Source organism: Cyprinus carpio, chromosome A25, assembly GCF_018340385.1.
Source record: "Cyprinus carpio isolate SPL01 chromosome A25, ASM1834038v1, whole genome shotgun sequence".
NCBI classification, from domain to species: domain Eukaryota; kingdom Metazoa; phylum Chordata; class Actinopteri; order Cypriniformes; family Cyprinidae; genus Cyprinus; species Cyprinus carpio.
Genome location: NC_056596.1, coordinates 18,771,143 through 18,915,321, shown reverse-complemented (window position 1 = coordinate 18,915,321; position 144,179 = coordinate 18,771,143). Strand labels below are relative to the sequence as shown.

Below are 144,179 nucleotides of genomic sequence, written 5' to 3'. Positions count from 1 at the left end.
TTATGTGAAAACCACATGAATCCCCATCAATGTGAATGGGATTTGAGACTGATTACATTTTCACGTACCCTCACAGCCTCTTCCGCAGCTAGGAGAGGGTGCGTGGACTCCTCGCCCAATGATGGAAGGCACGTGCTCCCAACAGATGGATGCCGACTAGAGGGGTGAGAGGACGCATCCCCCAATGAGGGATACCGTAAGCTGCCATTTGGTAAAGTAGGGAGGAGGTTTCCAGGAGCTAAAGCAAAGAAAAAATATTCTCATTATTGTTTTACAACAATCATGCATTGAAATAACTATAAATCAAAGAAAATGCAAAACAATACCATTGTATACTTTACAATTTAGATTTTTTTTTTTATTTCTTCAATTTAGACAATTTTGAATGTTGCTGTAATAACTAGATTTTTACATTTACACTGAGAACTGGAATGTCGCAATGCAAAAAAAGACTAATGGTCTTAAAAATAGGCTTCATTTACTTTAAGAGAAATAAAATGTACTACTTTCTTTAAATTTTTGGAGTGGGAAATATTATCTCCAGATGTTTCATGAGATACTAGATACCTAGAAAGTTGCAGAAAAGTTCAGCTCAAAAAAACTAGTAGAAAAGGTAAAAAAAAAACAACAACAACAAAAAAACATTGCTACTTAAAATCTTGGCAAAACTGTGAAGAGATGTTATCTGTATTTATTACACTGCTCTGTGGAATATTCTGATTGGTCAGTCTTGAAATTCCGAGGAACGTTATCCCTCGATAACAACCAGTAAAAACTAATAACAGGCTCATCCGGGTAACTGAAGTCGGCACTGTACTCTTGCCAGGAAAATTTATTATTTTGTTTTGTGGAAGATTTGCATTTGTTTAGCTAATAAAATATTAAACTACAATTCAATATTATGTGTACAATTATTTATTTATGCCATCATGGTATTGCAGACTCGCTCTCTCATTTCATACAAACGCAACTGCTGCCATTTTGCGACAATTGTTTTGGACGCTGTAATGGATTGTAAGATATAATTAACAAATTGGTAAGATTTTAAAACATTTTTGTCTTAAATCAATATATTTTATCACCTAAATTATTTATGTGGTGAAAGGTTGTGTAATAAGTGGTTTGACTGCACCATTTCCCTTTAATGTCCTTCTAGTTTGAATTTGCAGCTGGCTCGCAACTGCTGTGTTCACAGAAGCTTTGCGTTCAAATAATTAAACTCAAATCAATATTTAGTGTCTAATTATTTCCCTATGTGGCAAGTAGCCGTGTAATAAGCGAGATAATATACATTCAGCCGGTTGTTATTGCAGAATAACTCCCTTCAGGGTGATACAAGACCCGTTCTCTTCGTGTCGGGGCCCTGATCACCCTGTCGGGGGTTATTCTGCGATAACAACCGGCTGCCTTACTTAACCTTCATCTTCATGCGGTGTGAGGGGAAGGTCTGGTTCAGCTCGTTCTAAGGTGTTTTATCAAAGCTTGATGTATGAATGAAGTGCAGACATACTGGTTGGTGTGTGCGGTGTGAGGGGAAGGTCTGGTTCAGCTTGTGCGAGGGTGGGCTCAAACACCGGCTCCTCCACTACGCTGATGCTGTTATTATGCATGATGTCCTGCAGCATGTTGAAGATCTCCTCGGCACGTGAACACTTGAAGGCAAATATCCCTGTAGAATGTCAACACAAAAGGTCAAAAAAACACTTGCTGCTCTACTCTAACGGATAAAATTACCAAAAGTGGACAATAACTATTGCAAATGGTGGCAAATAATAATAATAAAAATTATATATGTATATTTTTATATATATATAATATGTTATATATATATAATATATATATATGTTTTTGAAAGAAGTCTCTTCTGCTCATCAAGCCTGCATTTATTTGATCAAAAATACAGAAAAAACAGTAATATTGTGAAATATTATTACAACTTAAAATAATAGTTTTTTATTTGAATATACTTTAAAGAAAATAATTTATTCCTGTGAAGCAAAGCTGAATTTTCAGCATCATTACTCCAGCCTTCAGTGTCACATGTAACATCCAGTCTATCACATGATCATTTAGAAATCATTCTAATATTCTGATTTATTATGAGTGTTGGAAACAGTTCTGCTGTCTAATATATTTGATGAATAAAAGGTTAAAAAGAACTGCATTTATTCAAAATAAAAAAAAAATTTCTAATAATATATATTCTAATAATATATTTTCTTTACTATCACTTTTTATCAATTTAACACATCCTTGCTGAATAAAAGTATTGATTTATCTAAACGATTATCATGCACATCTAAAAAAAAATCGAAAGAAAGAAAAACATTACTGACCCCCAGATTACTGACCAGTATGTATATTGTTATTCTACAAAATATTTATATTTTAAAAACCATAGCTTTACTTTTTTTCCTTTTTTTTTTTTTTTTACAAAAAAAGATTCATCAAGTAGTATCCTAAAAATATTATATTATCACATGTTTTTTTTTCTGAAAAAATATTAAGCAGCAGAACTGTTTCCAACTTAGAATGATTTCTAAAGGATCATGTGATAATGATCCTAAAAATTCAGCTTTGCATCACTGAAATAAATGATAATTTAAAGTATAATAAATTTAAAAACAATTATTTTAAATTGTAATAATATATCACAATATTACATTTTTTTTCTGTATTTTTGATCAAATAAATGCAGATGAGCAGAAGAAACTTCTTTCAAAAACATTAAAAATAGTAATGTTTCCAAACTTTTGACCTGTACTGTGTATATGTATATGTATATGTATATGTATATATATATATATATATATATATATATATATATATATATATATATATAAAAACAAAATTCTAGGTAATACACCTAATGATTGACAAACAAACACACAACACAAAACATGTAGCATAATTCTTATTCTTTTTTAGGGAAGCAAACGTTTGCTAATCCTGAAAGGCACTGCAATGTTGAAGCTAATTATTTGGAGCACATCAAGCCGGACTTACCTGTTTAAGCATGCAAAATCTCTCGAGCTCATCCTTATGAAAGCATGGGTTTAAATGTTAACAGTTATACATTAATAACTGTTCAAAGAGCTTGTGATCAGACCTTATTTGGGAAGTCTTCAAATTGCTGAATTTCTGACTGTAAATGTCTGTACCAATTATTCCCAAGTCTCACAAAATGCATTTCTTATAAACTTGTAATTATGCACATTCGAGTATGATCTGCGAGACTTTACCTTGACCTGTCTGGCAGCGACGGCCACTCTCAAATGAGAAGAGATTTGAATCATAGCCATAGCGACGCAGGCACAGGTAAGGCCACTTGACAGCATCACATTTCCGCGTGCGCAGGACCAGCTCATCCTCCATCAGCTCCATGATACCTGCTCCCAGCTCATTTCCATCATCATCCACATTCACCACCTGAACACATCAAACCAATCCAAACCCAACTCAATACAAATGAAGAACAACCGCCACAAACAAGATCATCACAATCTAATACATGCATGTGGAAAAATACTGACCTTAAATTTACTCTGGTGATTGTCAGGGATCGATTCTTTATCTGGACAGCTTAAACAGCTTCCCATGGCTTCTTCAGACCATTTGATACCTAGAGCATAAAGACAAAATTCAACACTGTTCAGCTGGCCTGAAGCACAATTCAAATTCTGCTGCTTTAACAATGTGCAAGCTGACATTCGCTGCAGTCATTGAGTGATTAAGCCTATTAGAATGCAGTTCACTACAGGAAATAGAAAACGAGAGAAGAAGGGAGCAAATGCATTATTTTAAATGTATTAAAAATAAAGGAGGTGCATTTTCATCCCAGAAAGCATTTGACAGCACAGTCTCAATTAATATGATCTCATTTTAGAAATATTACATTAGGTTTTTAGATGGTTGTACCACATTCTATTCCACAGCTTAACTAACCATGCCATGTCATGAAAAGGCTAAATTATGTTTATTTTAAGAAACTCTTAAGAGACATTGTCAAAAGGGTCTTTAAAAGGGCACTCTCTTCTTTAGGTCCTAATTTTCTATTTTCATACATTTACTTGATATTTTGACATCAAAGAGATAATTGTACTATAAAGAGATTCATTACTCATTAAAAGATTCTGCAGTGACAACTAGGATTGGTATAGTCTTAGCCTCAGACGTCACGGCCACAGACCCTTGGCTGAATGTCTGATGCATGCAGCACACAAAAGTGGAAACACTTCACGAGTTTCCAAGTCGTCATCGGATTGGTTGAATTATACAGGATTTCTGGGAGATGTGTGTGTCGCGTTTTTTAATGTTACGCCTGGAAACAAAGATGCCTTAGCGCCAAACCCCCTCACGAAATAAGAAAGCCGTCGTGTTTACAACTGTGATGACGAGCACTTATCAGGATCAACTAAACGCTGGATTCTCAAAAGTATGTAAAATATTAAAAGTTTGCGGCACAGTATCTTTAAAATACGTCCAAGAGTCTGTTATTGTGGCGACATTTCCATGCCCTGAAACATGCCGCTGAACGAAACGAACTGTGGTGGTTGTTTGACATGTCGGTCAAACAGCCTCATGGGTGGGCCTTGGCCAAAGAAAGCTGCCATGGATTACACAAGACTAGGATTGGTATGACCTTGGTATGAATATTGACCGTTATCGTCATGTACATTTGCTTAACTATGGTACTATGATCCAGTGTTTTCAGTGTCTCGGTTCACAGTAAATGCTTCTCCACATGATCTCTTCAAGTGCTGTACGTTGGGGTCGCTTACAACATGCATTTAAAAATGCAAAACAAGCTCCATCCTTTTTGCCTAATTTATAAAGGGAATTGTTTATATCCTATATCTGTAAACAAAAGATAAATTTTAAGATATCCCTGCAGTCTTCTGCCAAAATAAACACTTTATGGTTTAACATTTCAAAGCAAAGAAATTTTTATGGCCATAAGCATTAGTAAATACTGTGTAAAATAAAATAATTATTAATATTACTATGCTTCAAAAAGTAGTAGTAACTGCCTGCTGTCTAATGAAATAATGCAAATACACTTTTATAGCTAGTAAAAAACACTTATGGACAATACATTTCAAGTTACTGGCATGTGTGGAGCTTGTACAGCCTTCTTATTTATTTAGATTTTTTTTTTTACATATGCATCTAGCAAAAATAGTTTAAATTATAATAGAGCACCGAAAAAAAAAAAGTTTTCAATTCTTAAATGGTCATTTTGACTGATAATAATAGTGTAACACTGTAAAACCATTAAATTTTCTGAGGCAGTTACTGTATTGGGAAAATGTCATTCCTGTTGCAACCCTAGTGCTCTACTAGACCAGACAGTAATGTTGCATCACACAAGCATGAGCAACCAAGTTAATTACAATGCTTTATCTGTTATAGCTTGTTTGATATTACTTATTCTGTTATGCAAGCAAAGCAGTGGGCGTTAGCACTGAAGTCTTGAAAGAAGAGATATGTATGAACCTAAAAAGAAATGTCTAAAACAGAAGGCCAAAAACAAGGCAGAAAATGGGCAATTATTTCTTTCTCTTTTTTTTTTTCAATGTTAAATGCAATGCAATATATGACGCCTTTAAAAAGTGAAATTACAGTTCTTACCCAGATCCAGCCACCAGGGTTCCTGGTTCATTCCCCAGCCCAAAGCAAATAGTCATTTCTCTACATGCAGTAAGGGCTTACAGATGTGGTAGCTGCGTCTGAAGCAATCCTATAATGTTGGAAAAAAAACAAACAAAACAAAACAAATAACTTTTTATATGTCTAGCACTGGTTTCTGCGCAAAAAAAATGCAGTTGTTGGGTTTCTTGGTCAGTGTGTTGGTGTTTGTTGGAGCAGTGTGATGTTTTCCAACATTTTTAATCCAACTGCTTCCAACTATCAGCTTAAGAATGGACCCCTAAAACACATTACCTCATCATCAACACATACTACGTCTACCTGCTTCTCCATAATGTAAGACTTTTTGAAGGAAATAAATGAGAGGTGGTGCTTCAGAGGACACCTGTACCTGTATGATGCCTACAACTACATTTACATTTAGTCATTAAGCAGACGCTTTTATCCAAAGCGACTTACAAATGAGGACAATGGAAGGAAATCAAAATAAACAAAACAGCAATGATACGCAAGTGCTATAACAAGTCTCAGTTAGCTTAACACAGTACACGCAGCAAGTTCTTTTTTAAATTATACAATTCATAAAAAGAAAACAATAGAAAAAGAATACAGCAAGCCAGTGTTAGAGGCCTTTTTTTTGCAAATGAACTACAAATGTTTGACTGTACATGATGTCTACAAACATCCCACATTTCAAGGAAGAGGTGAGTAATCTTAATGGTTTGGAAAATTAAACATTTCTGGAATATTTTCATAAAGCAATCCTGCTCTCACACTCATGCGTTCCATGATGACAACTGATTATGAAAAAAAATATATAGAAAAATAAAAATATTTTAACAGCCTTTAAAAATCATCTCAAACTTCTATAAATTGTGGAAAACATGACACTGTAATTTTGATTACTGCCTTGTTCTTACAGATTAATCTTCACAATTGCAGTGCTTGATATATTTTTGAGTGAACAGACATAATTAATTACTGTCATTATTTTAGAAAGATTTAAAAATGAATGGTAGAAACTGGTGTGTATTTTCATTTTAGTCAGACCAAACTGTATCGTAAAAATAAAATGACCACCTATTTAACAGTCAATACAGTTATCCACACCACCCATATAGAAAAGGAAATAGTTCTATGTATAGTATGATTGCATTCCTGTAACTCAGACAGTACAGCATGCAATGACACAGTCATGGGTTTGATTCCCAGTCAATTCATGAACTAATCGAATGTATAACCTGAAAGCAATGTAAGTCATTTTGGATAACCAAATGCATAAATTAGTATTCACTTCAGTTTTATTTGGTTTTGAAAAAATTCATTTTATAAAAAAAAACAACCACCAAAAACCAAAAGCAAAAACACAAAAAACAATATACACACAAAAACTTTTAAGCATAATAATTTTATATATTTAATTAATAAAAAAAAAGTTTTGGGGAGTCAAACCAAATGACATTTTGCAACCTGAACTTTTTTTTCTTGCTTTGTCATAAAAATAGAATTACCTGATATTTTATTGACCCTGACACACAGGAATGAGGGGTCACAGGGGTCCTCTGTGTATGACATATTTTCCTGTTTGTGTTTTGCATGTTGGTCGCAACACTTAACTTTAACTAGGCGGACAAATATTTTTTTAATAGTAATAACTAGAAAAGTATACAGTTTACCTAACACGGGATGGTTTCAGTTGAGTACATTTAACTCAACACGACATCTAAACATTCATCAAATGACAACTCAATGTGAAAACAGAACAGAACAAATCCAAATTATTATTACCCAATCACATCAAAATAAACCAAAAAAAAAAAAAAAATTAACAAAGTTTGTTCTGGCACTTTTTTGTTGTTTATTTCACACAGCTGTTTAACTCTTAAATTCAAATGGATTAACGTAACCCAGCTAAAATATAACGTTGATAGGATTAGTTAGATAAACATATTCTTTTAAATAGATGAGGGGAAAAAATACTTACGACAAGCTTTTAATCAGTCAGGATGTATTTTTTTCATCGCTTAATATTCCACATATTATCACACGTTTATATGTTAACTTTCTGAAAAGTAAGAATCATTAGCTAAACTAGCACAGGTCCGCCCGAGCGCCAAAATAATCTAACCTCTTTCACTTAGTAGTCAAACATTACCTACATAAAGCACGTTTATCTGACCGCCGTAGCGCACTATAGTGTAAAGTAAAAGCTCACAATAAACAGTAAATTCGGAGTTAAGGCTATTTGCTAGTTTATTTTGTTGCTATCTAGGGCCGCTGCAGACTAGTGTGTGCTAGCATTAGCATTTAGCTAGGGGACCCTGCGCATGCGCGTAGTCATTTTACGTGGGTTACGTTCGGTGAGTGCTGGAGGCTCTGCTGCGCAGAATGGGTGGTCCGAAGCGGCCCAGAAACTAAAGTTGCAGCACGTAATACAATTCTTCAGAGAAATCACTGACATCAGATCTTCCGGACACAGAGCTGTACCTGGCATTATTGGCTGTTTCTTGAACTATGGGCAGTTTAGGTCCTGTGGACTTTTAGATAATAAACTCACGTAAAACACTTTATTTTTTTACTGTCACTAGTTTAAAATAATTTAATATAAATATACTAAATACACACAATAAGGAGATATTTTGTATTATAGCTCTACTGTAAATTATACACAATAAAAATATAAGTGAAACATGTATGTGATATGTGATACAAAATGTATTCGAAATGTACAACAAATTATTTTACCACTGAAACCACATATATGCAAGAATCAGCTTTTTTTATGGAGATGTTCTGGATCTGATTTATGCAAATTACTAACCAAGTGCATATTTATCCAAATTCATTAACATTACAAAAAGGGTTAAGACTGTCTGTAGGGGTACTTTCATTTTTTTTTTTTTTTTTTTTTTTTGATGGATCTAGCTACAAACACGATCCTTCCATGCACTTACTTTGTAGTCTTCCACCTGTGTTCCATGTTCTGAATCTTTAATTTTAACCTTCTTTATCCAAAATGGGGCAACAAAATATATAATGCTAGAGAAGACTGCTATCCATAGTGCCTGTTAATGCATTAACAAATATGCATCTGGCTAAAGGAAATGTGAATTCACGCCCTAATAATGGAGGGTGCAACATGACTGCGCTGTTCAGGTAATCATCAAAAGAACAAGATACAGATGAAACTTTTTATTGAGGGTGTTCTGGCTCTATTGAATTGTTGAATGGTCACAGATTCTGTGCCGGTCTGTTTAAACATGCTATAATGCAGCATCTTATTAAAAATCCCTAATTTGGATTCTTCAGTTTGGTCTAATTTTAGGCAGATTTCAAAACTGCCATTCTTATCAAAAGTTCTGGAGAAAGTAGTTTCCACCCAATTACAGATATTTTTAGAGAAAAAATTAAGTGTTTTTTTCCAATCAGGTTTTAAAGAAAGAAAAAAACAGTACAGATTCAGCACTTTTAAAAGTTAATAATGATATTTTATTAACTGTTGATTTTGGAGCTTCTACAATCAGTATTATTAGTTCTTAAAGCAGCATTTGATACCATAGATCACAGTTTCTTTGTTTCTCATCTTAAGCACTATGTCAGAATTTGAGGAGTAGGCTTCAGTGGTTTAAGACTTATTTGTCAAAGGGATGTTATGCAGTTAATGTTGCTGAATTTTTACCAACCTCAGCTCCTCTTTCCTGTGGGTTTTTTCCCCCTATATATACTCCCGCTTTCATTGTTATGCAGATGATACAGACTTATCTGCCATTGCAACAGAATAACAAGAATGCAAGAAGGAACTCCACTTTTAGTCTAAATGATATAGAAAGCTGTCTTCTTCTGTTCCCTCTGCTGTGATAAGGGTGATGCAACAGGACTTCATCACCCTGATCACATCAGAGGCTTGGGCCCAGGATATTGTTCGCCAGAACCCAGGACTGGGTCCCAATCCACCAGATAGTTGTTCTTTCTATGGACAATAAGCACAACAGGTTTAAGATGTGATGTATGGAAGGTGGAATGAACATGCATTTACCTGGGCAGTAGGAGGTCATAAGAAACTGGACAGAATTTGGAGGATCTTGATGCTACCAAGCAGTGGGCCAGTTTCTGAGACTCAACCCTAAGAGGAAGGTCCATGGCCAGACTCTCTGTACTGGATGGAGTGGTGGTCCCAGTCTGCGGCGTCGGTTAGCCTATCCCTGTTGCTGTTGGGACGCTGTCAGTAAGGTGGCCTGGGCTCTGGCTTGACAATACCTTTGAACTAATCAAGCTATATCACAGACCTCAGGCTTTTGCTCATAAAACAGAGGGGGAGGAAATCAAAACTGACATTCAAAGGGAATCATATCAATAGAAGTGTGGTACAGGGTATTATGGGCTCTGCAACTCTGCCCACACAGGAAGTCTTATTGGTGATTAAACATCTAAGAGTTTTCTCAATTTACGAATTAACCTTATCCATCTGGCCATTCAACAAAGGGTTGAAGACAGGGGATGTTGAGAAGATTATATTACCCATCAAATTGTGGTAAATTGATGTTTGGTCGCCGCAAGACAATGTCTTCACTCCTCAAGTGCCTCAGTACTTCCCGGTTCCTAATATCATAATTTCTTTCTGGGAGGCAAAGTCTGCGTGAGAAGAAGTGTGCAGGTGTTTATTGTTTATTAAGTTTATTGTCCTTTTCAGACCTTTGAGACCAGATACAGTTAGGTCCAACTCCTATGTATACGTATTCCTGATTATCAGAGATGTTAATAATAACCATAATCACCTCAGACAAAAGACTTGTGAGAGTTCATTTCACATTATGGACCGCCAGAACAGCCGGTCATGGATAATGACACATTGTTTGTTTCCCAGGCGATTAAAAATTCCTGCAGAAAAAAAAAAATTCTTTCTAATCCATACATCTATCCACCAATAGACTGGCAGAACATGAGGTGAAAATCTTGAAGTATTCACTGAAGGCATCTAAAGGGTTGAAGACTGCTCAAATAAATGGTAACCTTCAATATTATTCCAATACTAGAATGCATTTTTCAGTATTTACTGCCACACTGAAAATCTGAGACAAATCAGGAAGGTTGTTATACATCTGGAAGCTGTTTGAAGGGACAGTGGCACTGTGAGGGAGACATTTGTTTTTTTTCAAAAGGAGGAGGCCCAATTGTTGAGTCAAAATGGACTGCAAGAAAGCACCCAATTCTCTGGACAGCCAAGGGGAGGATTGTGCCCTGCAAGTGGAAGATGTCCCAACACAAGGCATAAGAAACAACTCATTTTTTTCTCCATATGATTTTCCATATGATCGCGGTGACCAGGCGTTTATCCAGCAGTGTGACCCTCACCCTTCTTATTGGTGAGCATACAGTATATAGAGATAGTGATTGGAATTCTGGCCCTTCTTAGGGAGCCAGATCATTTGGCTCAGCTAAGCAATAAGTACTGGCATGCACCTTCGGCTCTCCACTGGCTCTTCATTTATACCACTGCTGGCTTTTATTAAAGGTTGCAGCTTCCTTTATATGTAATCTTGTATGTGTACATTTTGTGCTGATACTCTGCCTGCACATTTATCTGGTGCTTGTTGCTTTGCCCATTTCCTAAAATTCAACTCACCTAGCCTCACTCTTTGACTATCTGTTTATAATCAAAGTATAATCTGTTTGTTTATTATAGCAATCTTAGATTGCTTTCTGGTTATTGTTCCTTACCTGGTTCTGCTCTGCCCCTAATGTTCTCTGGTCAAGCACTGTACTGATCATCTACTGGCTCTGCCCTAGACGATTCACTATCCATTTCTCCTATTTTTAATTATTTTTTAATTGAAACTGACTGGCACAAATATTAGGATCAGTTCTCTAGGAGCAAAGTGTGCATTTGGAAAAATATATATTAGAGGCAAATTTCTGAAATTCCAGATGTTAATAAGAAAAAATGATGAGGACATTGAAGATCTCGATGAAGTTGTTTATTAACACCCTAAGTTCAAATGTTTTACACAGTTACAGTTTACTACCCTTAATGTAAATGAAGTTGCTCCTGTCTTAACAGCTGTGGTCTGTATGTTAATGATTCTCAGTGTCCCACACCCATTCCCTTTCTTCAATTGGTCAGTCAGTCACCTTTATTTGTACAGCGCTTTATGCAATACTGATTGTGTCAAAGCATCCTAACAGTGTCAAATAGGAAAATAGTAAATCAACGATGCAAGAAGACAATAACAAAGGGTCATTATTTCCAGCTAATTTCAGTTAATTGATGATTCAGTGACGTCAACATCCAATTCAGCTCTCTTCCAATAGTGTCTGTGCAATCAGTCAAGCGTCCCCAACTAAGCAAGCCAAAAACAACAGCGACAAGGAACCAAAACTCCATCAGTGACAGAAATGGAGAAAAAACCTTGGGAGAAACCAGGCTCAGTCGGGGGGCCAGTTCTCCTCTGGCCAGACAACACCAGCATGGTGTGGTTTAATTCCAGACTGCAACACAGGTCAGACTGTACAGAGGACTTGTCTGGTTCCCGTAGTCTTGTGCCGATGGTCGTCCTGGTCTCCGCCAGGGGGCAAGGAAGTCGACCGGAAGTTGAAGTCGGCCGCGTGCCGCCATCTTGTAGCAGAACTTCACCTGCTGTTAGCATCCCATTGACTCCCATTCATTTCTGCGTCACTTTGACAGCGAATAACTTTACATCTGGGCGTTTAAAGACTCCATTTGTCCATTATTTATGTACAATGTATAAAGGGCTCCATTACCTTCTATGTCTGTAGTTCCAGTTTTTTGTAAAAATAGGCTAACGATTGCGTCATAACCACTCGACTCTCCGCATGTAGAGAAATTACCGTACAGACAGGAGGAGAAGCTCGCAGGCAAATCGGGGAGACGTCAAGAGATATGGCGTACTGGCGTTACATTTTAAAATACTATACAAAATAATTAATCAGAATACTTACTCCTGCTCACTTACGCCAAAGAACTCCCCGCTCAAGCTCGCCGTCTCTGCAAGATTAACGATGGCAGTTGGCACGACAGCTACTAGAAGATTTACATCTGTCAGCTGGTCATCAAGCTTAGTTTGAGTCTGCGCGTCAGAAACGGAAGTTCTAAAAATCGCTAAAAACGGGCTTCACTTACCACAATATCTATATTTGGACTGTATCTGGGTGGCTACGTCCGCTGACATTCAGGGCTGTAGAGATCGTCCCTAGGTGCTGATCCACTATCTTATCTATATTTGGACTGTATCTGGGTGGCTACGGTGACATCTGATCTCAATACAGACTGGATCCATATGGTTATGGTGACCTCGGAATAATAATGAAAGAGACCAATATTAGCGTAGATGCCATTCTTCTTATGATGTAGCAAATACATTGGGTGTTATGTGAAGTGTTCCTGCTTCCGGTTGACCTATAATGCAACCTAAAAATCCTTTAACGGATTTGAATTATAGAAATGTGATAGTGTGTTGTGTAAGCCAGGTTAAAGAGATGGGGCTTTAATCTAGATTTAAACTGACAGAGTGAATCTGCCTCCCGAACAACACTACATCGATTGTTCCAGAGTCTGTGTGCTAAATAGGAAGAGGATCTGCTGCCCGAAGTTGATTTTGATATTCAAGGTATTATCAAATGGCCAGAGTTCATACTTCCTTGATTCTAGTAAGAAAGCATAGGTCATAATTTAGATATATTTTTAAGATGGAAAATGCAGTTTTACAAATGCTAGAAACGTGGTTTTCAAAGGAAAGATTGCTATCAAATAGCACAACTAGGTTCCTAACTGATGACAATGAATCGACAGAGCAGCCATCAAATCTTAGACAGTGTTGTAGGTTATTACATGTGGAGGTTTTGGTCCAATAATTAAAACCTCATTTATTTTTTTTCAGAATTTAGCAATAGGAAATTACTAGTCATCCAGTTTTGTTTTTTTCAACTATGCATTCTGGTAGTTTTGCAAATTTGTATGTTTCATCAGGCCATAAGGAAATATAGAGCTGAGTATCATCAGCATAACAGTGAAAGCTAACACCATGTTTCTTGATGATATCGCCCAAGAGTAACATGTAAAGTGTGAAAAGGAAAGTACTGAGCCTTGTGGTACTCCATACTGCAATTGTGAACGATATGATACCTCATCATTCACTGCCACGAATTGATGACGGTCAGATAAGTAATATTTGAACCATGACAATGCAATTCCACTAATGCAAACATATTTTTGAAGTCTACTCAAAAGAATGTTGTGGTCGATAGTGTCAAACGCAGCACTAAGATCCAGTAGCACTAATAGAGAAATACAAACATAATCAGATAATAAGAGCATTGGTCACCATTTGCTCATGATGCGATCATCCTAAATGTTGCTACTGCAAATGAGTCATAAGCAGTAGCGCACAGTAGAGCACAATAGAGCACAATAGAGCATGGAAACAATTGCACCAGTTGTCCTTGTTACTGAAATTGATTTCTTTACAATTGGTTCAAAATAACTAATTACAGATTATTTTTTCCCCCCCTGAAATATAAATGTCTGAAATAAACATATTTTTTGTCTCAATTTTTTTTACAGTAGAGGAATAAACATCTTTTTGGTCAAAGTTTACCATTTTTAATTTGATTTATATGATTTTGTTAATAACAATGAAAAGGTGTAAAAACGTGAAAACAATGAAAAATTTTGAATAGTGCTATTTATTAAATAAATCCTGCAACAAAAATAAAATAAACACCTTGGCCCACATACCAACAGGCACTTTTCAGAGGGTCTGGTAAAAGTCCTGGTCTTGGATAATCTATAATTTGTTTCTGCTTTGGTTTGAACAATATGAGTGTGTTCGGCTGTTACGCTTTAAAAAAAAATGAGATGAGTGTGTTCGGCTGTTACAACTAAAATAAAAAAAAAAAAAAAAAAAATATAAAAAAAAAACAATAAAAGTTACAACTACAATAATAATAATAATAAGTATAATATAAAAACTATATAATAATAATAATAAAAATAAACAACAACAACGTTTTGATGACAAGATACTGATTTAATTCCATTTGTTTATTTTTTCAATAGTTCCAAAGTACATTATCTGTGAACATTTCAACAAAAACATTTAGGTCTAAAATTTATAAAAACCTCCGTAGATCGATCTCTATGTCATAATGCAATTTATGAACATTTTGTCAAAAACTTGTGGGCATTTTTTAACTTTTCTTAAAGAATGTATAAAATGGTACCGAAATTTTTAAGGTTCTACAGTACAACAGAACATGCACCCCTGTCACACTGACGGTATGGAGCATCCACACCCATAATCCACCGCGGCGCTGCTCTGTGAGTCACGTGACCCCGACATTAAAGCGGAAATGACAGTTAGCGCTTCACAGTCTCACGGCAGATAGAAGGTAGAGATCAAAACATTTTTTTGTGTGTGTGTTATTATAAACAGAAAACCGGTTAAATCACACATAAGCCTATTCGCTTTTATTAAGCGTTCTTCTCGACGATTTCAACTCTAGTGTGACTTTTGATCTAATAATGATGTACTGCTAGTCAAACATCGTCACTATCTCACCCATTATGCGAAATTAAACTTAAAATGATCAATGATTATACATCCTTAATAACTGCAGAAATGATCTCCCGTTGAGTGTTTCTGATGTCTAATTCTGAGGCGAAAATAAATGCAATGTTGTGATCAGCTGACCCTGCTGTATACCGTCGCTTTAATGACTTATTATTGCTATTTGTTTGTGTCTGCTCATCAAACCAGTTACTGGCCTGTGAAGCTATCAGACTGGGATATTCACATATTTCATTATGACACATTTTTATAAAGCATTATGGGATTACTCATCATTTTTCTTGTGATCCTTTCACAGTTTGTGTAAAATCTTCCTGCATTGAACTGTAATATGTGTCTGTGCTTCGTTTTTTTAATGGGTTTTAATGCTAGATGGAGATCTGTGGTTTATTATCCTCTGATTATAATCTACAGTGGCTGATTAAATATGAATGTTAATGAAGTTGATCATGCATTTCAGGGCTGTGATGTGATGTGATGTGATGATGGCAGCTGCCAGTGTGTCTCAGTCTGCCAGCGGTCAGGCCCCAGAGAAATCACAGTTGACCTTGAAAGGTAAGAAAAGCAGCCCTTTTTGATCCAGACCCATCAAGCATCAGCACCGTGCACTGTGATAGATTAATCTTGAATTGATGTGATTTAAAAGCTCATCTGACGCATCAGCTTGCAGCCTCAGTCCTGCGTGTGTTTTTGCACTGCGCCGTATGTCCTCTAGAGGGTGGTGTGTGCTGAATAATAACTTCAGAACTGCAAGCTGCTAGATCAGCTGATGTTCGTGTCAGGACACATTCACTCACATTTCCTGTTTGACAAAATCATAAATTTTTCCTGCCACCTTTACTCTTTGATCTTGGAATCATAGTCTTTGCGACTTATTTAATGCTTGTAATATAAATACCTTATCCACTCTACATAACTGTCTTGCCAACAGTAAGATGTCTTACTGTATTTTCTCCTCCCGAAAAAAGTAATTTAATGAAGTAAGCAGTGTGTGCTGTGTTGTCATAACATTATTGCGATGTTATCAGGGCTGGCCCCGCATGATAAGCCACATAAATGGTGCATTTCTGATGCACTTTGAATCAAAAATCGCAATTGAAAAAAAAAAAAGTTCTTGAGATTCATTATCTTTGATAACATGTACAAACATTACTACAAACTTGACCACCACGGTCCTGGAAATGCGGTCCTGAAACTGCAGCCTCTGCTATATCATCCAATTCAGCAGGTGGCACTGTTACAAAAAACTAGGTCTAGAAACTGCAGGCTCCGGTTGTGCAGGAACACCCTTCTCACATAGGGCCCACATGTTCACCAGGGGGCCCAATGCCAGGGGTTCAGACAGTAACTCTGGGTAATTGTAACTATGATAAAGCTTGCTTTTTCAGTGGTGTTTAAAAATAAAGAGGCAGTTTGGTTGTGTGTATCATTTGTGATAGTATCGTTTTAACAACGTGTATGCTGACATTGAGTATGTCACTCACTTTGAATATAACAAACAAAAAACCTAGTAGATTGCAGTTAAAATGTCTAAAAATATATTATAATAATATCTAATATATATTGTAATATAATGTTGCATAATTAAAAAAAATGTCCCCTAAAATAATTTAATTATTCAAAATATTATCCAATATATATTGTAATATAATGTAATATAATATAATATCAAAATTTTATATTTTTCTTTTTAATAATTTAATTATTCAAAATATTATCCCATAGCTTTATTTATGTGAGTTAAATTGCAGTGTAAATGCATCTAAATGCTGCTTTAGCTTCTGTGCCACTTCATAAAAATGGATTTTGTTAATACTGATTCAGTTCGATTGGAATCAGCCTAAAGTGCCTTATTATTCTAATTTAATTTATTTATTAAATGTATGAATTTTACATAATCGATGATGCATACATCTGATAAGATTAGAAAAAATACTACCAACACAAAAACAGGAAAAAAAGAGAGGAAAAAGACAAAAGAAGATAATGAAAGAAAGAAGTAAGACAGTAGTTGGGTAGTTGAATTATGATGATACACATTTTTTGAAATGGCGGCTGCTGGATCATATATTATCAGTTTAATTCAGCATTTCACGAGCGCTGTGATTTGACGATGCTGTGCCAATGTCACTGTCACCTTTTGGTATATTGCATGCATAGTATTGTTATTGTAGGGCACTTCGAAATACTGTGAAAGAATTCTAAAATACCTTGTTATCTGTTTAGATTGTAGAATGCACATTAGCTTCTTTTCCATCAACCAGTTAAAATTTACAACACTGCGAGTATGCTGCATACAACTTTTTTTTTTATATTTGCTATAACAACAACAAACACTTTAAGTTATCATATATTTTTACATAAAACATTTTTACATCTTGATAGTGTTTAAAAAAATTCAGATTCTTTCTTATTCTGCTCTATTATTCTTTATAGTTGTATTCAGTTGCACTTTATCCATTTTTGTAACATTTGTTTGCTTTATACGTTATTTTATTGTGTATTCTTTTATTGTATCTAAAGCTGCAGTCCCAAATTTCTCCACATACAGTGGATACATTTCTCTAAAAGAAATGGTTAAAATCTTATGTTAGTTTGCTTCAGAAATAAATATATCTATCTTTAAAGATAAATATACTAAGTAAGAGTAACACACAGTAAGGTGAAACAGAACCCATTTAGAAAATTTGCTTAAGGCCCCCAAAATGCTAGGGCCGCCGCTGGATGTTATTACTGTTACTTCTTGTTCATTTTAATTGTAAATATGATATGGGATGTATAACTTTAATGTATAATTTAGAACTTAGCCAAAAATGAAATGTACTAATTCTTATTGAAATTTTGCAAAACTTCTGTTCTTCTCTTTAAGAAAGATTAAGTGTTGAAAGTGTTTGTTTTTGTGTTTGTTCTGCTCATCTGACAGTGCTATCTGCTAAGCCTCAGTCTCCTAAACTCCCCAGTCGTCACTCTCGTTTGAGTTCATTTGTGGAAGTGACCGCTGATGGCCTGACCAGTGAAACGAAGAAAACAGGCAAACGCACTGGACACCTAGAGCTGCAGTGGAATGAAGACCTCACTCTGTAAGGCGTTATGTGACTGAGATTATATATTGTCTACTTATTTCATTTCAAATGACCTAAAACTTCTGAATCTGCAATCAGTAATCAGTAACCAAGTAAAAACAGTAATAAAAAAGAAAAGAAAAAAAAATCTTCTAAAATCTATTTTAAAAAGCCACATCAGTTCTAGGGGACTTAATTAAATGACTGCTTACTGTATGGAGGTAGTTTATTCTATATATATATAATTATTATTTTTTTTTCACATTTGTATTATTGTTTTTTTTTTTTTTTTTATTACAAAATGACTATACGTGACTCCTCAGAGTCGTTTGGATCTGAAGTTGTGGAGTTGTCACACATTGAGGAAGGAACTTCTGGGCAGTGCCACCATTGATTTACTGGACACTCTACGAACACATGATGGCAAGAGTAAGTTCATCACAAACAGACAAAACTCCAAACACCATTAAAACTGCAATTCACGATTAGTAGGGATGTTGATGCATACCTTTTTATAAATATATTTTCACATTAATTCTCCAAGTTAATGTGGAAACAACATGAAGACGGTATTTGAAATATTTGATATTTTGAAAATAAATAAATAAATAAATTATACTCATGCTGATGAGATAAAATAAGTAAGCCATTCAACATTACAGTATAACTGAAAGCTAGGTCTAAACTGCAAATTACCAGATATCATAACCATGTAAACGATACCCACATAAACCCATTGTATAATATTATATAGGTTTGGTGATTTTTCTGTCAGCTATTTGTGTTAAATGAAAGCTGTCAGTTATTTTTTTCTCCACTTTAGACTAGAGTTTAATTTGCACATTAATTTTTACGATTAAACATTTAAAGCCTTATTTATACTTAAAGAGGAATAATGGGTTGTAAGGGCTACTGTGTGCACTTAAACCTTCCTCAGTTTTCCACTTTTTCCTGCTTCATGGAGCCTGTGAACAGTGCACAGATGATCATATACTGTAATGCTAACCAAAGTGTGTGGTGAAAAGATATCCACTTATAATTTGACATTAGCAATACTGTTTCTGGGTCCAAGCCTCTGCTAGTTTCAACTGAGAATACTATCTGAACAGCCGTTTATAAGCACTGTTTATTCATATCAAACGTAAGCTAACTGGGTGAACACTACAGACTCTGGGCACCAAGTATTTGAACAATTCATAAAAGACGAATCCCTGCCTGGCCATCAGAGATTCAGGTATGGAGATAAAGGTTAGGATCATGATTTTTGGGTAGTATTACAGCATGCCATGTGTGTATATTAGCCCCGTCTGAAAACAAGGCTGTGAGGGATGAACTTAGTCTTTACAAAATGACAAGCACCATATAAAAGTCTTAAATCACTTGTCATTTTTACAACTAACAACTTTCAAAACGGTTTTGTGGAGTTTTGTCTACTAAATGTTTTTTTCCCTTCTCTTAAATGTTTTAAGGAAAGAAAAAATCAGCTGATCAATTGGCATGTTGTTAAACAGCAGTACAGCCCATTGAAAACACTGTACTTCTGTCCCTCACAGCCTCGTTTTCATTCCTGTCAAACACTGAATATGGCACTACCCTGACTAAACTCTGTAGCTACTTCAGGAATTGGAAAAAAAAGAAGCTGTGTTAATTGCCTTAATTATTTTTATGTGTTTGTTAAACAACAAATATTAATCACAGAAATCAACAAGTAGTTTTCCCAGCCCTAAAGTTAAGGTTAAAATCAGTGCTGATCACCTCAGACATTCATAACACCTAGTAACTGAGATTAAAACAAAACAGTTCTTTTTTTTCTTGCATTCTATGCTAGAAGGGTGAAAAGTCTCTGATTGAAAACGTGACCTTCTGTAATTAATACTTTTTTTGCATTGTTGGTCTTTTGACACTACCGGTCTGAAAGATTTGGAATACGTGTGTACTGTACAGACTTGCCACATGTTCCTTTCAGCTCAGTGCGGTGTTTTTCCTGAAAGGTTTTGAGGTTTGACTTTCAGCAGCGTCACTCCACAATGTTAGTCCTAGTTTTTTCTGAGTCAGCTGTCTCATTGTTTAGAGAAACGATTATATGTAGAAGTTCCTGTCAAATGTGCAGAGAAGCAGCCTCTGGTGCAATTTTCAAGACTAACACAATAAAAACGACTTCTTTTTTTTTTTCGTTTTTTTTTTTTTCGCATTTACAAGAAAGGATAATTTTAAATTTTTTTATTTTTTTGTTCCACTGAGGAAATCTGTACAGGTTTGGGATGACATGAGGGTAAATTATGACAGAATTTTAATTTTGATTGAACTGTTCTTTAACGTTTTCTTAATAAGATAAAGACATAGTGTTTTTATGTTTGCTGTTCTTGTATAAGTTTCTGACAGCTGTTATGTGAGCGTATGTTCAGAGGTATGTAAGGCTAACATGGGATAGATTGAAATGAACAGCTGAGCTCTCCCCCAAACCCTTTTAAATCAGTTTCACTTCTGTCCTGCTATTTTAAAATACAAAATATGAACCAGTGAGTGTGTTGCCAAAACAAAGAATCAGTCAAATAAAATGTCATGAATGTAAATGAAATTTAAGTTTTAAAAACTGAAAAAAGAATGTATTTGCTAGCACTAAAGCTCTCTCTCTCTCTCTCTGTCTTTGACTGGCAGTGGAGAATGTTCAGCTCAGTCTGGTTCTACAGACAGAGAACAAAGGCTCGGTTGTAGCAGGAGGTGAGCTCAACGTCTGTCTGGACGGCCTGGTTGTTGATTTAGGATCTCTGCCCAATGGCAACGCTGCCCCAGACAGTAAGTCCTGTTCACAGACACACATGCACATTTCATAGAAAACACTCATAGAACACACAGAACACATGAACAAATGCACATTCATGAGTTTGCAAAGCCTTGGCTGTGACTCCACCTAAACTAAATGCAGGAATCGCGGAGGTTGTGGTGAGAGGGGTTGGGATGGAAAGAGTCGAATCTTACCAGAAGAGGCCCAGCGAATGCTCACAAGAGAGCTTTTCTCCTCTGTGTACTCACAACTGACAAACACCGCCCAGGAGGTCACTGGGTTTTATGACCACTCACAATCCTAATCTGTTCAGACTCATGCAGTCATTTCTGATTGGGAGTAAGTTGCTTTGGGAAGCAGCCATATGTCAGTTAGACAGTAGAGGGATTTCTTAAATTGAATCTGTTACTGTAGGAAGACTGGCATTGTGAGTTTAGTTAGTGAACGATTGTCTCTAGCTGGTAAAATGATTAATATGACAGTCTGTTAACTACGCTGTGACTCTCAACATCTTACATTTAAACCACAAATTTTCAGAATGTAATGTTTATATAAAGCCATAAGTTGAGAAATAGAGAATGTGTGGTATACATGTGTCTAGAGTTGTCTCTTAACTGCTGACATTTAAAGGACACATTTTCAGAAGTGTTTTATATTTTTCAGGAGGGTATGGTTGAGATTTTGCCTCCAAAATGTTCCCATGGCTAAACCCTCCACCTGCCAAAAAGCCATTATGATATTATATATTCTAATTTTATATACCTTACCCTATTTGACTAGATAGGGGCTTCTGACTTATTGTAGACTACAAAATGAAAACGGCAACGTTTTGTATTACAGTAATATTTAAGTAGTATTTAAGACATGAAATCCAAATTGGCCCAGTTTATTTGGTTAATGTATGTCTTATTGTGAATGATATTCATTTCATCTTTTTAACATATCAAGTTAAAAGTCATTCATCTTTTGAAAACATCATGACTGTCAAGGTAAACAAGTCTCTAAAAAATATATTTTTGACTTTTTACAAAGGCGAGATTAATTCAGGATTTAAACTCTTATGTGGTGTGACTGCACAAAAATGTTCATTCCTACATGATATTTGTGCATTAATAATTAATGATACTTAAATGATACTGTTTACCTTTAAAAAATATTATTTATTTTATATAATAAAGATGTGTGCATTCACACAATTTAAGGAAGATCTTTTAAAAATTTACACCTTTTACAAATGGTGTAAAATGCATCTGAAAATTCCAGAATGTAATAATTGATTATGATGACAATTGAGTAGACTAATGCACTTGAGATGAAGACAGTGCTGTGCTTGTTCTGACGGCCCTTCTCTCTCATGCTCACTCCAGGATAGCATAGCCTTCCATGCCATTTTGCTTAAAGGTGACCTATTATGCCCCTTTTTACAAGATGTAAAATAAGTCTCTGATGTCCCCAGAGTGTGTGTGTAAAGTTTTAGCTCAAAATACCTTACAGATAATTATTTATAGCTTGTTAAAATTGCCACTTTTAGGGTATGAGACAAAATACGCAATTTTCATCTTTCCCTTTAAATACAAATGAGCTGGTGCTCTCGGAGAAGAGGGCGGAGCTTCAAGAGCTCAAGCTCTGGCAATACCGGTGCTAGCCTTTGCAAATAAACACACCAAAAACACCACAATCATTAAAACCCTACAAAAAACACACAAAAATTAATAGATAAAAAACATAGTTAAATAAATATCAGCACCCCTGCATTTAATACTTTGTGCAGTTTCTTAATCTGGCGGAATCTCCTTTGCATATAAGTACAAATAAATCATGCAATTATTAGTACATGAATCCCATTGTTTGGTCATTCAAGTCATCCTCCTCACTGTGTGTGGTGTGAATGAAGACATGTCCTCTTCCAGGCTGAGTTTTAACATCTCCAATTAATTATTGCTCTGATAGTGCAAATGGGCATTTTCAACAGTTTAGCTATTTTCTTCTTGCCATTTCCTAATTTATGTAGCTCTTCAACACAAAAAGAGGAATTTGACCTGTATGTTACCTCATATTTATACCCAAGTGAAACAGGAAGTCATGCCTTACCACTGAAGTATTCATAATTACACAAGAAACCATACTGTAGAAAATTAATGGGAATTGATTTTCAGTTTCAGATTTTAACTAATACAAATTTTTTATTTTGCAAGAAATTGTGGTACATGTTTTTTTTTTTACTTCAATAAATGTTAGATTTTGATAACAATTTCAACAAAATAAAAAACACATAAACACCAAATAAATTTTCTTTAGCGTACCAATATTCCGACTCAGTTTGGACAGCATTTTTGCATCAGTTGTCTTTCAGAGAATCATCAGTGAAGCCCATTAGAGCGTCCATTGCGTTGTGTCTTTAGCAGTCGTGTCGTGTCTTTAGTGGACGAATGTTATTTCTGACACATTTGCAGAACTGCCCCATCCACCTTCAAATAAAAAAAAAAACAATTTTCAATTTATACTGATTCTAAAACAAAAACAAATAATAGCAATAATAGCAAAATACGTAAAACACCAGAAAGCAGCATACTAAAGACTAGTAAAATAACTGAAAAAAAAACTAGCTGCAAATGTATTTATCCAGTATTGAAAAAGGTAAATTTAGATTTTGGGAGAAAAAAAAATAGCAGCAGCAAGTGCATTTATCAGCAAAGATTTTTTCACATTCAGTTTACAACTTAGACACAGCATTTAGCAGACGCTTTTATCCAAAGCGACTTACAAATGAGGACAATGGAAGCAATCAAAAACAACAAACAAAACTGAGAATTGTTATAGCAATGATATATAAGTGCTATAACAAATCTCAGTTAGCTTAAACGCAGTACACGTAGCAAGGGCTTTTAAATAATTATTATAAATAAAAAGCAAACAGATAGAATAGAAAAAGAATAGAGCAGCAAGCTAGTGTTAGAGGTATTTTTTTATATAATTGTATAATAAAATGAAATAAAATAGATAGAATACAAAAAGATTATATAAAAAAAATAACATAAAATAAAATAAAACAATATTAATAAATAAAAGAAAAAAAAACAATAATAAATGAAAAAAAAATCATAACTGAAGATAAAATCAGATTAATCGATGAGCAAATAATGGTCAGTCCTACATTTAATATGCTATTCATACAGTTTTAGTCATTCTGGAATCTCTGTGGTTTGGGTTGAATGCATGCATTGGATATATTTGTGAAAATCTTATTTTGTAAACACAATTTGAATTTGGAAGTGTTTTTGTTTCCATTTAGGTAGATTGGGTGGGAGCTGCTTAACCTATGAATGAGGTTGTGATAAACACCAACAGAAGCTCTGAGTGTAAATGCTTCTTATGCATGTGCCTATGAAGGACTTTACTGTTGTTGTGGAGATGAATGATCTGTTGCTTTTGATTTTGTTGTGTTTAGTCAGTGATTTGTCTGACTCTGTTTTTCAGTTACTCATTGTACACATACACACACCCTCTTGGCAGTTGACACTCTTTTGATTGGCAGTTTGACTTTAATGTCCTTCACAACATATCAACTGACAACAACTGGCTTTGTGATGCGCTCTCAAATTCTGGTTTTAGCCACGTACAGTTTAAAGATCTGGAGTGTGTTTTCTCTCAGTGTGCGAGTTTGTGTTTGACCTTCAGCAGTGGATAAAGGTTGGAGTGTGTGCAGGACTGTTAGGGTCCTCTGTTCGCTCTGAAGTCGCTCTTGTTGGCTTAATGTTTTCCCTCATTTCCCCGGGCGTTTTTTTTTTTTTTTCTTTCCTGAAACACACGCAGTACATAAACAGGTCTTTGTGTACAGGCCTGGGTAAGACAGAATGGCACACACACGTTCAGTAAACAGAAACTTGTTCTCAAACTTTCTTACGGTTACTTGTGATGTTTGTAATAAAAGTTTTAATGCCGCTCCAACTGAGTTTTGTAACTGCAAACCTTTTAATTAACAAAAAAATTAATGTTACACTACTTAAAGAAAACAAGGCAAAATGCAAACACGATTAAATAAGAGCAACAACATAAGCAGTGTCAAAATTTATTTGCCTTAATTTCAGATGTATTTCAGTATGAAATGAATGGTTATCCACAAATAACAAGATCCCCTTATGGGATTCTAAACTATGATTTTCAGAACTTTAGAGTAATGTTCACTCTATTTTTTCTATATAATGAACAGATTTGCATGAGGAACAGAGCAAAATTTTAATTATTATCTCCTCCACCACAGCTCTCAAATCTTATTTAAATTGGTCTATCTATAAATGTGCCTCTTCCAGATGTTTCAGACAAAGTTATTGTCAGATGTCATTGTTTCTTGTGCTCATATTCAAATTGCACAAGTCTGAGAGCTAACTAGGAGGAAAAGATTTTCTGTGAATAATAACTTTGTGTGAGAAACAGACAGAAATATTATAATTATTATATAGACTTGGGCAGGCTTGAAATATAGCATACAAGTCATATGGACTGACACATTTATATGGAAAAACAGTGTGAACATTTTGCTCAGCATCTCGTTTTTGTGCTCAAGGAAGAAAAGAAGTCATACATGTTTGGAACAACATGAGGGTGTCTTTCTTACACAAATCATTGAAAACATGAATGCACAAGGATGTTTTTCTGAGTAATACTATGACCAGCACTTTCCAAGTTGTGCTTTGGTGTCTCTCTACCCTTTGGAGCTTTATAGCATTAGATGTCCCATGTTTTTGTGCTTTTGTAATTGCTATATATGTGAAATTATCAAACATACAGAAATAGGTCATAAAGAGTAGGTCGTTTTAGGAACTTCAGATGGCTCTGGTTTTCCCCCTGTGATACAGGCATGAACAACTTTTCTACATGATGTATGTGAATCACTCCTAATGCACTTACTTATGATTTTATGTATTTTTTTTCTGTGCAGAGATAGTTCACTTGAGCAGGTCTAATCTGCACAGAGCTCATAGTGAAGACACCCCGAGTACCAGCAGCCCACGTGGACGGTCAGCACAAATATCTTCATTTTTTTCAATTGTTTATCAATGACTATTCTTAATATATTTTCTGCTTCTCCTGTTTCATGTCTTCTGTTGTGCTTTCTCTCTCATGTCCTAGTAAGCATGTCCTTGTTTCCAATGCATAATATCCTAAATGAGCTAAAGAATCACAAGTTGGGGTTAGTGGTGTGACTGCTATATTTGAGTAATCCAGTAAATTGAATGCAGTGAAAGGTGCTTCATACAATTTTTGGTTATTTTCTCTGATTTGGAAACAACTCCAGAACCACATTTGTAGCTGTTGTAAAACATCAATTAATAAATAAAGACATATCAGCTGCTTTGTTGCAAAAAGTTACCATATGTTGAACATTGCACACACAGTGGTTTATTATGACGGAATTGTGCTGAGAAAACATGCTTGGGAGGGTGGGCACAATTTTTATAAAAAATTTTACCTTTAAGAAACTTCTGCTTACTTGTACAAATCAAAAGACAAAAATGTAAGTTCTGTCATACCAGAAGCTGAGTTGCCAAACCCACCAGTATGTTCCAAATAATCATGACTGGCAAGCAAATGTGTTGGTGATAAACATTATCTGGTCATTCTTAGGTCTGATTTACTAAGATCCCAAATAATAGAATTTGCTTGAGCAAATTGTGTGCACCCTTTGTGAGAGTATAGGATATTTACTTAAAATTCTTGCTCCGTTTACAGATAGGTTGGACACACCCATAATTAAGCATATTCCATAATTAAACATATTCACTGTGTGTGGGTTTACAGAGGAAATACACAGAAATAACCGGCATGCATACATACAGTAACAACACTGTCTGAAATTAATCTTGTCATATATTTTCAGACGTTTAGCTCATTCGTCTGTGGGTTCTTGTGGAGATTCTCCAGCTGACGTCAGAGGAGCTGTTCTCACTAATGGTGAACTGAACGGAGAAGCTGCAGACAACACATGCCACCGCAACTCAAAGACAGCCATCAGCAGTCTGAGCGACGCTGGTCAGATACACACACACACACACACACACACACACACATTACAAACATACAAACCCACTCAGGCTGCTATGAAATATGATCCTGACTCACTGAGATATAAGGTGATGAGTGCTTATCTCAATCTAATACTTTAATCAATAGCTATGTTTCCATCACCCTGTTTTATGCACATTTTGAAGTATCATATCAGAAACGAGTGATGGAAATGCCAAATTTGATTTGATAAAAAAAGCTCAAAAAAAATCCAAAAAAGATGGTTAATGTGGATAATGAGAGATGAAAACGCATTATCCGAATAATTAATGTGGATAATGAGAGATGGAAACGCATTTGCTGAATAAATTCCTCCATGCGCATCATGTGATTTTGAATTGTGGTACGGCAAAACCTGACTAACCAGCAGACCAATCTCATTTCACAGGATCTGAAATGTTATTATGGTCTTTCTTAAATGCCCGAGCAAAGTCTGTCGTCAAAAGTGTTTCTGTATAATTGCCTCCCAGAACTGTCTTACACAACTGTGTTGCCAAACAGCAGCATCCACCCCCAAAAGCAATGAGCACATTTACTGTGTTTCGTCTGCTCGCTCTGAGGAGCAAGTCATTTATATATGAAAATTATTAGATTGAGTGGCTTCTTCTACTTTACTTAGTGATATTTAGTGCTAGTTTATCAGGAAGTGACGATTTTCTTCTCTTTGACTCACTGGATGGTAACAGTTCTTATTCTGAAATGTATTAAGTGATATTCCAATTTGGTGCATGAGTTATATTCACAACTTTGGATGGAAATCCAGCTAATGTGTTCATTCACAAAAAGTGCTTTTATTTTGACAAAATGTGTAAGCACAGTAAACATTTTTCTGCTTTTAATAATAAGCATATCCCACCCTTTATTTTCTCATTCATCCATGCTTTATTCCTCTGACTTTTCAGTAGCTTTAAGAATTCCTGCCCACTGATAATTGGACATGTTTACATATGCAGTATCGCAGTATAAATGATATAGCAAAATCTCAGCTGATTGACACCTAAATGGATAGTTCACCCAAAAATGAAAATTCTGTCATGACCCACGTGTATGTGGTTTCAATCTCATAAGACTATTGTTAATCAATCTCATAAGACTACTGGAGGAAGTCATGGCCTAATGGTCAGAGAGTTGGACTTGTAACCCAAAGGTTGCGATTTGAAACAATCAGTATTGTATAAAGTGTTATACAAATAAAGGTGACTTGACTTCACTTGAAACCTGAGAGGTTTCTGTCACTACTGCAAAAAAAAAAATAATAATAATTTGTCAAAGTTTTAAATAAAACAAAGGTTAATGCTGCTTCAATTCTTCTACTTCAAAATTTCACATTCAATTTCATGTGTTATTTAACATTTCTTTGTAATTATTAGTAAAATTTATAAGCAATTTCTGAGAGAATTTTTTTCTACGGCAAATTTTTTTTCAGTGGTAGGTTTTAAAAACTGATCGACACACATAGAATTCATTACATTTGGCAAACATGGAAGCTCAAATAATGCCTTTAACAACCCATATTTTGAACTTTTTTGGTTACCTGAACTTTTAATGGAGGAGCAGAACCTCTCAGGTTTTGTTTAAATTATCTTAATTTGTGTTTCGAAGTCTTAAGGGTTTGGAATGACATGAGGGTAAGTAAATGATGATGAGTCAGTATATATTTATCGCCCTACTTAGGCTCTAGTAAACAATCTTTGAGTGATTTGGTATGGTGGTGTTAATTTTAAGCTTTTTGTTGGTCTTTGCTCAGGTAAAGGTGAGACAGCTGCTAATGGGATTGAGGGCGGTCATCTATCACGTCCAGCTCTATCTCCACCCTCACTGAGCTCAACCCCCTCTTCTGGGATCGACAGTTCTGCCCCGCCAGCCGCCACAGAGACCCCGTCCTCCACCGACCAGACCAGTGTAGCCACAGAGACAAACACCACTGATGCATTGCCTGCTGGGTACGTCAGAGAGCCGGGGCTGAATTTAAACATGAAAACATGCCATATCGGTTTGCTCAGTGTTTTTGATTTCTTGTAGTTGGGAACAGCGAATTCTGCCTCATGGACGAGTCTACTATGTGGATCATAACACAAAGACCACCACATGGGAGAGACCTCTCCCACCAGGGTGTGTATCTGTCTTTGTCACATATTTATACATGCTGACAGGTAATGTTTATGGAAGGAGTTGCTAGATCAATGTCCATCCCTAACAATTTGCACATTAACATCAAATCTCACTTCAACACCCTAAAAGGTTATCGAGTACGTCACTTTGCAAAAAAAACAAAAACCTGCCTTGAGAGTGCACGCTGTTACTGTATGATGTAGAATATCAGTGTGATATTGACCAGTTAATTTGGGTAAGATTCAAGAATTTGGACAAGGAGATGTAATGATATCCCCATATCTATGGAAATTAACCATATAGCTAACAAAAACTGCCTAAAGAAACTTGATATGATCCGTCTAAGTGGTTCACTACAACTAAAAGTCCTATAATTCCTCAACCGTATGATCAGTGAAGTTGAAAATTAGTATGCTACTGCTTTGGTCGTCGTCCTAACATATTCTCTAATATGACTAAAAAAACATGACCATCTGCAGCCAATCCAGTTTCATCGGCTAATAATGCCTGCATATGGATAACAAGTCATTTTGAGCAAACTTGCTTAGTTTCATGAATTTATGATGCTTTAACAGCAAATCAGGCATTTCAACTGAAAGATGAAAGCTGTGATCCTAATGTTGTCCACCACACTACAGGGACATGCAGTATAAATCTTGTAGGTCTATTTCCATCACTTTATTATCTTACAACCTTAAAAAAACTTATAATTTAATCTAAAAGTCAGTGAAGGTTCAAGATGAACTTGCTGTAAAAACCATATGATAAGATACATTTCAGTTGGATCGCTAATCATCCAGATGGGCCATTGGTGCTTGGACCTGATGATTACTGCTTGCAGTTATATTTATAATTGAATTTTATTTTTGATTAAATGTAGAAATTTGCAAGAAAATGCTTAAAAGGGTCATATGATGCGATTTCAGTTTTTCCTTTCTCTTTGGAGTGTTACAAGCTCTTGGTACATGAAGAACATCTGTAAATTTGCAAAGACTAAAGTCTCAAATCCAAAGAGATATTCTTTATCAAAGTTAAGACTCTGCCACACCCCCCTTAAACGGCTCGTTCTAACACGCCCCCACATATCTACGTCACTATGTGGAAATATTTGCGTAATCCCGCCCAAATGTTCACGCAAAGAAAGAAGGAGTGGTTTCAGTAACCGCAGTTAGTGTTGAAGCAGCCATGTCAGGGAGATGCTGTGTGAAAGCAAAAGCACTTTATTTGGCCTTCCGAAAGTAGATGCATTTAGGACTTTAAGATTATTTACAACAGAACAGCAAGGCATCGTGGACGACCATTTTGTGAACCTAGGAGAGGAGATAATTCTGAATTTGCTACGACAATCTGGCGCTTCTGTGAAGGTGCACAGTTTTACACTCTCCATCAGACAGAAATGTTATTTGAGGTATTCAGACGTGAGTTTTGTATTTCAGTTTTGTATTTTGTATTGGAACAACCACTGGCTCTGCACCCCTTTGCCTAAATAAACTACTTCAGACTTGTGTGTCCTCCAGAAGCTTGCATTCTGCAAGTGAAAAAAAGTTGTGGGTTTGCATCTCATTACCAGCAGGAAATGTAGGTGGGGGAAGTGAATGAACAGGGTTCTCTTCCACCTTCAGTTCCCACAGCTGAGGTGCCCTTGACCAAGGCACCAAACCCCCAACTGCTTCACGGGCGCTGCAGCAAAAATGGCTGCCCACTGCTCTGGGTGTGTGTTCATGGTGCGTGTTTGTTCACTACTCACTTGCTGTGTGTGTGCACTTGGATGGGTGGAATGCAGGGCACAAATTCTGAGTATGGGTCACCATACTTGGCCACATGTCACGTCACTTTCACTTTCACATGTTCTTCAGCAACAAAGTTCTTGCAGACATGAAAGCAAAAGGTTGAAAAGTGAAATTGCTGTACTGGTGAAGAAAGTGAACTTAGAACAAAACATTGAGGTTGGATCTAGATATTTATAACGATCCGACAAGTCCTTCAACTACAGTACTCTTGTGGGCGTCCGGAAACAGATTTCCGTGCTCTATGACAATCTGCATAATAAACTGCGTTTGTTCTTGAGTCTTTGAGAGGAGTTTGTTGTACTCTTGGATAAGCACCTAGCACCGCCTCTTTCTGTCGTGTCATTGGTCACCGTCAGGCTCTTAGCAATCTCCTCAGTTGTGATGTACGTTACAATGTTTGCCCAGGTACCAGGATCTTTATTTAGGTGCTGGTGGAGATCAAGAATAACAAAGAAGTTGCAAGTGTTGTTCCTTTTTTTCCTCCACCATGACATCTGGATCACTGAGATAACAGAGTGCGGCTCCTCGTGAGATAACACACATTATCAAACAAGGTCTCTAAAAATCCTAATTCGAACTCCTCTTTTGTGTTCCTCTAATTCGTCTCCCTACTTCCTTTAAATAGGCCTAACATTAACGATACAACCTCTTCAAAACTCCTAATACACATCTCTTCCATCTACAGTTGACCCTCTAGCACTCTCTATTCTATTTCTATCCTCCTTTCGTGGTCTGCACTGCTGCTTTATGCTTCACGGTATCCTTTTTCCCCCATGCGGTAGAGATATACTTAACATCGCCAATGGACGGAAGCTTGCAACCTGATAAAGACTTCTCCTTGCTTCCAAGCAAGTACACTTATCAGAACAGTCAAAGGTTTATCAATGAACGAAACCTTTGCTAATATCACCAATCAGATCTTGAAGTACCAGTTTTAAAAATTTACATTCATTTACGCAAAACTTGCAGCAACCAGTTTTGCTAATATCACCAATCAGATCTTGAAGTACCAGTTTTAAAAATTTACATTCATTTAGCATACCCTAAACGGCAAATTATCTGGATGGTGTTTTGCATACTTTACGTACTGTAGTGCTTTAGGGGTTTTTCACATCTCTTCCACCATGACCCTCTGGACTCTCTATTCTATTTCTATTCTTGCTACTTGCTTTCATTTTCATTTATTATAAAAGGTGACCGATCAACACTCTTGAATATCTTCTTCGTTCTTCTGTATGTGTTTTCGCTCCTTGTCGCCCCTTGTTCTTTTATCAAGGCCTTTTTGTTTTCCGTTTTTTTCATACACAGGTTCGTGAAAAACGGTTCCTAAACGACTTAATTTTCTCGTTATCTCGGAATGTGGGCCTTTTCTCGACAAACGAAGTTCGGTTTCTCGTTATAACGACTTACCTCCTTCGACAGTTTGTTTTCATCTCTGAAAGTTTTACCAACTCTACAGTTGACACCTCTCTTAGCACCTATTTCAGCAAATTTTGCTCTACTTTTCACTGTTGATTTTTTTTCCAGAGACAGTACAACGAACGTTTTCTTTCGTAATTAACATGTAAATCTTGCTACTTGCTTTCATTTTTTTCCCTTTATATTATAAAAAATATATAATTGACCCTCTAACACTAGCACTCTCTATTCTGTTTGAAAAGAGCGTTCTATTACTATTTTGTGTGTGTAGAAATTTTACAGAACAAAACTTTTTTATTTATTTAAAAAATCACATTGCTATCAATGTTCTGAAGTTAGACTAGCTCAGCCTACATCCGTACAGCGCTTGCATATTATTTTACCTAATTTTTACATTTGATGAGCTTCTATTATTGTCCTCATTTGTAAGTTGCTTTGGTGAAACTCATGCAGGAACTTATTACACAAAATTCATATTGATCAAGCATGCTAAATTATTAAATATAATTGGTTACAGTAAAGTGTAGTATACAACACCCCATTGAGGTTATTTTTAAGATTAAGTCGTTATTTTTTTTTTTTTCGTTATGTCACAGTAGCAGTATCTACTTCATATAAACACAAAAGATTACAAAAATACAAAGCAGTATCTACTGCATGGATGCTAAAGGGTTTACAAACTTTCTAGTGCTTTTCGTCTTTCTAACTGCTTTTATGACACAAGATGCTGAAAATACATTGAGACGTGTGGCAAAGGTCAAAGTTGTGTCTAGTGTGAGTTTGCATTTGAAAAACCAAAAAAAAAAAGTGCCCTGAAAGAACAGCCCCTGAGAGTATTTACAGTTTGCTTTTGTGCATGACTGCTTACACTCTTATCTGGGGCTGGTGTTAATCCATGATTGGTGTCTGTTGTAGTTGGGAGAAGCGTGTGGATCAGCGTGGCAGGTTCTACTATGTGGATCACAACACCAGAACCACCACATGGCAGCGGCCCACAGCGGAGTCTGTGCGCAACTATGAGCAGTGGCAGTCTCAGCGCAGCCAGCTGCAGGGAGCCATGCAGCAGTTCAACCAGAGATACCTCTACCAGGTAAACAACCGAGTCATGTTTCGTTATTCTCATGAGCAGAGTGCTTTTGAGTTATGGATGTCTTTAACTTGTCTCTGACAGTTAAGGGCTGATTTAGAATTTGCACTACAGATAATCATCATCCATCACTGACAGGAATGTAGTGTTTCAGAAAAAAATTTCATGCCAATCTGTTCTTTTCACTTTCTCTTTTGAAAGAAGTCTTTTATGCTCACCAAGGCTGCATTTATTTGATCAGAAAAAAAAACAAACAAAACAAAAAAAACAGTAATTTTGTGAAATATTATTACAATTTAAAATAACTTTGGCAAAGCTGTGTTTCCAGCATCATTACTCCAGTCATCAGTGTCACATGATCCTTCAGAAATCATTCTAATATGATGATTTGCTGCTGAAGAGACATTTCTCATTTCTTTATATAATCAGTGCTGCTTAATATTTTTCTGAAAATTGTGACGACTTTTTTCAGGATTCTTTGATGAATAGAAAGTTAAAAAGAAACAGCTAGTACATAAAATAGAAATCTTTTGTAACATAATGATAAATGTCTTTACTCTCACCTTTGTTCAGTTAAAAGTATTGTATCAGTGTATCACGGTTTCCTCAAAAATATGAAAATATGATGCATCTCAACAGCTTTCAACATGGATAATAATATGAAATGTTTCTTGAGCACCTATTAGAAAGATTTCTAAAGGATCGTGTGGAGACTGAAGTAAAGGTTGCTGAAAATTAAGCTTCACAGGAATATAATCTAAACAATCTAAACCTATTCACCTATGCTGTAGGTAGTTTAGTTGGTGGTTTTACAGTAACCTAGCTATAATGTATGGTGCAGTATGACAATGGGTGACTTGGCAAAATAGACTACAATGGAGGTTAATAAGGATTTAAATATAAAAAAAAATAAAAAAAAAACATAGATGGCGATAAAATTTATCAAATTATTATCTTATACATTTTATTTCCTTGTGCCTGTAGCACAATGACCTGTAGTCATTGACCTCTTTCATAAATTAAACTTTGTGAATTACCGTAAAATTGATGGCCTTTTTTCTGCAACTACATCATATCTGCTATTCACACAAACGACAGCTCTCCATCTTTTTTACTTTTAAGTTACCATTCATTCATCAGCACCAAAATGTTGATGAATTGACGTCAGTCACTGAAAATGACCTTTAAACAGCTGCACTGTTTTCTTCATTTCGGTGTGGAGTAATTGCCAACTTTATGATTGGTTCAAAGCGGACTTCTTACATTAAGATTTCTTGACCTCGTACATGCTTGTACCAATAATCTTATGCTTCGTTCCCTCACAGCATCAAAACAGAAATGTATTGGTAACGTTACAACTTCTCATCTTGGAAATTTGCTAAAACTGATTTCCCTGTATTTCTCTACAGCACCTGTTCATACACAACATCTAAACTTGTAATTTACCATTAATTTTCCAGAAAATTGTGCAGTATAATTTTATAATGCGTGTTATTATTAATGTGGCATTGAGCTTTTCAGCTTTGCTACTGCAAAAGTTCCTTTCCATTTATATGAGCAGTGAGATGGCAACATTGCTTTTTTTGAATTATCGAGCTCACAGCTTGACTATTAGTAGAGATATACTGCACATACACATAATCTCTCTCTCTCTTCTGGTTTCTCTGTGCTGGGAGTAGAGTAATCCTTTTGAAAAAACATCAAAAATCAGTTTTGGCTTCATTCTTGTGTGGAACCCCCTCTTTTTCAGGTTTAGTGTGCATTCTGCGAGCTGCTGTATTTTATAAGCAAAGGTAAAATTGGACCATGATGTCTTAGAACTTTGTTAACTTTATAAATACACAACAGTGTCATTTATTGTACACAAAACAGCACTTCTCTGTAGGTTCTTTAAAACACACCCAATTAGCCTTTGCAACAGCACTTTAAAGGCCCACAGAATAGATGAAGGAACTCGCTGTGCTCTCCGGATCCATACTTACCAGCCAGGACCCTCCCTTTAAGTTCAGAGTGCTTGAATACCACAGCTCCATGCGAAGACTTAAATCCAATGAGTTGACATGCAGGTGGTAATAATCTATGTAAAATGTTGTGCCTTCTTGCTTTTTGCTACAATAACAGCCAGAGAAGCCCAATGTAAGATGGGGATGAATCACCATGAATCACTTTTCCCTACTTCAGACTTCATCTGAAACAGTACAGTGCTTGCATACCTTGTCCCACAAAAGAAAAGTTTCAGAAGAACATTTTGGATGAGGAAAGACTCTTTTGCAATACTTGTGTGTATTGCAGTTACCTCATTTTGAATAGTTTAGTGTGTGTGTATCCCCATTGTAGCTTCATAATATACTGATAATTTGCAGTTACGGCTTTCTAAATGGCTTTTAATTATGGCTTTTAAATATGATGTTGAACAGCTACAATTATTAATGTAGTCTGCTCTGTGACTGCTCAAAAATCTGTGTTAACCCATATTTCCCAAAGCCAGACTAAATTAAGCTTGCTCTGACCCACCACAGACCCTAAAGTATACAGTTGTATTTGATTTGTAAGTACATTTATGCTACTTCTAAGCAGCATTCTGTGTGAAGACAGTCTGTGTAAAGACACCTAAATGCTACTTAAGAAGCGCTTCTGTGCCATTCTTGCAGTGTACATTTGGCAGTAAATGATCATGTTATGAAGTTTAGATGGTAGTTTACTGCGTTTGTATAAGAGACCTTTGGTTTAATTCTCACATGAGTGTCAAATGTGACAGCTGATTTCAACATTACATGCCTGCTGCAGTAGAGTTTGAGAGCACAGGACGCTGCCATTGACACAACACAGCTCACTCTATTGGCCATGGCTCACGTCACACAGCACACACAGCACACTGGGCTTTTTGTGTGCTAATTGCAGCTCATTAGGATCTCCTGAGAGATTTGTGTATCAATAACAGCTGCTTCCGGCCCCAAGCGAAAATAAAACTCTCTCACTGTTGTTCTCTTATACTTACTGAAAATGTTATATATATATATATATATACATATATATATATATATATATATATATATATATATATATATATATATATATATATATATATATATATATATATACATATATATATATATATACATATACATATATATATATATATATATATATATATATATATATATATATATATATATATATATATATATATATATATATATATATATATATATATATATATATATATATATATATATATATATATATATATATATATATATATATATATATATATGTATGTATATATATATGTGTTATATATATATATATATATATATATATATATATATATATATATATATGTGTGTATATATATATGTGTGTGTGTATATATATATATGTATATATATATATATATATATATATATATATATATATATATATATATATATATATATATAAATATAAAAAAGAATCTTCTCACAGATTTTTCTAACAACAGTAGTTCACAGTAATCATGTCTTTCAAGCTCCAAAAATGAGCTTTGGTAGAGGGGAAAAATGAATAATTGATTAAACTTTGGGTCTGTTAAGATACTGTAAGATTTTGAATATAGAGTACAAGTTGTAAGGACGATTGTTTTGCTTTTTGGAGCTCGACAGCAGTTAATATGCACTTTCATTTTATGGGAAACACTTAATTCAACACTCAATTTTACGGCAATAGACTACTGCCTTTACATTGGTATGTATTGGTAATGTAATTTTCAAAACTCACATTTTTCATAAATTTGATGTGTTTTTGGTACACTCTAAAAAAAGGCTGGTTTGTTTCAACCCAACTTTGGGTCAAATATGGACTAACCCAGCTGTTGGCTAAACTTATTAAATTAAATTTTTAACCCCAAAATTGGATTAATCCATATTTGACCATATTTTTATTCTGTTGCCAGTTATATGGACAATTGAGTCTTCTATGTCTAAGTGAGTGATTCTGTTTTCTTTTGTCTCTCTCTTCTTCTTTTTTTAATGTATTCGCTCACCCTCTCTCTCTATGCCTTTATTTTTCTCTTCTTCTCTCTTAGTTTCTTTGAGGCTTGGTTTGGGTCTAATGGCTGTGCGGAGGGAGTGAGGATGATGTCATGGTTTTCTTTCATTTTTTTCCTACCTTTTTTAGTCATAGAAACTGCTGAGGGCGGGGCATACTGACACACGCACTAGTTTTTAACATCCCCCTCATTTTTGACCAACTTTAGCCCAACTAAGGCATGCAACTGGTAATGCTTCATAAATGAAGATGTGAGATATCAGATATGCCTCATCCACAAGCACCACTGATATAATGGCTTGCTGGAAAAAGGACAAACTGTGGTAAAAAGGCCAGTTTAAAATTTGCTTAGTCAGAGCCCTTGGCTGCAAAAGTAGGAACGCCTTTTGAGTTTAAGACGAAAACAGTGACACAGTAAAGACCCATAGTAAAATGGCAAACACTCATGGTCTTCAGTGGTCATTGTATTTTTACTGCTTTCCTCAAGCTAGAGTAAATTGAAAAGATTAATGGATTTTATTTTCTGAGAGAATCTTTATTTTTCTAGCTGTAACATCAACGTTTCCTTTAAAAGTGAAGTGATTAGATATCAAAGGGGTCATGTGACGTTGCTAAAAAGAACATTATTTTGTGTATTTGGTGTAATGCAATGTGTTTACGCAGTTTAAGGTTCAAAAAACACATTATTTTCCACATACTGTACATCATTGTTGCTCCTCTATACTCCGCCTTTCTGAAACAGAAACAGACACTGGCACTGTAGGCTACTCTCACAGAAAACAGTCCTTGTCCTCCGCAAAATGCGCTTCACACATCTGAATATTTGGGTTGAACTGTTCTGGGACAGTGTTGTAAATACAACTTAACCACTGATTTCTAGTTGTGTCCTCTTTTGGAAGGCCAAGCAAACAACAAAACACAGCGTCTCCACAACATTGCCCCGGCGGCATCAGCGAGAATAAAAGTTACGCCTTCTTTCTTTGCGTGAACATTTGGGCGGTGTTATGCAAATCTTCTCACATCTGGTTTGGCGCAGTTAGCTGGCAGATGAGGGGTGTGCTTGGAGAAACTACGTATTCTTTTAGCTACTCCATTTAGTGATGCTTGTGTCACAGAAATTACACACTTCACCTTTATATAATATGTATACTGGATAAGAGAAAATTGGAATTACATTATATAAATGGTTAAAAATGTATGCAGATGATTAAGCACTAGACTTAGACTAGAGGCAAATATAAAAAAAACTTCCTAGAACCGAATTTTTTTTTTTTTTTTTTTTTTTTTTTAATGTGCATTTCTGTTTTATTTTATGTTATTTATTTACTTTTTGAATTGTCTTTATTAAAAAAAATGCTTAATGATGTGCCCTGTTTTACCCTGCGGCCTCATATGAGGACATTATATTTTAGTTAATTTCTCTGAGACTGTACATGCCACAGTTTTAAGTCTGGATGTCCTGTACAGAGCACATGTTTGAATGTTTCACCATGACCACTCCCTCTCCTTGGTATTCAATAATGTCTGAAATTAATTAAGTGACACTCTTATGGGATTATGATAATATTTTGTAATTAACATTTAAATCTGTCTAATTTTTAAATTGTGTGTCACAAATCAACATCTCAGGAAAATTGTTATGGAGTTTCAAATCAAAATATGACTTTCTGTTACAAAACAGGACATTGATTTCATACATGTCCTCATATGAGGACAACGGGACTAAAAGCATATTTATTACCTATTTTGGGTGACATAACAAATGAATAGGGAAAGAAATTGTATTTCAATATTCTATGAAATATTATATATCATTATGAAAATCTTGACAATTATTTTTTTCATGTTGCCCCAAAAACACATTAATATGCAAATTAGATTTAGTTTATAGATACATTGTATATGATCTTTTAAATAATAATATCTTTTAATTTAAAAAATATATAAATTACATTATTTTATATGCTCCAAACAATGTGAGGACATGGAAAAAAAACAAAGTTTTCCTAAAACTTTTTTCTCGGGTCTTAAGAGGTTAAAACAGACTGTTCTATACAGGAATACAATGGCGGCAATCTTAAATGTTTCATAGGGGACCATTTTAAAATCACAGCCTTAATTTTGTGTAGATAAAGTAGAAAATTTAAAATAGATGTTTGTGGAAACATAAGATTTAAATTCTCTTTCAAAAAAAAAAGCATATGGTTTTATGATGTCCAGCTCAAGGTTTAATGTCAAGCCTGTTATCTGTCTGAAGGTATAGTTGTATCCTAGTATGGATTCAAATACTTTAATTAAGCCTGTAAGTTTTAAAGTATGCTGTTCATTTTGCTTTATAATATCATCTTTAAGGTAAAGAGCAGTTTTTAAATCTACTCCATACTTATTTTTTACTATGTTCAGGGTATAAATGCACAAACATGCCCACAGAGTTTGCGTTTGCCTGTTTTTCATATATAATTATGTCCATCTAAAGCACACACACTGGGTGGATGTTTTTGGTGTACAAATAAATGAAATTTCCGTGCACCAAACACACACACACACATGCGCACAGAGTAAACACAGCCATGGTGGGTGAATAAAGGTGCTTTTGTCCGGTGGGGGGCTGGGCCATCTGGAGCGCTCATGAATGTTCACTTCAGTCCGCTCAGACATCGCGCCTCCCTGTGTACTTTCACAGCTCCGCTAAAAGAGGACGGAGGCATGGGTGGGGTCGGGATTGGGCGGATGGAGACAGGGTGGGGCTTTCTCGCAGCCAGTGAGATCATTGGAACACTGCATGCATATGTGTGTCAGTGTGTGTGTGTCTTTTTCTGCCTGTAGCAGGCATGTAGTATTTGGACGGCACTGGCTAGGCACTCAAACACCTCCGTCAGTCTCTGTTCTGAGAGCAGGAGGCAAAACTGTTGGCTTCAGCACCTTCTAGAAACATCCAGCACTTTGTGTCACAGGGTTTCTTGCAGTACCAGCAGCTGCATTTGTATGGTCCTGGTGTTTTTTGGGTTGGTGGTTCATTTCAACAGGTTTCTGTGGGTTCTGCTGTGTGGGGGGTGTTACACACAAAAGGATCAGAAAGTGTGTTCTAACTTCAGTCTCTCTCTGTTTGTCTGTCACAGTCGTCTGGAGCTGCGGTGGAGAATGACCCGCTCGGGGCTCTTCCTCCAGGCTGGGGTAAGTCCTCATTCATGCTTAATCTTCAGGTCAGGTGTCTTTTATGAGGTTACTGTGAGTTTGACGTTAACTTTAGTAGTAGAGAGAGGCCAATAATCTTTTAGTCTTAGGACTACATCTACTGATAAATAGTAGAATTTGGTGGCTCGCTTAAATAAAATAAACGTAGCATCCAGCAGCATAAAAACGGTGTGCTAATAAAGAGTTGAACAAAGGCCGAAACAGAGATGAAAGTAAATTTGCACGTCCATGTAGTAGAAAGGGTTAATGTACAGGCAGCAGCAAAATAAACCTCAACAGGGTGATCAAGACCCCAAAGTGAAGCAGAGTCTGTATGATCATTATCCCAATTATTAATCAATACATAAATAGCCATGAAATATAGTTTGGAGCTGAAATTAATGCTGGGGACTGTGGAGTGATACAAGAGACAGGGTGCAGGAATATGGTTCATAGGGACAGAACATTTTGTGTTTCACTATAGAAAGGCATGTAATAAATAATTTTAATTATTCCATTTATTATGGCATATGCTTTTATTGTCAACTAATTAAAACCACACATTAGTATCATTTATTGGACACTTAAAATCTAAAATGTGTATGTATTCATATAAAACAAAACAAATATTGGTTGAAGAGAAGTCTATTTAAATGTTTCTTTCTGTTAAAAGCTAGAAGTTCAGTACATCGAGTTCAGCAGTATAACATTGCGAAATGGAGCGGGGAAATCTCTGATGAGAGGGTTAAAAAGGAAAAAAAAAAACAATCTGAAAAAGAGAGTGTTGTGTGAGCAGTAATGTGAGGGCTACTGTGTGCTCCACAAACGACTTTTAATGAAAACAAGATGTTAGACGTGGAGTGAATGAGGGGGTGAGGGGGTTCTTGCAGAGGGCTGCTCTTTCTTTGTGGAAAAGCAATTGGCCAGCAGATTTTCTCTGCTCTTTTTTGATCTTTAAGTCGTTACGTTTTCTTTCTGTCTGTTGAAGCCTGTTAAACCCAATTGAAAAGCTGAAAAGTGAAATTCGAGAAGGTATGTTGGAGCAGGCGCTAGTGAGATGCCCCACTGACCCGTCAGTTTTCAGTCAGCTCTGTCAGATTTGACACTCACTTACCCACCATCCTGTAGAGAGAGAAAAACAACAACAGAGGATCACTTTAAATTTGATATTTTTTAATATCAGTGAATAATATAAATTGAAAAAAGAACACTACAGTAAATTTGTTAAAAAGAAAAAGAATAATGTAACTGTATGTGTGTTGTAATGCATTTCTGACCATTCTCCAAATAATATGTAAGCTGAAAATGTTTCTATTTCTTTTCTTTCTCTCAGAGAAACGTCAGGACAATGGAAGAGTGTACTATGTCAATCACAACACTCGAACGACACAGTGGGAGGACCCTCGAACCCAAGGGTAATCATGTCCTCCTGTCATGTGACCCATGTGGCCCACAGCAAATGATCTGCAGATTCAAGTGGAGTTTGTTAGAGCGTGCTCTGTGTGTGTGTGTGTGTGTGTCTTGTCTTGTTTAAGCGTCAGTTTACCAATGTTGGGGAAGTTACTTTGAAACTGCAAAGCTACGAGCTGCTCATACTTGAGCTACAGTTGAGCTACCCTTTTGAAAATATAGCTGGCAACATTACAAGTTACTAGTTTACTACATGCAGTATGTGACTCAAGTCAAGCAGTGTTTTTCATCTGGCACACATGACCTTTCTCAAATATTTAATTTTATTTTCATCTGGAACTGAATAATATCATGCCATGTAATGTGCCAAAAACAGCTGCAGTGCAACTTGTCGGAAAAGTGGGCAAGAGTTGGCTAAAATTGGCAGTTATAATCTGATTGGCTGATTGGCCTGCTACCCCAGGATGCATGTTTCACCGCCCACATGGAAACCAAGTCCTGTTTGCTGTCAAAATGTCAAAATAAGCTCTTCTGAGGAAGTCTAAGTTTAAGACTGCCCTTTTTATGCCTAGCTCTGTAAAACTACTGTGAAATCTGAGTTATTTATAAGGTAGCTGCATTAGTTGCTTTCTGTAGTTGCCTGCTCAACCAAAAAGAATACCACACATTATCAAACTCATCCACTTAAGCTGCAAAACATTCTTTGTTTGCTCATTTTAATTTCGACATTTTTTTATTTGTTCATTGCGTTTTAGATTTTACTGAAATTTAAACTCATGTTATGTAGTGTTAAGCGTCTAGCAGGGTGCGCTGCTCTCACTGCCCTCCTCCGTTTGCAGGATGATCCAGGAGCCGCCCCTGCCGCCGGGCTGGGAGATGAAGTACACGGCAGAGGGGGTGCGATACTTTGTGGACCACAATTCTCGCACTACCACCTTTAAAGACCCTCGGCCAGGCTTTGAGTCAGGGTAAACACTATCACACGCTATAGCTCAGACTGCATGCTTTGATTGTATGTGAAGGCAGGAGCTCTTCATTCACTGCAAACAGAGAAACAGACTGATACAGTAGATCAAGAACCTGATGGTAATGGGGATCCACAGCAACTCTCCAGTTCAAGCCCACTAGGGTTTGTCAGTATCTAGACAGCAGATGTTCGATGCAGTGTAGGTGCACTATGACACATGCTAAAAGTTTAAACATGCTAAATAATTATACAATATATATATATATATATATATATATATATATATACACATATATATATCTATATATATATATATATATATATATAGTCTATATGTGCACTACCTGTCATTGTTCCTCCTATGATTTTAGATGTTTATTGAAAGAAGTCTTTTATGCACGCCATGGCTGCATTTATTTGATAAAAACAAACTATAACAAAATATTATGAAATATTATTACAATTTAAAATAGCTGTGAATTTATTGTAAAATGTAATTTATTGCTGTAATCAAAGCTGAATTTTCAACATCAAAATCATTCTAATACGCTGATTTGGCGCTAATGTAATATTAATTATTATTGGTGCTCTGTTATTAATATTTATTCTTGTTAGTATCACTGTTAATTATTTTTATTTTTTTTCTGCTTAATGTTTTTGTTGAAACCATGATAGTTTTTTTTCAGATGAATATAATGTAAAAACAACAGCATTTATTTGAAGTCTTTTGTAACATAATAAATGTCTTTACTGTAACTTTTAATCCATGTCATACGCCCCTACTGAATAAAAGTATTCTTTTCTTCCTTTTTTTTTTTTTTTATCTTACCTCAAACGATTTCCACAAAATATTATTCAGCGAAAACCATTTACAACATTGATAATAATCAGAAATGTTTATTGAGCAGCAAATCGGCATATTAGAATGATTTCTGAAGGATCATGTGACACTGAAGACTGGAGTAATGATGCTGAAAATTCAGCTTAGATCACAGGAATAAATTACATTTTTAAATAGAAAATATTTCTTTTTGAATTGTAAGAACATTTGACAATATTACTGATTGTACTGTATTTTTGATCAAATTAATGCAGCCTTCTTGAGCAGAAGAGATCTTTTCAAAAACATTAAATAATCTTAATTATTCCAAACTGGTAATGTATAATTTGTTTATACTGTATATCCTCATACAGAATATTAGTGCTCTCTTTTTCTTTCTTTGTTTCTCTCAAAATCTCCTTTGTTTCTTCCATACATCTTTTTGTTGTCTTAAATGCTTCATTCCTCAGAGTTTCCCGCTCTCTAAAGTGGAACTGTCTTGTGCTTGTTAACACAGCTGTGCAGCTCAACACAAGACAACCTGTAAATCACAATGCTTTCTCTGATCTGAATCCCACACTCTGTCTTCAGTGATGTGTCACTTTGACCTGTTTATGGAAGTTGTGTCATGGCTGACTTTATTCTGCCATTTGTAAAGTTGAGTTTGTCCTGTTTTCATTGCTCATGTCCGGGGAAGAGCTTATGTTGATCTGACGTCTGCGCCACACTCATGGAATAAATGACTTCAGAATGTTCTCATAGTGCTTTGGCTTTATTTTCTCTGTCTTCCTGTTTAGCTCAAGACAGGGTGGCTCTCCGGGTGCGTACGACCGCAGCTTCAGGTGGAAATATCACCAGTTCCGCTTCTTGTGTCATGTGAGTTGTTCAGGTCTTGAGATACCGAAGCATTTTTGTGATTTAGCATCAGCAAATTAAAGTATGGTCTCCTAATTGTTGTCTCTTTATGCAGTCCAATGCGCTGCCCAGTCATGTGAAGATCTCTGTATCCAGACAGACTCTATTTGAGGACTCATTCCAGCAGGTGAGAATACTATACCAGTTAAATAAGGATGCAGTGTAGAGTTACTCAACTTTTGTCCATTGACATTTCCATTATAGTCACCAAAGCTGTTTTACCAATGTTATTTACAGATAAATTATCAGACAATATTTCTCTTTAATTTATATTGATAATATATTATCAGCAAACCAAACTGATCTCCAAATGATGGATGTCTTAATTCAAGGCCAGTTCACACCAAGGATGATCACAACTATAACAATATCATTAGAAGCACTTTCAAAGTATTTATATCCAGCGGATGAATTGGAAAAGCCTTCACAGCCAATCAGAATCCACATGACTTTAAAGAGATTGATCATTTAAAGCGGCAGATGACAAAACTGCACTGCACACTTAGAACAAACAATGTTATTGTCCACTGGTGTGGATGCTAATATAGTTGTAGTTAAAGTTATCTTTATAGTTGTCATTCTTGGTGTGAATGGGCCTTTATGGCCTTGACCTTCTGAGGTGGACCAAGCAATATTTCTGAACAACATTTTTGCTGACACTTCTAATAAAACTTTATAATGAAAGTGGCATCGTGTTTCCTCTCAGATCATGAACATGAAGCCGTATGACCTCCGCCGGAGGCTCTACATCATCATGAGAGGAGAGGAGGGACTGGATTACGGAGGAATAGCCAGGCAAGTTCATTACGGGCACCTGTGGCGTCTCGTGTTCGTCATCCTCATGTCCCTGCTCATGTGCTGAGTGTTTCTTGTTTGGGGGAGGCTGTGGTGTAACTTTGCTTGTTGGTGTCTGGACCTCATAGTTGTCTTCCTGTGTCTGTGTCTGTCTCCTGTGTCCTGTCAGTGGTTTTACCCTATGGTAGGTTACGTCATACTGTTCTACCACAGGGTAGAACCACGGACCGGATGTCTGGAGGTGTCTGCGTCATCCTGTGGTGTGACAAACCACCCCCACCCCCCGGTCATGGTCCCCACTTTTGTCCCTGAACCTTCTGTCCAAACAGCCCTGGGGTCAAAGGTCAGGGTTTGGGTCCTGTTGTACTGTTTATGATTTGATGTGTGTGCGTGTGTGTTTGTGCTGTTGAACCTGTCTTCATCTTTATGTGGCACTTACACCATTTTTTACATACTAAGTTCACTTCATTTCAGTTTATTATCTGGGAATTCCTTTAATTCTTCCTTCAATAGAACTGAGCACTGTCCATCAAATTGTCTTTCATTTGTTTTTCATTTTTAATAATCGTTAAATGTTTTGATAGCATTTTTTGTCATAATTTTTATTCAATTTTATTTTTATTCAGTTGTTTTATTTTACAAAAAGTTCATTTTATTAATTGTGGGTTTTTCTGTAAATGTGTTTTCTTTTGTTAGCTTCCCTCAAAAGTGGCTCACTTTCTTTACAAAACATCACTCTTTTTTTCATGAATGAGTTGGAGTGGATATTGACGGAAGCCAAAATGTGTCCAGCATACACAGAAATGTTGTGCTTTTTAAACTATACTGTGTTTTAAAATATTCCCAGGATGCACCTCATGAAGTGGATTGAAAGAATGTACAGAGTATGTAGAGCTGCATGTGGGTTTTTTTCTCCACTTTACAGCTGTTCTAAAATGTGGGAGATAATATTAATAAAAATAAATGATGAGAAAGTTATGACAGTGTAAATTAAATAATTCCAAATGGGTGTTTCCTTTGCCATTGTTAACATTCTTATGTGAGTTCTTTCCCATTACTCTCATAAGTAGTTGCTTCTTTTATAAAGAAAGATACACTCTGTGTAAGGCTTCTGTTAGGCCAATGAAATGTTCCCTTTACTGAATACTGAAAATATATATATTATACTAATAGGTATTATATTGTTATATGTTACTGACGTTATGTTTTGTATTTCTGTCTGTAGGGAGTGGTTCTTCCTGCTGTCTCATGAGGTGTTGAACCCCATGTACTGTCTGTTTGAGTATGCCGGTAAAAACAACTACTGTCTGCAGATTAACCCTGCTTCTTCCATCAACCCCGACCACCTCACCTACTTCCGCTTCATCGGCCGCTTCATTGCCATGGTGAGAACGCCATGTAGTCATGGACTAGTAGTTTCACTCTTAAATTAAATTAAACTCTGCTCTCTTTCAGACTGTATTTCTGGGAGCGCTGTATTTCTGTGTGTGTGTGTGTGTGTGTGTGTGTGTGTGTGTGGTTGGGTGTGAACCTCATGGCATAAGAATGAAATCATTGTGTTTTGATATAGTGACTGGTCTTATATTAAGATCTCATTTCTCTCACACCCTTCAAGAGCAGTTAACATTCTCAAAGATATTATAGAAGTTCCCTATGCTGTGTGCGTTACATTATTTTCCCTCAGCCCTTGTGTTTCTCCTGATTTGTGCTTGTTCTGAGTAGACTGTGTGACTCGGGGTGACTGTGTTTTTTTTGGAGATCATTCCCAGAACTCTGTTCTGTCACATTAAACAGTTTGCTGGCCTATAACAACAAAATCACATTTGTATGTGTTTTCGAAGTCTGTGTATAGAGAGAGAACTTCAAAAGAGAATTTAAGAAAAAGCATAATAGTGTTAGATGATTTAACTCTAAATCACTATACGGTTGTGCCACTTGAGTCAGCATGCAGCGTTTTTATTTGTACACCTTCAGTCCAGATAAATCCAGTGCTATATCGATAATTATATGTGATAAGTATTGCAAAGCTAGTCTAATGACACTTTAGTGAAGCACATAAAAATCATGACAATATTCAAGGTCAATTTCATGTGCAAATTACTGTGAATTTACACATTTATATATGAACGTTTCATGATTTTAAGATTATGATCAGATGATACAATCACCAACATTTATTTTTCATGCGGATATATTCAGAAGCTAGATACAAATGTCCAGTATTAGTTTCAAAACTGTTCCATTCAGAAATCATTATTATTTTTGATTTGCTCTTTAGTGTTATGTTGTTACACAGATCACTAATATGGCAAACAATATGGCAAAATTTCCCTAATGACTCTTGAAAATGGGCTTGATAGAATTTAAAACATTTAATAAAAATGCTTATAATAGCCAACAATTCACCCTCCAGCCATGATGTCATACAGTAATTGGAGCACTGTTAACAGCGAATGTGTCAAATTTTGCATGCTGCAATAAAAAAAATAAAAGGGTTCCTAAATTTAGATAGGATTGGACAAAAATTGAATGAAAATCAACTCTTAATTATCCATGACTGATCAGTTGATGAATTCCTAGTTGATGCATGACTTTTTTCATGGATTTGTTCTTGGAATTTATTTTAAAAATAGAAGTATGCAGTGTGGACTCTTAATGTGAGCTCGCTCATAAAAGCTGCATTCATAATAAGAATAATAATAAGACTAATAATTTTAGAATAATAATCCTAAAAGATCAAGCAAAATCCATTTTAAATTAGATTTAGAGACCATGTGACATTCCCAGAGGTATGTCATTAAATCAAAACTGAATGTTCTGTTATTATGGAATGTTGCATTGGTTATTACAAATTATTTATCCATGAACATTTATTTTTCATTATTATAGTTTGTATTATTTTAATATGTGCCCTCATAATCTTAAACAAATACATTAATGTGCCCCTCTCAGTGACATCTCTGATGATGTGTATATCTGCACAAAGACTGGGCAATAAGGTTGTCTAATAACCAAACGAGTTTTAATCCCTTCCCTTCAGTATCCTGTCATTTATCATAATAGGGAAGAAAAGACTTGTGCACTATTCTATGCTGTAGAGTAAATAGTGAGTAGTGCGTTCACACTGAAAAATCCAAAAAGAAAAAGTGCACTTTAGATACCTAGATGATGCACTTAAATAACTGAAAAATGAAGTGTGGAAGGTCAGACACTTCATTCACTCAACAGCTGTAGCTTTAATTATGCAGCGGAGGGGGAGGGGCTATCAGACTCCGGGCATGGATAAAAAAATAACCTTGTACAGTTCATACTCTACATGTATGTATAGCGCGTCATTTAGGACGGAGCTTATAACTACCATTATTTGTATTATGACCTTTGACCTGTGATCGGCTCTCTGCAGGCACTGTATCATGGGAAGTTCATTGACACGGGCTTCACTCTGCCCTTCTACAAGCGCATGCTTAACAAGAAACCCACCCTCAAAGACCTGGAGTCCATCGACCCGGAGTTTTACAACTCCATCATGTGGGTCAAGTGAGTATCAAGACTGCAGCTGCGTTCATGAGGATGTCAGAACAGTTCTGTGACAAACACATGACGTTCGTGCTGATGTACTGTACGTTCACAGAGAGAATGATTTGGAAGAGTGCGGCGTGGAGCTGTACTTCGCTCAGGACATGGAGATTTTGGGCAAGGTGACAACACACCAGCTGAAGAACGATGGAGAAAATGAACTTGTCACACAGGACAACAAGGAGGAGTATATTAGGTACAGCTGCCCCATGTTTAGATGATAACAGTTTTACTGGCCAGTTGAAAAAGACTCCTTTATCCAAAGAGGTGTAATAACAGAAACTCTCCTTAAAGATGAAGTGTGTATTTTTTATGTTAGAATACTTGTAATCTAATATACTCTTATTTTTATATACTCCTATTCCAGTTTAATATGCAACTCCAGTTTACAAGTCTGTTGACTGTTTGAGAAACCTGTTTGAAAACAGTCATTTTACAAATCTGCCACAATCAACCTGATCAGTTCAGCTTTTTCCATTCTAAACCTTTTTTGTGTCATTTTAAAAAGGACTGTTCTTTTAACACACTGATTTTAAACTAATTTTATTTGTGTTTTTCCTGCAGTCTGCTCACTGATTGGCGCTTCACACGTGGGGTGGAGGAACAAACGAAAGCCTTCCTGGATGGCTTCAATGAAGTTGTGCCTCTGGAGTGGTTGCGTTATTTTGATGAGAAAGAGCTAGAGGTGGGTGTTTTGGTATTTTTAGCAAGGAAAAAAACCCTTTTCTATACAGAGACACAAACACTAATGGCATCACTGAGGGAACGGATGTAAATAACTCTGGTTTTGGGCTCTGTGGTTAATTTTGGACTCGTTTTAGGCGTATTGATGTTATCTTTATCAGAAGGTTAATGGTGTGTGATTGTTTCTTGCTTCAGCTCATGTTGTGTGGGATGCAGGAAATTGATCTGAATGACTGGCAGAAGAACACCATCTATCGGCATTATACCAAAAACAGCAAGCAAATCCACTGGTTCTGGCAGGTAATACACACGTTCAGTCTCAGGCGTTTTTATGCACTCACAGCTACGCACTTCCTCCTTTCTTTCTCTTTTTACCATGTATATTTCATTGTGTCACACAGGTGGTAAAGGAAATGGACAATGAAAAGAGAATTCGCCTGCTGCAGTTCGTCACAGGAACTTGTCGACTGCCGGTTGGAGGCTTTGCAGAACTGATAGGTAGAGTTATAGTATCAGTTATCATGTGCCACAGACACAACAGACTTACGTGTCATACAGTACAAAATGAAATCATTGCATGCTATCAAGATAGGGGAACACTAAATTTGTGTTAAAATTGAGAAAATGCTTTGCTTTTGACTTATGACCTGAGTTCTGTCCTCACTGTACATATTCAATGTTGAAAAGTGTAAATAGTTTTAATAGTTCATCTTAATTATCTTGTTGTTTAGGAAGTAACGGGCCACAAAAATTCTGCATAGACAAAGTGGGGAAAGAAACTTGGCTGCCTAGAAGTCACACCTGGTGAGACTCTAAATCTGAAAGACAATACGAAAGAACTGTTTTCACAGAAGTGTTATTGTGCTTATTTGTCCCTCCTGCCTTACGATTTCAGCTTTAATCGTCTGGATCTTCCACCCTATAAGAACATGGAGCAGCTCCGAGAAAAACTTCTGTTTGCTATCGAGGAAACTGAGGGATTCGGACAAGAGTGACGAGACTAATTATATCTCGGCAAAATAATAAACCAGTTTCTTTTGAATAGGCCATTAATGTGGACTGAATGAACAGGCTGTTGAAGAGACTAGCAGCAGATTTACAGTTCAGTCATTGGTTTACCTAAAACTGAAAACTCATTTTATTTATTCACCCTCACGTCATTCCAAACCAATATGCTGTTATTTTTCTGTGCAGCACAAAGCAAGAGTTTGGGGAATGATCGCTGTGATTTGTTGTTGTACAGAAAAGAGCTGCGTGATGATTCTTCAAACTTCAATGTTTGTGTTCCACAGAATAAATAACAGCATGCTTGTACGTAATGACATGAGGATGAGCAAAAAACAGCTTCATTTTTGGGTTAACTATACTTTAAACAGCACCTTTATTTATATAGCAGCAGATAAATGATTTGTCTGAATGTTATATTTCATTTTGTCACTTCAGGGAATGATGATTTCACCTTACACTTCTATGCAGAGAAAACAATGCAAATGATGAAACACTTCACAGCATAATGTCATTAACCAGATTTCTAAATCAAATTAAAATGAATTCCCTGAACTGCCTAAATCCAAAATGTAATTAATCCTGATATTCCAGTGTGAGGTGAAATTCTCAAACTTCCCTGCTTATAATGCAGCGTCCAGTACAGAATTATTACTAGTACTAATTAAATAAACAGCAGCGACTCTTCAGTTGCAGATGTCATGGGCCGCAGAGATGGGTTTTATGTGTCTTATCAGTGTGTGTAGAAGACGACTGAGATAGAAAATAATTGTTTTAAAGAGATTGATCAGACATGATTTCATTATTTTGTGACATGCCATGCTACACTGTATATAGTTGAAATAAAATCGAGTCATGGACTCACATAATCTGTGGCTGAATAATGATGTTGACGAGTAATGACGTTTATGTTCACAGGCGTAATAAGGTGGTTCTTTAATTAACCGTTTAGAAGTTTAAAAATCACCTTCAGTTTATTTGGTATTTATATGTAAAAAAAAAAAAAAAATTATATAAATAACCATTGCTGTCCCAGATACTGCTGTCATTATTACCATCTCAACAAACAATTAAATATTTCCAAGTTTATTTTCAAGTTTATATTTAGAAATTGGAAGATGGAGCACATTTCTGCCTGTGCAGCAGAGTGACAGTTTGAAGATATGAAATTTGATGAATTTATCATGTTGTGATTTCCATACTTACTAAAGGAAGTGAGTCTGAACTCTAATGTCCTCATATTCAGAATTATGTGTTTCTATGACAACACTATAAACACCATAAACTGTGAACACTTTTTACAAATTAGAATCAAATAATTCCAACATGGCATGAATGCACCTTTAATTATATTTAGGATGTCTACTTTCTACTCAGAGCAGCCCAACTGTCCAGTCCAGATGTGGCCCACTTTTCTTAGATCTGAAAATGCATTTGGGAATCAATACGAATTTGAATGTTCACAAAAAAATCTTTATTTAGTAATCACAAACAGCTAGAAGCTATCATGGAAAATCTTAGGTCAAAAAAGGTGTTTTTTGTTTTGTTTTGTTTTGTTTTTTCATATAACTGCACGCATAAGTGCACTCAGAAATTCAGAAGGGTGGTACGGTACAGAGGAAGGACTGAACCTGTTTTAAGTAAGATGACAGGTTCTCTGAGCTCTGGCCTTTACCACCTCCCTCAGGGGGACAAATGCATCAAATCTTAAGTGTAAAGAACAGTGTAATATTAAAATAAATACGTGAATTGCAGTTCAATTTATAAATTTGATGTTAGCTGGCAAAACTATGTCCTGGCAGCTCTTTATCCTCAATATATAGTCATTTTACATAAATTAGCCTGTGGCTATTTTAACTTTTACATGCCATTTGTAAAGTGCAAAAAATCTTTTAAATTTCCATGCTCACTTGATTAATAGCTAAAGTCAACAAGTTCAAACCAAAAGTGTTCACAGACGCAACACAGAATAGCCATATGGAACCAGAGCTGTGTGGATTACTTACACATTGTAGTCCATTACTGATTACTAATTACATGATAAAAACTGTTGCTGGTAACATAATCTGGGTTATTCATTTTAGGTATTGTCTAAATACTTTTTTAGATTACTTCAAATTTACATCAAACTTGTTTTAAACTTAATATAAAAGGTGCCATATTGCTATAAAAAAAAATCAAAAAAGAGAAAGAAATTGTATTCCATTTTTTTTGATATCAACATCATGCATCAAGTGCATTAAACAGTACATCACACCAGAGTTTCCCAAACTGGGCTTAATGTAAGAACGGCAGTGGGTTTATTAGTTGTTAGAAAACTTATAGTTAATTAAATCATGCAAATGTAAAATAAATAGAATTTAAACACTTGAGCACTAAACATGTAAATGTTTTAATTGTTTGCCTGCATTTCATGCATGTGACCAACCAACATGAGAGAACTGAACATGCTAATATGCTTGTAAAATAATATGAAATATCAAGTTTCTCAGAGATATTTAAAGTATTTTATTTCAAGGGGTTTGCAAAATCACCAGTGTTTAGTAACTTGCATAATTATTTGCTTCATACATGGTCTAATTGCTTGAGAAGTGCCCCCTATATACTCTAATTAGAAGTACATAATTTTTGGAATCTGATTATGTAATCTATATTACATGTTATCAATTACTACCCAGCACTGTATGAAACTATATTATTTATTTGTTTATGAACTTCACAAGTGTGTTTGGTGTTTGTGCAAATTAATTTTACTGAAATTGTAAAATTTTATATATATATATATATATATATATATATATAGATATATTCATTCTTCAGGAAACAATACATTTCAAATGAGTTTTACTTTCAAGATATTTAGAAACGCTGTGCTGTAATGATGCGCCCTCTATAGAGTGTGTAAGAGGACTTTTATTTTGAAATCATTAATATTCTTCTACTGCTCTGGGCGCAAGACTTCTGCCAAAGACACGAGAAAGCACAAGAAAAGCACATTTATGACCCACTGCATTTATATTTAAATCCGTAACTCGCAAGAGCGTTTAACCAAGTTATCTAAGTGTGAGTATATTAATAATGCGTTGATAGTAATGTTGTAAAAACAAATGGACTCATAGGAAATGTCTACTGTTCAGGCATAGCAACAGATCATGTGGAGTCCTGATGAAATATCCAGCTTGTGTTATAATCACTTCAATAAACTGCCTAAAAGAGGAAAGCCAGAGGCGGGCAGAGAGTGGACTCTACTGGCTGCTGTGATTCTGCTGACTGACAGTTCAGAGCAGAAGACAGGTTAGCAACACTGATCAACTAAGATCATCTCATTCACGTGATGATATAAAAACTTCATAATGTCCGCTTTGATCACAGTTCACAAGCAGATTGTGTCTTTGGGGACCGGCACCAAATGCATCGGCCAGTCTGCCATGAGTACGAAGGGTAAATGTAACAATTGCTAAACAATTGCTCAAATTCCAGCCTAAATGTGCAACCCCATATATTTGTCTTATTGTGATGATTTGCAGGTGACATTCTGAATGACAGTCATGCTGAGGTTATTGCTCGGAGGGGATGTGTCAGGTAATTTATTTCATGTGTGACATTGGAATTTCATTGCAGTAGTGATGCATTTACAAACAAAACCCAACTCTGCCTGAGTCCCTGGTTTACAGCCCTGTATAGTTTACACATGCACACTGTAAACACGTGGGCATATTTGATGGATTTGTGTGTTTACCAGTCTGTATTTGTCTATGGATTTCATATTCGTCAAGCGGATGTTATGTCCTGTTACCTGTTCTAGATGGCTGAAGTGTGTAATATCTTGCTCTGAACATTTTACAAATCATTCCTAACATTTGCATTTCTTTATTTCTTTGTTTGTGTAAAATGTTAAGAACATTTCATTGTTCTTACTTTAGTGACATTTTAAATCAATCTTTTTTTAATTAATTTATGTTGTTGCAATTCATTATACAGTTTGTCTTATTATCTCTCAACTAATATAAATATAAAACAAACGTATTTATAAACCAAACATGAATGCATATTTTATTGCATAAAACAATACTTTGAAATCAATAACAATATTCTAATGTGAGTTGTAAACAAACGTCATTTAAAGGGATACTCCATCCCAAAATGAAAATTTTGTCATTAATCACTTACATGTCGTTCCAAACCCTTAAAAGCTTCGTTCATCTTCAGAACACAATTTAAGATGTTTTGGATAAAAACCTGGAGACTGTCCCATAGACTGCCAAATAAATAACAGTGTCAAGGTCCAGGAAAGTATGAAAAGCATCGTTAGAATACTCCATCTGCCATCAGTGATTCAACCGTAACGTTATGAAGCGACGAGTATACTTTTTGTACGCGAATAAAACAAAAATACATGTTTTTTTTTTTTTTTCGTGTATTTACGCTTTGGTTTGAAAGCAAACAGCGCATTGGCACAGCACAACTGACACAGAAGAGCGTAAGCTGCTTGCGTACTGCTCAGATTTGTCAAAATGGCACTACGCTGATTTGGAGAGACACAGAGGAGAGGAATTGTTGAATAAAGTCATTATTTTAGTTTTCTTCGTGCACAAAAAGTATTCTCATCGCTTCACAATGTTATGGTTGAATCACTGATGACAGATGGAGTATTCTGATGATGCTTTTCATACTTTTCTGGACCTTGACACTGTTATTTATTTGGCAGTCTATGAGACAGACACAAGTCTCCCTGTTTTCATCAAAAATATCTTAAATTGTGTTCCGAAGACGAACGGAGCTTTTACGGGTTTGGAACAACATGGGGGTAAGTGATTAATGACAAAATTTTCATTTTGCGGTGGAGTAACCCTTAAAGTCAAAAAAGGATTTAAGAGGAATAACATAATTGAATATTGTTATGTGTTTTCATCCCGATGTTTTTCATCCTCAGGTATCTGACGGAGCAGCTGTACAGGGCCGTAAGCGGCCAGAGCTCTGATGTTTTCTGTCCAGGATCTGAAGAGGGAAAATGGGCAGTTAAACCAGGAGTTTCTTTCCTTTTCTTCACCAGTCAAACACCCTGTGAGTCCAACTACAACTTAAATATTAAATACTGAATATCAGTTAAAAAGGTTCTGTGCTATACGTTTCCAGTCAAACCTTTGTTTACACATTCTCGTTTTTTTAATTCCCATTTTAGAAAAAAATAGTCATCAAGTATTTGAATAAAAAAATTTTTTTAAATCAAAATGATCAGTCAGTACATTTTATTATAGTTGAAGAATTCATATAAATATAAGGGATTAAAAACCATATTTAGTACTGCCCTTCAGACATACAAACAGTCTTTGATAATCAAGGACACATAAGGAACACACCATAACATTGACAACCAAGGGTTGTAAATTCATATGTAAATCTTTTATGTGAAATATCATAATCTAGCAGTACAAAAAGAAAAAAAAAGATCCCTCTTGTTTTTCATTTAAATGATAAACATCTTGCAGTTTCTGTCAGGCGTATGAAAACTGAGTACTTCAAGTAAATATATTAGGTGAAAGAAGTTCTGGCATATATAAAAGTTGTTGTTTTTGATTAAGAGTATATGTTATAATAATGTTTTTCATTTTTTACTTTGCTAATGAATCCTTAGGTGGTGATGCCTCCATATTCTTTACTTGTCAGTAAATACTTTGCTAATGAATCCTTAGGTGGTGATGCCTCCATATTTCCTATGACTGGCAGTCAAGCGCAGCCCTGTGAACCAGTGAATGCAATCCAGAGTGAAGAATCAGAGAGACGAAGCCTGAAACGGCACGCTGACTGTGATTTGGAAGAGACCAGGCAGGGTCCAAGAATGAAGACAAGTGATAACCATTCATCTCACAGAAAATCAGGGAATACCAGTGAGCATGAAGTTATAACAGAAAACAAAGAAAGTAATCCATTAAATGAAGTCTTGCGCTGTCACCTGCCTGACCTCCATCGCACAGGGGCAAAGTGTGTCCCTGACAGCCCAGCCGACCCGCTCCAGCCCGGGTTACTCTATCACAGTGTCGGGGTTCTGCGGCTGAAGCCGGGACGTGGGGAGCGCACACTTTCTCTCTCGTGCAGTGATAAACTGGCCCGATGGGGCGTTCTGGGCTTCCAGGGCGCCCTGTTATATCATTTCCTGCAAGCACCGCTCTATTTCAGAGCTGTGGTGGTTGGAAAGTGTCCATACAGCCATCAGGCAATGCAGAGAGCACTGAAAACACGGTAAGTGGATATATCACACTGACAAACCTCTATGTCTACAGTACCGGCAAAGTTGGTTAAAGAGCTGTGAAATACTGTCATTTTTATGGTCTCTTATGGTTATATTACAAGACAACAGATTTTTTTTTTACTTTGGCCATAACTTTGAGGGGACATAATTATATTCTTTCCATGAATTATATTAGTGATCAATATATATATATAAAATGCATAGCAATAAATGGGTACACCCCCTCTAAAACTTAACAAATTCAGCAATTACTCTTTACTTAGAAGACATGTTAGGGTTCTTTGGAGATGAAATGTTCCAACAAGCCTGCTTGATCAATTACCAAAGAAGAATGCCGAAATTATTCAGCAAAATAAGATTTTCTTATCAAAGGGATACAATTGTGTGTTGCAAAAATGAGTACACCCTCCTGAAAGTTACTGTTGAACCAAATAGTATATTGAATCATACTCAGATTTGATGCTGACAGCAGTGCAACCACTTGGGAGAGAACTGCCATGTGACTTATTTCTCAGCATACAAGAGGAATACCAAATTATTATTTCAGTGTGAAAATATAGCAGCAGTAGCACCGAAATTCAAAAACAATGGACTTGTGACAAGGCTCCTGAAATAATCAAGCAAGTTTTCATTTAGTGATAAGTTAATTTTTGCTAGAAAAAGAGCAGGAGAAATAATAAGTGTCTCAGAGCCTGCAAAAGCTATGAAAAGAGTGACACTTTATCTCACAGAGTGTGTCGCAGCCTGCAGAAGTGACATGCATGCTTGTTGTCATCACTAGAATTACCTACTGTAGCAAAGCACAATAAACTCATTTAACATCTTCCAAGGCCCATATTTGCAAAATAGAGACTTCTGGGAATCCATAATCTAGTCTCAAGAGACCAAGTCAATCATTTCGGATCCAAAAGCATCCAAAATGTTCTGGTGTTGCTAGAGGAGGATTACAGTGAGAAGTGCTTGGTCCCCACAGTGACGTTCAGTGTAAAGCTTTTATATAGGGATGAATGAGGGCTGAAGGTGTGCTTTATCAATGCTGGCATGAATTCACACACTACTGTGTGATGCAATGCAAAAACTTGAAACAGAAGATGCTACCCCCCCCCCCCAATTCCCTGCATTACTGGGCATTTTTTTCAGAATGACAATGAAGATTCATTCTGAAGAATTCATTCATGAAGAATTCATTCTCCCGTGGTGAAAATCCTTCAGTGGACATGTATTTGACTCAATCTTAACGCTCTTGAGCAGCTGTGAGGGATTCTGTAGAGAAGAGCTGAGCAAAACTCCCCATTAAAGACCAGAGCATTTAAGGAGGTCATCCAGGAGTTCATTCAGTGCCAAGAAGGGTCAGAGCAGTATACTTATAGTTCTGGAGGACATACTAAGTACTAGAATATTATACATTTTTTAAATTAGATCTAGGGTGTACTCATTTCTGCAATCCTTCATTTAAACAAAATTGGCAAATTTACTTTATATTACAGAAAATACTGGCATATATTTTGTTGTTTTGGGTGTACTCATTTATGCTGTGCTTTGTGTGTATATATATCTTTCCATGAATTATATTAGTGATCATTAAGAAAATACATCTTTTATATTTATTCAGAGGGGGAGTACTCATTTATGCTGTGCTTTGTGTATATATATATATATATATAATTATATATACTGGATGTATGTATTGTGTTTGGACACATATTATACATATTTAAATGAGAGTTTCCTGCACACTGCTCAAATAACACTTGTGCTGTAATAGCTGTGTGTTTGGTCAAGTTTCAGTCTACTAGACATACAGGATACAGGTTTGTCTGTAAATGCTTAACCAGAGATTTCTCTGTGTTTTTTGGAAGGCTATCATGCTTAAACTGGATTTTTGTCTCAGTTCAGGTGTTGTGGTTTTACAGATTGATGTCAGCTTGATCTTTTTCCAGATTTAATTTTTTTCCAGTTTTTTTTTTAATGCTCACCAGTGACCACTTTTATTAGGAGTCACTGCCCAAAAGCCAGAAATGACCTTACAAACACACTATTTCATAGTGCAATATGTTTTCCACATGCATGAGTTCCAGAGGGTTTTGAATTGTAATTGGGTTCATTTTGTTTTTCTTGCCAAAATTCAGATTTTTTTTTTTTAGAACAAAATTGCTGTTTCTTATATGTTGCTAAATTTTGTATTATATTTTTTTCTTTGTAGTGTTTATTTAGCAATAGTATATTACTTTTGTACATTTATATATTATAAATATATAAATGGACTTATGAATGATTTAATTACAGATGTCTCTATTTATCAAGTTGAGATAGAAGAAAGTATTTTAGCTTAAATAACTCAAACATTGTATGCACAAAAAAATTGTTTGTCATGACTTATCAAAAACAAAAAAACAAAAAAAAAACAGATAACAGGTAAAGAGGAAGGCTAGGGCATAAAAAACAAATTCAATGTTAAATTGTTCCATTAAAATAAACCTCACCTCTCATCTCTCACAGATGCTCTGACGTGAGGGATCTGCCGTCAGGTTTCTCTGCACACGATCCAGAGATTCTGCAGTCTGGTCTGGAATTTCCTCACAACCACACACACACCGAATCCAAACACACACACACACAGGGCAGAATATCTCCCTGCGGGGCAGGTGAGCACACAGACATATTCATTCATATAGGGATTTATTTTTGTGCTTGAGCAACTCCTCAAAATGAGTTTGAGTCTGTTTTCAACTTGCATCCTGTCTGTACCAGACACAAGTGGCACATTACGTCAAAAGCAAATAGAAACTGTGATGAATGCGTCAGTGGACACACCTGCTGTAGACAAGATTTCTATCAACGTGTAATTACCAAACATTAATCTTAAATCTAAAGTAAAGACACAATCCCACAGCAGACCACACACCTACAGTAACACCATGTCTACACTGGACAGGTGACGTGTTTCCCCTGTGTGTTCTTTGCTTTTGGCGTAAGGTGACGTCCGGTGTTTCAGCTGCTGATGTTTGATGCGCTTTCCTTCAGATGTGTCATATAGGGCTGTGTTTGGCAGGCTGTGATAAGCCCAACAGTTCATAAATAAATGTGTATATGGATGATTTCTTAATTAGTGGTACGTTTCTATCCCCTTTGATGAAAAAAGAAGAGCTGACAGTTTGAAAATCAGAAATGTAATAACTTTTTAACATCATGATTTATTAATTCATAAATAATACCCTTTTTATTTTAGGAGTTTTATTTTAGGAAGTTAACATCACCCTGGTTCCCTTAACAGAAACCCAGTGGGATTTTTCCACAAAGACTTCTTCCTGAGTGTTTGAGTTAGGATAGTTTGCAAGAGCACGATTATAAACACATCGTGGCTGTTAAAGCGACTAGTGAGTAATTTGAGTTAATGTCACCGACAACCTCTGTAGTACCATTTAAAAAAAAATTTTTCAGCCGCCTTTTTTTAAGAGAAGTAATATATGTTTTTTAAAAAAAAGCACGATTCAAGGTCAAAAAAGTGCCCATAACTGAAGTATCGACCTGCATACAGAGGTGGTATGATTCAAATTGACAATCAATATCATATATTGTCTTCATATTGCATAGTAATGTCTAGTTTATTTGTTCTGGTAATGATCAGATGTTTTCTCCAGCTGACATACGTTATGAATATCCCTACAGCCATCAGCTGGTGTGCCGTTTCCCAGCAGCCTCTAGATGTCACTGCAAACGGTTATAAACAGGGAGTGACTAAAAAAGCTCTGGGCACATCGCAAGCAAGGTGATCAAATTATTGGCATTCTGAGGATATATATATGATATATATATATATATATATATATATATATATATATACTTTATATATATATATATATATATATATATATATATATATACATAACACACATACAGAATGAAGCCTGGTTATTGTTACTTTGTGAGTTGACTGTCATCACAAAACACATAAGCAGCAATGAGCACATGCTTATCATGTTTCATATTTCTCCATGTGCAGATCTTTAATCAGTAAAGTGGAGCTCTTTCATTCATTTCTGAAACTGGTGGCAGCAACTGAAGACTCCCGGCTTCCAGAGTCCCTCCGGTGAGTGCTTTAAAATAGAGGAGACCTGCAATAGTTTACTCTAGTAAACATTTCTCAGTTTTTAAATTTCATCCTGTTTCCTTACGTTACCTTGCACTCTAAGATGAGAACTTGATAAATGACACTAATTTGCAACAATGTCGTTATTCAGCTCAAGTCAGTTTAGTGTTGATTCAATTCATAAATTGATAAAACAGTTATTGAACTGAATCGAAAAAATAGTGTTGGCTCCAAAAAGCTTCTGAACAAGAAAAAACAATTGAAGACAAATGACCCAAAGAAAATTAATCAGCGTAATTAATTAATTGTAAAATGCATAACATTTAAAACATTCCCAACCTGATATTATGGACAGTACGCTTGTCTTAATAGATGCCTTGTGGTGTTTTTAGTCCCCAAAGCTTATCCTACAGTTATTACTAAAGTATGATGACATTTTAGATTGGATGACAAAAATGAACCTCACATACAAACCACTCTAGAGAAAATATGCTTGGACAAAAGAATAAGTGCATGTGTGAAATTAGACTCTTGACTCATAGGTAATCAAATATAGAGCTGTTTGCCATGTCAACTAGTCCCAGCTTCTCAATAAATGGATATTTACATAAATCCCGATCTTGGTAATCAGATTCATTGGTCTGTTTGGTTTTGGACTACTGAATCATGGTGTAAAAAGACACAGATTTTTGTAAATTTGTGTTATGTCAAATAAGACGTGTTTTATTCTGGTAAAGCAGCACGATTATTGAACAGTAGATCTTTGTTAGTTGGTAACCTGTCCTAAGGGAACAGTGTTCTTCTGTTCTTGTCTCACTGAAATGATCCTGCCCAGCGTTCAGCTCTAGTTACACCCTCACAGACTCACACAAGAGCAAATAACAATGATCCATCTACAGAGATCCCACAACACAGGCATCTATATGCACTCCAGTGCAAAAATAATCCATCAGCCTACATCTGCTTTCACAATCTCATTAGCAAAGGATTTCTGCATTATTTCGACACTTTACTGTGTGACTGATGACTGGATTTCCAGATGACTTGCAGCATTAGGCCCCAGAAAGCAAACACTTCTACTTTTGTGTGTTGTTGTGCTGTAAAATGTGAAGTAGCTAGTATTAACATCTTTTTCTAAGGTGAATAATCTACGCCCGCCCCAATACTTGTGGTCTTGCCTATTTAAATGTGTTCACATGTTACTAAAACCCCACAGCAATCCTAATACATTTTAGAATGGTGTTACAACTAAATGTATCCTACAAATCATCATCTTCAGGCCTGCAGCCCAGTTTCCTGAGCAAAGTAGCATATTTTTGTCAAAAGAATGACAAGGAAAATATTTAAACCTAAAACTAAAATTCACTAACCATAGAAAAGGTGTAACACAGACAAGTGGAAGGACTTCAAGTGTAAATATTGGGAAAGGTGGAGCCAATGTTTGAAGAGAATCTCGCAAAGCAAAAGCAAAAAAACACAGGTTGGAAATAACAAAGCAGTTTTTGCGTAGTTTCCACAACTCTGCACGTAGAGTCCGAACAACGGGACAGGATGGTTGCAATACGTTTGCAAACTTGTGTAGAGTACAGTATATTTCTAGCGCTAGATTGTGTTTGAAGCGGAAACGTGATGCCATGCATGCCTGTCCTTAAAGTCACGCTGACCACTGACCGCTCTTGCACGCTTCCTGCAGTGTGCAGGTGTTGTTTGTGTATCTGTTGTGTCTGATCAATGTGTTTGTTTCTTCTCTGTGCTTGCTGATGGAAAAGATTTGAAGACGTACTGGGACTACAAGCAAGCTGCAGGGGCGTATCAGCAGGCCTGGACACAGCTGCGTCTGCAGGCCTTCCCGCTGTGGCCCCGCAGCCCACGAGAACTGCTGCTGTTTTCCTAGTGGACTGGATTTTTATCATATCAGTGTCCTGAACGGATTGCATGAATTAAAGCTGTATCTTGTACTAAAGGCTCCAGCAGAGTTCACATAAATAAATGGGGAAAATGTGAAAAGAACCTGCACACTGTTCTTTTCCATGCAACAAAATCATATATTGACCAGGGGCTATAAACCAAAAATGGCTATATGTCTATTGTGCTACATTCCAAGTAATACAGTAGGTTTGTGTGAGAAACATCTGAGCTGAAATTTAAGTCATTATTGACAAGATTTTCCACTGCCGTAGCTCTCAAATCTCAATGACATCATTGATGCCAAACACCACTGGTTTTCAAATGTCTCATCACCAACCAAGTTTGAATGTGCTTCGACAGAGGGGAAGATTTTCAGTGAAAAGCTATTGTATAAAGACTCAGTGTTTTTATACTGAAAGCCCCTGGTCATTATTTGCAAAGAGTAACAGGCGAGTTTTCAGTATCAGGTGAACTTTGCCTTAAAGCTTACACTGCCACTCTTTAGTGTATATGTTCTGGTCCATGAGGTTTCTGTTTATATTTTTTAAAAGAAATATGTTTTTCCAAACCTATATGACTTATGTCAAGTAGACATTTTTGTTTAAAATTTTTTTAAAAATTGTTCCTTAAAATAGTGGGTATATCTTAATAAATCATATTGACAATTGATTTATTTTTTGGTTTTGGTTTTTATTGGTTAGGTCATCCAGCTACCTTACCTTTCAGTTATCTTAAATATATAATTTACAGGGGAAAATTACAGATAAATTAAAACATTAAAAGTTTCTATATATATTCTCAGTGTCGACATGATTAAGCATCTGTAATAATACTGCAACACCATGCACCAAAAGAAGTAAAATCACTAATGGAGTCGATCTAATGTTTCAGAGTACAATATGACGGGTGATAAAAGAGGTACAAAGACATCTGCTATGTGGTTATTTGACAGATCAGTCGATCCTGTTCCCAACCGCAGAAAAAAATCGAGCGAGTCCAAAAGAAATGGGAGTGATGTGTTGCACAGCCTGGGATGATGCAGGGATCTTAATATCCAAACGTGTTTTCTCCACTGTAGGCCACGTACAAAAAGCCGTCCTCGTCTTTTTCTTTTTCGTAGAGCTGCCCCATAGTCAGACTGAAACAAGAATGGAGTGTTTTGACATACACAGAAATATATACAGATTTTTGCTGATCAAAACATATACAGGTGCTGGTCATAATTAGAATATGTTGATTTATTTCACTAATTCCATTCAAAAAGTGAAACTTGTATATTATATTCATTCATTACACACAGACTGATATATTTCAAATGTTTATTTCTTTTCATTTTGATGATTATAACTGACAACTAAGGAAAATCCCAAATTCACTATCTCAGAAAATTAGAATATTACTTAAGACCAATACAAAGAAAGGATTTTTAGAAACTCTTGGCCAACTGAAAAGTATGAACATGAAAAGTATGAGCATGTACAGCACTCAATACTTAGTTGGGGCTCCTTTTGCCTGAATTACTGCAGCAATGCGGTGTGGCATGGAGTCAATCAGTCTGTGGCACTGCTCAGGTGTTATGAGAGCCCAGGTTCCTCTGATAGTGGCCTTCAGCTCTTCTGCGTTCTTGGGTCTGGCATATAGCATCTTACTCTTCACAATACCCCATAGATTTTCTATGGGGTTAAGGTCAGGCGAGTTTGCTGGCCAATTAAGAACAGGGATACCATGGTCCTTAAACCAGGTACTGGTAGCTTTGGCAACTGTGTGCAGGTGCCAAGTCCTGTTGGAAAATGAAATCTGCATCTCCATAAAGTTGGTCAGCAGCAGGAAGCATAAAGTGCTCTAAAACTTCCTGGTATACGGCTGCGTTGACCTTGGACCTCAGAAAACACAGTGGACCAACACCAGCAGATGACATGGCACCCCAAACCATCACTGACTGTGGAAACTTAACACTGGGGATTGTGTGCCTCTCCTCTCTTCCTCCAGACTCTGGTACCCTGATTTCTAAAGGAAATGCAAAATTTACTTTCATCAGAAAAAATAACTTTGGACCACTCAGCAGCAGTCCAGTCCTTTTTGAAGCGAGATGCTTCTGATGATGTCTGTTGTTCAAGAGTGGCTTGACACAAGGAATGCGACAGCTCAAACCCATGTCTTGCATACATCTTTGTGTAGTGGTTCTTGAAGCACTGACTCCAGCTGCAGTCCACGCTTTGTGAATCTCCCCCACATTTTTAAATGGGTTTTGTTTCACAATCCTCTCCAGGGTGCGGTTATCCCTATTGCTTGTACACTTTTTTCTACCACATCTTTTCCTTCCCTTCGCCTCTCTATTAATGTGCTTGGACACAGAGCTCTGTGAACAGCCAGCCTCTTTTGCAATGACCTTTTGTGTCTTGCCCTCCTTGTGCAAGGTGTCAATGATCGTCTTTTGGACAACTGTCAAGTCAGCAGTCTTCCCCATGATTGTGTAGCCTACAGAACCAGACTGAGAGACCATTTAAAGGCCTTTACAGGTGTTTTGACTTAATTAACTGATTAGAGTGTGGCACCAGGTGTCTTCAATATTGAACCTTTTCACAATATTCTAATTTTCTGAGATACTGAATTTGGGATTTTCCTTAGTTGTCAGTTATAATCATAAAAAAAATGAAATAAACATTTGAAATATATTAGTCTGTGTGTAATGAACGAATATAATATACAAGCTTCCCTTTTTGAATGGAATTAGTGAAATAAATCAACCTTTTGATGATATTCTAATTATATGACCAGCACCTGTAGATTAGTGTATTAAATTGATTAAAAATGAATCAATGCAGTTATTTTGTGAAAACTGCATTGAAAATGAAAAAAAAAAAAATATATATATATTTTGACACTAACTCTGGGGTGTCAAACTCAATTCCTGGAGGGAAGAATCTCTGTTTTGTTCAAACCCTGCTCCTACACACATACCATGTGGTTTTCAAATAAGCCTGAAGGACTTGATAAGTTGGATCGGGTTTGTTTAATTATGGCTGAATCTAAACTCTGCAGGGCTCCGGCCCCTCCAGGAATTGAGTTTGACACTCCTGCACTAACTAAACCACATTAAGCAATAGGCAAAGGAAAATCACAATTTGTGAGAAAATGGCAAAAGAAGTCATCAATGAATAACTCTGAACAGATTAATCCAAAATAAATCCTTAGCTAGAGAATATCAGGTGAGTCTATTTGAGATGGCAGGTGGAGTAGGTAAATAGAGATTATTTATAAATGGATGTAAAAGGAGGATGTTGGGTGTGACCTGTGGCATCACAGGAAAACATTTCAGCTGGTGTCCTTCCCTTTTACACAAAATCGGATGCCATATCTTCAGTTAGTGAACAGAATCATAGCCCTATATGGTTTCATCAGCTTGAATGTTGCATGTTCAGGATGAAAATTAAGTAAATTTACATTGTGAACATGTTTGCTGTATAAGGAAATGCTAGACTCCTGCAGATATTTCAGTAAACTGAATTCCTATAGCTGGCATGTCACTGTCCTCTTTATTTCCTGGAATATTTGCATGTGGGTGTGTTGCTGTGTTAAAAAGTACTGTTCTTTTTGTGCATACAAAATCTTTTCGGTAGCACTTTATTTTACAGTACGTGTACTTCCCTAGTACACATACATGGTAAATATCTTGTACCTACAAATGCATGATAACACAAGGTACTTACTGTATCTGAAATGTATGTACATGGTAACTAATAAGAAACACAGCTGTACTTAAAGGGTTCACCCAAAAATGAAAATTAGCCCATAAATTACTCACCCTCAAGTCATCCTAAGGGTATATGACTTTCTTCTTTCAGACTAATCCAGCGGGTGTTGCATGCATCAGTCCAAAAGAAGTGAAATAAAAAGCGCCCATCCATAAAAAAAGAAAAGAAAAGAAGAGTGTCTCACACGGCTCTGGGGGGTGAACAAAGGCCTTCTGTAGCAAATCTAATAATACGTAATAATCAATTTAATGTAGCTTGTGCCAACAGTTGTACACAGAAGCAGCTCCGGGAGGACGACGTATGAGGTCAGCGCTGGTGAGTCTCGTGAAAACCAATGTTTGTTAACAGGAGCAAAGGAAGCAAAGAAAAACCAGTCTCCTCTTGGCTTATATCGAAATCCTCTGACATTCTTCTTTACAAATCCTCGTTTTGTACTTCTAATTAGTGACAGTTTTTTTGTTTTGATCTCTCCACTGTGTTTCCGCGTTGGTCACTTCTGAGCGGCGCATGCGCAAAGCCGACCTTCATATGTCATCCGCCCAGAACTGCTTCCGTGTACAACAGTGAGCACAAGCTTCATTAAAGTGATTATTACGTTATGAATATGGATAATTTTCTTGCAAAAATGCATAGATTTGCTACAGAAGGCCTTTCTTCACCCCTTCACACTTTTTTTAATGGATAGGAGCTATTTTACTTCTTTTGGACTGATGCATGCAACACCCGCTGAGTGCCATGAAACAGCTTGAAAACTCAAAGACAATTTTTTTTGAAAGTCATATACACCTAGGATGACTTAAGGGTGAGTAATTTATGGGCTAACTAACCATTTAAAGGGGTCATATGATGCGATTTAAATTTTTTCTTTCTCTTTGGAGTGTTACAAGCTCTTGGGGCATGAAGAAGATCTGTAAAGTTGCAAAGATAAAGTCTCATATCCAAAGAGAATTTGTTTGTTTTTTTAAATCAACGTTAAGACTGCCACGCCCCCCTTAAATGGCTCATTCTAACACGCCCCCACACGTCTACGTCACTATGTGGAAATATTTGTGTAATCCCGCCTAAATGTTCACACAAAGGCAGGCAGGCATGGTTTCAGTAACTGCAGTTAGTGTTGAAGCAGCCATGTCAGGGAGATGCTGTGTGTATCTAGGCGAAAGCAAAAGCACTTCATTTGGCCTCCCGAAAGTAGATGCATTTAGGAAGCTTTAAGATTACTTACAACTAGGGTTGGGAACCGAGAACGTAGAACCGCAAGTTAGGACGATTCTAAGGGCCCAGGCTGATTTAGGTCCCAAAAAAGCATACCACCCGCAAGGGCGCCGTAAAGGGGTGGAAGGTTAGGACGATTCTAAGGGCCCAGGCTGATTTAGGGCCCAGAAGAGCAGACCCCCTTTTTCTTTTCTTATTTCTTTTCTCTTTTTTATACATACATTAAATGTGCTAGGGCCCCTCATGCACTAAATGTTTTTTTGTCCGTTTTGACCATAGATTTAATATTTAAAAAACAAATAAAGTATTTACTGTTTCAGTCACACCCCTCCCCCTCACAATGGTTGATTCCACCTGCGCTGTCCGAGCTAGATCGCTAGTGTAGCGTCTCTTGCTTATTGCACTTGCTATGATCCAGCGCAGACAGTGACACACACAGGCATGTCACATCAAAAGTCAGGGCATCAAAAACGGAAAGAAAAGAAGGAAAGAGAAGACAGAGAACGCCGAAGTCGACAGTATGTCACACAGTTTTTCAAAAAGAAATGTAGCTTGCCCTATTCCTGTATTCCAAAACTTCCAGAGTTACTTATTTTTGTTGCTACATGACCTGCTTTTATCTAACTAGCTTAGTAAAATAATTACTGAATTATGATTTACAACCAACAATACATCTCTGCTGTGCTGTCTCCGGGTTATCATGTCTCGTAGACACAGATCAGCGCCTGCTGCACACACTCACGTCCTCTTTCCCCATGAGTTTCATGATAACTTTACAAAACAAAAAGTAATCTACACGCTTCAAAAATTACAAAATCAGTTTGCCGTGTGTGTCGTGTGTTCTGTGAAGTGACAGTGCTGCTGCTATGATCGATGCTGTCAAACTTGACGTTCTTAATATGAACAAAATGCCCCAGAAAAAATAATATAAAATTGAATAAAACATGTGTCTGTAGTAACCAATGCATATAAGGAGTTTACAAAATAGATATTTTAATATTTTATATTAAGAAAACTAAATAGGCCAATAAAAATAATATGGTTATTACGTGTGTGTTTGACTTATACAGATGCAGAGTCAGCTTTATTGTCTGAAGTCAGACACCTCAACTCTGTATATAGGGCCACTTTCCCAGGGTGTCTGTCACCAATTGATCTGCTCAACAGCATTTACAAGATGCATGGGCAGGTCTGCATAGTTTTGCGAATATTTTGCACACTGCCTGTGACCGTTGCTGGTGGCGAGAGAGCATTCAGTACACTGAAACTAATAAAGAATTATCTGAGGTCTGCTATGTTGCAGGATAGACTTTGTCACCTTGCCATACTATCCATTGAAAGCAAACTGGCAAGAAAGCTGAACTTTGATGATCTGATACATGATTTTTGCCAGCAGAAAGGCACGCCCCTGGCCCATTATAAAGTGATGTTGAACATAACTTTGTTAGACCTGGATAACAAACAGTTGATGTCTGGTTCAGTACTTGTTTAGTCCTGGACGGGTTTAGGCCTGGCATTACTCCTGGAGTGTCTTGATTTTGAGCCCTTTTGGCCTAGCTAGTTTTATTCCTGGACTGATTTAATTATGGGTTAGTTCTAGCTGATGTTTCCTGATTGAGCAGTTTGTTCATGTAAAGTATATGTCAATAAGTGTACATTATGTTCTGTTGTGCTTGCAATTGCGATAATAAATGTTCTCCCTTTTATGTAAACAAGTACATATTTCTATATTTTTTTCTTGTTTTTGTAGACTTTGTACTCATCTTTAGACATTTTAACTATGCAATGTGCTAAGTATCTTTTTTAAAGTATACAGCGCATGTTTATAGGGTTAAATTTTATCTGTAAAAATTGTAGGGGGCCCAGAAATTTTGTTTTCCATAGGGCCCAGAATTTCTGGCAGCACCCCTGCTGATGCGACATGTGACCAAGCGCTGTGAGCAGCCTCTGACGATTCGGCGTGTCCCATAAAGGATGTCACAAACCAAATAACAGAGTTGCCACCCTGCCTCTTTCATTACTGAGCACATTGATTTCAATGACGTGCATTCCACAGACACGCCACGTCTTTAACTACCGAACACGTTTCCCACGACTGTACGTGCTCTTGCGCCTTTGATAACTGTGCACGTCGTTTTGTCTGACTGTACATGTACCGGCAGCATGCAGCACCTGCCGCCACTAAATTACATTATATTTGTCCCAAATTCTCATTAATATATATATTGACTTCAACTTGGACCACTAAATAAATAGACTGCTATTGTTATGTAAATATGAGGGTTAGATTATTTAGTGTACAGGTCATTTCAAGAGTGATAAACAAAGTGATAGAAAATATTTATTTTCATGCATTTTAAATGTTTAAAATTGTGGAAACCACTTATTGCATCACACCATCTCCTGACTTGCATTATTATTTGTAAAATAGGGGCTTTATGGAGTGTGTGTATACGTGATTATAAGAATAACAGTTTATATTAAATTTAAATTTAATTTATATTTCATTAATTAAGGGAAATGAACAAGTGTCTTAGCCCTCAAGGGACTATTTGGCCAACCAGCTTATTCCTGCTTGAAAAGCAAAATGTTATTGATAGTGTAAAAAACATCAACTTTGAAGTACACGCTGATTAATGGACTAGACTTGCTCAACATTACTTACTACCTTCCAGCAGCACTACATTCAATGAAGGTAAAATAGTAAAAACATAATAATAGTGCATTTAAATGAAACCGGAATCTGAAAATTTCTAACAATACCCAACCCTACTTATGAAGATCTGTATACTGTAATATGTTGAATTTTGACATTGCCAACCTTTAAATTAAGTTGACAGTAAGTAATAAACAATATTGAGCATTGAGTAGTTAAGTATTGTGCATTTTTCCTTACCACTATTTTTTAATAGTTATTTAATGATTTTAATGGAACTGGAATCGGAAAATTTCTAACGATTCCTAACCCTACTTACAACAAAACAGCAACACATTTTATGGATGACCGTTTCGTGAACCTAGGAGAGGAGGTAATTCAGACTTTGCTATGACAATCTGGCGCTTCTGAATCAGCTACTGTAAGCATGTTTTGTTATTAAAGTATTTGCTATTGACTGTTCAAATACGGAGTTTTGCGCATCGTGTGTGTGTGTGTGTGTGTGCGAGTGCAGGTGTGTGTGTGAGAGAGAGAGAGAGACAGGGTCACACAGTGGAGTCAGCTGTCTTAACCGTCCGTGGCTTGTGTACTGCAAACACATACGAGCTTCATCACTGTGTCTGTCACGTGACTCTGTTCCCCTTTCATTCTTGAACTGATAGTAAAACTAAGGACATTATTTACTGTCTTTACATTTATTTTAAAAGATGAAGCTCACGATTATGGAAAGGGGCGTTACATTTCCGATGAGTGCTTGCGGTGTTCGGTCAATCACAATGCAGTAGGTCAGTTGACCAATCAGAGCAGACTGCGCTTGTCAGAAGGAGGGACTTTGTAGAAAACTATGCGTTTGAGAGAGGCAGGGCATAGAGAACCTACAATAATGTACAGTATTTGAAAAATAATGTGTTTTTTGAACATTAAAGCATGTCAACAAATTCTGTTACACCAAATAAACAAAATAATTATCTTTATAAAAGCATCATATGACCCCTTTAACAGTCGTACATGCATGGTAATTAGTTTGTACATACAGACAAGTGTGGGTACTTACAGGTAGTACATGGTAACTAATTAGATTCTTTACTTACTAATGTATATACATGGTAAATATGCATTACTTACAGACAAGTGTGTATGTACAAACAGGCACTCATAGTATCTGTATATGGTAATTAATAGTGACGTTCCTTTGGGCAGGGTTTGCTCCATGTAAACAGTGCTTTACACACAGTTTCAGGATGTTTCCGCTGTTACAGTATGAAAGTAAACAGGGTACTGGCTTTACTGCTTTTGTCTTAGTGACCACAAAATTAACAGGAATGACATTCAGGGAATGTTTTTAGACTGATAAAAAAAAGTTTATTGATGGTGCGGTTGAAATCTTGAGACTGTGATGTAGTTTATAACCTATGCTTTTTACTTCTAGCAATTAGGTTAGGTTCAATTGAGAAGATTATCATGATGAATATAATGTGTAAGAATCATAATCCCTTTGCTGGTCAGAGAGCAATAATAGTATATTATTAATTTGTATATTATTATAATAATAATTCAGCTGATGGAAAATCCTATTGGGATTATGTTGAGAGAGCCAGAGTGATGCTAATTTCCGGGTTGACCTACAAAAATGTGTCATCAGTAGTAGCACTCTATTCTATCACATTAGTCTCATTTCAATCTTATTTTTTAAAACAGTGTTTTGAAGTTTACCACCTGACTCTGTGTGCCTCCATTGTAAACGCATTACTGTCACCATAAATTTTGTTAAATCCTTTTTGTATGCAATGTATTAAGTAGAGTCTTTGTAATAAATAAAGCAGCATTTTACCTGGACTGAGGGACAGTTTTGTCCACAAAAAGGAATATGGCTTTTTCAGAGGGCAGCTGGATCCGCTTTCTGATGATCCACATGAACTGAGCCACTGTAATGTCAGATGGGACCAGATACTTTCGCTTGTCAATGTCCACAATCTGTGAACCAGATACTTTCTCTACAATAACCTGATAAACACAAAAGAGAGCAAACAAAGGCAATCATATGTTACACACACAGGAGAGCAAAGACAAAGAAGGCAGGCGGTTCTAGTATTACAACCAAAGATTGGCCCATCCATACCAGAGACCATTCCACAAATATGAGTGGTCCATTTACACCAGAGGCGGTTCTAGTATTTCATCCTCAGGTGGGCTGAGCCCTCAGAGAGACCATTAGATACAAATGATCTAAACTTAACAGTGCTTGTGAAAACTATTACTCTAAGAAGTAAATATACACAAATAACTAGTAAAGCTACAGAAGTTACTAAGTTAAGACAAGAGCAGTGAGTGATTCTCTATTTTTCTTTTGTTGTTTGATTAACATTAATTTGTGTGTATTTGCTCAAGGAGGCGTGAAACAGAACTCGTTATTTGCATGCTGTTTTTTGTGTGCATGCTTCACGTGTGTGCGTGCACAAAAACAATCCATCCTAGCACACGATTGAGATCTCTTTCTCACGGTCTTGTGCTTGAATGACTTACATCAATTTAATTTTTAAACTGACAAGACTTAAAACATGTGAGAATGATAAACTTCTTGAGAAAGCAGCACTGGCCCGTGGCCCAATCGTTCGAGAAGCACCCGGCTGCAGCCTGCAGATCGAGGTGGGGCTGCACCTGGGGCGGGGTTGCACGTGCAGCCCCACCCCATACCTACTCTGGGGTGCGTTTCCCAAAACCATAGTTGCTAACCTGGCAATGGGAAATTGCATTGCAACCAACAGAGTTGCTAACTTAGTTAGCAACTATGGTTTTGGGAAACGCACCCCTGATTGGTTTGATCGTCTTTCATAGACATACATGATAAGAAATGTGTGTGTAGTTGGTGTAGGACAGAGTATGTTGATTAAAAGGCTAAAAATGCTGTGCAGTTTTATAAAGCCTTCATTATAATGCACAGAAGAAAAGAAAACATTAGCCTGTAACTTTCCATGTCTGTGAAATGATTGTTTTGTTAAATTAAGCTGATTTTTAGGCTAACAGAAGAACAACCCACCACATTTAGTAAATTAATTGGGTTTATTATCCACAGTGGGAGGATCAGGCCTTTAGATAGAAAAATTATGAATTAAATAATTTTTGAAAATTTTATTTCATATCATCAGAGTATGAGAAAGGAAATGAAAATGATATATCAGTATTGTTTTAATTTATATAACATGACATAATGTTACATATAATAATCTGTAATGCAGTTGATAAATGACACTGCAATAATGTGTCTGTGTGCCATTTCAATTTTTATGAAACTTGAATTTTCTTTACTATATTGCAATTTTCCTCCCCTTTATTTCAGGAAAATATGCTGCTCCTTATTATTTTAAAGTGAAGAAATCGAGAAACTTTTATTTCTACCGGTCGTGATGATTCTGAAAGGACATACCTGTAATCTGTTGCTATAGTAACGAACGCAATTTCATGATCATCATGCTCTTATTTTAGTGCAGTTGTGTCAGCCATTGCAGTCAAATATTGAGATAAACTTTATAAAGTATCATCTATTTATATTAAATTAATATATTAAATTGGTATCTTCTCGGATACCCATTTTACGACCATTATTGAGCCGATACTTTTAATTCAGCTGGAATGATTCGGGACATTCTACAAACCCGATTCCAAAAAAGTTGGGACACTGTACAAATTGTGAATAAAAACGGAAAGCAATGATGGGGAAGTTTCAAATTTCAATATTTTACACTCAGAATACAACATAGATGACATATTAAATGTTTAAAAACTGAGAAAGTGTATCATTTTAAGGGAAAAATAAGTTGATTTTAAATTTAATGGCATCAAACACATCTCAAAAAAGTTGGGACAAGGCCATGTTTACCACTGTGTGGAATCCCCTCTTCTTTTTATAACAGTCTGCAAAACGTCTGGGGACTGAGGAGACAAGTTGCTCAAGTTTAGGAATAGGAAATGTTGTCCCATTCTTGTCTAATACAGGCTTCTAGTTGCTCAACTGTCTTAGGTCTTCTTTGTCGCATCTTCCTCTTTATGATGCACCAAATGTTTTCTACGGGTGAAAGATCTGGACTGCAGGCTGGCCATTTCAGTACCCGGATCCTTCTTCTACACAGCCATGATGTTGTAATTGATGCAGTATGTGGTGTGGCATTGTCATGTTGAAAAAATGCAAGGTCTTCCCTGAAAGAGACGACGTCTGGATGGGAGCATGTGTTGTTCTAGAACTTGGATATACCTTTCAGCATTGATTGTGCCTTTCCAGATGTGTAAGCTGCTCATGCCACACGCACTCATGCAACCCCATACCATCAGAGATGCAGGCTTCTGAACTGACCACTGATAACAACTTGGGTTGTCCTTGTCCTCTTTAGTCCAGATGACATGACGTCCCAGTTTTCCAAAAAGAACTTCAAATTTTGATTTGTCTAACCACAGAACAGTTTTCCACTTTGCCACAGTCCATTTTAAATGAGCCTTGGCCCAGAGAAAACGCCTGCGCTTCTAGATCATGTTTAGATATGGCTTCTTTTTTGGCCTATAGAGTTTTAGCTGGCAACGGCGAATAGCACGGTGGATTGTGTTCACCGACAATGTTTTCTGGAAGTATTCCTGAGCCCATGTTGTGATTTCCATTACAGTAGCATTCCTGTATGTGATGCAGTGCCGTCTAAGGGCCCGAAGATCACGGGCATACAGTATGGTTTTCCGGGCTTGACCCTTACACACAGAGATTGTTCCAGATTCTCTGAATCTTTGGATGATATTATGCACTGTAGATGATGATAACTTCAAGCTCTTTGCAATTTTTATCTGAGAAACTCCTTTCTGATATTGCTCCACTATTTTTGCCACAGCATTGGGGGAATTGGTGATACTTTGCCCATCTTGACTTCTGAGAGACACTGCCACTCTAAGAGGCTCTTTTTATACCCAATCATGTTGCCAATTGACCTAATAAGCTGCAAACTGGTCCTCCAGCTGTTCCTTATATGTACATTTAACTTTTCCGGCCTCTTATTGCTACCTGTCCCAACTTTTTTGGAATGCGTCTCATGAAATCCAAAATGAGCCAATATTTGGCATGACATTTCAAAATGTCTCACTTTCAACATTTGATATGTCATCTATATTCTATTGTGAATAAAATATAAGTTTATGAAATTTGTAAATTATTCCATTCACTTTTTACTCACAATTGTTTCACTGGAAACTATAAGGTTAATTGTCAATAATTAAGTTTAAGTGGTGGCATAATGCATTAAAAACGGTGTTTTTTAAAAGACTAAACTCAGTAAACAAATTATTAATAAAGTATTATATTCACAGACAAGCAGATGAGTCCTGAATAAGAATGCAATGCGTTTAATCACGCGTTAAGTGTTTTCCCTCCCATAGAAAAACCGTTAGACTAAAAGGAAAATGCTTAACGTGGCGTAATGCATTAAAACGTGTTTTAAAAAGCTGACCTAACTCAGTAAACATTTTTAACAAAGCATTCTATTTACAGACAAGCAGGTTATGGGAGGAAAATGCTTAACGCCTAATTAATCGCGTTAATTTGTGAATTTGACTGCTCCAGATTAAACTTGCAGTAAACATCTCTTGATTCAATTATAGTGAGTCAAGTTAACAATAAACAACTGCATTATAGTAAAGGCTTTGTAAAACTGCACAGCATTTTTAGCTTTTTAATCAACATTTAGCTTTTTAATCAACATACTCTGTCCTACACCAACTACACACACTTCTCTTATCATGTATGTCTATGAAAGACGATCAAACCAATCAGAGGTAGGCACGTGCAACCCCGCCCCAGGTGCAGCCCTGCCTTGATCTTGCAGGCTGCAGCCGGGTGTACTTGAATCGTTCAGGTAGCCGATTATAGTTTTAGGAGGGCTGAGACAACAGATAGGGGGCGCTGTAGCCCACCTAAAAAGGGTCTAGAACCGCCCCTGGTTCACACCAAGCAGCAACTTTGCAGTCTCTCTGGTGCTGTCCCAAATGGCACACTACATGTGGTCTTGTGGACTTACAGTGGCTGCCGCATGCGTGTGTCCGTTAAGTTTTAGCTTTCAGAAGGCTGCTCGCGAGTGCCCCCTTTATGGCCCCTAGTCACCCTCGATGTGCACTTCTGCCAAGCCTGCCATTTAACCTGGTTAAATAAAAGAACTGAACTACTACCCGACAGTCAAAGCGCCATTATGTCACGAAAGTGTGGACTCAGAGGAAGACCGTAAGGGTTTAGGGTGCGATTTGGGACAGGGCCTCTCTTGAATCCAACAAGGAAGTGACTTAAACTGCAATTCATTGATTGGCCGCTAGAGACAGGCTCCAAATGGAAGTCAGGGAATCAGCAGTCCTTGGTGTGATATCATTTTGTTTAATGATTTTCCTTTATTGTCCTGGTTATTTGTTTATTTTATCTGATAATTGGCCTGCGTTCAACAGCATATTGGTTTTATGGGGATATCAAGAATCATCAAATTTCACTTGTTATTGGTATCGACTACTGAAGCTGTGATTTTTGTGACAAACCCGTTCCTTCCAGATGAAAAAAAGGATTTCTGGTATGTTCTGATCCATAGATCATAGACAAGTTAGGCACAACTTAAGATTTTCCCCAAATGTACAAATCAGTCTTTGATTACAGGCTTTGTTACTATGACTTATAATAAATTATTAATAGACAGCTATCTCCATGTTAAAACTGTTGAACTTTCCATATCCATACTCACAGGAACTCTGTCTGGGTACTTGTTGCGGATTTTGGCCGACTCCACACACCTGTGCTCTAAATGACGGATGCAAAAAGACAAGACATCGATCAGTCTACATCAGGGGTGTCAAACTAAATTCCTGGAGGGCTGAAGCCCTGCAGGGTTTAGATTCAACCCTAATTAAACACACTGATCCAACTAATCAAGTTCTTCAAGCTTATTTGAAAACTACATGGCATGTGTGTTGGAGCAGGGTTGGAACAAAACTCTGCAGGGCTCCAGCGCTCCATGAATTGAGTTTGACACCCCTGATCTACATGCAACCTCAACATACTGTTCACATCATTAATATTCATTAGAGCAGGGGTCACCTAACTCAGTCCTGGAGGGCCGGTGTCCCCCTGAGTTCAGCTCCAACCCTAATCAAACACACCTGAACCAGCTATTCAAACTCTTACTAGGTATACTAGGAACTTGCAAGCAGGTGAGTTGAGGCAAGTTGGAGTTAAACTCCACAGGACCGAGTTTGGTGACTCCTGCATGAGAGAGTCTTGTGATCAGCACGAAGGAATTCTCATCCGCATTCTTTTTTAATGATTATAAATAGATATTATACTATAAAAGCACACACATTGTTTGATAGGGTAACTAACCCCAAAACACGGCAGTAAACATTTTTTATACACGTTTGACATGTGAATATTTCAAAATCACATAAAATATGAGTACATTTGTAGGGCTGATAAACACGCTAAACATGACTTGCTAAAATGAAAGAAAAACTATGCACTTTGCTCATCAAACGCTGATAGATAACACCAGGGACAGACTCTCCTACGGTGTAATCTCGGTTTGTTTTTGTTATTAATGTAGTTATGACGAGCAAACAACAGGCCCGACATAAACAAATAAATCTGAGATCGCAGAGTTAGATCAAATTAGTAATCAAAAATCATCCGTCTGACAAACAGATCAATAATTACACACATCTGACAGGCCGTTGTTGATAAAGATATGACATTTTCGATGAATTACCCAGAGAATGGTCCTCTTTAAACATCCATTTCATTTTTGCAGAGGTACTGCTCGAGGAGCGATCTGCTAATGAAAATATGTGATGATTTAAAGTCAATTAAATGTTAAAACTAAAAACGTCAACAATGGAACAGCAGCAGACGCTCGTCTTCAGACTAGCCGTAATGACGTCACCGCGTACGTAATCCCAGTGAGGGCGAGGTTACGTCACAGCAGGGCCGTACCAATCGGTAGATGCCGGGGTTTTCATAGTACGCGAGTTCGTATTTTGCAGCAACTACAGCAATTCGATTGTCGAAACCAAGTGACCAGACTAATCGTTTTTGACATAATTTAGATAATTTCATATCTAATAATTCCTATTTACATACCTCGCACAAGGCCAAGTTTGGCGTTGTTGTTGCTATGGTGAACAGATGACGCTGCGCCACCGTAACACTCCAAGTACACCCGGCTGCAGCCTGCAGATCGAGGCGGGGCTGCACCTGGGGTGGGGCTGCACGTGCCCCATACCTACTCTGATTGGTTTGATCGTCTTTCATAGACATACATGATGTGTGTAGTTGGTGTAGGACAGTGTATGTTGATTAAAAAGCTAAAAATGCTGTGCAGTTTTACAAAGCCTTTACTATAATGCAGTTGTTTACTGTTAACTTGACTCACTATAATTGAATCAAGAGATGTTTACTGCAAGTTTAATCTGGACCAGTCAAATTCACAAATTAATCATTGGGACATTCAAAAGCATTTAACGTGAAATGTACGTGGACTTAATGCATTAAAACGGTGTTTTAAAAAGACCAAACTCAGTAAACAAATTATATATAAAGCATTATATTCACAGACAAGCAGATGCCCAGAATACGAATGCAACGCGATTAATTAGGCGTTAAGCATTTTCCTCCCATAACCTGCTTGCTGTAAATAGAATGCTTTGTTAAAAATGTTTACTGAGTTAGGTCAGCTTTTTAAAACACGTTTTAATGCATTACACCACGTTAAGCATTTTCCTTTTAGTCTAATGGTTTTCTATGGGAGGAAAACACTTAACGCGTGATTAAACGCATTGCATTCTTATTCTGGACTCATCTGCTTGTCTGTGAATATAATACTTTATTAATAATGTGTTTACTGAGTTTAGTCTTTTAAAAACACCGTTTTAATGCATTATGCCACCTTAAACTTACAAACTCGATTCCAAAAAAGTTGGGACACTGTACAAATTGTGAGTAAAAAAGGAATGGAATAATTTACAAATTTCATAAACGTATATTTTATTCACAATAGAATATAGATAACATATCAAATGTTGAATCAGAAAGGAAATGCTACTGTAATGGAAATCTTGGCTCATTTTGGATTTCATGGGAGCTACACATTCTAAAAAAGTTGGGACAGGTAGCAATAAGAGGCCGGAAAAGTATGTGTACATATAAGGAACAGCTGGAGGACCAGTTTGCAGCTTATTAGGTCAATTGGCACCATGATTGGGTATAAAAAGAGCCTCTCAGAGTGGCAGTGTCTCTCAGAAGTCAAGATGGGCAGAGGATCACCAATTCCCCCAATGCTGTGGCAAAAATAGTGGAGCAATATCAGAAAGGAGTTTCTCAGATAAAAATTGCAAAGAGCTTGAAGTTATCATCATCTACAGTGCATAATATCATCCAAAGATTCAGAGAATCTGGAACAATCTCTGTGCATAAGGGTCAAGGCCAGAAAACCATACTGGATGCCCGTGATCTTCAGTCCCTTAGACGGCACTGCATCACATACAGGAATGCTACTGTAATGGAAAACACAACATGGGCTCAGAAATACTTCCAGAAAACTTTGTCGGTGAACATAATCCACCGTGCTATTCGCCGTTGCCAGCTAAAACTCTATAGGCCAAAAAAGAAGCCATATCTAAACATGATCCAGAAGCGCAGGCATTTTCTCTGGGCCAAGGCTCATTTAAAAATGGACTGTGGCAAAGTGGAAAACTGTTCTGTGGTCAGACGAATCAAAATTTGAAGTTCCTTTTGGAAAACTGGGACGCCATGTCATCCGGACTAAAGAGGACAAGGACAACCCAAGTTGTTATCAGGCGCTCAGTTCAGAAGCCTGCATCTCTGATGGTATGGGGCTGCATGAGTGCGTGTGGCATGGGCAGCTTACACATCTGGAAAGGCACCATCAATGCTGAAAGGTATATCCAAGTTCTAGAACAACACATGCTCCCATCCAGACGTCGTCTCTTTCAGGGAAGACCTTGCATTTTCCAACATGACAATGCCAGACCACATACTGCATCAATTACAGCATCATGGCTGCGTAGAAGAAGGATCCGGGTACTGAAATGGCCAGCACTGCAGTCCAGATCTTTCACCCATAGAAAACATTTGACGCATCAAAAAGAGGAAGATGCGACAAAGAAGACCTAAGACAGGTGAGCAACTAGAAGCCTGTATTAGACAAGAATGGGACAACATTCCTATTCCTAAACTTGAGCAACTTGTCTCCTCAGTCCCCAGACGTTTGCAGACTGTTAAAAAGAAGAGGGGATGCCACACAGTGGTAAAACATGGCCTTGTCCCAAATTTTTGAGATGTGTGTTGATGCCATGAAATTTAAAATCGACTTATTTTTCCCTTAAAATGATACACTTTCTCAGTTTAAACATTTAATATGTCATCTATGTTGTATTCTGAATAAAATATTGAAATTTGAAACTTCCACATCATTGCATTCTGTTTTTATTCACAATTTGTACAGTGTCCCAACTTTTTTGGAATCGGGTTTGTAGAATGTCCCGAATCATTCCAGCTGATTGAAAAGAATCGGCTCAATAATGGTTGTAAAATGGGTATCGGAGAAGATACCAATTTAATATTAATATAATATAAATAGATGATACTTTATAAAGTTTATCTCAATATTTGACTGCAATGGCTGACACAACTGCACTAAAATAAGAGCATGATGATCATGAAATTGCTTTCGTTACTGTAGCAATAGATTACAGGTATGTCCTTTCAGAATCATCACGACCGGTAGAAATAAGTTTCTCGATTTCTTCACTTTAAAATAATGAGGAGCAGCATATTTTCCTGAAATAAAGGGGAGGAAAATTGCAATATAGTAAAGAAAATTCAAGTTTCATAAAAATTGAAATTGGCACACAGACACATTATTGCAGTGTCACTTATCAACTGCATTACAGATTATTATATGTAACAATATGTCATGTTATATAAATTAAAACAATACTGATACATCATTTTCATTTCCTTTCTCATACTCTGATGATATGAAATAATACAATTTTCAAAAATTATTTAATTCATAATTCATTTTTCTATCTAAAGGCCTGATCCTCCCACTGTGGATAATAAACCCAATTAATTTACTAAATGTGGTGGGTTGTTCATCTCTTAGCCTAAAAATCAGCTTAATTTAACAAAACAATAATTTCACAGACATGGAGAATTACAGACTAAAGTTTTTTTTTTCTTCTGTGCATTATAATGAAGGCTTTATAAAACTGCACAGCATTTTTAGCTTTTTAATCAACATACTCTGTCCTACACCAACTACACACACATTTCTTATCATGTATGTCTATGAAATAAATGAGCCAACACCACCCTCCTGAGGTGACAGCAGTAGCCGCAACTATCTGCAGGCTGCAGCCGGGTGCTTCTCGTAATATTTTTTAACTGAAACAGCTTTTGTTTGATCGTTAATGTATTTGGCAATGTTTACAGAACATGCATATGTTTAATGGTATTGTGGGTCGTTAAATTACTGTTAACTTACTGTAAGAGTAACTTAACTCTGGAGTACCGCAGGGCTCTATTTTGGGGCCTTTGCTGTTTACAGTATATATTAATAACCTTAGTGAAAATGTGATTAATGCAAAAATGCATCTGTACGCTGATGATACCATTATTTATTGTTCTGCAAAATCACCTGCTGAGACAATTTTAAGGCTACAAAAAGCATTTGAAAATATCCAGCTCAGTCTACGGGCATTAAATTAAGTTTTAAATGATAAGAAAACTAAATACATGTTTTTTGATAGAACCCGTAAGCCTGGACCTTCCTTGCCTCAACTCCACACATTACAGGGCAGGCCAATAGAATTAGTTTGCTCATATAAATATTTGGGTTTTATATTAGAGGAAAACATGAATTTTAATTTGCATATTAAACAGTTACTCACTAAATTGAAATTAAAGCTGGGTTTTTATTTCAGAAACAGTTCCTGCTTTACACAGAAAGCTAGGAAATTCTGGTTGAAGCTACGTTTTTGCCGGTTTTAGACTATGGAGATGTGTTTTACAGACACTCCACAAAGACCTTGTTGAAATCATTGGATTCTGTGTATCATTCAGCATTGAGATTTATAATGCATGCAAAGTAATCTGTTCATCACTGTGTTCTATATGAAATGGTCGGTTGGTCCTCACTTAACACAAGAAGGTTCAAACATTGGTTGATCTTTGTGTATAAATCAATAACTGGACATACTCCTTTATATTTAACTACACTCTTGACACCAGTAGAGCTGAATACAAGCTAAGATCAAGTAGATACATACTGTATGATGTTCCACAAATTAAAACAGAGTTTGGTAAAACTGCTTTTAGTTATAGTGCTCCAACTTTATGGAATGAGTTGCAAAACCAGCTAAAACTGGAGGTTTTTATTTCATATATTGAATTCAAGTCTTATCTAAATCAAATTTATCATCATGTTTGTGATTGTTTTAAATAGTGATTTTTGTATGTTTTAATACTTTTGTGCATCCCTGTTTTTTTTTTTTTTTTTTTTTTTTTTTTGCTGTCTGTTAAAGTGTATCTTCTATGTGCTGCCTTCTTGGCCAGGGCTCACTTGTAAAAGAGATTGTAATCTCAATGTGATTTTCTTCCCTGGTAAAATAAAGGTAAATAAACAAATAAATCAAATAAATGGGATTTCGCTTTTATTAACAATGGCTTTTTATGACGTTTACTCCCATCCCGCTTTAATAAGATACAGAACATCCGTTTGCACGAGAGCAACACTGTCTGTCTGTGTGCTCTTATGGCTCAACGTATATTTCACCTCTTCTGGTGGCTTACAGAAGTCAAGGTAAACTGCATTTTATTCCTAGCAAATTATTTCCAAATTCCAAACATGTGATAACATAAAGTGACTCTGCTTGTTAACAGGCTTCTGGCTGAAGAGGAGCACATATGAAGAGCAAATAGTCATTCAGTTCCAGTATGACATGATTGTGATCAGAGCGACAGACACGGCAGGGAGTTATATAGCATGGAGCACATTTCCCAACTTTAATCGACCGATTAGAGATAATTTATGCATCCCATCTGTCTCTGTGAGTATGGCACTGTGGAAATAAAAACCTTTTGGCAGTAGTGAACTCTGTAAGCATATTAAAGCTATTGAAAGCTGCACTGGTTTGTTCACTATTCAGGTCCAGGAGGAGGACAGAAACCAGGATGGGATATCTGACTTCCTCGTGCTCCAGATCAGCATCCCACTCAAGGCAGAAGAACAGATGTTTGACATTCAGCTCCATACCAGCTGTTTGTGTGTATTCGGTGCATTCTTATATGCCACAAATCAAAGGCCTCGCTCCTACTCATTCAGTATTAATATCCTTCTCACTCTCTCTCTGTCTATACCTCTGTATATGACTTATCTAGATCTCTGTTTGTGTGTCTAACTGTCCATCTGTCTAGCAAATGTCTACTGTTGTGATGCAGACGCTTGCCTTTGTGCAGCATTCCTCGCCTGTCCCAGGATCTCAGCTGTTCATCTGTGGAGACCTGAAGTTAAACCAGCGAATTCCTCTTCCACACCGAGGCTTACATAGTACCTACAATGTGAGTAAATCTAAACAAGCCCCAGGAGAACCATGTTTAAAAATGTATGACCTAGATAAAGATTCAGCAATGCAAATTATTTGGAACATATTTGATAAATTTTCAGAAATCACATATTCATTTTGATTGCCTTTATTTATTGCATTGCTAGATATCACTGATTGATGGATCCAGTCTGTTTGCGAGTACATATGACCTGCCCAACATCATTAGACTCTACCAGCAGAGAAACTGTTAGACAAAGCCAAACAAATGTGTTTTATCATTACTGTTATGAATATGTCCAGAGCCTCGTCTTCCTTATTTGTTATGAATATGTCCAGAGCCTCGTCTTCCTTAAATCACCCTCTGATATTTACTCTAGAACGTTCTGAGCTTTTTTCTGAGTTTATCACCTACTGCTATATTTTTGTTTCTTTCAGGTATTGAATACTAAAACCTTATTTGTTAATTGTCTGTCAAATGTCAATCCACCAATGATAAGCATGTATTATGTGGTTCTCAGGAATGTAGGCTTCAGGTAGTGCTAGGCTCCTTTTGTTTTAGCTGAAGTGCCACCTTCATTCCCAGCAGTCTCTCTGTCTCTCACACACAGTGACTACTTATCTCTCCAGCGTCATTCCCGTGTGGACGGTGGGCAGAGCTGTAAACTCTCCATTCCAGATCAGCGCCCAGATCAACTATCCAGTAGAGACTATTACATATCCTTTATATGTGGGAAGTTGTGGCCTAATGGTTAGAGAGTCGGACTTGCAATCCAAGGGTTGTGAGTTAGAGTCTCGGGCCGGCAGGAATTGTAGGTGGGGGGACTGAATGTACAGCGCTCTCTCCACCCTCAATACCACAATTGAGGTGCCCTTGAGCAAAGCACCGAACCCCCAACTGCTCCCCGGGCGCCACAGCATAAATGGCTGCCCACTGCTCCTCCTGTTTTTTTCTCACGGTGTGTGTGTGCACTTTGGATGGGTTAAAAGCAGAGCACAAATTCCGAGTATGGGTTACCATACTTGGCTGTATGTCACGTCACTTTCACTTTTCTTTACATTTATGTGTGTCTTTTTTATGTACACTCACTGGCCACTTTATTAGGTACACCTTGCTAGGTTGAACCCCCTTTTGCCTTTTGGCTTAATTCTTCGTGGCATAGATTTAACAAGGTGTTGGAAACATTCCTCAGAGATTTTGGTCCATATTGACATGATAGTATCACACAGTTGCTGCAGATTTGTCGGTTGCACATCCATGATTCGAATCTCCTGTTCCACCACATCCAAAAGATGCTCTACTGGATTGAGATCTGGTGACTGTGAAGGCCATGTGAGTAAAGTGAACTCATTGTCATGTTCAAGAAACCAGTCTGAGATGATTTGAGCTTTGTGAGCTTTTGCATTATCCTGCTGGAAGTAGCCATCAGAAGATGGGTACATGGTGGTCATAAAGGGATGGACATGGTCAGCAACAATACTCAGGTAGGTTGTGCCGTTTAAACGATGCTCAATTAGTACTTAGGGGCCCAAAGTGTGCCAAGAAAATATCCCCCACACCATTACACCACCACCCGCCTGAACCGTTGAGACAAGGCAGAATGGATCAATGCTTTCATGTTCTTCACACCAAATTCTGACCCTACCATCTGAATGTCGCAGCAGAAATCGAGACTCATCAGACAAGGCAACGTTTTTCCAATCTTCTATTGTACAATTTTGGTGACCCTGTGTGATTTGTAGCCTCCGTTTCCTGTTCTTAGCGGACAGGAGTGGCACCCAGTGTGGTCTTCTGCTGCTGTAGCCCATCTGCTTCAGGGTTCGATGTGTTGTGTGTTCAGAGATGCTATTCTGGATACCTTGGTTGTAATGAGTGGTTATTTGAGTTACTGTTGCCTTTCTATCATCTCTAACTGCCCATTGTCCTCTGACATCAACAAGGCTTTTTATCCGCACAACTGCCGTTCACTGGATATTTTCTCTTTTTCGGACCATTCTCTGTAAACCCTAGAGATGGTTGTGCGTGGAAATCACAGCAGATCAGCAGTTTTTGAAATACTCAGACCAGCCCGTCTGGCACCAAAAACCATTCCACGTTCAAAGTCACTTAAATCCTCTTTCTTCTCCATTCTGATGCTCGGTTTGAACTTCAGCAAGTCATCTTCACCACATCTAGATGCCGAAATGCATTGAGTTGCTGCCATGTGATTGGCTGATTAGCAATTTGTGTTACCAAGCAATTGAATAGGTGTACCTAATAGAGTGGCCAGTGTGTGTATGTATGTATATGTATGTATGTGTGTATATATATATATATATATATATATATATATATATACAGTGAGAGAGAGAGACAGTTTTTGTAAATGTCATAGTTCATACACTGCTGTTCAAATGTTTGGGGTTTTTAAAGTCTCTTCTGCTCATCAAGACTGCATTTATTTGATCAAAAATACAGAAAAACACCAATATTGTGAAATATTATTACAATATAATTTTTTTTTTCATTTTAATATACTTTAAAATAGAATTTATTCCTGTGTTGCAAAGCTGAATTTTCAGCATTGTTACTCCAGTCAGTGTCACATGATCCTTCAGAAATCACAATAATATGCTGATTTATTATCAATGTTAAAAAAACGGGTTTGCGCTGCTATTTTTTTTTATACTTTTCTCAGGATTCTTTGATGAATAAAACATTTATTCAAAATCTAAAATCTTTACTGTCCCGTTTTATCAATTTAACACATTTTATTCATCAAAGAATCCAGAAAAAAGTATCACAGGACCCCCCCCCCAAAAAAAATAAAAAATACTAAGCAGCTCAACTGTTTTCAGCATTGCTAATAAAACAGCATATTAGAATGATTTCTGAAGGATCATGTGACACTGAAGACTGGAGTAATGATGCTGAAAATTCAGCTTTGATCACAGAAATCATTTATATATTAAAGTATATTAAAATAGAAAACCGTAAATTGTAATAATATTTCACAATATTAGTGTTTTTCTGTATTTTTGATCAAATAAATGCAGCCTTGGTGAGCAGAAGAGAATTCTTGTTTTGGAGCAACATAAGGGTGAATAAATGATGATAGAATTTAAATTTTGGGGGAAACTATCCCTTTGTTGTAAAATATACTCTATTAGAGCGTATATAGTGCACATTCTTATTGTTTCATGCATGGTTACTAACATCAACCATCTGGTCTACAACAAAATCCTGATACCAAAAAAAAGGGAACAAAGCAAATCTGAAGTTTCTTTCAGATAACATGATTTTGTTAAAAAACGCATTGACAGGAAATTGCTGCTTTATGCTTTTTAATTTGTGGCTATAGCCTAAGCTCTCATGACACATGTTGTGACTTTGAGTTGCAGATGTCACTTCCTAAATTCTGTGCATTCCTAGATTCTCCACTCATGTTTTATTTTTTCAGTTCAAGTTTAATTTCCTCTGTTTTTTTCTACCTATCGGCCAGGCTTTCTGGAAACGATCAAGTTTGCCTGGATTCAGTATGTCAGCATCCTGCTCATCTTTCTTTGGGTTTTCCAGCACATTCAAACATTTGTCTTTCAAAACCAGGTTTTAGCAACCACCACAGTAGCGCCGTTTAAACAGCACAGCTCCTGACATTTTGTGTGTTTTTATTTTTTATTGTACAATTTATGAGGACCTTCTTTTGTTATTGAGGACTTGTGTTTGCTAATGTTTTTCTATATACATAGCTCTGTTTGTTCAGTTCAAGTGCATTCATAAGGAATTCCCACCAGGATGTTTGTGGAATCGCTGTTTAAAAGAACTTTGTGTTTCACCACATACTGCACTAAATATTCTTTGTTGTGTGGAAAGTCTGATAAAAGAAATATTTCAAGTAAAACCTCACACAAAACTTGTTTAATAAGTGCGTTAAACTAACTGATAAACTCAGGTTGAATAAAATGGCCTCAGAGAACTCATGCCGTTTCATTTCTTTTTTTTTTGAATCCACAAATACCATGACAAATCTTTGAGGTGTATGTTCAGAAGGACATTTCCTGATTCCTCATGAGTAACAATTAAATGCATAATGCTCATCAACACACAGATGATTTATTATGCTTGATGTTTAATTAGTGCTGTCAGCCACATAGGCAGAAAAGTTTCGTAATATTAGCATGGTTTTTTGGTACGTGCTTTGAGTTTGGATATTTAATGTTGCCATTTGAACGCCTATGTAACAATAAATAATATGATAAACATCATCTGGAAGATTATTGTCAGTAAAAAGAAAACCGATGGATTAACTGTCAATAAAATGCTTTTAATGTTATTCTCGACTCAAACCAAACAAAAGCACATCATGTGTTTGCTTATGTTTATCTGGTCTCAATTGGGTCCACAGATACACATTCAGTATTCTCTGTGTTAGCTGTTGAATTCTGCTCCACGTCCACCAATGAGATCAAGCACAGGAAGTTTGGCACAATACAGATGCAATATTTTCCTGTTTCGTTCATTCATGTGACAAAATGTGCCACATGTAGCTCTTTCTGAATCTGTGAATTTGTAATTTATGTCTAACATAGATTTAGTTGGTGTATATTCACTTTTTTGGAAAACTCAGATATAACTATGTTAGTTAGATAACAATGTGTGTCTTGTGTAGTATACAGAATTGTAGTTTTTCTAAGTACACATAGTTGCATCACACCTATGCACGTTTAAATGTGTTTTGTATTATTCCTAACACAATGGAATAGGCAGTGGTGTATAAAGTACTCAAGAAAGCCATACTCAAGTAAAAGTACAGATATCTTACCAGAAAATGAATTTAGTATAAATTGAAGTCACCGTTTAGAATATTAATTGAGTAAAAGTATGTGATATTTATTGTACTTAAGTATGAAAACTATTTTTTTTTTAAATCTTAAACGTACTTAAGTATTGAAAGTAAAAGTACAAGTAAATGCAAAATGGAAAAGCAAATAAATACAGTGGGTACGCAAAGTATTCAGACCCCCTTAATTTTTTCACTCTGTTATATTGCAGCCATTTGCTAAATTCATTTAAGTTCTTTTTTTTTCCTCATTAATGTACACACAGCACCCCATATTGACAGAAAAACAGAATTGTTGACATTTTTGCACATTTATTAAAAAAATAAAAACTGAAATATCACATGGTCCTAAGTATTCAGACCCTTTGCTCAGTATTTAGTAGAAGCACCCTTTTGATCTAATACAGCCATGAGTCTTTTTGGGAAAGATGCAAAAAGTTTTTCACACCTGGATTTGGAGATCCTCTGCCATTCCTCCTTGCAGATCCTCTCCAGTTCTGTCAGGTTGAATGGTAAACGTTGGTGGACAGCCATTTTCAGGTCTCTCCAGAGATGCTCAATTGGGTTTAAGTCAGGGCTCTGGCTGGGCCATTCAAGAACAGTCACGGAGTTGTTGTGCTTAGGGTCATTGTCTTGTTGGAAGGTGAACCTTCGGCCCAGTCTGAGGTCCTGAGCACTCTGGAGAAGGTTTTCGTCCAGGATATCCCTGTACTTGGCCGCATTCATCTTTCCCTCGATTGCAACCAGTCGTCCTGTCCCTGCAACTGAAAAACACCCCCACAGCATGATGCTGCCTCCCCCATGCTTCACTGTTGGGACTGTATTGGACAGTTGATGAGCAGTGCCTGGTTTTCTCCACACATACCGCTTAGAATTAAGGCCAAAATGTTCTATCTTGGTCTCATCAGACCAGAGAATCTTATTTCTCTGTTTTTTAGCAAACTGCATGCAGGCTTTCATGTGTCTTGCACTGAGGAGAGGCTTCCGTCAGGCCACTCTGCCATAAAGCCCCGACTGGTGGAGGGCTGCAGTGATGGTTGACTTTCTACAACTTTCTCCCATCTTCCGACTGCATCTCTGGAGCTCAGCCACAGTGATCTTTGGGTTCTTCTTTACCTCTCTCACCAAGGCTCTTCTCCCTCGATAGCTCAGTTTGGCCGGACGGCCAGCTCTAGGAAGGGCTCTGGTCGTCCCAAACGTCTTCCATTTAAGGATTATGGAGGCCACTGTGCTCTTAAGAACCTTAAGTGCAGCAGAATTTATTTTGTAACCTTGGCCAGATCTGTGCCTTGCCACAATTCTGTCTCTGAGCTCTTCAGGCAGTTCCTTTGACCTCATGATTCTCATTTGCTCTGACATGCACTGTGAGCTGTAAGGTCTTATATAGACAGGTGTGTGGCTTTCCTAATCAAGTCCAGTCAGTATAATCAAACACAGCTGGACTCAAATGAAGGTGTAGAACCATCTTAAGGATGATCAGAAGAAATGGACAGCACCTGAGTTAAATATATGAGTGTCACAGCAAAGGGTCTGAATACTTAGGACCATGTGATATTTCAGTTTTTTCTTTTTAATAAATGTGCAAAAAATGTCAACAATTCTGTGTTTTTCTGTCAATATGGGGTGCTGTGTGTACATTAATAAAAAAAAAAGAACTTAAATGATTTTAGCAAATGGCTGCAATATAACAAAGAGTGAAAAATTTAAGGGGGTCTGAATACTTTCCGTACCCACTGAAATATCATTTAGATGTATTTACACAGTTTGTGTATCTCAGATGGATGCATTTAAACTGCAGTTACAAATGCAAAAATAGGCCTTAACATAGGTTTTTAACATAGAAAACTGATATTTGAAATAATTTAAAACATGAAAAAAAAAGTTGAAATGTGAAATTAAAACCACCAGTAGGTGGCAGCAAGTGACTGTTAATAAGTCATTGAGCTCCAACCGATTCATTCAAATGACTGATTCATTCAGGATCAAAGCATTTGACTGTGTTAATGAATCACGGATCATTTATTTCAAATGACTGATTCATTCATTCCGTCCATTGCTCAGAGACACAAAACAGTGCTGTGATCTTTGTTCGTAACTATTTTCGTTAGCAAATTTAGCAAAAACAAGCAATATTATGTCTAAAATGTAAGTAACTTTGCTTTGGTGTGATAAATTTATGGAAAAATAATGATGACAATAAAGCCACCAGTAGGTGGCAGCAAGCCCCCGTTTTGATATCGTTAAAATCAAATGATTCGTTCAAAAAGGCTGATTCAATTAGAAACTAAACAAGCCTGCGTCCCAATGTACATACTATCCATCCTAAATTCTATGTGATATTAGTAATTTTAAAAACTATTTAGGGCGGATAGGCTGGATAGTATGCACATTAAGTGTTTATCTGAATGGGTTGTTGAATCACTGGCTCACTTGATTCGTTCAAAAACTGATTCATTCAGGGAACGAAACACTGTGCTGCCTTCAAAAATCGGCCAGATGAAGGCATCTCAGGAGACAGGAACTGAAGCTAACACTGAATTCGGAAGTGCCTTGATGCCTTCCTACCTTGGAAGGTGGACTCCGAAGGCAGCATTTTTCAGTTTTCGGATGCAGCCCGTGTTACTACACACTTTTTGTATGTACTGTACATTACAATACACTTCAAAGCTCATTTATTGCTTTTGCAATCTCAATTACTCGATAATTTCATCCAACCTATATAACTCTACGCGCAGTGATTGCTTTTGGACTCTTAAGTTTTTGTTTGGTTTTTGCAAGGTCGATGACTCGATAATGTCAGCTCTCCTATCTAGGGTTGCCACCTTCAGCGAGGCAAAATAAGGGACACCCACTCATACCACTCAAATAATCCGTGAGGAACTCATTTAACAGTTAACCATGAGAAAACATGCTCAAGTAAACTATGTAAACTTGCAACAGAACACCTTAATATTGTTATTTTAAATTTGATTATTTATAATAATTATTATTAGTCTTTTTTGACAGTTCTGCAGCTGTTACCAGGATGGGATGATTTTTTTTTAATCATTTATTTATTCATTTGTTTAAATTAGGACTACATTATTATGTAATTATTTGTCCCATTTTTGTCTAAATAATTTAGCATTTTTAAAAAAAACTTTTAAAATTACAAATGACATATGATTATTTATTATGTATATATTTATGATTAATATAAATTATAAATTAATAAATAGGGTATAACATAAAATAGGCCTATAATCTATTAATTAATCTAGCTAATAATGCCTACAATAATTATGTCTACTATGCTCTGATAATGTATGAAATAAATTAACAAACTAACCAAATTTTAATGAAACAATAGGCCTATACCTTTAGAAGCATATATTGATGTGTCTGTCACTTCAATTTTAATAGGGGTGGCCAGATGAGGCCACAGTAAATCTTGGGGTGGCACACCAAAATAAAGAAATAAAAAATAAAATAATTAAAAGTTCCACTTAATGTGTGTTATACATATGTACTTTTGTTTGTGGTTAATGTACAAGTTTTTTTTTTTTAGAAAAACTAAGTTTTATAAAATGATAACCTTTACATTTCAGGCTTTAAACCATTTTTAAGAAAATGGATGAGTCAAAAGTATTACATTTTATATTAATTTAAACAATTATCAATGAATTGTTATATCAATTTAATGATATAAATTAAGGGTTTGCAATATTGACAAAAAATGATATCTCTGTGTTTTATCTTGGGATTTTATCTATAACGATAATATTTTGCTGAGTGTGTTATTGTGCTGGTATCTTATTTCTAATTTTGCTGACAGATGACTCCTGAATTTTTTTATTTTACTTTTAAGACATTTTTTTTCTAAAAGTCTGCGCCATCTTTTAGGTCAGATTCTTGCATTTGGGCTGTTACTAAGCAAATGCAATCAGTATCAACAAAATTGGTCTTTGCAATGTAGAGAAAACACCGAAGCTGCCATTTAGATGTTTTTACACACTGTTTAATGCAGCTCTGTGGGACATGGAATAATATAACCTGCAGTTACAAATGAATAAATAATGTTTTAAACATAAAGCATTGAAAACTGATGTTTGAAATTATTTTAAAAATGAAAAGGTACCTTAAATGTGAAATTAAAACTGCCAGCATGAGGAAGCAAGTCACTGTTAATAAGCGAGTCATTGTGATTGAACCGAATCATTTAAACGGTTGATTCATTCAAGAACAAAACACTGTCATGTTGCTCAGAGACGCAAAACAGTGGCTGTGTTTGGAATGATTTTTGTTTTTAGAAATAGAACAAAAACAGGGAATGTTTTCTAAAACGTAAGTCTCTTAATATTAACTTATTTTTTTTATTGAACTGTTGTATAAAATCACATTTGTAATTATGCTGACTTTTGGAGAAAACGTAACTCTTCGTGTGATAGTAAATAAAATAAAATAAATAAATACATACACTTCCCCCCCCATATCTAGAAAAAGGTAATAACTCTACATTTCCAGTGAAAGAACGCACTATAAATGCAATTGCGCACTAGTCTTGACCATCAAGTAATGTATGCGCGCACTCTGTAAGTATTTTGTTTGCTTTTCGCAATATACTCGTTAAAACCACACATATACAGCACATCAATACCATGGTAAAAATGTAACTAGGCTATATGGTTTTTATTTTGTATTTATATGAAAATCAGTGGTATATAAATGCACAAATACTAATCACAAACAAAACTGTAAAATATATTCTGTTACTCCTTTAATACATTTAATATATGTCTGTTAAATAAAATTCGATATGAAATTCGATATGAATATCCCACATGACATTTATGACACAATGCATGGTGCAGTGAACGTGTTACTACAGTAAATCCGTGGTAAATGATGGCAGTTTGTAGATTGAAAAGCCTTCTATATACTAGCCTTCTATATACTATATCGTCCTTGCACACGTTTCTCCTGTTTGTCAGCGCTGTTTAATCTGGATTTAAACTAGTTTAAATCACATTCTTGTTCTTCACACCGGATCTCACAGCGCTGTAATTGTCGCGTGACCGAGACTCATCAGCGGGAGCGAGCTCACCTCATGCTGCGATGCCATTTGAAAACTGAGCCGACAGTAAACCGCGCGATTATCTTCGTTATCGTTTTATCGGCCAGCCTTAATTTAACACGGTAAAAACTTTACTGAGTAACTTTTTAGACTGCCCCTCGGGGGCGCTTTTGGATGCCATCCCTTCTCAATTCGAGCCCTGCATACTATCGCAGACGATGCTGTATCACACACCCCAGCCTCGACTTGAGTGGAAACTGAAATCATCCGGGGGTGTGCGCGCACTTGTTTGCACAAGTTGTTTTTAGGAGTCTTAACTTGCAGATGCCAGACAGAAAATAAATTTTATGTCAGTGCCCCTTTTCATAACCTTCCTTTTGTTTGAGAAACGATTCAACTGAACGGCCCAACGTGAAATACCCCGACCCCATGTGTCCTAAACGCTCGTTTTATTGGGTCGACAGCTTATAAAAACGTAGTTCTGGGTTTTTAAGCTTGTTTGCTGTACACCTTGTCACATAGCAGCTTTTAGGCATTGCTCTGTTTTTTGTTATAAGTCAGAAATGACAAGGAGCCAGCTTTCCGCAATAGAAAGTCAATGGAGAGCCTTGGATTGTCCCCCCCGCGGAGACCTCTACTACTCACCGTGGAGCCTGATAGCGCCGCCCACCTCTTGCCAATCACCCTTAAAGGCCGCGTCTCAAAGCTTTTTCACATCCAGAGAGTTTATAGCTTAAACATTTTGTCCCTGGATGCAAACGCACTGTTTAACAGGAGGTAAGGCACGCTTTAATATTAAGCAGTCTCTACTATAGACATACAGTCATTTCGTCAAGTGACTCTTAAAATGATCTGTTTGTGACAGAAGTTTTAGTTTTTTTTTTTTTTTTTTTTTTTAGTTTTAGAAGTCCTTAAAGAGGATGGTTGTGAACTTGGAGGAGTCGAGTTTCCTCTCAGTGGAAGTCACGTGTGTCTAATATAACACGTTTATATTCTCTGGCGATGTTAAACGCATTTAAACTTAACAAGAATATTATTTAAATAATTACGTTATATTATAGAAACACCTGATAGCTCAAATGATGAATCGCTACAAAGGGTTTGTTGGTTTGCTTGTGTCTAATGTCTCAAAACTGTCTCAAAGTAAATGTCTCAGCGTTCCCTCTCTAAACGTTACGGGGAATAGGTTTGTTCCCCATTTTTGGGCATGATATAGCGCGCTCTGGGCGTTTATGATAGTGTCTAGTAATGCTTTCTTGTCAGCTTACTGGGTATTGAATCACACACACACAAATTGTGACCGAAAAGACACTTTTCAACATTTTAATAAAATGTTTTAGATAGCCTAAAACCAAATGGGTAAGTGTAAAGGAGCACCCGTTAGAAACAAACGAAATCTGATTGTATTACTCATTTATCACACTACATATCCCACCTGTTTTCTCTCCAAACCGGTATGATATAGCCTACTCATGTTTGTGTTAAACCCACACAGAAAATTGTCATTTGTGTCTCGTGCAATATCTTCAAAGTTTTCGCTAACCATACAAAAGCTTTATGTGAGAAACAACCCAATTTTAATGTGACAGATGAAGTTGTGTCTTATAATACGCAAAAGCCAAATGGAGACCGCGCGGTATTATCTGACGCACGGTAGCCATTGGCACATGCCACTATGTATGGTTGGGCGGATCGATCCTGAAGCATCGATACTTTAGGTATTGATGTTAATCGAACGGATCGATCCTCACAATAAATTTTTAACTATTAATTGTATTTATTTAGCAAAAAATTTGGTGCTTAAAATAAGCCTTTAAGTGGAAAAATAGACTATGTTAGCGAATAATTGTGTAGGATTGAACTACATAACATAGGCAAAGAGAGGCAGTATTAACATTAAGTGACATGGCATCTGACTTACAGATGCCATTAGCACATGCCACTATGCTAAGTGGCGCATCCGGTTTTCACTGACATGTGCCAATAGACTGGGTCGGTGTCACTACGAATATCGCATTTACAGTCTGACATGCACTGCAATCTCTCTCATCTATGGCTTTAATATTTAAAAAATAAATAATTTTATAGAATTATGCAATAAGAAATGCAACCATTTAACAATGTGCAATTCTTATTTGAGTATTTGACAAAATATTCATGCAAACAAAGGGACACAGGTCTGATATTAAACATTAAGAATCCCAAGTTGTTATAGAAATGAACTCCGCGATGTAATAAATACACTTGACAGAATCCGAAACGTATCAATAAAATATGGTTCTGCCATTAAGTGTTTGTTTTACACCGCCTACGTTATACTCCGGCTGATAGCGGCACTATCACTTCCACAACATACGGTGACATGTTCTGCGACAATTTCAGTGACACTGACACAATCCAAATCAATTTTAGTTTGCAGTAACTTTAGTCAAATAAAACGTAATTTCCCAACATCAAAATTGTGGCCAATGAAAATGCTGAGTGGCTAGTAATTTTGGAAAACTACTAGCCACAGTGGCTTGTGAGCTAAAAAGTTAATGTCAAGCCCAGTATACAGTGAGTATTTGTATTATTGCATTATTGACACTGACACAATCCATCAGCACGTGTCACAAGTGTCAGTGCCTAATGCTGCTCTCCACTGACACAAGTCAGTGAAAACCAGATGTGACACTGAGCATAGTGGCAAGTTCCAATGCCTTCTTTATGTCAGATGCCATGTCAATTAATGTCAATACTGAGAGCTGGGGCACAGAGAAACCAGTTTGTCAATAATTAAAATTTTGGTTTCTTTCTCAAACAGAGCCATTATATTGTCTCTGAAGACATAGAAAGTAGCCTACAAATCGCATGGGCCGCTACTGTAAGTTCTGCTAAAAGTTCTGCTATTGTGTCTCATGGAAGAAATAAGGTATTACAGGTTTGGAATGTTAGTTGCTTAATGACAATTTGAGTTTTTTTGGTGAACTGTTGCTTTAAAAATGTTTGAAAGTGTCACGTTTTGAGAGCGCTCAGGAGCATTAACATGTTGAGTGAACGCACATAGTACTGTTTTCAGAGGGATTTTTTTCATTGGTACAGTCTGCAACGTCTTTTCATTTCATTAAATATCTGTGCGTGCAGTGTCTGGTCATATGCTGTAGGCCTATTTATTTGATGTGGATAAAGTGATTTCATTGAACTGGTGAAACATATTTTTTGCTCAAAAGGAAAGAATTTTCTGTGTGTGTAGAGGAGTGTTTATGAAAGCTTTTGTTTTCCATTGTTTTATTGAATTTCCTTAAAGTTGTGGGGAGGGGGGGAGGGCGTGACTGAGGTTTGCTTTAGTGAAGTGTTTTTATCTCTTAGATTAGATTCATGAGGTTCAAGTTATTGATTTAGCTTTATTTAAATATAAAGCCGTTTGTAATTTAACTTCATTTAACTACTCCCCAAAGCCAATTTTGACTCCCATTTGGCTCTTGGTAAGTTCCTTTTCTTTTCTTTTTTTTTTGGTCCTGGTTTCACCTCTTACTTTGATCAAGTATTTCCAGAAGTACTAAATGTGATTTCCCTTGATATTCAGACTCATTTTAGAGTATTATAGTTGTTAATTTGCTTTTATTAGCAATGCACCAATGTGTCGACCAGTCGTCAGTTTTGGATATAGAAACAGCTGGTGATTCAGAGCCAGATAAATTCTGTTGGCTGTGAGTTGATGGTTACGAGCTCTGCATGAATAAGATTGACTCCTGGCTTGTTTGAAAAACGGCAGCAGGTTGTGATTTGGCAACATGCAAAAATTAAAGTAGAAAAGTAAAATTGCAAAGTAGAGTTGTATCATTTAAAAAAATAACTTATTTTATGACAATAGTTTAATCTAAAGTTTATACTTATAATTGTAAGATGTCCACATTAAGGTTGTGGTACACGTACCTTTTTTTTTGCTGTGAAATCTTTACTAATTTTTATTAAGTAAATTTTGTTTATGTTTGTAAAAAAAAAAAAAAAAAAAAAACATATTAAAACTAGAGCTTTGATCATAAATCTGTACCAAATTGCATACTTCTGCTTAGTTTGAGCCTGAATAAATTAAGTGTTTTTCCCTTGAGTATAAGCTCCATATTCTTCAATATCATACCATAAGAGCCATAAAACCCTGATGAATCAAATATGATGCTCAACAATAAATAAATAGCTAAATCACATATGCAAACTCTTCACCTAGGGTAAACATACCTATTAAGCTCAACAAAATCTACACTGAGACATTTTTAGTGCACAATATATTGGTTTCAGTACAAAAAGTTAAAATTAAATATTAATCTCTCACAAAATAATAATAATTTTATTTTAAATGACAAAAGCATTTAAGATGTACATCATTAAATACAAAAAGTCTGGCTGTGCTTAATGGGTATATGTTTGTACCCTTTAAGCACACCCCTGTTCCCATTAAGCTCACTATTTTTGAAGGTACAAAGTCAATCACAAAAAAAAACACAGAACACTAAAATCAAGCAACAAGGCATTCAATTTGATCAGTTATATATTCATAATGAAGTGTCATTTAAGCACATTGCAACATCTAGACTAGTCCACGTTCAGCTAAGTAACACACATTCAAAAATCAAATAAAACAAAATTTAAATAAAATTTAATTCACGGGGATGAATACAGAAACTAGCCTCATCATGAAGCCTCTTATTAAATGGATGTCAACTTATATGGAGTCTCTTAAAGCTGCAATACACTACACAAATTTTGGACTGATTTTCCACTTACCAAGTTCCTAACTTGGTGACAACCATCAGTTAATATTTAAAGTCTGTTTCTGAAGTATTTATATAGATGTTCAGTGTGGAAGAGCACACTGAGCTTAATGGGAGCAGCACCAATTTTTAATGAATTTCATGTATTTATTAAAATGACACGATTTTGCTAAATAAATAGTCTAGGTCATTTATTAAGTTCATACATATTTTATTATGAACAACTATTATTAACAATATCTATGAAATTATGCTTTTTCTTAATGATGTCGCACTGAAGCTGATTTTCATAGTAGTGCACCCTTTAAGCTCACCTTAAAATAATATTAAATCTTTAAAAATTACAGCAATTTAAAACCACAGACCATCAATAAACTCTCAGTTTATAATATTATGGATGTAAAACTACAAGCCAGTAATGCCTGTGAAGTAATATAGTGCACAATCTTATACAGCTAGTCAGCTAACTGTATTCTGTAGTATCTGTGCTATTTGATAAAACTATCTTTTGGATCTGTAATTATTTCCCACATCCAAGTTCTTGATTATAATATGCAAAAGTCTGAACATTAATCTCTTTTTTTTACAGAAAGAAGTGAAATTTACCCAAAACAAAGGCTTAGACATCTAAAAAAAATGCACATTTAAAGGGCTACTCTTTTGGTAAAAGTTTTCAGACCGCTTTGAAAATGGCCACCAGACACACCAGTGTGAACACATGGAGACTCATATCTCAGTGTGCAATGATCTGATTGACTTGTAATTACAGGAGGAATGTAGTAACAAACACATCAGTTGGTTAAGACATCAAGTATGATAATACATTATTTTTTATTTTTATAATCTGAGCTCAGATATCAAAGTGTGCTTAATTGGTACGTGAGCTTAATAGGTACGTTTACCCTAAACGTTCCAAAAACCTGCTTTAAAACTACTATAAGTAATCCTTTAAAACTAGAATGTTATTTTGCCAGTACAAGAACCAGCCTTTAAAGTATAAATGTGCTTGCTTTTGCAGGTGAATAAAGTTGACAGTATGCTGTGGTGGAGAGTGTCGAAGCCCACTCTGCTGAGCCTTTTGCTAATTCAGGCTGTTGCCGTGGTGCTTCTGTATGGGTGGTACAGCCGTCCACCCTCTCAAAACACATCTCTATCCGAGGGCAAGGTGCACGTGCTGCTGTTGTCATCTTGGAGGTCTGGCTCATCATTCCTGGGCCAGGTGTTTAACCAGCATCCAGATGTTTTTTATTTGATGGAGCCAGGCTGGCACGTGTGGATGTCTATAAACCAAGCCAGTGCACGTAGCTTGCGAATGGCGGTGCGTGATATGATTCGCAGCGTCTTTCAGTGCGACATGTCGGTGATGGATTCTTACACCCCCCAGCCACGCAATGTCTCCAATCTTTTCATGTGGAGCCACAGTCGTGCACTCTGCTCTCCACCCGCTTGTTTTCTCACAGCTCGTGGCGAGATTAGCAAAGAGCAAGAATGCAAGCAGCGCTGCGACTCGCAAGGTTTGAGGCTTGCGGAGGCGGCGTGTCGGTCTTATAGCCACGTGGTGTTGAAAGAGGTGCGCTTCTTTGAGTTGGAGTCGCTGTTCCCGCTACTGCAGGACCCCACTCTGGATCTGCGCATCATTCATCTAGTTCGTGACCCACGAGCGGTGTTTAGTTCCCGAGAGAAGTCTTCCGCAGCCCTGGGGCAAGATAGTGACATAGTACTCGAACAGGCTAGCCTTCCGGAAGAGAAAAAGCCATACCAGGTCTTGCAGGAGATTTGCCACAGTCATGTGCGCATTTATGAGACGGCCATGTTAAAGCCACCTGATTTCCTACGGGGACGCTACAAAATGATACGCTACGAGGATCTAGTGCGTAACACGCTGGAAGAGATCGAAGCCATGTATGAGTTTGTGGGGCTGGAGATGACCGAAACTTTGCAGGAGTGGATCTACCGCATCACCCATGGGAGGGGCAAGGGATCGAGTAGTGACGCCTTCAAGATCACCTCGCGAAATGCAGAGGACGTCTCCTTGGCCTGGCGAACCACCTTACCGTTTGAAAAAGTCCAGCGCATCCAGGATGTTTGCAAAGGAGCCATGACTCTGCTTGGATATAAAACAGTGTTTAGTGAGAATGAGCAAAAGCTGCTGGGTTTAGACTTGCTGACATCACATGAACGGTATCAGTTCAGCTGGCTACCTTCTAAAATCACTGCCACCAAAGTATAGAGATGCTCCAGTGATCAAAAGCATAAAGACCAAAGAACGGTGTCATTTGTACATCAGTTTTGATCTCCGTCGCGTCATACAAATGTGTCCTAGTGACCAGCAGAGAATAGGACGTTCCTCTGTTAAACAGGACACTAGAACAATGAAGCACTGTCCTCTTCTTAACACAAACTTGAACACTGGATGCTGTTTTTGAAGAAATCTTGGTCCAATAAGTAACTTCAAGATTTATTTATTGGCAAAAACTATTATGGTGTTTTTTGTTTACAGAAAGAATTTGCATTTCAGTTCGACGTTGATTGATGCAGATTGAATCAGAACTATAACAGGGCTGTGTGTTTCTTGTATAAGTGTCACATAAAAATTCCATTCAGCTGTCTACAGATTTACACAGACTTTGACCACATAAAACAGAACATCCACATCATTGTGAATAAAGGAGTTCCTGCTCCTTGAGACCCACTGGCTGCATACGAAAACTGCAAAAAACCTTTGGAGGCAGCATTTCAAGGCAGGAAGGCATCAAGGCACGTTCAAATCCAAATTCTGCTTTACTTCCTGTCTCTGGAGGTACATTCTTCTGATCGAATTTTGAAGGCAGCATAGGTGTATCCTTCGCTGCAGTTACTTAATTAGGCTTCCATGTAAAACAAGTGAGATAAGCCAGTGCCACAAGACAAATACACGCCTATTCATGAGACTATATTACAGAATATCACTAAGAATGTGAATGTATCTTGTTTTGAGGATATTTAGACATTATACTGGAAAACAAAGCAATAATTTGAAAATCACCAGTTTCTACCAAACTGCTTGAGCAAGAGTGTGCTCTTGCAAGTTCAAGGTAACTGTAAGAATATAAACTTAGGAAGTTTAATGTTCTGATTATATACATATGAAGAAATAACTAATCTTTAGCTCATCCATATGTTTATCTGCTCTTAAATATGTAAATATTTAAATACTTGAGTAATTTTGAAATGAGATAATTGGAGGAATTACGTTCGATGGGTTGGGCTCTTCAAATTCTTTTATATTTATCTAACTAAAATAGCTTTTTTAAAAATGACATGCTCAACAAAGCTTTGAAAAGTGAAAATGTATATATTAATTAGAAAGTGAAAGTTTGTTGCTGTGTACCTTTTTTTGCCCTATGTACTGTACTTGACCGCCCCTAACCATTGTGAAAGAAGTATCGAGAAAGTGTCATACAGATACTGTTTTTTTTTTATAACTATGATTGTGGTAAAACAGCATGTGATTAATTATTGCTAAAGGACTTTGAACCTGGATGTCAGAATCACTTTGCAGTATTGTGGTACTGCTTTGTTTGTCATTTACATAAAGGGCTTTTATTATTCTTTTTACTTGTTCTATAACATTTATCTGTATACACTGACATTTGGAACTTAATGTGATCAAATGTGAACTATTTTTTAAAATTGATTTCTTCATTATTATTATTATTATTAATTGAGGTATTGCCGTTTCGTGAGGTAATGTTTGATTTCAATGGGAGTAGGTATTTTTTTTATGTTGAATCACATTAATTTATATTCAACATAAGGAGTATCTTAAATCAGTTGAAGTGTAAATGAAGATAAGGATCCCAAGAGATCACATGATCCAAAGACAAAGAGTCTCTTCAAACCACTTTACACTTTACAGATTTAAGAGAATGCAAATGTATTGTGACTTATACCCATCTTATTTTTCAACGCGGAAGTAAAACTTGAATAAGGTGGAAAGAGAAAAACATATTTTGATACCTGTTGTGATCAGGAGGGAGATATTATATGTCTATCACAAACTATTCTGTTATAAAACTATATAGAAGGAGAGAGAGAGAGATTTTAGAAATAAAATCATGGTACACATTTAGAATGTCAGTATTTATGCTTGTCTTCTCTGGGTTTATCATTAATGTTGGTCTTCTGGTTGTTTGCATGTTCAGTGTAAAAACATGATTCCTCATCCACTGGTTTGTTTAAAACCTTTCAATGTGGAGTAATCCCAGACACACACTTTATGTACCTTATAAATTTTCTTTGACAATTGATAATTAAACCCTGCTGTTTACATAAATGCCATTATCTCTGTACAAATAGACTTCTACTGTTTATATACTGAGTAGCAGTCAGTATGTAATGTTTCCACCTGCTCCTTTAAGTGCTACAGTGCATCCCATCCTCATGAACAGCACCAGATTGGCCAGTTCTTGCTGTGAGATGTTACTCCACTTTTCCAAGTTCCCAGACATTTCTGGGAAACACCTATACATACAGGTGCTGGTCATATAATTAGAATATCATCAAAAAGTTTATTTATTTCAATAATTCCATTCAAAAAGTGAAACTTGTATATTATATTTATTCATTACACACAGACTGATATATTTCAAATGTTTATTTCTTTTATAATTTTTGATGTTTATAACTGACAACTAAGGAAAAATCCCAAATTCAGTATCTCAGAAAATTAGAATATTGTGAAAAGGTCCAATATTTAAGACGCCTGGTGCCACACTCTAATCAGCTAATTAACTCAAAACACCTGCAAAGCCTTTAAATGGTCTCTCAGTCTAGTTCTGTAGGCTACACAATCATGGGGAAGACTGCTGAATTGACAGTTGTTCAAAAAGGACTGGACTGCTGCTGAGTAGTCCAAAGTTATGTGCTCTGACGAAAGTAAATTTTGCATTTACCTTTGGATATCAGGGTCCCAGAGTCTGGAGGAAGAGAGGAGAGAGGCACACAATCCACATTTCTTGAGGTCCAGTGTGTAAAGTTACCACAGTCAGTGATGGTTTGGGGGTGCCATGTCATCCACTGGTGTTGGTCCACTGTGTTTTTATGAGGTCCAAGGTCAACTCAGCCGTATACCAGGAAAGTTTTCGAGTTTTAGAGCACTTCATGCTTCCTCCTGCTGACCAACCCCCCAGCCGGGGATATTGATTATGGTGGAGATGCAGATTTCATTTTCCAACAGGCTTGGCACCTGCACACAGTGCCAAAGCTTCCCAGTACCTGGTTTAAGGACCATGGTATCCCTGTTTCTTAATTGTGGCCAGCAAACTCGCCCTGACCTTAACCCCATAGAAAATCTATGGGGTATTGTGAAGAGGAAGATGCGATATGCCAGACCCAACAATGCAGAAGAGCTGAAGGCCACTATCAGAGCAAACTGGGCTCTCATATCACCTGAGCAGTGCCACAGACTGATTGACTCCATGCCATGCCGCATTGCTGCAGTAATTCAGGCAAAAGGAGCCCCAACTAAGTATTGAGTGCTGTACATGCTCATACTTTTCATTTTATACTTTTTAGTTGGCCCCAAGATTTCTAAAAAAATCCTTTCTTTGTATTGGTCTAAAGTTATATTCTAATTTTCTGAGATACTGAATTGGGATTTCCTTAGTTGTCAGTTTATAATAATCAAAATTAAAAGAAATAAAACATTTGATATATAACACTCTCTGTAAAAAAAAAAAATAAAATACAAAATTAAAACTTTTAATAAAATAATTATAAAAAAAAAAAAACTTTTATAATATTATAATAATAATAACAACAACACCTATATAAAAAACGCAACAATTTACACCAGTGAATTTATTTAATAAGGTTTACCCAAACTTTATAGTGCATCATCAAAAACTGGTTAGTTCATAGATCCTTTATGTACTGGAAGAAAATTTCATTTTTAATTTGACATCGTTTCTGCCTGTAATTTTGGAATGTAAAAGCTAGAAATCTAATTACAGTAACTTAAAAATGGACTCTTGACTTGATGTCCACTACCTGGATGGGCTGTTGAAATGAACCTCATAAATGAGTGATTTGGGATACTCTTCAAACCAACTCAAGCATGTATAATGATGTAACCCATAAAAGCCAAATGAATGTGATTTAATCAAACAGAACATGTTCCTGAATCAACATCCTTGATCCTGAAACAACCTTTCAGTCAACCAAACAGTTTACAGTTAATGTCAAGTTCAGGCTTAGATTGGGTTAGAGGCTTCTACAACCATTCTTATTCGCATTTAGTTCCCTTTAATGTTAGGGATATGTTATGGGAAGGGTAAGGTTTAGGTGTAGTTGTAGGGTATGGACTTTGTTTTTGGACAGGAATAATGTGTCAGAATCAACAAAAGAAGTATTTCATGTCTTAAAGGGTATGCAAATATTAGGTGAAGTAATACATCTCCACTGAATTGGACCTATTGCCTACAGCAGTGGTTCCCAATCCTGGTCCTGGAGAACCCCCAACACTGCACTCTTTTGGTGTCTCTCTTATCTGACACAAACATTTGAGGTCTTGGAGTCCTCACTAATGAGCTGAATAAGGTGTGTTTGAATAGGGAGACATCTAAAATGTGCAGTGTTGGGGGTTTTCCAGGACCAGGATTGGGAAGCACTGGCCTACAGAATTCTAATTTCTTCACTACACGTTTTAAATGACATCCCCTTTGCAGTGAGTTTGTCACAAAGTGTTTTGAGTTTGCTTTGTCCAGGAGTGACACTCTCATAAATTTAGGTTATTTATTGGCATCTGTGGTTCTATGTAGAACCTTTAACATCCAGGGAACCTTTCCAAAAAAAAAAGGTTATTTTCAGTATAGTGGGAAAGATCCTTCTAATTAATAAATATATAAAATTTACTCAACAGTAAGGGTCTGAATATTTCATTTACTGTCATTAAGGATGTAGCATTATCTGATCACTTCTGTGTTTTCTTTGATGTATTGATCTTTCCTACCACTGAATCTAGATCGGTGTCTGTCACAAAAAGAAATGCATAAATGAGAACACTAGTGTGCTATTTATGAAGGCTATATCTCCAGACTCTGATGATTTTCTCCTTGATTCCTGTAACAGGCTGGGCGTGACAAAAGAGATCCAATTGCAAGCTTTGTTAAAAGCATGGTCGAGGCAGGCAAGGTCAAACATCAGCAAACAATTCTCTCCAGGGCAAGGCAAAAGCAGCATACAATCACAAAAAAAAGGAAACAGTCCAAGGTCAAAAAACAGGCAAGGCAAGGCAAAAACATGGGAACGCTCAGAGGTGTCAGCTAACAGCAAAACAGAGGGAACGCCTAGTCTGTGCAGCTTAAATAATGGATAGAAGCCGGTGTTATGGGAAATGGAGTCCTTGAAAGTGGCAAAGGTTCGGGATGGAGTGCCCTCTAGAGGAGCTCATGGACACTCCAGCTAGAGATCGTGACAATTCCTTTAACTCAAAAGTTATTAAGAATGTTATTGATATCTGTCAGGAAGAAGACTGGCAAACAAAAAGCTCCTCGGAGAAACTCAACAGCACTACAGAAAAGAATGTAGAAAATCTGAGCGCATGTGGCGGAAGACAAAACTTAAAATGTGCTAAACATCTATAAAGACAGCCTTCATGCTTTCAGTGTTGAACTGGGCACAGCTAGACAGACCTTTTGCTCAAACCTTATAAACAACACTCACACTCAACACTCACAAGTTGAACAACACTCACACTCTTTTTGCTACTGCTGAGAGACTAATAAACCCCCAAGTCAGATTCCCAGTGAAATGCTCGCCACCAGCAAATGCAGCGGGTTTGCTTCCTTCTTTTCTGCAGATCAATAATATCAGAGAGGCGATCAACACATCCTCACGCTGCACAGAGGTCGGAATATCCGACCACAATTTCAGAAAGCAGTTACCATGTCTGATTTCAAAGCAACTGATGGCAAAAGTAAATTACAATTTATCAAAAATTGTCACTACAAAACACAATGTAGCAAAAAATTACCTCACAGCACATATAACAATATTTCAGAATTACAATTAATTTTAAAGAATTCAAATTTACAGTTATTTACTTACTTTACACTGTTACTGTAATGCACTAAAACTTTTGTAGAAACTGACCGCCTTAAATTGGCCAACTGACATTTATGTTTATAATCTAATGTTTATAATGCGAACTTATTTCATTTGAGTCAACTAAAAAAGATTATTTTTTAAAATAAAATGAACTGAATTAAGCAAAATCATAGAAACAAATTTAACTCAAATCTCTTGCAGAGAACTGCTTACTAACAACAGCATTCATGCATGTCCTGACAGAATTAGCAAAGAGATCATCACTGCATCAGCAACTTCCTTTAACTTCCTTATGTCAGACTCCGTTCCATGTTTTGTGTGTGTTCTGCTTTCTATGTTTCCGCATGCCTTTATTTGGTTCTTCCTGTTCCAGTTCCCTGATTAGGTTTATGTGTCCCAGGTGTTTCCAATGTTCATTTTGTCATTGCTTTCAGGTGTTCCTTATTGTGTCCCTCCTCAAGTTCTGTATCTAATGGTTTCCTGTTTTGAGTTCGCTGTTCAGTATTGTACGTCGATCCCCATGTCTAGGTGAGAAATAAAGTCTGTGTTTATTCTGGATTCTCCTTTGTCTCCTCATTTTCCTGATTTTAAAGTATTATTACTTGTTTATTAATCACTCAATGGCCTAGGACCCCAGTGCATTGCAGATATTGTCACTGAAAACAAACCTAACAGGCCACTCACATCATTAGGATCAAGTCAGTTAGAAATACCAAGGATTCACTCAGATCAAGGGGAGTCGTTTAGCTAATAGCGCTGAGCTATAATGCCACCCACAGCTGGAACCAGCTTCCAGAAGAGATCAGGGCCCATATTCACAAACCATCTTAGGGCTAAAAGTAACTCATAAATGGCCAATTTAGGAGAAAATCTAAAAAATAATGGGAGTTTCAGTCCTAAATTTAGGACTCCTAAATTTTTTATCTAAAAGTATTTCACAAAGCATTTAGTGCTAAAACTAGCTCCTAAATCTGTGAAAGGTTAGGAGTAGTGAAGAAGGACTCCTAAGTCACTAAGACCTTGCCACAATCTATCCTAAAATGGCTGTTGCCGGCAATCTGCCTCTGAACGTAAAGATTTTATTTTATTTATTTATTTATTTATTTTTTTTCCTTAATTTTTTTATTTATTATGTGTTTATAGTTGTACAGTAACAAAACCGTGGTACAGGTGTCCCATAGTAGTATACACAGTCATCCATCATACAGTCCATCATACAGTTATACAATAATAGTTCAAGGGTTGAATGAAGGGCAATAGCACCAGTCCAAACAAAAATCAAGAAATAAAGACAATCAACATACTTTCTCAAGGAAATTCCAAAGAGGGGACCAAACACGCCAAAAGTCATTAGACTTCCGGTGTAAATCACAGGTTAGTTTTTCTAAAGGTAAATATGTGGCAACTTGACTCAACCACATATTGACGGAAGGGACATGACGAGTGGACCACAACAAAAGTATGCATTTTCTTGCCAAAAAGGTACAAAAATGTAACACACATTCTTGATAGTGGTTGAGATGTAATTCAGCTTTACAGTTCAAGAGATAGATACTTTGGGATAAAGCAAAAGATTTACCAATAATCTTCTGAACAGCTTTATGTATCTCTTTCCAGTAATTCTTGATCATACCACAGTCCCAAAACACATGCATGACCGTACCAATATTAGACTTACATTTGAAACACAGTTGGGAAGCATTAGGAAAGATCTTGTGGAGGCGAACCGGCGTTAAATAAGTCCTGTAAATGAACTTGAAGCTTTGCTCATGGTTTGATATTGATGCGTCTCTAAAGTAGATGCTAGAACAGGCCGAAACCCAATCCTCGTCACTTAGATTAGTTCCAAAATCTTTTTCCCATACTAGTTTCAAAGGATAAGGAGGAGGAACTGACATTAGACAACATGGCGTAAAAAACAGAAATCTTATTTTTAAGAGAAAATGAAGAGTACAGTTGTTTTTCTATGTCAAAGAGATCTATTCTCTCGTATTCTCTCGTCCTTTAGAAGTGATTCCAGAAAATGTCGTAGTTGCAAAAATTTGTAGAGATCCTTATTAGGGTAAAGATTTTATAAATATTTGAAGTTATCACGTTCGGTTTTGCAGGTTATCTCAACTCTAAATTTTCCTTTGATTACGTCCTTGTTTTCATTAACCAGTTGGGCAAGAAGTAACAGCTGTTGCATCCAGCTTGGTTTTCTTTTATGTTTGCATGTCTTACTATCAGCCATGATCTACTCTATTAATTAAAAGGCTGTTTATATGCATATTAACTAATTATGAGAAGCATGTAAGAGGCTGACAATTAGCTGAACACATAAATTATTAACAATTAACACTCAACCTAAAATCTAAAATCAAAATTTAAAACATTCAAAATTTTAAACCTTAAACCTTAATCCAAAACACTAAAATAAATAAATCAATAAACAAAAATCACTACAGAGAATAATCAGCAAACAAGCTGACATCAACCCCGCCCCTTACTCTTAGTTTAAGACTTCTCTCTATTCCTTAGTAAAAGTTTGTCCCAGCAGCTTTGTGGTTTTAAGAGAAAACTTAACCCAAGTTTACAAACTAATTTGATGCCTCTCATCAATTTATATTAAGTACCACCCAAGTTAAGGGGCTCTGTAGAATCGTGCGTGGCCTTGTACGGGGCTCTGTTGGTTTTAAGAGAAAACTCTTTGCTTTGCTGCTATTTAGGAGAACTCTTAGTGGTTTAGTTGTGAGCACTGTGCTACATCCGAATGATTTTAATTTATGAAATCTATAAAACAGTAGCTACATTTAAAACTAGACTCAAAACACATCTGTTTAGTTGTGAGCACTGTGCTACATCCGAATGATTGCACTGTATTTTATGTATCCTCATCTGTTCATTCATTTTAAACCAACTTTAAAATTATAATTATTGGAAAATGTACAGTCAGTTGCTTCACAGATGGGCTGAGAGCCCAAGTACAGACTAGCAGGCCTCATCATCAATGAAATATCTCTACCACACAAAGTTAAGGGGCTCTGTAGAGAAAGTTGGACCAAATGTGCAAAATCATTTTACAATTTTATTATTTGGTATTGTTGTTGTGATTATTTCAGTCCTTTTATGTAAAGCACTTTGATTTACCACTGTGTATGAAGTGTGCTATATAAATAAACTTTCCTCACAATAAAAATCTTCACAATAAAAATAATAACCCTAAAAAACTCACACAAAAAACATCACTGAGAAACCCCATTTTGGAACCTTTATTTTTCAGAGTGTAGGCCTACAAGTTACAAAATAAGTTTACAACAGATTTGAGGTTTTATTATTATCATCAAGTACAAAGGTAAAAACAAGAAAATTAAAAATGCATAAATCAAACATGAGCCAACACCACCCTCCTGAGGTGACAGCAGTAGTTGTAACTTGCCTATTTAAAAATAAAGCTTTACAGGTAAAGGTAAAAGGCAAAATTTACGTTTGATTTTAGTTATTGTTATATGTTTATGTATTTGTTTTTAAATATTTGTTTGCAATTACAACTTGTTTTGAAATAAACAACAGCTACCCCCCTCCCTTTTTATAAAAAAGAGATTGTTATATAACTGTATATTTTTTATACAACGTTATATTTCTTCGTAGTCTCATATTAAATATATTTAAAAATACATTATTTTAATTGATTGATTGATTGATCAATTGCCATTTTCAAACAGATACAGCCTCAACAATGTTCGACATTCAAGACGCACCCGCACCCTGATTTCAACCAGAACGTGCCTGAATAATTTTGCATTCTTTGCCGCCTTCGGTTATTAATGTATCCCAACTAGTTCCCCTGCAAGTTCAGCTCATCTGTTTCATTGGTCCAGTATGTGGGAGGAGCTCAAAGAGCACTTTGCAGAGGATGCAGGATATGACACCCATCCAGACATGATGAAGGAGACTTGACCGATGCGAAAGATTCATCATACAACATACATACACTAGGCAATGTAGGTTATGAAGTTTGTTTCTCTCTCTCTCTTCTTTCTCTCTCTTTTGCTACATTTGCGCCATCAGAGATGCCCTCCCGCCTCCGCTCCTCTGCCCATCACTGACTGACGTTATTGCAGACGCTTCCCGGAATGAACAGCAGGATCATCATTCCGTTCCCAGACAGATTCAAGTGGATTTCGAGGAAACTGTAGGCCAGAGCTCGGCTTCGTCATGGCCAGATCAGCGAACAGAAGCGGTAAGGACGGAGACTCAAGGGTATCTGCTCCCGCGGAGAGAGGTGAGATCAGGGAACTGTCCCTGGAGGAGGTGCTGAAGTCTTACGAGCAGCCCATCAATGAGGAGCAGGCTTGGGCAGTGTGTTTTCAGTGCTGCAGAGAGCTGAGAGCGCCGCGCCCGCACACGCAGCCTGGCGAAGAGTTTCTGATCCGAGATCCGTCATCAATAATACTGCACAGGGACGGGAGAGTCACGGCACATCTGGACAGCAGCGGTAAGGCCTTGACATACATTTAACGAAACTTCTTCAACAGACTCAAGAAGAAATCAGGTTAAATTTGTTTGTTTTTTCGTCCCGGTATATTTAATTTGACACGCATTCCGTTTCTATTCTACCCCAAAATTATGGTAGATGCACGTCCTCCATTGAGATATAACAAATAAAAATTCCGCATTTTAAAAATAAATAAGTCACGCGTTTTATATTTATCCAATACCGAGTCAGCACTTAAATGCATGCGTGATGATCATGTAAGTTTAGTGGGCAATGGCGTTAAGTTTATATTTTTGATTCCTGAAGCAGTTTCTTCAACGTTGATGCATTATGATTTGCTCTGTGTTTATTGATTACATGGGTGTCTCGTGTTGTTTTTTGCCGAAGCTTTTGTCTTCTTTGTAAACACTGTTTTTGAATTGAATTTGCGATACAATGTGTTGTAAACAGCGGTAAAACTTGCCTGTCGTTCTACTCTAGAATATTTCTGCATTGGCCTCACAAAATGTAGCAGCAGAGGGTGCTGCAGTGTGTATTTGTAGGCTTAACCCTCACGCTATGCTCTTTACAAAACATGCTGACACGTGCGTGGATTCACTGTTTTGGAAGTGAGGCAGAGGAGGATAGACAAAGGATGCTCTAACGCAGGGGTGCCCACACTGGTCCTGGAGGCCAGGTGTCCTTAAGAGTTTAGCTTCAACCCCAATCAAACACACATGAACCAGCTAATCAAGCTCTTACTAGTCCTACTTGAAACTTCCAGGCAAGTGTGTTGAGGCAAATTGAAGCTAAACTCTAAAGGACCAAGTTGGGGCACCCCAGCTCTAACATTTGTCTTTTACATTGTATTTTGATAGGATTTTTTAATGACAACATAGATATGAAAAATAATTTCACTTGAGCACAACTACTTTTTTGTTTGGAAAAGATAAGTACAGTTTTTTTACAGTTTGCACAATAACTAAATGCACATGGCTTCCTGATCTGAAAACTGAGTTTATTCCCAGTGAAATCGTCATACTCTTCACTTTTAAACATTCTGTCATTGTTTGCGCCATCACATGCAAAATGATCCGTTTAACGGTCAAAATCTCTCAGACATACATACATACAAATCAACAAATTTTTATGACTTGGAATGTTTATGATATGACAGCTAAATTGGAAAATGCACTGTCATAGTAATGACATAGGAATCACAATTTTACAAATCAACAGTCAAGCTTGGAATATATTTATGGAACTTGCCTGAATGTCATTTAGACTTTTTAAAGTTTTGATAAGTTTCATTAACTTTACCTACTGTTGAAATCTGCTTTTAAAAGGCTCAGTATGATAAACAATAGCATTCAGTTAGACAAAACTGATATCAATGTATAATTGTAGCAAATTACTGATTTGACCAGTACATTTCACACACACACACACACACACACACACACACACACACACACACACACACACACACACACACACACACAAAATTATATATATAAATTCCAAATACAGATACATTTGTACATGTAAAAGTGCAATGTTATTCTAGATTGTTGTTTTGTTCTATGGTTATTGTTATTTATTTATTTGTTTGGAAGTTTTTAATTTGTTAAATTCACAATGAAATCAAAACTAACAATTATTGTTTTTTAACAAGAATATTGCAATTTTTTTATTATAAATAAATTCTGTGCACATTTTTTTTTTTTACATTTTTTTTTTATTTGAGTGGTCGTTTTCTCAAGAGAGAAAAGACTATTTATGCCGACTTTAGCTCCTTGTGCCCTTGTGTTCTCCCTGTGTTTGTCCTACATTATTTGATGTAACAGACTTTTCTGAGTTCTCCTGTTGATAATTTTTAAACTATTTTTTTTTTGTCTTGCATGTTTCTGGAATCTTGTTTAAAACCTAAAACTATGCTTGGGTTATTTATCTCTGCGTTTGAGTCACGTTTGCTAGGGAAGGAGATTGCAGACTGAAGAGAGCATACGTGATCCTCAGCAGATCTATTATCCATTATGCCAACAACACTGAATTGCTGAGTTGTAACTGGAGAAAATGTACAGTCAGTTGCCTCACAGATGGAGTGAGAACCCAAGCACTGACTAGCAGGCCTCATCTTCAATTAAATATCTTTACCACAAAAAGTTAAAGAGTTCTGTAGAGACACTTTGACCAAATATGCAAAGTACATAAAATTTGCCCTCTTTAATGCTGTTGAACTGAATGTATGAAGCACAGTGTTTGCTGAAACACTGCACTGAAGTAAGAGCTCACAGTTGATCTGTCATTAAAATCCTTGTTAAAGCTGAATTAACTTCTATAGAATTGGCTAAAAAAGACAGCCTAAAAAGACGCTCAGGACAGTTGATGTGCCACTGCTGCGCGTTGTCACAAAAGCTTATCATTCAAACACATTACAAAGAAAAACCAAATCAAAGCATCCAAAAGAACCTAAATCAACAAAAAAAAATAAAAATAAAAACTCAAGTACTCGCGCCTCGTGTTCGGTGCACACGCAGAGAGATGCTTCTTACAGACAGCAACACCGAACCGAGCGCTCTTTCGCGTCCTCTTGCACCTAAACAAACAAATACAAATCACAGTTTAAACATGCAAACAAAAAAAGATGTGAAAGAGCCCACTTCAGCTACTGCTGAACACAGCACAGGGCACACACAGAGAGATGCGTCTCAAAGCACTTAAACACCAAATTCGGAGAGTATCCCTGAAAAAACTGTCGGTTATGTCTATAGTGAAAGTAAACAGATGTTTCTCATTATATTGGATGCATTGTCTATTGTCTAATTGCTAATGCAACCTCTTTACACCACAGACTGAACAAAATTAAGCATTGCTTGGTAATTGGTCAACAAAGTTTTGATAGTTGTGTAAATATTGTCATACTAACAGTTGTCTGAATTTTTGGTTGATTGTAATCCATTACATACCTTTCTTTCAAAGTTATCTGACATTATCAAGATGAATTTGTTTTCACACTGTTTAACTCAGAGTTCTTGTCCTATTTTATTACCATTTTCTAAACTATAGCAAATAAACTGTGATAATGTGAGAAATGTTGAAGGTGTCTGAATACATTTTGATTTGACTGTATATTTAATTTTTACAGTGAAGACTGTGCAGTGCTATTTTACATTTAATTATTTGGTTTCTGTACCTGGACACCTACAAACTTGAAAAAACTTGAACATTGTGTAAATAGCACAAATAAATAAATAGAACGAACATACAAATTAAAGAATTTCAAACAGGGCCCTACAACCTGCACAAGGGCCCTGCAAATCCCAGCTATGGCCCTGATTACATCAGTTGGGTTAGAAAGAAAAGTCTAGGAATATAAGTGTCAATTTTCTGCTGCTTATTTTATTTTTTCCCCTAGATGACTGTACTACAAACCATATTTCTGCTGCTGATGAAAAGGTGAGACTGTAATGAGACTATTGTGGTATTATGGTACATTTTTGAACTCTCCATCCCATAACACACCCAATCTCCTCATCATACGTGTGTGCAGCTGGTTCAGTCAATGGGTGTGGCGATCTACCGTGCTCTGGACTGGGGACTGGATGACAGCGAGGAGCGGGAACTGAGCCCTCAGCTCGAGCAGCTCATTGAGTTTATGGTCGGTGGTCAGGACAGCAGCGAAAGCAAACACTGCGGCAGTAATGCAGCTAAAGACGAAGGCTACAGTGGCCAAGATGAGGATGAAGAGGAGGAAGAAAGCACAGTGCATGGCAATCATACTATTCATCAGGTGATGGCGCTTTGTGCCCGCAGACTGGCAAATCCAGCGCTGGCACCCGAGCACTACCAGGCTGTGTGTCGAGCACTTTTTCTGGAGACCCTTGAGCTGCGGACCTTCCTCAGCAGGATAAGAGATGCCAAAGAGGTGAGGAACGTCATTTAAAAATGGTACAGTTTGAATAAATATGCATGTGGATATGGCAAAATAAATAAATCAAATCAACTTAAATTAAATCCTCTTCTGATGTAAATGTAACTCCCTGCAAATGAATGCAGCCTCCTCATCTACAGGATCCCTTATAATAGACATGACATTTTTGTCACATTTACCGTGTCTGCATACTGAAAATGAAAGTGGTCCATTGCGAAAAATAATCTTGTTTCCATTTTCATTAAGATTATTTAATTATTTCTGACCCCACTGGCAATTAATTTTACTTTTTTACCCCAGGAAACAAAACTAAATATCGTATATATTTTTTCTTATAGAAAATGCATCATGAGATAAGGTTTTTTTTTTTATTTGTATTTATTTGGGTGTGTGTTCACAGCTGTGTGTGTGCACTTTGGATGGGTTAAATGCATAGCACGAATTCTGAGTATGGGTCACCATACTTGGCTGTATGTCACGTCACTTTCACTGTCACTTTTTTTTTTCACTTTCACTTTCACTTTCACTTTTTCACTTAAAAAAGGTGGAGGAGACATAAAGAAACTCTGGGTTTACAGACGAAAACCTGCTCCCAACCAGGTTAGGTTCACAGAGTAAGTTACTATGGTAACTTACCGAGAGGTTTAGTTTAGACTTTTATTGGAACTGAAAACACTGAGTTTCCGTTTTCAGGGGTTAACAAAACCCACTTTCTGGAATACACCCCAGGAGGATCGACACAGGTAAACGTCATTAACTCAAAATGACTTTATTGGTACAACCAGAATCACAGAAGATGGAAGCAGATGATGACTGAGTGAGATTCATAGCAGGTAGATAGCATAGGTAGGTAGCTAGTTACAGTTTTTCTGAATTGCTGAAACATTTCTTGAAACCATCACTCACTTTCTCAAAAAACTTTAGAGAATATACCCCCAAAAAAAGTTACTTACACACACGTATGTGTATATATATATATATATATATATATATATGTGTGTGTGTGTGTGTGTGTGTGTGTGTGTGTGTGTGTGTGTGTGTGTGTAAAAAAGAATCAGAGGACTTCATCTGTCGCAGGCAGGCAACGGGGAAAAAAACCCTCTGGTGTGGTGGATACAGCCTTTTCAAGACAGCACGTTTATGTTACCAGAGGCCAGTTCTTCCACTCTAACCTGGTAGTCTTGCAATTCTACACAAGATTCTCTTCCACTCTTCTTTTGAATTTTCCAACTGATTATGGTGGCCACACAGAATCTGCTCAAATTAGGTTGAACTCTTTGTCCTGCTTCTGTCATGCCACACACAAGAACGTGGTCTATCATAGTAGCTCTGATTTCATCTGAAATGACTGTTTTGAATTATTGTGTAAATGATGACAACCGTGTTGCAGTTGGGCTTAACGTTTGCTTTATTGCGTTTAGGGTTTTGCATCACAAGTTTATCACGTTGCAAATTGTGATTACTGAGTGAGAATGTTTTTTGAGTCTTGCAAAACGAGTGCATAAGATCTGCAAACAGTGTCTAAACTGCCTGAACTTGTTTAAGGTTTTGCAGAAAGAGTGATTTATTGTAGCATCCCATTGGTTGACTATGATAAACATTCACTGCGCTACACATGCAGTTTGCTGTCAATTCTGGAATTTCGATCAAACAGCATTGACAGCAGCAATGGTTGCCCCCTCCACCATGTTTAAAGATTATGACCCACCCAACTCGGAAACTCTGGTATCAAAATTATTTCTGAATTTCCCAGTAGTAAATACAACTTGAAAGGCGTTTAACTTCCGATTAGGAAACTTGTATTTACGATAATTCTGATAGCACATGAAGGCAGCATTAGTCACAAACCATATTGGTGAAAGACAAGACCAGATGATGCGTGTGTGTTTAGTGCTGGCTTATGAAGACCAACTGATGAGGCTAATGGTAGACCGGTATGGTGATTGTAGAATGTGAGAAGGTGTGAGCCAGGATGGGTTCTGGGAAACAAAATGCGCAGAAGTGACAGGAATGTGACTGTTGACTGTTGATGTGACTGTGGAATGTGACTGTTGATCCTGACAGTACCTGACAGTACTCCCCCCTTCCAGAAGGCGCGGCCTTGCGCATGACAGAATATAGCCAGCTAGGGCGGGAGGGCAGGTGTCCTGGAGCTGTGTCAGTTGGCAGCAGAGTATGTGAGTGGAGTGGAGCAGCAACAATTTCCCCTCAGCGCTCAGAGCATTTAATAATCACTCCGCTCCAGCTTCGCTCCGGGTTCACAATTTCCCGCTCCGCTCCGCGCTCACTGATACCAGAAACATACTCCGCCTTCGTTCCGTGGCTAAAGTATTTCAGTATGTTTGAAATGTTATGTTCATAATGTAGCCTATATTAAAATAAAGAATAAAATAAATAAAATAACAGGAGAGTTTCAAAGTGGCTTAAGCTATTGTGTGAAAACTTTTTTCCTATCACATGCCAAATAAATAACATGGTTGTCAGCATTAAAAGGTATAATTGCTGCTTTCTGCTGTGCAAATTTTGTTTGTGATGAAAATAACAGCACATTTTCATTAGTTATTTTATCTACAGATCGATGCATTTCTTACAGATTTCTGCTCATACAAAATCAGATACAGATGAAGTAGCACCGTAAGATTACATTTGTTTGAATGCATTATTGCAAAAGCGATTGCATGTGAATGTGCTGTACCTGTTTAAATCATGCTTTAACCCGAAAATATTCAGTAAAAGGAACAGACAATCTCCTCGAGAACTGGCCTATAACTTCCCGCTCGGCTATTGCCATCATTATAGCCTTCTGATTTGAGAGATCCATCTGTATCAAGCTATAGCTTAATATGTGAATGTGTGAATTCTTGCTAAATATGCAGTTATATTACTTGTGATGGAGCGCTCTTGGAGTGAGTGAAAACCACGACGCACTGACTTTTTAAAACTCTGCTCCTCGCTCCAGTCAAAATCACACCGCTCCACTCTGCGCCCCGCTCCCACTCCGCTCCACTCACATACTCTGGTTGGCAGGCATGTGAATAGGAATCTACAGGCAGGTGAGAGAATCTCAAGGACAGCAAGTAAACCCAGGAAACCATAGCGGAGCAGGTAGCTCAGGAGATCATGGCAGAGTAGACGGGAAGAAAGACTCCTTCAGAAGATCAGGCAGAGTTGAGAACCACCACGATGAACCCGTTGGAGCAGGAAACCCGGGCAGGGTTGTCAAGATCGAGGACCACACGGACGGAGCAGGTGGAGCTGACAGGGCATGAGGTCCCCATGGTGGAACTGAGGATCTCAGACAGACAATTTGGAATGCCAGCTGACGGCCAACAGGAGAGCTGGCTGACTTAAGGCCGAAGGTAGGGTCAGCTGAGAGATGATGAGGGAACATGGAGTGGATGTCAAACAAGAACTTCAGGAATTACCTTCTTGGTCATATCTGGACAGACCCAAAACTTGTAAACAACCTTCTTGATCGTATCAGGATGGACCAAAAAGTGAGAAATGACCTCCATGGCTGTCTCTGGACACACAGAAGACTTGGAAACAACCTCCACTTCAATAGGAGTAGGAGAGCAGTGTGCGGCCCAAACACACATTACGGCCATCGCCATAACAGAGAGAGTAACCAGTGTCTGTTTCAGTCTCAGTGCATATCTCTAAGATGATAGCAGACACTTGGCTGTGCCCTAGGACGAGATTGGGCAATGGGTTTTGGTCAAGGGCTGGAGCCTGCACTGGACTCTCCATGGTATCATCACTCCATGGTACGCTATAGAAAAGATTGAAAAATTCCTCATCAATCTTCAATTGGATGGCCATCTTAAAAAATTGACAGGAGCAAATTCACAGGACTAGAGGATAGGATGTCTATGGTTGTTGTTGGAATAGGTCTTGTCTTCTGTCAGCAAACAGGAGCATTGACACAGGTAGATGTCATTAACTTAAACAGACTTTGTTAGTAGAACCAGAAGACAAGTGGTAAAGCAGGTGAGTGGTTGTTCAGAATGCAATAGTCCAACGTAAACTTGATAATAACGGTCTTAACTTTCCTTGTATTGCAGGTGAGGAGGGGCTCAGTGCCAAATCACAGAAGATGGAAGCAGATGATGACTGAGAGAGAGAGATTCGAAGCAGGTAAGTAGCATAGGTAGGTAGCTAGTTAAGTTGATTCACAGTAGTGGACAACAAAGGTGAGTAGCATCATCTCAATGAAGGAAGGAGTTCTATGCAAAGACAAGACCAGGCAATGTGTGTGTTTGGTGCTGGCTTATGAAAACCAACTGATGAGGCTAATGGTAAACAGGTGTGGTGATTGTGGAATGTGAGCAGGTGGGAGCCAGGAGGGATTCTGGGAAACATAGTGCGCAGAAGTGACAGGCACGATTACTAGTGAGGTGACAGGCAAGTGACTGGTGATCCTGGCAGAGAACAGGAGAACATGATTTATGCAGACCACAATGTGCAGTGAATTGTTGGCTAGTCTGAGCAAGTAAACATCAAAATTCAAGAGCCATTTAGAAACCAATGATTTTTATATAAATTTCAGTGTTTGATTTTAAGAATAAATATGTCACAGATAGCGGATGGTGTACCCAAGACAGTCACCAGAGGGCACCCTTCTGTATCATTGTTTGTTTTGTTCTGGACTTCAGTTCCCATCACCCCTTGCACTGATTATTATTTCATTACCTCCAGCTGTTGATAATTTACCCATTAGCTCACTGTGATATATACACCATAAGATGGTTTACCAATAGTGAGAAACGATTTTTTTGAGACAAAATAATTTATTAGATTTTAATGAAATATTATGACCTGGAATAACGTGCATCAAAAAGTAATCACAATAAAACTAGGAACATATATAAAGAAAGTAAAATGTGTATTTTTTTCTATTTCATGTCGACTTTTGCCTGCATCTTATTAGCACAACTCTGGAAAAGTATACTATAAACATATATATTTTATTCTAAACATTGATGTATTTAAATGTATCCAAATTTCCATGTTTTATTTTAAATTACAATTTGAATATGTATTTATACATTTACATCAGCAGCATATGATGTGAGTAGGAAAAGCCGCGTGCTTGTATCCACACAAGTTTCAAACAGAACAGTACCTATCCATATGCCACAGTTTTACGCTTGTCTAAAGAAAAGAGTACCCAAACAGGAACTTTGGGAATTACCTTCTTGGTCATATCTGGACAGACCCAAAACTTGGAAACAACCTCCATGCTCATATCAGGATAGACAAAAAAGTGAGAAATGACCTCCATGGTTGTCTCTGGACATACAGAAGACTTGGAAACAACCTCCACTTCAGTAGGAGTAGGAGAGCAGTGTGCGGCCCAAACACACATTACGGCCATCGCCATAACAGAGAGAGTAACCAGTGTCTGTTTCAGTCTCAGTGCATATCTCTAAGATGATAGCAGACACTTGGCTGTGCCCTAGGACGAGATTGGGTTATGGGCTCTTGTAAAGGGCTGGAGCCTGCACTGGACTCTCCATGGTATCATCACTCCATGGTACCCTATAGGAAAGATTGAAAAATTCCTTCAATTGGATGGCCATCTTGGAAAATTGACAGGAGCAAATTCACAGGACTAGAGGATAGGATGTCTATGGTTGTTGTTGGAATAGGTCTTGTCTTCTGTCAGCAAACAGGGGGATCGACACAGGTAGATGTCATTAACTTAGACTATAATCACAATAAAACTAGGAACATATATCAAGAAACAAGTAAAATGTGTCATTTTTCTATTTCATGTCGACTTTTGCCTGCATCTTATTAGCACAACTCTGGAAAAGTATACTATAAACATATATATTTTATTCTAAACATTGATGTATTTAAATGTATTCAAATTTCCATGTTTTATTTTAAATTACAATCTGAATATGTATTTATATTCAATTATCTTTTATATTTTTAAAGGGATAATCCACCCCAAAATGAAAATTTTGTCATTAATCACTTAACCCCATGTTGTTCCAAACCCATGAAAGCTCCGTTCCACAAGAGATCCACGCCACAAGGATGCGCTGTTTTATTTCAAATCAAAGCTAAATACATGTAGAAACAGTGCATCCTTGTGGCGCGGATGAAACTGTGATATGGAGAGACACAGAGGAGACCGTTGACAAAGGAATTATTGAATAAAGTCATTATTTTTGTTTTCTTCGCTTACAAAAAGTGTTCCCGTCGCTTCATATAACCCAGATTGCACGTCTGATGGCAGATGGAGTATTTTGACAACGACTTTCATACCTTTTATGGACCTTGACACTGTTATTTATTTGGCAGTCTATGGGACAGTCTCCAGGTTTTCATCCAAAATATCTTAAATTGTGTTCAGAAGACGAACGGAGCATACGAGTTTGGAACAACATGGGGGTAAGTGATTAATGACAAAATTTTCATTTTGGGGTGGAGTATCTCTTTAAATAATGGAGTGTTTTTGACTCAGAAACTTAGTTTTGAGCTTTATATTCATAATGAAACCAAAAGGAGCAGTTTAGGAGCTTCTAAACAAATCAGAGGTGTTTTAACATGGGTAAATTAAATATATTTGATTTTGTTAGGTGGCCTCTTGATGTGTATTGTAGTGATACCAGCCAGTAGAGATCCACTGACAGGGAGTATGGACGGTGTAATTTGTGCCCAGACAGCATGGATCTTTTTGTTTATATTGCATGACTATACTAAGATTAAGGATAGCTTTTATGGGTTAGTAAACCTTTAGAATAAAACCTTTAGAATCAACACCAGGGCAGGATTTGCTCTTAGCCTAGTGATGTGTTGTTTTTGCGAACAAGTTGGCTCTATGAGCTGGCTCCTTTAAGTGAATGATATCAGGGAAGTCAGCTCCCATCTGAGGGGCGTTTTAAAAGACAGCTTTTTTTTTTTTTACTTTCATAATACAAGACAAACTAATGTGATGATTTTTGCCACACTGCTTGTTAGCCACGCACACTTCATGTACTGACTTATGTCAAAGGGACTTTGCTTATGTTGCTTTGATGTGTGATGATTCCCAACAGATTCAACACATGTGCACAATGTGACAGGGTTAATAGATATAACGATACAACTTTGGATGTATTAACTGTATTGGATACTTCTGTTTTGCACACTGTAATTTAGTTTGTATCTGTTATATGGCACACCATGTTACATTTAGAGTTTGATTTATTTATGTTAGTTTGTGTTTTGGATAGTTCACTACCCTGACAGCACATACACTAACATCGCATCTATTTCATGTCTGCATTTACATCTGCAAGATGTATTTTTTAGAGTGTCTGCACATCTGCAATGTGTCTCTGAGACATTTTATATCAGATGTTAAATCAATGTTTAGAAAATGTCTTGAAGATGTTTATGATTTATAATGTATGTAAATCTGCTTTTTCTAAGATGTTTATCAGATGTTTCTACACAGCAGATGTTTCCAAGATCAAGCGCTCTTTAGTAGACCTACCTGTGCAATCTGGGTAATAACGTTCTGTAATAGTGTTTTATATTTTTACATAAATAAGGTTTTTATACCAACAAATTATGTAAAAGTATGGTATTTCAGAAAGGTTTATGAAGCCAGAAATATGAAAAAATTATTTTAATTTAAATTGTGTAAATCTGAATTATAGTGTGAGTGAACAAAACTGAATATTACACTGCATTTTATAGTTTTGAATTTTTTTATTTTTTTTAATGATTAAGTTTAATTACTTTGAATAATTTATTTAATTTTGTGCAAACATCAAATCTGTTTTCATTATTAGAATTGTTCCAAATAAATAGTTTAGTTAAAATGTTCAAATTTGACCCAGACATAGGTCAAAACATTGACAAATTTGGCTGAATTATAAAAGCCAGAAGTGGTACTAAATAAAGATCTGTTTGGGAGCCGAAAGAGCCGGTTCTTTTTGCTGAACTGAGCAAAATGATCCGGATACTAAAAAGAGCTGGAATCCCCATCACCATCTTAGCCAGTTAGGGGGAAAAGTCCCACTTTTATGTTGCGTAAAACACCATATTAAACAGTTTGTGTGAGAATTTAAGATTCTGATCTGATAAATATCTGATATTTTCCTGTAGATGCTGAAGAAGATCAGGACGGAGGAACCGCAGGAGGACAATTCCTCCACTGAGCTTGACGCTCTTCAACACACTGACTGGGTAAAAGGCGTGCTTATTAGAGCTGTAGTTGACATAGTAGTTTCAATTACTCATATTTGTCTTGTGATCTCCAGCTGTATAATCCAATGTAATGATGGAGACCGTGTGTGTGTGTATGTAGGCTCGTCTGTGGGTGCAGCTGATGAAGGAGTTGAGGCAGGGTGTGAAGCTAAAGAAGGTGGAGGAGCAGCCCTTTAACCCTCTGCCCACAGAGTTCAGCCTCACGCCCTTTGAGATGCTCATGCAAGACATTCGCTCACGCAAATATAAACTACGCAGAGTTGTGGTGAGTGTAATTTAACTACACTTGTGCTGAAGACACTGAAATGGCACTGAGATTGCTGTAGTAAGTACATTCTGAGTGGTTTATCCCCCACTTAATCTCATCTTAACCCCGGTAAGTCGACTATATGTGTGAGATTATGGCTTTGGAAAGACTTTTCAGTTGATGCAGCATGACAGTGATTAGCCATTGTCTTTAAATATGATAATAACTATAATACCATGCCTCTGTGCCTCTTTTTCTTCTGCAGGTAGATGGAAATATTCCCACGTGTGTGAAACGAAATGCTCATGAGCTGATCTTGGACTTTATCAGATCAAGACCCCCTCTTAAACCAGTTAGTTGCTCACAATATCTTATAATTAATCTGCAGTAACACCATGTCCTAACCAGACACAGCCTTATACACAACATGAATACAATCACTTTCATATAAATTTACCAGTTACAACCACAACAAGCAGCAGGATAGTTTGTTTGTTGTTGGGTTTCTATATTTGTGGCGTTGCACTAACACTGTCCATTGTGAAATCTCATGCATCGTTCCACTCCACACAACACAATTCTATTCCATGTAATAAACTAACCAACTTTGAGATCATAACATTATAAACTGTGATTTGATTAAAAAAAGTATATTTAAAATATCCTATATACTATAGTGAAATCTTGAGTACTTGAGGCAGTGAACGGCTTATACCATAAATAAAGCATTGTGAATGAATGTGATTAAATAAAAAACAGTCCCTTTAAGGCAAGTCATTTCACTCGGTGGCCATCTTTGAAATGCCTCAAGGGGATGCAAGTGCAGCATCTATCTCTTTGAATGGGGAAACATCAAATTCTCCAAAACTGTTCACCAAGATTACCATTAAATTTCATATTTGAAATCACCAATGAAATCTGACAACAACTGTCTCATAAATGTTGTTTCTTTTGCTCAAATAATGTTAAAAAAGTATGCACAGTACTAAGTGTATGTCTCCAGAATGCTGACTGTTTCTATAGCAACCAGGACTTCTAACAAATGTTCCCTCTAATTTTTTTTTTTCTTGCTGAGCAAGTCTTTGGTACAGTATGACTATAATGTCATTATTACAAGTGTCCACATATATACAAATATGTAAAAGTAGTGAAAAGATAATATAAGGACACTGATTCGATTATGCTAATCACAGTTCTCCATAGGAGAAGTTCTTGTGCTGTGAATTCTGTTTTCATGGTAACAGTGACTTATCTGATTGCTTGATTACATTCAAACTGCTTCATTAGCATGACATATTTTTGTTCTTCTCGCCATAGCATTACGATAAACTGATTGCCTGATCTATCTTCATGATTATCTGTAATTCTAGGAATCTTTGAATGTTGATTTGGTCCCATTTTATATACCATTTTGTAAGTGTCTTTAACTACTGTTTATATATTTAATAAGTATTTAATTACAGATGTGATTAAATGCATGTATCTAAAATGTAAGTACAACGTAACAACATGTATGTACAAGTACACTGCATCACATGCTATTTTTTTTTTTTTTTACCTATGATGTATCACTAGCTGCTGCATTGCTTTAGTAAAATGATCCTAGATTGTCAAAAGAAGAGAAAGAAAGAGAGGTAAACCATCAGTGAATACAGTTTCTCCCAAAATGTGTATACCGTTTGGTTTAAAGACTGTCCTGACGTCTGCAGGTATCTGAACGCAGCCTGCCTCCTCCTCCCCAGCGGCAGCAGACGCTCCATGATCGAGTCCTGGCTGAGATCAGACAAGATCACAAACTCAGACCTGTGGAGCTGTCCAGTTCAAAGAGATGTATGTTAATCACATGCTACAGCGAAACACTATGTTAAAAACAGTATCGGTCCTCCATAACTTCTGAAGCTCTCTAGCTTTCTTGTTGTGTGTTAAATTACTCACAGGAATGTTTTGTCTCTCTTCAGCATTTGGCTCATTACCCTGTCTGGCACACACCTGCCAATGTGACATCAAATCAACTTCCTGCCTTGACCTTTCAGCCACAGGAGCAGGGTCCCGCCCACAGTCTCGCATACGTGTTCTTCTAAAAGCTCCAACACTGGCAGAAATGGAGGAGATGAACATATTTGAGGTGAGAGATTTCAGTTCAGTCAGCATTACTTCTGTGATCTTACTACTGCAACAATGGTCTTGGAGATGATTTCCCAAATTTAAAGACTTTAAGTTGACTTTAAGGATTACACTTTGCCTTCTGATTCAAATCAGAGTTTTACAAGCTGGCTCGGTAGATGTCCCTGACTTCATTTTTCAGTTGTATTTATTGCCTCTGTTTTGCTGGTGGGATGAGGACTCCCCAGATGGCATGGATATCAGGCGAGTGGAGAGCTCTCCTACACCTCTGAAGAGAGATCGGTCCTTCTCTGAACACGACCTGGATGAGCTCAGAGGGGAAGTGATGTCATCCCTCTCAGAATCACCTGAGCACACAGGTGTCGGTCCTCTGAGAGGAGAGAGACCTCGATCACACACGCTGACAGGTGTTGGACCACCACACATTTATCAAGGTCAGACCTGGATAAACATAAACCATTGTTATATATCAAATTATATTTTTCTGGCAAAAAACAGTCAGCAGCTTAAACACATAAATTTACACTAAATACAGCTAATAACACTTAAAAACAATAAACTGAAAATTCAGTAATAAAACAGGATGTATTTCACTAAATATTTATTTCAGGTAAATGACATGTTGGGATTTTTGCAAATACTGTTGTGTGATGAAAGGAAAGCAATTCTGTTTTTGAATCAGTTAATTGAAATTAATCATTTGAACGAACCGATGAACTGGTAGCTGCAAACAAAGCTGGGCAGATGTTTTCCAAATGGTAGTCCATTACTGATTATAGTTTACATGATTAAAACTGTAATTAGTAAAATAATATAGGTTATTCATTTTAGGTAATGTATTCTGACTACTTTTTAGATTACTTTTTATCTAGCTTGTTTTAAACTTACCATTAAACATACCAAATTGATATAAAAAAGCAAACAGACAGAAAATACATCCCATTTTTTTTTTTTATATCAACGTCATAAAGTGCATTAAACATTACATTAAACCAGGGTTTACCAAACTGGGCTTAATGTAAGTACTGCAACAGGTTTATGAGTTGTTAAAAAATGCTTGACAAATGTGACCATTAAGCAATATCAAACTATAAACGTGAACTTTTTTAGAGATATTTCAAGTACATATTTAATTTCAAAGGGGTTTGGCTAACAAAAATGTTTCCCTGCATTAAATGAACAACCCTTAATAAACATGAAAACAACAATGACACATACACCCAGAACCAACAATTACTTAAGGTCACTGGATTTGATGAAGACATAAGCAACACACACTAAACATCACCAGATATCATTAACACAAAAAGTTTCACATATATAAGTGAGTGAGTGAAGTAACTTGATAAAGTGCATTAAACACTACCTTACACCAGGGTTTACCAAACTGGGCTTAATGTAAGTACTGCAGTGGGTTTGTACTCTGCATTTAACCCATCCAAGTGCACACACACACAGTAGTGAACACTTACCCGAAGCAGTGGGCAGCCATATTGATTCGGTGCCCAGGGAGCAGTTGGGCGTTCGGTGCCTTGCTCAATGGTCTCATCTCAATCGTGGTACTGAGGGAGCTAAATGCAATGATACACAGTATAGAAAGGAAAATTTAAAAGAGAATAAAGAAGAATTGGGGAGATTCAGTAAATTAAGAATAATTTACTACCGTTGTGTGAATAATGTGTAATCCACTGTAAAAAAAATTGCCAGGAATTTACAGGATTAAAGAGTATTATTTAAAAATAAATTACTGAGTCAGAAGTCAGAAATTTACTCTGAAATCATTACATGCTGGGTCATTTTCTAACAAATGACTGTGAATGAACAGCAGAATTATGCTAACATCACAGTAATTTATAATTTACTGCTCTTGTTTTACTGTAAATTCACATTATAAAGTTGTCTTTAACTGCCACTGTGAGAAATTTAGTTGTTTACTACTGTAATTATTTTGAAGTCACCATAATGTGATTGGTGATCTCATTTGTTTGGGCTCTTTGATCTTGCATATTCATATTCAAATTTCTGATCTAGTCATGTCAGAAGTGTGACAAATCCAAACATTTGTTAAAATGATGACAAGCTAGAATATGAAATAAACTAATTGCTTGACTTTAAGATAGTCAAACTATTCTTAGCATGAACATGAAGATTTTATTTTAACATTAATTAATTGTGAAGATTAATCAAGAACTTCATATTCATAACGTTGTGGATGGATCTTTCACAATAGTCAAGCAACTACTGAGATATGTCTTTGAAAGCTGTGACATCAATACTCGACATAAAAAACACAATAGTGGTAACACTCAACAAATAAAAACACGTATATCATAAACCAACAAACAATACAAACTGCTAAAAGTGAACCAAAAACAAGTTCAATAGCACAAATAAAACCAATAAGAATTCACTATGTACAGACCGTTACCATTGTGTCTACTTAAATGGTGAAAAACATCAGTAAATTATGGGGTGCCGCAAGGATCTGTGTTAGGCCCTCTGTTATTTATATACATGCTGCCACTTGGCAACATTATAAGAAAACATGAAATTAGTTTCCTCTGCTATGCCGATGATACTCCGTTATATATTTCATCCCGACCAAATTAAATTTATAAACTATCCAAGTTGACAAAATGTGCTAAAGATATTTCAGTCAGGACCACTTGAGTCAAAAAATACCATAGACAATTCTTTTAGTCAATATTCATATTTTTATTTGCATGATTGTTTAAGTTACATTTGGCGGTATGGCTCTGTTCTGAGTTACCCATCCTTTTAATGAGCTCCATGAAAGTTAGTCAGGGAACAGCAGCAGCTTCTGGGGACAATCTCCCATTTAAACTGGGAAAGCAGCAAATAATTTCCCCATTGAGAACAGAGCATGCATCAATGAAAACAGAATGTCACTGATTAAGTTAAACGAAAGTTAAGGAGGAGTTAGGGGAGGAGGTGGGTTGCAAGCAGTGCAGTGGAAGCAGCCAAGCAGCAGACTGAGAATGCATTTAAATAGGGCGCCCTGTTTGAAAGGGACCAATTGAGTGCTTAGCAACCGGATCAGCTGTTAGGTCTGGGTATCAGCTGATAGCGGAGCTTGACTACGCGGCCTGCCTGAACTGACTCTTAAAGCTATATTTCAGTCAGGACCACTTGAGTCAAAAAATACCATAGACAATTCTTTTAGTCAATATTCATATTTTTTTTTGCATGATTGTTTAAGTTACATTTGGCGGTATGGCTCTGTTCTGAGTTACCCATCCTTTTCATGAGCTCCATGAAAGTTAGTCAGGGAACAGCAGCAGCTTCTGGGGACAATCTCCCATTTAAACTGGGAAAGCAGCAAATAAATTCCCCCCCAAACAGACCATACCAGGCAATCATCCCTGGCTCTTCCTGCTAAGTGAAGAGCCAAAGAGGATCAAAATGAGCTTTCAAAAAGCCAATCTTATTTAGTAAAAAAGAATAAGCCAATAGATCAACGTGAAGCTAGCAAGAGGAATGAAGCTGTAATTAAATAAGCCCAATAGTTACTGAAGCAATATTTTTTCAACTACCGATCACAAGCATCACTCATAGCTTTCTGAGCCTCAAGGATGGCTCGAGTATCTGACCGGAGGTACCGTTCATAAGCTGCTGAAGACCATCTTCCAATAGCTTTAAGGGTAGAAACGGGAGTAGAGGAAGCTGCAGTTGTAGCAGCACCTATGCGCAATGAATGAGCCGAATAACACTCTGGGGGAAGCCCGCAGTATTGACACAGCAGACGGAAACGGGATGCAAACCAGGCTCTGGACATAGGCTTTCCCTCCTCCGTTGTAAATAATGGGTCCTCCAGATGAGCTTGTGGACGACTCCTCAGATAAGCCAACATAGACGACAGAGGACAAAAAGCAGAGTTATTTTCAGAAACATAAACAAAAGATCCTTCCCTGTTCCTATCAGTTTTTGAGTGCTTTAGAAATATGGTGAAGTGGTGAGAAAAAATTGAAACATCAGATATTGTGAGGTCATGTGACGGATTGAAGGAATCTGAGCGTGTTGAAAACTCGCCACCCTCTAAGAAAGCCATAGAAAGCCATAAGCAAAACAGATTCTAACATCATATCAGAATAAATCCCAAAGCATCCCTCTCTCAGACGTGATATTAATTTTTTCAAAAGTGGAAGTGTGAGGGGGAGACGTGATCATTGCCTTTAGGTTTCTCTTTTTTAAGTCCATTAAGCAGGAGACGAATTGATGAATTTTCGAAGCAAGCTGATGGTGGACGGATCCAAGCAGCGCAGGTGGAATTGGATGCCGGCGATCATACTTTTGATGGATGAAGGCTGCATTTTACGGGACTCAAAACAGTGGACTATAAAAGCACTAACATATGAAACAATTGACAGGAAGTATATTTACAGAGAAGGTGGCACAGAAAGAACTAAAATGAGACCAAGCAGTGTCGTACATTTTTAATGTTGAAGTTGCTAAACCACTGCGCATGTACTTGGCTGCTGAATGTAAATAAGATTGAAGGGTCATGTCTAATCTATTACTGTTTGGCTGAAAAGGAGGGCAGACCAAAGCTGGCTGATGCTGAACCTGGACACAGGCGGTGGAATTTCTGAAATTCAAATCGAGAAAGAGAATCAGCAATTTGATTATTTAAGCCTGGAATGTGAACAGCTCGAAAAAAAGAAGTTATCCATGACAGATAACCATGTAAGGCGCCTGACGAATCTGTTGATAAACGGAACTGATGATCAACCTTTGTTAATAATATTAACCGTTGCCTCATTGTCACAAAAAAAACAAAATTTGTTTTCTAGACCATTGTTTGCCCCACAGAATACCAGCTATCACTATGGGATATAATTCCAACAGAGCGGTGGACATGTTATCATCAGGCACGGATAGCAGCTCCTTTGGCCATTTACTAGCAAACCACTGACCATTAAAAACCCCCCCAAAACCGACAGAAGGCGCAGCATCTGTATACAAAATAAGGGCTGCAGAAGACTCAAGATCATCATAATGAAAAAAAGAAATGCCATTCCAATTTTCGAGGAGCAAAGACCAGAATCTGAGATCTGATCTGCAGCCTGCATCTAAGGTAACTATGTCCTTAAGATCTTTAACTGATTTGGATAGATCGAGGAGTCTGGCAATATAAAAGACCTGCCTTGGGGAATTATACGCATCGCGAAATTAAGATGGCCAAGTAAAGAAAGCAAGTCTCTTTTTGAAAAAGATATGGACATCTGAGCATTTCTCATGATTTCTCTGATGCGATTTAATTTCTCAAGGGGCAACGAGGCTTGCATTAGATTGGAATCTAATGTAATGCCTAAAAACTCGATAACTTTAAGAGGGCCTAAAGTTTTCTCCTCAGAAAGGGGAACACCTAAATCAGCGAAAGTGTGTTTTAAAGCCGAAATGCATCTTTCTGGCTTTGCATTTTTATAATCCACTAGCAGAAAATCATCTAAAAGATGGAGCATGTGTGGTAATTTGCAGTTATTAAGGAGAATCCAACATAGCGCCTCTGATAGTGTATCAAATATTTTTGGACTACTGCGACAGCCGAAAGTGAGCCTGACTGAAAAATATAGTTTTTTCCCTCCATTTAATGCCAAATAAATGCCACTGCGATGGATGTAAAGGCATAACTTTAAAGGCATCTGAAATATCTGCCTTTGCGAGCCATGCACCCCTACCTGCCATTTTTATGAATTTAATGGCGTCGTCAATTAGTTGCGTAAAACAGAGAAAACGGAGCTAGAGGAATAAGACTGTTGATACTTTTGAGCAGCGTCATTATGAGGGGCAGACAAGTCAAAAATTAAGCGCTTCTTCCCTGAATATTTCCGAGTAGCGATCCCTATAGGGTTAATACGACAAATTGAGAAAGGAGACTTATCAAAAGGCCCGATCAGGAATCCTTTCTTAACTTCCTTTTCCAACAAAATATCGACAATTTTCAGGTTCTTTTACAGCAGAAAGCAAATTATTACAGGAAAAAGAATGCTTAGGCAACCATAACAGTCCTGCAAAAAAACCTTGAATAAGTCCAGTTATTAAATAATTGACGAAGCAACGGTTAGGATGATTTCTCAGTGCCTGACCCAGCTTTGGAACATTGACTGGGGTTGATGGCTTTATTTCTTTTTCTCCTTTTTCATAAAGCGGGTTCGTCTTGGGCACACAGCCGTCCCCGCAGTAACTACAAGCATGAACATATTTACAATTATAGAATTTGCAAACATTTTCATTAAAATTATAGCACAACGGAGTAGCAAATGATGTTACCTTAGAGTCAACAGTTTGAAAGCCAGGCTTAGAGGGTGGAGGAGACACAGATTTTGGGCATAGATTTGAGAGTGTGAGAATGAGACCCACAGATCGAGCAAGAGAGAGCCTGATGACCAGTGAAATGTCTGCTTATGAGGGTTAAGTCGACTACAGACCAGTCCAATCTCTGATTGAAACGTTGAATAAACATAGCAGCTTTTGCAGAGAATGACTTATGATAGTCATAGAAGAGAGTTCCTCCATAAGTCAAAGCCAAATCAGAAATAATTGCTAAATATGTGTCCAGCTCGGCTCTACGAGACGGATAGACTTCGCATATGACATCTCAGTAAAACCCCAAATGCCACGTTAAATTCAGCTAGAGTTAACATTTTTGAAAGCCGGGGATCGCTGTCTTTAAGCATAACAGAAACATCGCCACAGTCAACAACACGCTTCTCACTCATTTCTGAGCACAGCAATATTTTCACAAGATTAACATCATTACCTGCAACGATTTGGCTTCTCAACTGATGAGAAATCGCAGCAGCCGGCGGAAAGAATGGAGAGCCTGTAGACACTGGAACTGCACTTCCCATCGTTCTTCGTGGTATAGTCCCCGAATTGATGACGTCATCATCATCCTGCTGCTGAGTAAGCACGGGCAGCCGCGCCGGCGCAGTGGCCGATGAGGAGTTCTCAGCAAGCGGGCCGGAGAAGAGAAGATTTGCCGAGGACCTCGATGTTGAACCGGACTCCAGAGCCTGAATTCTGGAGTTCATGTTGGAGAGCGAAAACTGAATGCTTGACAATGCTGACAACACTGGGTCTTTGCTTTGGACTGAAGAAGAGTTTGACTGCTCTGTTTGAGACGGCTGAACCACCTGCCCGCTTGGGTGCAACATCAGTCGGAGTGGAAGCCGGGTCGAAATTCTTTCTCTTCTGCGCCTGTTTCCTGCCGGAAAAAGGAGGAGGAGGAGGGAAATCTGCTGCTGGGACGTCAATTTTCTCACAGAGTAAAGCAAACAGTTCCTTATGCGTAGCTCCAGTCGATGCAGGGATATCGTGTCTATACAAGGTTTCCAGTAACTTCGGCAGTGGCCATTCAATGATACTTGGAGGACTATATGATTTACTCGCCAGGCGAGAGCTCCGACGGACAGAAGCGTTGCTTTCGTCTTGAATGTCTTCCGCTTCTTGACTTATTTGTTGCTGGGACTCTTCGATGGATTCAATTTGCCATTGGTCTTCATCGTTTTGCGGCGGTGGGTAGACATATTCAGCAGTTGGGTGAGTACAGTAAAATATAAGAGTAATCTCATTTTATCTTATCTTATGCAAAAAGCTGCGCTCTTGCAAGCAGTGCAGTGGAAGCAGCCAAGCAGCAGACTGAGAATGCATTTAAATAGGGCGCCCTGTTTGAAAGGGACCAATTGAGTGCTTAGCAACCGGATCAGCTGTTAGGTCTGGGTATCAGCTGATAGCGGAGCTTGACTACGCGGCCTGCCTGAACTGACGCTGAACGCTATATAAAACATGGGATGACCAGTATTTTTCTCCTATTAAATTCAGACAAGACTGAGGTTTTACTTATTGGACCAAAAACCTGCACACAGAATCTCTTAGAATACAGATTGCAACTAGAAAGATGTACTGTTATGTCATCATCTGCAGTTAAAGACTTGGCTGTTATATTAGACAGCAACTTATCTTTTAAAAATATTTATTTCATTTATAAAATACTTTTATTTCATAGGTTACAAAAACAAACGTCTTCCTCCTCAGAAACATTGCTAAGCTAAGGAACGTTATCTGTTTCTGATGCAGAAAAACTAGTTCATGCATTCATGAACTCTCGATTAGATTACTACACTAATAGCTGGTTGTACTGCATCTTCAATAAACAAGCTACAGTTAGTCCAAAATGCAGCTGCTAGAGTTCTTACCAGGTCGAAAAAATATGATAATATTACCGCAATTTTATCATCTCTACACTGGTTGCCTATTAAATGATTGACAGTGATTGAGCCATCCTCTTGAGTAGGACTAGGAAGTATGACAAAATATATTGATCCACAGAACTGCTTAATTTTTGACGCATTGGAGCGATAGAGAAATATTAATGAAAAAATAAAGCATAGACATGCTTGATGGTATTCACATAAATGTAGTTGGTTGTGTCTTAAGTGAACATAAGAAATTAGAAGAAATATGGATCAATATATTAGATCCATGTATGCAAGTGATTAATGACAAAATTTTCATTTTGGGGTGGAGTATCCCTTTAAGTAGCTTTAACAATAATCAGTCTACATTTAACTGGAGAAGGACCCATTTGAGATTGTCGTAGACCAGGAGGTTCGAGTCCAGAAGGTTCTGGATCTGTAGCTGCTGCATGGCGATCTGGGCTTCCCTTGACAGGAGCGGGATGATTCGGACCGGCCACTGGGTTCCAGGCCACTCACACGCCTCTGTGGTCTTTTCAAAGAGGTCCAGGAATGCTTCTGGATCATACTGCAGCCCCACCTTGTTGCATGCATATGCCACTTGATGTCTTCAAATGGCTTACCTGACAAGGTCTGCTTACTGGCGACACCATTCTCTTTTCTCTCTCTCCTGTTGCTGAGTGCGCTGAACCATGCCCCCCTCATGACACAGACATACTGCCTTTCTTTGAGATCTTAACTACCACACCGCTTCGTCGGTTCTGGGACCTTTCTGTTTTACAAGCATTTTTTAAATAGAGTCATCAGCTCCTCCACCATGGTTTGGCCACTGTTTCAGGATCTCTGCAGTTATTTCTTCTTGGTTGGCCACCTTGTTATTCTTCACTTTTGTAATATTTTAATGGTGGCTTTATAGCTGATTGATTATCTTCACACTGCTTTTGATATAAACTAAACCAACACTGAACTGACTTAATCTAAATAATGACACTACTGTCTTTTAGAGCTGTTTTAATGCAGAATCTGAACTGCCTAGTTGAGTTTTGATAATTGAATCTGCTGTTTTCCTGATTATCTCTGTGAAGCTACTTTGACACAGTCTGTGGAAATAAAAGTGACTTAAGTTGAGAAAGCTTGGCCAGAAATTAATTTTGAATGCTTGAGGTTTGAAGGTTTTAAGTAGTTTTAAGGTTAAGGGGCCAGATTTATAGCCTGCGTCAGTGCAAACCCTCTTATTAAAAATGAGTGTCAGGATTTACTAACGGCACTCAGTGAAAATTTTGTGCTGAAAAGGAGTGGTAAGCTCTTGCCTCCAAGCCAGAAATATTAGATCCAGTACTGAACACCAGATCCTGTCAGAAAATCACTGCATCCAGTGAAAAATGTGTCAGCTTCTGCCCTTCAGCAAGTGCTCTGTTTTGTGTCCATGAAAAACAAGTGTTTGAAGTGTGTGTGTTGGTCCAGTGCACAAATCCAGTCCATACATATAACGAGTGACTAGCAGTGTTTCAGTTCACGTGTTCTGTGTACCTGTGTACCTGCCTGTGTTACATTACGGGTCGGGATACAGATGATCTGTGCATTGTTTATTTGGAGCGGACCATGCACTATCCTCCACACCGGAGCCTTTCCTTCTTCCCTGATCTTCAAACTGAGGGGTCTAGATCATGGGAAAGGCCATATTCTGCTCTTTTTCCAGCCTCAATATATCAAATTTCTCTTACATTTTGGGGCTGAAAGACAATGGCTATGGCATGATGCCACGGGTTGAACAGAACATCATCCCTGAAGGTTCCAGTGCTACCTACCAAGCCCTTAAGATCCACTTCGGCTTTGGTGGGTAAGGCTTACACAGCGGTGGGTCAGGCTGGTGCTTGCCTGCACATTTTTGGCAGTGTTGCAGGCATACCAGGCTGAACTGTTAAAGGACTTGGATAGTTAGGATGGCTCAGAGGAAGTCCAAGAACTCCACCAGGATGCAGATCTGTCTCTCAGAGCTACCAAGCTCTGTCAAGCTCAATCTAGAGTTTTCTCCCTTCACGATATTGGGTTTCAGGGGTTGAACGGATGGCGTTCTCAACCGAAGCCTTCTAGAGAGAAGATGAATTTGAGAAAAATGTCATTCTCTTTGAAGGCTTTGGCAAAGGGGTTATGATGCTTAAGGCTCCAGGCTTCTGAGGACAAGCTTCTCTGGGGAAGAGTGGAGGACATCATCATACAGTGCCCATCTCTCCTCAGTGTCCTCCAATGCAGTCAGGTCGGTTGATCCTTACAGGGTTTCTGCTTTAGGGCACAGAGCTGGCCGCTCAGATTAAACCAGAAAACAGTCTTGAGAGACTGGTTCCCTTAGTAGGCTTTATGGCAGCGTGGAGACTTCTGCCAAATGTTTCACAATGAATTCTGCAGACTGTAGAAAGCGGCTACAGAATCCAGTTTGGTTCTCGTCCGCCTCGTTTCAATGGGGTTATCCCCACATTAGTGGGTCCCAAGCAGGCTCTGGCAATGGGACAAGAAATAGACACTCTCTTGAGGAGGGAGGCCATAGAACGTGTTCCTCCAGGTTCTACAGTCAATACTTAATTGTTCTGAAGATGGTTGTGTCCGATTATACCTGCGCCATCTGAACCACTCTGTCAAAGCGTTCAAGATGCTGACATTGAAACAGATTGTGACTCAAATCAGGTCCAAGGACTGATTTGTCACCATAGATCTAAACGGTGCGTACTTCCATGTTTCCATCTTTCTCAAACACAGGAAGTTCCTGAGGTTCGCTTACTGAGGCAAAGCTTACCAATATCAGGTTCTTTTGTTCAGCCTAGCACTCCCACCCTGCACTTTGACCAAGTGTGTGGATGCAGATCTGGCTCCTCTCAGACTCCAGGGCATCTGCACTCTAAACTATATCAATGATTGGTTGATTCTGGCTCAATCAGAGCATATGGCGTTTCAGCTCGAGATGTTGTCTTCGATCATATGAAGGAGCTGGGGTTAAGGCTAAATGCCAAGAAGAGTGTGCTTTCTCCAGTTTAGAGAACCACTTATCTTGGCATGATGTGGGATTCTACGGCGATGCAGGCACATTTGTCTCCTGCTCGTATCAATTAGATTCTTGCAGCAGTGAATCAGACTAGGCCAGTCACTCACTGTGAAACTGTTTCAGAGACTAGTGGTTCAGGTGGCAGCTGCATCCATTGTCATTCCTTTTGGCCTGCTGTACATTCCCCTAGGAGCAACATGTTTCACTTGATCAAGGTCATGCGGTGATGCTTTCATGCCTTAGTCATATAGAACAAGCCTTATCTCCTGTCTCAATGTTCTGTGCTGGGCGGGGAGCTCTTTGTCATTGTGTAACTATTACAACAGATGCTGCCCTCACGGGCTGGGGAGCGGTCATAGGTGGCCACTCTGCCCAAAGTTTGTGGGAAGGCCACCATCTCATGTGGCACATAAATTGCCTGGAGATGTTGGCCATGTTTTGGGCATTGAAACACTTCATTTCAGACCTGAGTGGCCATCATGTGCTTTCCTCACAGAAAACACATTGGTGATGTCCTACATCAACCACTAGGGGGCCTGTGTTTGCGCCCACTGGGCAAGTTGGCACACCAGATCCTCCTGTGGGCTCAGGGAAAGGTCCTCTCATTCAGAGCAGTTTACATCCCTGGGCATTTCAGTCGGGAAGCATTTTGAGACTGGGGCTGAGGCCCGGAGAGTGGAGACTTCACCCTGAAGTAGTGGGGCAGATTTGGAGTATTTTGGGTCAGGCTCAGGTAGACCTGTTTGCATCTTGGGGGACCTTGCAGTGTCATCTGTGGTTCTTCCTCACACATCCAGCTCCATTGGGACTGGATGCTATGGTACAGAGATGGCCGAGGCTTTGCCTGTAAGCATTTCCCCCAATTGCTCTGCTTCCAGGAGTTCTGGAGAGAAATCGCCCGGATGGGATCTCTCTATTGCTGGTAGCCCCATTATGGCCAGCCCAAGTATGGTTTTGGACCTTGAATCCCTTCTTGATGGCTCCCCTTGGGAGATTCCCATCAGGAGGGTCCTTCTAACTCTAAAATGGGTGACAGGATTGTTCATCCCCACTTGGAGTTATGAAAACTTGAGGACTGATTATGTGCCAAAGGTGCCTACTCAGATTTCATGGCCGATAGTGCTTAAGGCATTCTGTCCTCCTCCCTTCTGGGATCCAGACCAGGAGAAGTATAATTTAGTGATCAATTACATGATTTAGCCCCTATGTCCACAGGGCTGCTGGAGAAAACAACTTTTTGTTTACCCACATTCCATGCTGGTTTTGTCTGTCCAGAGGACAACTGGCCCCCTGACTGAGCCTGGTTTCTCCCCAGGTTTTTTCTCCATTTCTGTCACCGATGGAGTTTTGATTCCTTGCCACTGTTGCCTTTGGCTTGCTTTGTTGGGGACGTTGACTGATTGCACAGACACTATTGGAGGAGAGCTGAACTGGATGATGACATCACTGAATCATCAATAAACTGAATTTTAGCTGAAAAATGACTCTTTGTTAGTGTCCTCTTTCTTTTTTCAAACAATTTTCCTGTTTGACACTGTAAAGCTGCTTTGACACAATCAGTATTGTATATAGCGCTATACAAATAAAGGTGACTTGACTTGACTTGACTTGACTTGACTTGCTTTGGTCCGCCCAAGAGAGGTCTTCTGGCAACCAAACAGATGTTAAGCAGGTGGATAGTTGAAGCTATCTCCCTCGCCTATGAGTCATCTGACCTCCAGTCACCTTTGGGGTTCAGGGCCAACTCCGCCATGAGTATGGCGGCCTCGAAGGGCCTTTTATTATGGTGTCTCTATGCACAATGTTTGTGAGGCTATGGGTTGGTCTACCCCACTCATTTTTGTCAGGTTTTATAACCTGGATTTGGGAACAACTCTGTGCTCTAGAGTGCTTCTGTCTTAGATGTGCGTGTAGGGCAACGTTCCTGAAGGGCAACGTCCATAGGTTACATATGAAATCATGGTTCCCTGAAGGGAACGGGATGTTGTGTTGCCATACTTCCTGCATGCTGAGTGCTTGCTTCAATCTATCAGAAGCTGATGCTCTTTTCACCGGACATGGTTTTATAGCTTCCTGGACTCCACGTCACCTGCCTGTGATGTTTTGCTATTCTATTGGACTGATTTCACACATGCTGCAGTACGCGGTCACACAGAAGTGTTCCCATAGCGTTTCCGACGCAGCCTCTCGTTCCCTTCGGGAAACGCTTGTCTGGAAACAGAACAACCTTTCAGCAAAGTTGTCTAATATCCAAAACCTATTAACAGCAAGTCTTGTCTGGTACCCAAGAGCAGAAGAAGGAGACAAATTAATGATGATAAAAAAGAGCAGAGTTTATTGAATAATCTTACTTGCTCAATGCTTAGGCTTCGTCTGACCAGCACAAATCCAACAAGCTTTATTATACCACAAGCAATATGTTGTGTTCATGAGTTATGCTGTGTTACGGACTGCTATTTGAACCGGAGGTTGTACTGTTTTAGGTAATGATAGAGGAGGAAACTGCTCCATAACTCCTGACAGATGTCACATAATAGCAAAGGAAAATTATTGCCTCACAACAACATCCTGTGATATTAAAACGTATTGTAACCCTTTTGACCTGTTTAGTAAATCTGGCTCTATATTAAAATAAAGAAAATTTAGTTTTCCTGTGTCAAGACTAATTGGAACTCAATTTGGTCAAAGTGAATTACAAAAAAAATGTTGGGAGATCAACACGTTCTTTCTGAATTGTTAAATAGAGATGCCTGACGGTCTTTCTCTCTTGTCCACTATTTTCTTTGTGTCCAGCCTCGTTTCCTATGTTTGACAGGATGCCATCGTCCACCTGTCATTCCCTGAGCTCCGATGACAAACGCAGTGATGGGGCTGCAGCATATGACAGACTCTGCAGACATCAGTGGATGGTCAGTGGTGTTGGTATTTATACCAACAAAGGCAATATAGTGGGAAGCATCTGTGACATGCTGTCGATTTACCACAGACAATAATTTCCCTTCATTTCTTAAAATTCATTTCTTAAAATGAACAAAACTTCCCCCATACATGTCCTAAATTATTGTAAACAGTTTTTGTTGTTGTTGTTGTTGTTGTGTACAGGATCTGAGTCGTCTTTATTTCCCTCACACACAGGAGGAATTCAGTCATCCAGTGGACAGTCTGGCCTTAACAGTGGATGAAGTCATCAACGTGCGCCGGATACTCATCAAGGCTGAGATGGAGAAATACATGCAGAACAAAGAACTTTATAATAATCTGAAGAAAGGCAAGGTGTGAATATCTGAATGGACCATATGATCAGTATCAGTCCAACAAGCCAAAGAAAACAGTGTTCATTTCTGTTTTGTTCATCTTTGTTTTTAGATATGCTGCTGTTGTCGGGTGAAGTTTCCACTGTTTTCATGGCCGTCCACGTGCCTCCTGTGTAAAAGGTCTTGATTATATTTTCATAAATATTTCTGCAACATGTAATATTAATGTTGTCTGATTCACCGTTCTGAAGATTCATGTTAATCAACACAGTTAATGTGATTCTTTCTCTTTCAGGTCTGTTTGTAGCTCTTGTAGTGCAAAGGTACTAAATATTTATTTTATTTAAATCTCATGCAGCAATTTAATAGTCGACAGTAATAATATATGATATTTAATCCAAGGAACAATAAAGTTGGATTGGACTCACAGCTTTAGACATCAGTTACAAATGATACGGGAAGCCCTTTCTCCTCAAAGTTGATAGGTTTATTTATTTTGCTAACTATGCATGATTATATGGTTGACTGCATTCTGTTCCATTATTATATTATCCATCTGTTCTCCTACCATCTGAGGACCAATGCTTTAGGGCATCTTTTTTAATTTCAACAGTAGAAATAATGTAACAAACTCCACAAGTGATTTTGCTTTATTTTGCCCCTTTAACAGATGAAAATTCCTTACAAAAAGATGGCACACATTCCAGTGTACACTGTGGGATTTCACAGCAGTGTGAAGAGTCACAAGAGTGAAGTCTATAAGTGAGTAAATATATGCTGTGTCAATTTGTGAGTTAAATGACTACAGTCACATTCTACACCGTCTGAGCTGGCCAGAAATTAACTTTGAAATTGCACTTTTTTCCAGTTGTTGTTGTTGTTTTTTTTTTTTTTTTTTTATAATTACCTTACTAAAAGTATCTCTGTTGTTGTTTATATCAAATACCTACATTTAAGTAGCTACTTCAATCAACTAATCAATCACTATAGACTGTTAACAATAACATTTTAACAACGTCAAAAAAAGGTTATTTCCAGATTTTAATGTTGCTTAAAGGTGATATTTGAATTTAAAAGTTAATTGCATAATGTAAATTGTAGTCAAATAGATATTGTTTCTTGTTTTGATAAACTTTGCACTGTTATTAAACTGAACTAAATCAACTGACCTGAGCTGAATAATGACACTATTGTCTTTATAGAGATGCTTTACAGTTGAACTGAGTTTCTTTCATAACTCACGAACATTCAAACTGTTATTGATCTAAATTAAATTAACATTGAACTAAATAGAGCTGAAAAGAGCCACTGTTGATTGTAGACCTGCACAACTGAAATTGAATTAATTTCATAGTTGAGGAATTTTGCAGCGCAGTTATTTTGATTTTGCTGTTTATTAATGAAGCTGCATTTGAAACTATCTGTATTGTATAAGGCAGTGGTTCCCAATCCTGGTCCTGGAGAACCCCCAACACTGCACGCTTTTGGTGTCTCTCTTATCTGACACACACATTTGAGGTCTTGGAGCAGGGGTGCCCAACCCTGCTCCTGGCGATCGACTGTCCTGCATTGTTTAGCTTCAACACTAATCAAACACACCTGCCTTTAATTTTTAAGTGAGCCTGAAGACCTTTAATTAGTTGCTTCAGGTGTGTTTGATTAGGGTTGGAGCTGAACTTTGCAGGACAGTCGATCGCCAGGAGCAGGGTTGGGAACCCCTGTCTTGGAGTCTTCACTAATGAGCTGATGAGCTGAATCAGGTGTGTACGAATAGGGAGACATCTAAAATATGCAGTGTTGTGGGTTCTCTAGGACCAGGATTGGGAACCACTGGTATAAGGTGTTATATACAAAGGGGAGCTCTTTGGTTTAACATCACGTAAATTTACCCATTTCTCCTGAAATACATACAATAGTGTGAACTTTAGTTACCTACACAATGTGTACCTGTATGAAAAAAACATATAATATAACCCCCCCCCCCCAAAGTTGATGCAGGGCCTGTATTGAACCTAGAATTTGCTGTCATTATACAAAAGTGAAGCAGCTTTAGAAAATAAAGATATCTTGTTTTTTAACATTGGAGGGAAAAAAAAAAAAAACGGTTGGAATAGCTAAAATCTCTCTTTGTCTGCAGGTCTTTGTGCTCTCTCTCCAGACACTCTGTTGAGGAAGAGTTTCCCCACCTGTACGCCGCAGGCTGCAACCTGAGAGATGTGTGCTCTGACTGCACAAAGTTTGTGGCTGATGTCATTTCCTCCAGTCGCAGAAGTTTAGACATCATCAACAACACACCAAAACGGAATAAAAGGACAACCTCGACATATCCACATGCCACATCACAACCACACGCTTTCAGTAGGAGCAGTAAATGAATGTATCAGCTCCACCTCACACATCCTTGACACATACAGTACTCTACACAAACTCTACAAGCATCCAGCTGGCAGGCAGCAGAATATTTGCCAGTGTTAGATGATAGAGATGTGAATCACAAACGAATCATATCTGCCTTATTACCCTTTCCTGCACTATGTACATCTAACCACAACATGTATTGATTAAGGGATGCAGTGCTTGAATGCTGATGAAGAAAGACAATCCTTTTGCATCTTTTCTTGATTTTAGCTTGAATGTAATGCTATATAACTGAGTCAGGACTGTCCATGCTTAGGAGACATCCTTATAAAGTACATCTGTAAATGCATATTTCTCATATCTAATAGCAAATGCATTGCTCTATTTAGCACCAGAAAGTGATGTAATTACCTTGGAACTGAGTCAGGTTGGTTTGTGATAGTAAAGGTCAGAATGAAGCTGATAATAGTATCTTATTCTCAGTAGACTAATGAAGTGGCCTTTTGAGCCACAGGTTTAACTCACTTTTATTTTGCAAGGTCTGCAAGTCTGCAATAAAACCAATGCCACAAAATGACTGCTCTCTCCAGCATGTGATGTTTCCACACATATTAAGTGTGTGGGTGCCATACTGTATAGTGTGATTATTATATATTATTATGTTAATAAAATACTATATGGATGAATAGATTAAAACCTGCCATGGCATCTTCAAACCATATTTTACCCCCAAACTAGAGGAATTTATTTCAATATTTTCATATACTATCAAGATCTTAAGATTTGTCAGCTTCCCTGCACACACACAAGTCATACAAAAGCTTTTGCCTAATGGCAACTGTTACTGTTATAAGTTAAAAATGTGCTTTATTTAAAAGCTGAGGTGACCCATTTAGAGTATGAATATGACTTTAAAGCAAATGAGAACAGTCAACATTGTTTACTGTGAGTCAATATTATTTAGAGCTGACACAAATGTGTTATGCTTATTTACCAAACATTTGACTTTAACACAGTAAAGAGCTTAATTATAGATAAAACTGGATAGTGCTCATGATTGGCTTTTGGCTTTAGTTGGCTTTTATTATTTAAATTTTCTGCTACTTAAATATGTAATTAGATCACTAATCTATAATAGAGAACATTATTATAGATCAGCGAATTAGATACAAATGTTTATGTACATCCACATATTTATTTATTTAATTAT

At 37.2% G+C, this 144,179-nt stretch overlaps 6 protein-coding genes and 1 pseudogene across 10 annotated transcripts in view; 5 read left to right on the top strand and 2 right to left on the bottom strand.

Annotated features, from left to right (window-relative positions):
* Positions 1-7,984, bottom strand: part of frs2b (fibroblast growth factor receptor substrate 2b) — a 9,791-nt gene extending 1,807 nt beyond the window's left edge. The window contains exons 1-6 of one of the 2 annotated variants that reach the window (XM_042715811.1): positions 7,634-7,984; positions 5,632-5,740; positions 3,534-3,622; positions 3,243-3,429; positions 1,511-1,669; positions 69-238 (exon numbers count right to left, since the gene is read on the bottom strand). In XM_042715811.1, coding sequence (XP_042571745.1) covers positions 69-238; positions 1,511-1,669; positions 3,243-3,429; positions 3,534-3,622; positions 5,632-5,662 — 636 coding nt within the window. In that variant the 5' untranslated portion in view covers positions 5,663-5,740; positions 7,634-7,984. Of the gene's footprint in view, positions 1-68; positions 239-1,510; positions 1,670-3,242; positions 3,430-3,533; positions 3,623-5,631; positions 5,741-7,160; positions 7,467-7,633 lie in introns of those variants that run through there. The other variant, XM_042715812.1, reaches the window with a different exon arrangement.
* A 6,935-nt stretch (positions 7,985-14,919) lies between these two features.
* On the top strand, positions 14,920-51,812 carry wwp2 (WW domain containing E3 ubiquitin protein ligase 2). Of its 3 annotated transcripts, XM_042715808.1 has the most exons (24): positions 14,920-15,054; positions 15,694-15,788; positions 18,157-18,314; positions 18,604-18,724; positions 20,954-21,091; positions 26,020-26,098; positions 26,959-27,110; positions 28,891-29,086; positions 29,166-29,255; positions 33,380-33,554; positions 40,697-40,751; positions 42,085-42,166; positions 43,001-43,129; positions 44,746-44,824; positions 44,919-44,990; positions 45,570-45,658; positions 46,884-47,043; positions 49,062-49,195; positions 49,290-49,430; positions 49,799-49,919; positions 50,114-50,218; positions 50,320-50,416; positions 50,650-50,722; positions 50,814-51,812. In XM_042715808.1, exons 2-24 carry the CDS (start codon positions 15,716-15,718, stop codon positions 50,911-50,913), a joined length of 2,619 nt encoding a protein of 872 aa, XP_042571742.1. In that variant the 5' UTR covers positions 14,920-15,054; positions 15,694-15,715; the 3' UTR covers positions 50,914-51,812. The 3 variants fall into 3 exon arrangements, with proteins under 3 accessions (XP_042571742.1, XP_042571743.1, XP_042571744.1); XM_042715809.1 differs by lacking the exon at positions 43,001-43,129; XM_042715810.1 differs by lacking the exons at positions 14,920-15,054; positions 15,694-15,788; positions 18,157-18,314; ... (5 more) ...; positions 29,166-29,255; positions 33,380-33,554 and adding an exon at positions 40,487-40,582.
* Positions 51,813-53,826: 2,014 nt separating this feature from the next.
* adat1 (adenosine deaminase tRNA specific 1) lies at positions 53,827-63,695 on the top strand. Its single transcript, XM_042715806.1, has 10 exons — positions 53,827-53,986; positions 54,061-54,217; positions 54,296-54,364; positions 54,451-54,505; positions 55,857-55,987; positions 56,617-57,163; positions 59,673-59,818; positions 60,843-60,942; positions 61,177-61,263; positions 63,025-63,695. Exons 2-10 carry the CDS (start codon positions 54,076-54,078, stop codon positions 63,155-63,157), a joined length of 1,410 nt encoding a protein of 469 aa, XP_042571740.1. The 5' UTR covers positions 53,827-53,986; positions 54,061-54,075; the 3' UTR covers positions 63,158-63,695.
* A 145-nt stretch (positions 63,696-63,840) lies between these two features.
* Positions 63,841-78,748, bottom strand: LOC109050825 (gamma-aminobutyric acid receptor-associated protein-like 2). The gene is made up of 4 exons (XM_042715807.1): positions 78,561-78,748; positions 77,544-77,599; positions 72,626-72,798; positions 63,841-64,309 (listed from the first exon to the last, which is right to left on the bottom strand). The coding sequence occupies exons 1-4, from the start codon at positions 78,592-78,594 to the stop codon at positions 64,219-64,221; spliced, it is 354 nt and encodes a 117-aa protein (XP_042571741.1). The 5' UTR covers positions 78,595-78,748; the 3' UTR covers positions 63,841-64,218.
* A 4,787-nt stretch (positions 78,749-83,535) lies between these two features.
* Positions 83,536-88,538, top strand: LOC109050980 (annotated as a pseudogene).
* A 5,777-nt stretch (positions 88,539-94,315) lies between these two features.
* LOC109091291 (carbohydrate sulfotransferase 6-like) lies at positions 94,316-103,318 on the top strand. Its single transcript, XM_019105053.2, has 2 exons — positions 94,316-95,067; positions 100,060-103,318. The coding sequence occupies exon 2, from the start codon at positions 100,078-100,080 to the stop codon at positions 101,269-101,271; it is 1,194 nt and encodes a 397-aa protein (XP_018960598.1). The 5' UTR covers positions 94,316-95,067; positions 100,060-100,077; the 3' UTR covers positions 101,272-103,318.
* Positions 103,319-111,025: 7,707 nt separating this feature from the next.
* spire2 (spire-type actin nucleation factor 2) lies at positions 111,026-143,546 on the top strand. 2 transcript variants are annotated; one of them, XM_019105055.2, is made up of 15 exons: positions 111,026-111,606; positions 115,004-115,044; positions 115,139-115,513; positions 123,629-123,709; positions 123,831-123,995; positions 124,243-124,329; positions 125,687-125,807; positions 125,936-126,102; positions 126,313-126,508; positions 140,151-140,266; positions 140,493-140,630; positions 140,724-140,791; positions 140,907-140,934; positions 141,282-141,373; positions 142,749-143,546. In XM_019105055.2, exons 1-15 carry the CDS (start codon positions 111,327-111,329, stop codon positions 142,984-142,986), a joined length of 2,193 nt encoding a protein of 730 aa, XP_018960600.1. In that variant the 5' UTR covers positions 111,026-111,326; the 3' UTR covers positions 142,987-143,546. The 2 variants fall into 2 exon arrangements, with proteins under 2 accessions (XP_018960600.1, XP_018960599.1); XM_019105054.2 differs by having other exon boundaries at positions 126,313-126,535.
* The last annotated feature ends 633 nt before the right edge of the window (positions 143,547-144,179 follow it).

What these genes read in the sequence shown, in the direction of transcription:
- wwp2 (XM_042715808.1), top strand. Translation starts at nt 15,716, where the DNA reads ATGATGGCAGCTGCCAGTGTGTCTCAGTCTGCCAGCGGTCAGGCCCCA. An exon ending in CGGCCAGGCTTTGAGTCAGG is followed by an intron (nt 43,130 to 44,745) that starts GTAAACACTATC and finishes CTTCCTGTTTAG; the next exon opens with CTCAAGACAGGGTGGCTCTC. An exon ending in TTGAGGACTCATTCCAGCAG is followed by an intron (nt 44,991 to 45,569) that starts GTGAGAATACTA and finishes GTTTCCTCTCAG; the next exon opens with ATCATGAACATGAAGCCGTA.
- adat1 (XM_042715806.1), top strand. Translation starts at nt 54,076, where the DNA reads ATGTGGAGTCCTGATGAAATATCCAGCTTGTGTTATAATCACTTCAAT. An exon ending in GCTCGGAGGGGATGTGTCAG is followed by an intron (nt 54,506 to 55,856) that starts GTAATTTATTTC and finishes TTTCATCCTCAG; the next exon opens with GTATCTGACGGAGCAGCTGT. An exon ending in CTGGGCACATCGCAAGCAAG is followed by an intron (nt 60,943 to 61,176) that starts GTGATCAAATTA and finishes CTCCATGTGCAG; the next exon opens with ATCTTTAATCAGTAAAGTGG.
- LOC109050825 (XM_042715807.1), bottom strand. Translation starts at nt 78,594, where the DNA reads ATGAAATGGATGTTTAAAGAGGACCATTCTCTGG. An exon ending in TAAAGAGGACCATTCTCTGG is followed by an intron (nt 77,600 to 78,560) that starts GTAATTCATCGA and finishes TCCGTCATTTAG; the next exon opens with AGCACAGGTGTGTGGAGTCG. An exon ending in AGTACCCAGACAGAGTTCCT is followed by an intron (nt 72,799 to 77,543) that starts GTGAGTATGGAT and finishes TGTGTTTATCAG; the next exon opens with GTTATTGTAGAGAAAGTATC.
- LOC109091291 (XM_019105053.2), top strand. Translation starts at nt 100,078, where the DNA reads ATGCTGTGGTGGAGAGTGTCGAAGCCCACTCTGCTGAGCCTTTTGCTA.
- spire2 (XM_019105054.2), top strand. Translation starts at nt 111,327, where the DNA reads ATGGCCAGATCAGCGAACAGAAGCGGTAAGGACGGAGACTCAAGGGTA. An exon ending in GGATAAGAGATGCCAAAGAG is followed by an intron (nt 115,514 to 123,628) that starts GTGAGGAACGTC and finishes ATTTTCCTGTAG; the next exon opens with ATGCTGAAGAAGATCAGGAC. An exon ending in ATAAACTACGCAGAGTTGTG is followed by an intron (nt 123,996 to 124,242) that starts GTGAGTGTAATT and finishes TTTCTTCTGCAG; the next exon opens with GTAGATGGAAATATTCCCAC.